Source organism: Heteronotia binoei, chromosome 1 (genome assembly GCF_032191835.1).
Source record: "Heteronotia binoei isolate CCM8104 ecotype False Entrance Well chromosome 1, APGP_CSIRO_Hbin_v1, whole genome shotgun sequence".
In the NCBI taxonomy this organism is placed as follows: domain Eukaryota; kingdom Metazoa; phylum Chordata; class Lepidosauria; order Squamata; family Gekkonidae; genus Heteronotia; species Heteronotia binoei.
The window spans coordinates 119,608,205-119,752,383 of record NC_083223.1 but is presented as its reverse complement, the minus strand read 5'-3'; the positions used below and the strand labels follow the sequence as shown (position 1 = coordinate 119,752,383).

The following is a 144,179-nucleotide window of genomic DNA, read 5'->3' as shown; positions in this document are numbered from 1 at the left end:
TTTATATCCCGCCCTTCCCAACAAGTGGCTCAGGGCGGCTCACAACATAAGAATTTGACATAAATAGAATTTAAGCATAAAAACAGTTAAAATAATTAATACATTTAAAATTTTAAGACATTTAAACCATTTAAAACATTAGGGACAGCAGACATCTAGTGTAACTACACTCGGTTTCTTGTACCAGCTAGTCATAGGCCAGCCGGAAGAGGGTTGTCTTACAGGCCCTGCGGAACTGGGCAAGGTCCCGCAGGGCCCTCACCTCTTCCGGCAGCTGGTTCCACCAGGAGGGGGCCGTAACAGAAAAGGCCCGGTCCCTTGTAGATTTTAAGCGGGCTTCTTTTGGCCTGAGGATAACTAGGAGATTTTGAGTTCCCGATCTCAGTACTCTCTGAGGAACATGTGGGGAGAGACGGTCCTTCAGGTAGGCAGGTCCTAGGCCATATAGGGCTTTAAAGGTAATAACCAGCACCTTGTACCGGACTCGGTAAGCTATTGGCAGCCAGTGCAGATCCCGGAGCCCTGGCCGGATGTGCTCCCTTCTTGGGAGTCCTAACAGCAGCCGGGCCGCGGCATTCTGCACTAGCTGCAGCTTTCGAGTTCAGCACAAAGGCAGCTCCATGTAGAGAGCATTGCAGTAGTCCAACCTCGAGGTGACCATGGCATGGATCACTGTTGCTAGATCGTCGCGCTCCAGGAAGGGGGCCAACTGCCTTGCCCGCCTAAAATGAAAAAATGCGGACTTGGCAGTGGCTGCTATCTGAGCCTCCTTCGTTAAGGAGGACTCCAATAGTACCCCCAGGCTTTTGACCTTGTCCGCCACTATCAGCGGCGCACCCTCAAAAACTGGTAGGGGGATTTCCCTCCCCGGACCTCGACGACCCAAGCAAAGGACCTCTGTCTTCGCTGGATTTAGCCTCAGCCCACTCAGTCTGAGCCACCCAGCCACTTCCTGTAATGCCCGGTCTAGTTTTTCTGGGGTGGAGACCGGTCGGCCGTCCATAAGTAGATAGAGTTGGGTGTCATCAGCATACTGGTGACAACCCAGCGCATACCTTCGGGCAATCTGGGCAAGGGGACGCATATAGATGTTAAATAACATCGGGGAGAGAACCGCCCCCTGAGGCACTCCGCAATCAAGCGTGCGCCTTCGGGATAGCTCACCCCCAATCACGACCCTTTGTCCCCGACCTTCGAGGAAAGAGGAAAGCCACTGTAAAGCCAACCCCTGAATCCCCGCGTCGGCGAGGCGGCAGGTCAGTAACCGATGGTCGACCATGTCGAACGCAGCCGACAGGTCCAACAACATCAGCACCGCCGAGCCGCCCCAATCCAGATGCCGTTGAAAGTCATCCACCAGGGTGACCAACACCGTCTCCGTCCCATGACCCGGGTGAAAGCCGGACTGGAGTGGGTCGAGGACGGAAGCGTCCTCCAGGAAAGTCTGTAACTGCATCGCCACTGCCCTCTCGATAAGCTTGCCCCAAAAGGGCAAGTTTGAGACTGGCCGGTAATGCGCCAATTGGGCCGGGTCTAAGGTTGGTTTTTTCAAGAGGGGGCAGACCACTGCCTCTTTGAGCAGTGTTGGAAAATGCCCTTCCATCAGGGATCTATTTATGATATCCCGTATAGGATATCTAAGCTCCCTCTGGCAAGATTTAATAAGCCAGGAGGGGCAAGGGTCCAAATTACAAGTTGTTGGGCATGCAGATAAGAGAATCCTGTCAACTTCCTCCAGGCTAAGAGGACCGAAGCCATCCAGAACACAATCCAAAGACAGGCCCAGAGCCTTGGTTTCACTAGCTGCCTCAAATATGGCCGGGGGGTTGGGGCGAAGTGACGCGATCTTGTCCGCAAAAATTTTTACAAAAGCCTCACAGCCAATCTCCAATTCAATAGAATTTGGTCTGCCTTGTGGCAGTGTCATAAGATTCCGAATTATATCAAACAATTGTGCCGGGCGCGAAGTTGCGGACGCAATCTTAGTCGCAAAGTATGTTTTCTTTGTGGCTTTGATTGCCATCTCATAGGATTTCAAACTCTCTCTATAGGATGTTCGAATTGCTTCGTCTCGAGTACACCGCCATTGTCTCTCTAGTCGTCTGAGTCCACTTTTTTGTTGCTGGAGCCCCTGGTTAAACCAAGGTGACGGCTTCGAACGGGGACGCAGAGGGCGCCTAGGTGTGACCTCCTCAATGGCCCTAGAGAGTCCATCGTTCCAGGACTCTACCAGGTCATCCAGGGAGTCGCCAGTGGGCCAGGAATCCCGTAGAGCCGTTAGGAACCGTTACGGGTCCATCAGGCTCCGCGGGCGCTCTCTGCCTAAAATACGCTCTCCACCTAAACAGGCTTGGGGTGACACATCCACATGAGCCTTGAGGGCATAGTAATCCGACCATGGCACTGCTATAATAGCAATATCGTCCACTAAAACTCCTGCCACGAAGACCAGGTCTAACATATGTCCCGCCTGATGAGTGGGCGTTGTAACAACCTGGGAGAGTCCCAGTGTCGCCATGGATGATACTAGGTCCAATGCCTGACTGGAAGCCGCGTCGTCGGCATGGACGTTGAAGTCACCCAAGACCAATAGCCTAGGGTACTCCAACGCCCAGCCCGAAGTTGATAAATGAAGTTGATATATCCCTTGGCAATTCATGGGCATTTGGCAAACAAAGAGATTTAAAACATCAAATCACTCTTCCTCTTTTGGTTTTCTGCCTTCATCTGTCATACATTAAAAACTGTCTCATCAGTTCTTGATTGTGAGAGTCACATGGTATAAACAACAATTCTGCAAAGACCTGCAGAGACTCTGGTGGGAAACAGTCGGTAATTAAAATAGATACAGCACCAAAGACACACACAGTATGAACACACAGCAGAAGCCTCGAATAGTGAAGTTATTTTTTTATTGCAATAATTATGCTGTAATCAAAGCTTTTCTACAAATGAAACTGCAATTCCCTAATTGCAAATTTGAAACAATTAGTGGCTTTCTCTTTGTTACAGGAAAAATGGATTTCTGCTAAAGTTTAGTACAGCGTAAGCAGGAAAATCCATTGAGAATGAAACAATATTGCCAATTGTCATATCTTTTTCGCCCTGCCCTAAGAAATGTGACCTTTCTTGTATGCTGCACTCAGCTACTCCCATTATGGACACTTACAAGCTTTGAGCTTGTAAGGCAGTCCTGTGCCTCGAGTTGAGGCTTTCCTATTATTGTCTATGGGAAGTTTGCAGAGCTTTGTCCCTCTTGGCTGACAGTAGGAGAGAACATCATGCATTGACAGGGCTTTAGCTGACTAGAATATAGCCTTTCCCTGTAGTGGAAATCTACAAGTTAGGTTTACTAGATCAGATTTTCAGATGAAGATAATGTGAGGCAATAGTCCATACTCCTGGGCTTTTCTATAGATCTCACAGATTAACCGCCACTGAGGCTTCACAGACACCATGCCTTTTAATGCAATCTGCTTGCATATTCCATTGCGAAATTGTAGGCCCAACAAGTGATGCACATGGATGAACCTTTAGTGCAGCTTTCCTGCAAGAAGCTTAAGCGGGTTGGGTTCCCCATTCCCAATAGCAGAAAATGGGGAAGACAGATGATTCAACCTTTTGCTGTCCATCTGTCCAGCAATCCACATTCCCAGTGAACTGTAATCAAAGTAAAGGAATCGACGGCCTGTTCCTTCCTTCTCAGACACAACACTTGTCAAATATTTTCTGCTTCTGCTGGGATTGTAGGAGCTCATCACTGAGCTTGGCTCAAACTCCAGTAGTAAAGCACATAGTTAGTCTTCTATCCCCTCCCGCCAAAAAAGAAAGCCATATGTCATTAATCCTGTAATATGAGGAGGAATATAAGGAGGAAAGGCAGCATGATGTAGCCCAATCTTTACAGATCTTGGAAGCTAAGCAGGGTCAGTACTTGGGTGGGAAACCACCAAGGAAGATTCTGCAGAGGAAGGCACTGGCAAACCACCTTTGCTTCTCACCTTGAAAGTCTCTTGTTGGGGTTACCATAGGTCAGCTATGACTTGATGGCACTCCTGTACAAAACAGGTCTGAGTGGGATGCTTGCTCTAGTTCTCATATTGTCATACTGGATGGTTTAGAAACCTCTGACATCTCATTTCAATTAGAAAGAGGAAATGTTCAGCAAAGATGAAACTGTACTCAGAATCCTGACTGAGGTGCCAGAAGTGATTATGCCGACAGGTCAGATGGGTGAATTGGGCCTGCCTCTTGGCAATATTATCTAACCATTACCAGCAGTGGTGTTTAGTGGCCATGAAAGCTCTGTAGGGTTGGAATTAATGCTAGTAGTTAAGATAGTCCAATAATGTTCTTTAAGCCTGTCAAAAGAGATTGTGATTATGACATCCCAAGAGTTGAGCCAGCACAGGAAGTGGTGTAATTTTCTACTGAACTAGAAGCACAGCAATAACAAGGAAATAGGGGAGCAATCATGACTCAGAGGGATGCTGTTGAATCATGAGTCCCCTGGGTGCTATTTTTGGTGTGGTACGGTTTGTACAGCACCCCTTTGCCTAGAAGTTACAAAGCAAGCAGCTGTGAATTGTTTCAGATCTGTTGTGTGTGTTTTTTGGATATGTGCATTGCTGGTTCTGTGTTGCTTTTTTCTATTCTGGATGATAATATCACCCAGACCACCATATGCAATGGATGTCTAATTTGATTATGAAGAATCTGTTGCAGGACAGTGAGATGTATTTTCACAGAGAACTTTTCTGGGTGATATTACCTATCAAGCATGAATGTACTCAATTAAAAAAAATTGTTAAAAAAAAAAGAATCCACAAGGCTTTGCTGATGCTTTCCTTAAAAGAGGGAGGGAGGGATGATGATGAACATGCACAACAGTATCTGTTCCTCACCAGAAATGCCCCACATTTCATAAGCTTGTGCTCTCTTTGACTGCCATGTGACTGTTGATGTTGCTGCATCCTGTACTGTAGTGTCACAGGTCCTGCATTAATCTTACAGTTGAACCAGCTGCCTGGCCTCAGGCTTTCAAGCTAATCTGTGATACTGGTACACCAGTATGCTCTAGGAACAAACAATATATTCCCATACATACATGTGATGGAGTAATAATAATAATAATAAGCCACCTGGGCTATGGATTCCAGCCTCCAAGTGGGATTTGGGAATTCCCTGAAATTACAGCTCATCTCCAGACTACAGTTTCTCTGGAGAAAATGAATGCCTTGGAGGGTAGACTCCATGGCACTGTACTGCACTAAGGTCTCTGTGCTCCCCGGGTTCCACTCCCAAATCTCCAGGAATTTTCCAATCTGGATCTGGCAATTCTACCCCCCCCCCAACTTTGGGGGGGGGGCTGAAGTTCTGAGAGAAGGAGCAGCAGGATAAGGAAGGATTCATCTGAAGCACTCCCTCCATCAACCATTTTCCAGCGCTTCCTCCCAGCATGTATTTGGAACCTTGTTTGGTAAAAAAACAGGTAGCAGATGAGGGGTCAAGTATCCCCAACAAACTTTTGCCTCTCAAGGCCACTTTTCATTATCTTTTGCCTCTCAGGGTTGCTTTTCATTTCAAGAAATTATAATAATTTATCTTAAGAATTACTAAATTTAGAATCCTGGGGGGTTCCCCCTCATTTTTAACAATGAAGAGTAAAGTAAAACCATCAACATTGAGTCATTTAATATCATTAACAATAACTGTCTCACTGAATGGTAGGTATATATTTGGGGTGGGGGTTAAAAAGGAGAAGAAAAATGATTAGAGATAGGGCAACATTTATGCTTCCCCACAATCCAAAGGCAACATGACCCCTCCATTTGTCATTGGCTCAACTGCTCTGATGTCATAGAGAAACTTGAAAGAACCAGGCCTCTTCAAGGGGGACAGAGCAACCTTAGAATGTGAAATCTAAAGTCTTGGAGTAACTACAATACAAGAAAATTGTGCTTAAACTCACTGATTTCAGTGGCCTTGTTTACTTTGGTCTCTGTTGGGCTGTGACTGGTAAGTATTGTACTTCAAGATTTTGAATGACAACTTAATGGTGAAATTCAACTCAGTGGCCTCACAGCCCTCCAGCGGAAACAGACTGACAGCTCTTGCTACCTATGAATGTATATGTTCAATCGAAAATGAAGGAAAGCTCATAAGAAGAAGACAAGAGTTTGTGTTATAAGGAAAAGAAGATGAGACACAATTGAGAGCTCTTTCCAGAAGGTGACCTAAAAAATGATGAGTACCACACTCTATTTTGGATACAGGAGATGTTCCAATGAGCCAGATGGGCTGGCTACAAAGTCACTTCAATACCATTTTGAACACATTTGGATACCTGGTTCAAGTTTCTAAAGTTATTTATGAAGTTTACCAAGTCCCAGCATTTCATTCCAGTTTTTCACAGGACAGGTTGTTTCATGAGGTTGTGTGGTCCATTTGAATACAGAACCAAATGTTTTCTCTTGGGTGGGCTAATCCTATCAATATGCATGTAAGATACTTTACTATCATGCAGCATTTCCATACATTTAGTCAGCTCTTGATATTTCACTATGTCTGTGCTCCATGGGTGGGAAGCTCTGCTACGTGTGAATAAATCTGGGATTCAAACATCAATGCATTTTTTCCCCATCTGGAATCACTACTAGGTTATATTTCATTCCTAGAAGATGCCAGATAACTCATCATTTATATATCATCACTTACTCAGTTGTATTCACACCTCTATGATCGTGGATCTTTATTCCCTCTGTTTGTTATATTGCCAGTCTGTCTTCCCTCCTCCAGCAAGAAACTTTTTTATATATCTTCACCATTCTTTGGGAGGATTTTTGAGGAATTTCACAAATCTTCCAGCAGATTCTCTTAGCTTTTTAACAATATAAAAACATTTGCATGAGAGTTGTGCGGATGGGACTTAGAGTAGCTGAAGACAATATAATTAACCTTCCCCCCCCCTTTTTTTTCTTTTTTCCTTCTTTTTTTTCTCCTTCTTTTGTTGGTATTGTTATGGTTTGTGTGTGTGTGTGTATGTGTGTGTGTGTTCTGGATTACTTTTCGATGTTTAAAATATTGCAACATTGTATTTCTTATATGGAAGTTTTGTTTCTGTTAATAAAAAATAAAAAAAAATGAGTTTTTTAAAAAAAGCAGTTTTTCAAATCTATGAGGGTTATACTCCTATTTTACAGGGGGAAACTTATATCCACAAAATATAGTCCACATTGGTACTTCTTGAAACACCCTGATCTGGATGGCCCAGGTTAGCCCAGTCTTGACAGATCACAGAAGTTTAGCAGGGTCAGCCCTGATTACTACTTGAATAGGAGACCACCAAGGAAATTCAGGGTTGTTATACAAAGGCAAAGGTAAAGGTTCAGGTAGCCCCCTTTTCAAGCACCAAGTTGCTACCAACCCATGGGGTGAGGTCAGATCACAGCATTTTCTTGGCAGACTTTTTTTTATGGGGAGGTTTACCATTGCCTTCCCCACTCATCTACACTTTACCCCCAGCAAGCTGGGTACTCATTTTACCAACTTCAGAAGGATGGAAGGCTGAGTCAACCTTGAGCTAGCTACCTGAACCCAGCTTCCACCATGATCGAACTCAGGCTGTCAGCAGAGCTTGGACTGCAGTACTGCAGTTTACCACTCTACGCCATTGGGCATGCCACCTTTATTTTTCTCTTGCTTTGAAAACTACACAGGGTTGTCATAAGTCAGCTATGACTTGATAACACGTTCTACCACCATTCTCTGAAGCACAACAACCAAAAAACCACTAACAAATAGCAATTATCCAGTATGTGAACAAGGGCTTTATTTCTACATAAAAGGGGATCGTGCCCCAGTGCTATCTGTAGTCAAACAAATGAACCAAGTTTTGACTTGTGTGGGTGATGAGAGACACATGCATGTTTTTGGGTATGCCCCTGTAAAATGTATGAGTTGTTCTTAGCATTTAAAGCTGTAATGTTGGTACTGGACTCTCCTGAAGTTACAAAAATATGTAAGTTAAATTAAACTAAAAATTGATTGGCATGTCATATACATGGGTTTCTGTTACGTATGTGGTAGGAATGTTATCAAGATATTTGAGACAAGGCATTTAATCATATCAGTTAATTAATAATCAGTCACTCCTGCAAATTCCAAATCTAAAACTATTGTGCGCATTTCCCAAGGAGTAAGCCTCTCCTTTTCATAAAAGTGTTACCTTTGATATCTGCAAAAACACAAGTGGCATCTGACTGTATATCTATAAAATCACTACTTTTGTCTACCTGCTGTTCTATCATCTGTCTATCATTATGGTCTATCATTATGGTCACTATCAGATCCAATCAGGGAAAGATTAGATACTTCTTTACAATGGCTGCCAGCCATTTGTGGATAACTGTGTTCAAACAACATGATCATCATCCCTCTATAGCAGCCTGCTTATGTTATGTCTTTGGTACTTTGTTTCTCCTTTCTAATATTGACTATACCATGATTTAATATTATATATAGGTAGGGCTTTTTTTCTGGGGAAACATGTAATTCCAGAATCTCTTTGTGGTAACAACATTTTCAAAAAATGTTAAACGTTCATGAGGGGCACCCATGTGTTTTCCCTTCATTTCTCTCTTGAGAGTTCCGGCATCTCTGTTTCCAGAAAGAAAGAAAAAAGCCCTGTATATAGGCTAGCCCAATCTCATTGGATCTTGGAAGCTAAGCAGGGTTGGCTCTGGTCAGAATTTGGATGGGAGTCCACCAAGGGAGTTCAGGGTTGCAACACAGAAGCAGGCAATGGCAAACCATCTCTGAATGTCTCTTGCCTTGAAAACCGTATAGAGTTGCCATAAATTGCCTGTGACTTGACAATGACAAAAAAAGAGCATTATTATATCCACTTTAACTTTTATTTATTTTTTCATTTTATTTATAATCCACTCTTCCTTAAGAATGATATGGGCAATTAATGGACCCTAATCTTCCCAGGAAAGTGATGTAGAAAGCAGTAGTAGCCAAATTCCAGGTCTTCTTGGATAACCCTTTTCAGTCTGGCTTCAGGTCAGAATTTGGAACAAAGACAGCTCTGCTAGCTATAGTTGATAACCTCCATCTGAATGTAGCCAAACCCCATGCTTCTCTGTTGCTCTTATTGGACTTATCTGCAACCATTGATACAATAGATCATGCACACTTGTTGTGATGCTTGGGGGCAGAAGTAGGTATCAGGGATGTGCATTGAGTGGTTCAGTAGTTCAAATAATTCCTCATGGATCGGACTCAAAGGCTGCTGTTGTTTCTGCTCTGTGTTGGATGCTGGCTCTTCCTATTTCCAATATCTATGTCATTTCTAGCTCTTTCATGTTTCCATTTCAGTGATTTGGCAGTGCTAGGAAGACGTTGGAAGCTGCTTCCTGCTGCAGCTGGACACCCAGATGAAGCCTTTTCTTTGCCACTTTTAATAGTACTCAGCCCTCAAGCTTCTTAATAATTGGGGGAGGGGGCATTGGCTCACTGATTGATGTTCCAGTATAGTGGGACAAATGCTGACAAATTGTTAAGCTGCTCGAGGGCTCTGTAAAAAAGTTCCAGCAATCTAAAACAGAATACCATGGAAACTTGCCTTTGTAGGAAGCCTGTTGATAGGGCTGCCAGATGGTTTCCACAAAAATACTGGACACACTTGATAAAAATATGTTGACCAAGAATACACACACATGATAAAAAAAGAAAAATGCTTTGTCCTTTAATAGAGGCTTCTGTATGGAAATGAACTATAGAAGCTTTCAATGGCATGGAAATAAATATGATCCATAAATATGACATTTTTCTCCAGGCAGTTGGCAATCCTAGTATTGGGCAAACCCAATACTAATATGGCATGCTAAGCACTACTACACCACACTTCCTTCCCATTTAGTATATACAAATAAACACAGGCTTTTCTGGATTTTAAATAGTTGTGTAGCAGGTAGAAATTCAACAGACGAAACTAATAATAGGTTAAGTTTTCATTATACTGCTATTATATGGCTTCTGAAAAGCAAAACCACTGAGTTCCTGATCATATTATGGTCTCCAGGAGACTTGTAATAAAATGTAAATATATATCTAAGGGTTACGCATGTTTTGCCACAGCTGCTAGTTTAATTTTCATTTTGTCTCAAACTCTTTCTGCTTTAGGGAGCATAACATAGCATCTGCATATGTGCAGAGCTCTTTGCACATAGCATGCAGAGAAAAGTAGCATGTCAAGGAAAAGACTAAGCTGGAGCTCTTCTTTCTGATATGTAGTTGTCTGTGTGCAGGTGGTTTTTAAAACTTTCCACTTTTCGCCACAGCGGGGACCCAAAGCGGCTTACATCATTCTCTACTCCTCAATTTTATCCTCAAAACTGCCCTGTGAGGTAGGTTAGGAAGGTTATGAGAATTTGACTGGCCACCAATGGGGCTGATGGAAGAATTTGACTGGCCAATGGCTGGGGCTGATGGGAGTTGTAGGCAAAAAACATCTGGGGAGTTACCATTGGCCACCCCTGCAGTCTATTACACTATAATGGCTCTCTTTGTTGTTTCTTTTTGAAAATGAAAAGACGTTCCATTTTGAATTTGAAAGCGGTGCAGTCCAGATCCAAGTTTACTGTATCTGTGAAAACTAGAATAGAGAGTTCAAATCTGTTGTAGCTTTGCAGTTACACAATTCTATTTTTTTAAAAAAATCTAACATTTCTATCAACATGGTTATATTTTATATAATATACAGTGCAATCCTATGCAATCTTAGCCCACAGAAATCCATGAAATAATGAGAAAGGAGTAAATCTTCACAATATAGTCTAGCAAATTCTATTCTATACTGTATAAAAGGGGCATTGTCTTGAAAGGGAAACAACATATGCTTCACTGTACCACCAAATTCACGGGGAAAATTATCACAGAATCCTAACCATGTTTATTCAGAAGTAAGCCTCAATGAGCTCAGTGGCATTCTTGGATAAATCTGCAGAGTCTTGCAGCCTTAAAAAGCATCTGCTGTCACTGGAGCTGCACAGAAGATTAAAATGCAAGGCAGACACTCTGGTCATATCTCACCCTTTGAGAGACTTGCTGCCTTCACACTCTCCAGACTTCTTTCCTGACATGACCCCTGATCTCTTTTCTTTAGAAGATTCAAGCTTTCCACCATCTACTCCACACAGTCAGCTAGAAGCTAATTTGTTGGGCACAAAAGTATCTCCCTTTCTTCAGTCAAGCCAATGGGATTTGTCTGGGGGCATCCTGCTTGGCTGCTGAGGGACAGATTCAGTTCTTTTCAAACCCTGCTGCTGCAACACAGAACAAGTAGGCAGAGTGTTGCCCCTTTATCAAGCTACAGAGGAAAGAAAGAGCACATGCATGGAGCTTGGCTGTGGCGGTTGCAGGCTTATTAACTAGAAAATACCAGACATTTATATATCTGGGTTTTTTCTCAGTTTATTTCCTGGGCAAAAAGGAAAATATTGGACTGTCCAGTTCAAAACCAGACACCTGGCAAACTAACTGTTGAGAACAATTCTGACATATTAGACAACATGACTCCTGGAGTTCCTGTAAAGTTTAACCTTCTCTTCTATGATGTACTCATGATGGGGAGGGATGGTGGCTCAGTGGCAGAGCATCTGCTTGGTAAGCAGAAGGTCCCAGGTTCAATCCCCAGCATCTCCAACTAAAAAGGGTCCAGGCAAATAGCTGTGAAAAACCTCTGTTGAGACCCTGGAGAGCCACTGCCGGTCTGAGTAGACAATACTGACTTGATGGACCAAGGGTCTGATTCAGTATAAGGCAGTTTCATATGTTCTTATGTACTCAGCATATCATGCATCAACAAAAACCCAGCACCATCTCTACTCCAGTGGTGGACAATCAAAACCTAGCTGAAATTTTTAAAAATCTTAGCCAGGCATTGAAAAATGGTATCAGGTGCAGGGAGAGGGAGATAGTTTTCTAGAACTGGGAACGAGTCCCAGAAGAACAGGGATAGCCTTTCCTCTGAAGCAGTCCAAGATGACACTATAAATAAAGATTCAGTAATCAGCTCTTTCTTAATATGTGATAGTGGTGTGTTTCCCTTTGTCTTTAGCACCTTGCTCATATTTCCTCCATCACATCCATCTGTTTGTTGAGGTATTTATGCCCATATGCTGTTTGTCAGCCTCAGTGAAAATCTCATTGATGCTCGACCTCAACACAGACTGATCACGCACTCACTGCAGTAAATGAATGAAGCTGAACTGTGGAAACCTGTGGAAGGAGCATTCATTTAAAATCAGAATTGATTGTCAGAGTCTGTATGATGAAGGATCTGGTAAGCCAGAGGAACTGCTCGTGAATGAAGTTCTTTGTGTGAATGTTTTTTGGAAATGAACAAGAAGTGTGTGAGGGGGTGGGATCTAAGATTGATGAGCTTTCTAAATAAATCTCCCCTGCTTCTTTTGAATTTAACCTTGGCTGATCATTTTGGATACAGCAAGGAAATGTAATTAACAGGCTGAGATAATAATGACCTTCCATTACCTTGCTTCTCTAGGCAAGGCTGTTGAGGACAAATTCTGACATAATCAGAACAACACAACCCCTGGAGTTCCTGTAAAGTTTAATCTGCTGTCCCATGATGCACTCAGCATACTGTGTATCAATGAACAACTAACTTCTGTGCCAATTTATTTATTTAGGATATTTCTATGCTGCTGCTTCAGAGTGTAGCTTGAGGCAGTTTACAATTAAAAATAAGTCACAGTATTAAAAACAAGCCATTAAAACGAGCAACTGAATATAAGCAGTATAAAAACTCCAAAAAACAGGAGTCAACCATTGAAAAGACAAAACTCCTAATTAAAAGCCTGGGTAAAAAGATGTGTTTTGGACCAGAGCCTAAAAGAAAATAAAGTAGGCACCATGTGACCTTCAAGGGGTGGTTGTTCCAAAGGCACGGTGCCATCCCAAAAAATGGCCTATCTCCAGTCACCACTAGGGATGGGCACAAACCAGCTCAGAAACTAAAATTTGAGGCTAGTTTTGACCAATTCATGTTTCGTAGCAGGTCAACTGTGGCAGGTCAACTGGTATAAACTTTCCATGAACTTTCAAGCAGTTTGTGGAGGTTCATAGAAGCTTACGGACAAATACACTTCCAGACAGACTGTCTCTGCTTAAACAAAATGTTTACCAAACTTCAGAGCTACGGGAGAGATGGAATTCTCCAGCCTTGGAAATGATGTTGTCATTTCAAACTAGTCATGTCAGTTTCAAGAGGTTTCTCCGCCTTTTGACCATGCATTTTTTTGTGTTCATTCCCATTTTCTTGTACAAAGCTTGCAAAATTCATCCCCACCACTTGCATCTGTGATTCTGACAGCTGTTCTTTTAAGCTTGCAGTGCCAGTGGCACTGGATTCTACTGGACGTTCTGCACATTGTAACTGTTTGTTCTGGGATTGCAAAAATGTTTCCCTTCTTCAGTTTGTACTGCAGGGATTCTCTGGTTTGACATTAGCCCTCTTTTCCTAGTATTGCTACAGTGGCACTGGGTTCTGCTGAGCATTCTGTACACTGAACTGATTGTGCTTGCAATCCCTCCCATTGCTTGGATCATGGTTCTGTACTTCACATCAGTCCTGTTGAGTTGCCATTGCCACAATGGCAGTGGGTTCTGCTGGGTTTGCACCTTCCTTTGCTTGGAGTTTGATTCTGTGCTAGACACAGGCCGGCTCGCCCACTAGGCAAACTAGGTGGTTGCCTAGGGCACCAGAAGGATGGGGGTCCCAAATTGCACCTAGTTTGCCTGCCTCCTCCACTCGCTGCCCATCACCACCACTGCCCGCTCCTTCCCTTCTTCTCCCCTCCTGCTGCTGCACACCCCTCCTTTCCCTTTCCTTCCCTTCCCTACCCCATCACTGCAATCACAGTGTGCAGCAAGGTGGCTGCAACTGCACCCCCTTCCCTTCCCCCCCGCGTATTCACAGCCCGATGCAGGTGAAACTTATCTTTAAAATTACCCGGCTGAAATGAAGGCTTGGCTCCTCCTCCCTTCCAGTTCCAGAAAGGAGGGGGGATCCAAGCCTTCATTTTAGCCCCATCATTCTAAAGATAAGATTTATGCCACATCGGGCTGTGAATGTGTGGGGGGGAGTGAAGGGAAGAGGGTGCTGCTGCTGCCTTGCTGTGTGGCACAGGGAGGTGCGATGGAGCGTGGTGCTGCGTTGCAACACCGCAGGAGGGGGCACAGGGTGGGGGAGGATTCGGCGGGGGAGGGGATGGTGGGGGGTTGCCTGCCTGGAGCACCACACACCCTTGGGCTGGCACTGGCTAGATATCAGTCCTGTTGAGCTGACATTGCCAAAATGAAACTAGATTCTGTTGGGCATTCTTTGATTGTACTGGTACTGCTGGGCACTCTGTACATTGCATTGCTTCTACTGGTCTTGAAAAATCTCTGCAGTAGAAACTGATCTCCCCCCCCCCTTGACCAACCACAATGGCATTGGTTCTGCTGGGCCCATTGCACTGATTCTTCTGGTGTTGCAAAAATGGACCCCACCTTCAATTTCTATTGCAGAGATTCTTTGGGACTTTGATTCTGTTCTGCTAGGCTTTTATTGCACTTGCCTTTTTTGCTGATTTCCCCCTCCATTGGAAACTATGGAGGATGGGGGCATCTTCTTTCAGGGCTGTAATTCAGACCCCATAAATCCAATCATCTCCAAAGTTGGAGGGCAGGTAGAGGAGACTCAGCTGGAGATCCTCTTTGAGCTTGGTGTCTAAACACTCTGGGGGCTGTACTATTGTATCATGAACCTCTCAAACTGAAACAGTTTGTTTAGCTCCTAAACATTCGTGTCTCACTTTTGAAGGCAGGAACACAGAGAGCAGGGCTTGAGAAGCAGATCTTAACTTCTGGACTGTAGAGTATGGGAGGAAATAGTCCTTCAGGTTCTCTGGCTCTAAGCTGTTCAAAGCTTTAAAGATACAAACCAGCACATTAAATTGTTCCTGAAAACAGATGAGCAACAAGTGCAACTCTTTCAACACAGGACTCCAACCTCTGGCAGGACACTGGCCACTGCATTTTGGACCAACTGAAGTTTTCAAACTGCTTTCAAAGACAGCTGCATGTAGAGTGCATTACGGTAATCTAACTTGGATGTGATCAGCGCATGGATCATTTTGGATAGCTCATACTTCTCTAGGAATGGCTTTAGCTGGTGAACCAGCTAGAGCTGATAAGAGACACTACATGCCACTGAGAAGACCTGAGCCTCCAAAGGAAATCAAATACAGAATCAGAGAAACAAAAATCATATGAATGATGTAATAAATGTACATTTTTTCATTTTATTTGATTTATTTGAGGCAGCATGTCTGAATGTAAAGCATTTTCAGCTTCATAAAACCCCAATGTCACTGTAATCTAAGGCTAATCCTTTTCCAGATTGACTGTTTATTGAGTTTTTGCTAACTTTAACAGGGAAGTGTCAATGATGCTATCCTAGATATATTTAATGAATGCCCCCAAATAGGTACATATTTCATGACTTTTTAGGCATACATCAGCAGTCAACAAATGAAGCCCATGGATGTCATGACACCCATTAATGTATCTCCTGATTGCTTCTTCAGTCTTGAGGTTAAAACCCAAAGAGTTTTGAGTGAAACAGGAAAAAACACACACATATAACTTTGGGTTATTCCCTGTTAGATGACTGGTTAGTGAAGCACTGAGCTCATTCCAAACAGGTTCATCACAGCTGTGCACCATAGGCACATATTTCTTTATCTCTTGAGGCTAGGCAACCTTTCCCAGGGGTCATGCAGGAAGCAAACCTATATACCATTCTCTGGAAACTGAAACCAAACAGTATCTCTTCCCCTAGGCAAAGAGTCAATCCCAGCTATCCTCCTCCTTCTTAGTGCAGAGGTGCTTCAAAAGGTCCCAAGTGACATCACATTTGCATTGGAAGCATTTGCCTTTATCATAGAACTATGATTATCTTGCCACCTCTCAGTTTTGTGATTGACCAGTCTTTCATTGCAGCCATTTTGTAAATGGCCCCACCCACCCCATGGCAGTCATTTTCTGGTGGCATTCACTACCTTATCAGAATTGATAAGGTACCTTATCTTCTTCTTCTTCTGTATGCCAAGCTTGTTTAACCCATGGAAAAAATGTCCACAGGTTCAACAAGCTTGGCATGCAGAAGAAGAAATTGGATTTATATCCTGCCCTCCACTCCGAAGAGTCAGAGTGGCTCACAAGCTCCTTTATCTTCCTCCCCCACAACAGACACCCTGTGAGGTGGGTGGGGCTGGAGAGGGCTCTCACAGCAGCTGCCCTTTCAAGGACAACTTCTGCCAGAGCTATGGCTGACCCAAGGCCATGCTAGCAGGTGCAAGTGGAGGAGTGGGGAATCAAACCCAGTTCTCCCAGATAAGAGTATGCACACTTAACCACTTCACCAAACTGGCTCTCAGAGTGAATGTTAGTGACTATGTTTAGATGACTGTATACACACTTTGAGGAGCCCCATGGTGCAGAGTGGTAAGCTACAGTACTACAGTCCAAGCTCTGTTCACGACCTGAGTTTGATCCCAGCAGAAGCTGGGCTCAAGTAACAGGCTCAAGGCTGACTCAGCCTTCCATCCTTCCGAGGTTGGTAAAATGAGTATCCAGCTTGCTGGGGGTAAAGTGTAGATGACTGGGGAAGGCAATGGCAAATCACCCTGTAAAAAGTCTGCCATGAAAACGTCATGATGTGACATCACCCCATGGGTCAGTAACGACTCGGTACTTGCACAGGAGATTACCTTTACCTTTTTATATACACTTATTATTACTATTTCACACTATTGGGTCATTCACAAAAGTTGTCTGGGATTGTCATCAGTTTCATGAGAATAATGGTGTTGTTCAGGACTATAGCACATGTCTACTCTTAATATCCAATACTGGTTTACTCTTTCTTAAAATGAGCAGATATCATAATCCAGAACACGGAATTACACACATGATTCACAATAAAGGAAAATGAAACTATTTAAAACCTAACTGAAGCTTGAAATGAGAGCTTTAAATCTGCCATGTGCAAAAGGTGTATATTATAAGCACAACAAAAACAGGAAGAACAAGACTCCTGTTATTGCTTCACAGCCCACATTTCCCAGGTGGCAGCTCTTTCCTCTAACTGCTTCTCTGCTAAGCCCTCAAGAGGTGATGATTCCACCTATCACAAGGCTGGTAATTCCTCATTATGTGCCTTCTTCTTCAAGAGAACACCAGGAGACTTATTTGAATAAAGCACCACACCTCTGTTTATGTCTGTGTATCTGGTATTTTAAATGGGAGCCAAGCTTGTGTCCATCAATCTTTGTCAATAATCTAAAGTGATGGGTGATTACTGATACAATTGCAAAGTCTGGGAACTCCTGCTGTTCATGTAAGACTCAAGCAATAAGAATAAAACATTGTAAGAAGACATCTACTGTTTGATTTATGCATTTGAATATTTGTATGCTTGCATTGCTGCTTTTGTGTAACTGAATTTAAGCTGTATGTATGCCAGAAAATATCACTAAACAATATATTAATTTTAAAAGGTATTCTGTTAAACAGAGCTTTTGCCTGAAATGCTGAAGAGTTACTATTAGAGTTATGCATGATCTCATTTCCTGACATGCTGGGGTTGGCTCTTCTGGCAGCCATTTGGTGGCTGGCTTCACCTTATGCAGCTGCCACATTATAGTAATGCCCACCACCCTGTGCCAGAATCAAAGGCTGACACAGACTTTAAAAAGTTAGGAACCCCTGTACCAAGAATGTTCAGATTCCACATCGTGAAGTTTGTTTTATGTTCCTCCTTTTACAGCAGCAGGAAGTCCAGGACAATTTCTGGAAGGTGAATTCCTTTGGAGATTAGTGTTAGTGCAATCCTAAACAGAGTTACACCCTTCTGATTCAAGTGACTTCCATTGACATAGATTGGTGTAACTCTCCTTAGGATTTCACTGTTGGAGACTTGTGTGAGTATTGTAATAATCTATTTACAAATTCACAGGTTGAACAGGTATCAGGAAAGCATGAAGGTGAGCCTTATTAATCCAGCATGCTGGAAACTTGATCCACCTTTCCAGCTGAACCCTGACCCTATATGATTCTTCTTTCAGCTTATTTTATATATTTTTTTTCCACCAGCAAAACTGGTTCCAGACATTTCCCCTAGCAGAGTACAAATTGTATCCTACCATATGGCAAAATAATATAATACAATAAAATACAGCAAAACTATAGAAACATAGGTTAACAACACCTTTACACACACAAGGTTGACCATGATGTGTTCACTTACAGCCACAATGGAATATTCAATATTATTCAATGATAAACAAAATAAAAAGCCTCTTGTATTCCTTCTAAAGAATAGGAAATGAATGTCCTCTAATAGACTAGTCCAAAGAGTTGGCTAAGTGACTGAGAAGGTCTTAGATAACAGCAGAAGAGAAGAGAAATGAACAACCCTCTGAGAGGACATTATGCAGTTAAGTTAACCAGCAGAGCTCAATTTATGCAAACATTTACAAAAAGTGTTCCTCTTATACATACCACACCAAGAAATTTGCTACAGTACATGGACCAAAAAAGGGGGGAAGGCTTTCATTGGTCGGGGGGGCGGGGGAATCAGGTTTAGAGTTTGTTCTAAAACTTGCAAAGAAACAGAACATCTGCCAAGAGGATAAGGGCTATCATGACAAATTTGTCCAAACACCAGCAAGGGACATCAACAGGATGTTAATACTTGTATAATGAGGCACTAATTTTCATACTAACAAACATGGAAGTGATGATTTTGTAAACAGCCTTTCACCTGTCATCAGGAACAAATAGCTCCAAATGACCAAACAAGGAAGAGTATACAAAGTGGCAGAGAACTGGGGTTCCCCTTTCCTCTTTTTAATGTAGTCATTAAATGTAGTGTGCCATCAATGGCTAACGTCAATGAGTGTGCAAGTAAGTCATCAAAAGTAACTGTGGGTGGATAACTTTGGTGGAGACATCATGGCCAAGGTCAGACGTACATAAACTGACAAGATGGGCATGGATGAAAGCCAGATGCATGTCGGATTTTATGTGGTTGTCCAAACATCAGCATCTGGCAATGGTCGTTGGCTTGTTCATGTCCCGAACTGCCACGACTGAGATGCGGACTTTTTTTGATAGTACATTAAATCCGGAATAAGAATGCTTCTGATGACTCCCACGCATACTTTCTATGTTTGAACGCTCCATTGTAGCCGACTCATCACAAGCGCACATCCGCTTCCCTGCGAGAGCCCACTCCAAATGATATCATTGCGCCAGCAATTGCTGACTCAGCCTTCCAACCTTCCGGGTCAGTAAAGTATGTACCCAGCTTGCTGGGGGGGGGGAAGTGTAATGGCCGGGGAAAGCAATGGCAAACCACCCCATAAAAGGTCTGCCGTGAAAACTTTGTGAAAGAAGCGTCACCCCAGAGTTGAAAACGACTGGTGCTTGCACAGGGGACCTTTCCTAAATGGTAGGGGGGAGGCAGATCGGCCACCTTTGCCTTCTCCCCGCCAGGTGGAGAGACGGCAAAGAGAGTTCCTGTGCTCCCCCCCCCATTTAAACACCCTGGTGGGGTATACATTTTTTGTGACAGTCTACGTTGTTTAATGCCCATTCTGGCCTGATCCGGCCCATTCCGGCTTTTACCCTATCCTGTTTAAATGGGGGGGGGGAGGAAGATGACCCACCTTTGCCGCCTCCCCACAAGGCAGAGAGACAGCAAAGAGAGTTGCTGTGCTCCCCCCCATTTAAACACCACAGTGGGGTGTTTAAATGGGGGAGGGGAGAGGAAGATGACCCATCTTTGCCGACTCCCTGCCAGGCAGAGAGACAGCAAAGAGAGTTGCCGTGCTCCCCCCACCATTTAAACACCCCAGCAGGGTGTTTAAATGGGGGGGGGGAGATCACCCACCTTTGCTGTCTCCCTGCCAGGTGGAGAGACAGCATAGAGAACTCCTGGGCTTCCTCTCCCTGGCTGGGTGTTTAAATTGGGGGGGGGGGGGGCAGATCGCCCACCTTTTCTGGCACCTTTAAAAAAAAAGCCTAGCATGATATCCCATGGTACTGCGCTTGCGCGAGTGCGGAATGCCATATCAAAAAATGAGGTCCGTTGAGACCTCTGATCAACCAACGACAGGACCAACGCTGCTTAGAGCTGAAGGATGGAGGGATGTATGATCAGGAAATGCGTTGTAAAAAAGCTGTTGAGTATAATAGTGACGGGTTAGGGATGGATTTAATGGTGAGTGTGACCGCGGCCCATGCTATAAAGCTGGGAAACATGACCTTCATGTTATTTTCAAGTGCCAAATCACATGAACATTGCATAGACTAAATGTATGGTGGTGGGAGGGAGCCAGGCACTTCTACTGAATTATTCTGTCTTTATCCTAACCCTTCCTCCAAGAAGCTCTGGCCATCACATATGGCTACACCAATTTTATTTTCACAACGATCCTGGAAGTCAAGTTACACTGATAGTAACCTGCCCCAGTTACCCAGTAAACTGAGCCTTACCAGTCACAGTCTAACAACCTAACTGCTATAATAGCACTCTGACTTCTCAACTAAGATATGCAAATGTATAAGGGGAGAAATAAAATGGAAGAAAGGGTCTGGCAAGCCTTGAGAAAAGGGGAATTGTGGTATCTGGTAAACTAATCATAAACATAATGAGAGGAGACCAGGGCTTCCATCAAATCTCATCAGAGATCTCTGGCCTGGGATTATGAGTGAGCATTTAATTCACAAAACAGGCAGAAAGGAATAAAACAATACATCTAAGGACAATAGTATTAATTTACATGAAAAAATAGCTGAGGTAAGACACATCAAAGCTTTGTCCAAATAGCTCAGAGACCTTTTTTAAAACATTACAAGACAAAAAGAGACTGACAATGTGGATAGCAGTTGCTTTTTTAAATCATAGGGCACATTTAATCAGAAGCCAGACCCAGTAAAGCCCTTTTCAATCGTTATGGTTTTGGCATTCCTACTTCATGTAGCCAGATAGCATGCTATATGTGATCCTACCATGTGCATGCTAGTTATTTTGTGGAAATGGAACAACATGCACATTCCTTGGCTTTGGAAAAGAATAATCTGGCTTTCCATTCACAGGTATTGAAACTGGAAAATACATGCCTTCCTCTATTCATACAAAACGGCAGCTGCCAATATCGAGAACATTGTGCATATCATGTTCTTCTGGTACAAAAAGTAAGATGCCAAAATCATAATGACTTCAAGGCCTTCTTTTTGTGTGCATATGGTTTCAGTTTTCTGATACTAGACCTAAAGACAGAATACATCTTAAACATCTGCTTATTCAACACTGGGAGCTCCCATTGTGTGGTGCCTTTTGCAAAGGTTTTCCTCTATAGAACTTTCACTACCAGAACAGGAAGGTTGCTAACAATGAGGGAAAGGAAAATTTTAAGAACTTAATTGGCCCAGGGGGAGCATACTGGGAGATGTACAGTAAGTATGAAAGCTATAGGCAAATAACCAGCACTTTAAATTGGGCCCAGAAGCAAATCAGTAGCCAGGACAGTTGACACAACATTGGAGTTGGATATGTTGAGTGGTTGGCCCCAGAGTGTAGCCTTGCTGCTGCATTTTTCACCAACTGGAACTTCCATAGCATCTTCAAAGGCAGTCCCTCACAGAGTGCATCACAGTAGTCCAGTTTGGAGGTTACAGTAGCATGGATCAGCATAGCAGATCAGCAGGATCTAGATAAGGAGCAAGTTTGCACTCTAGATGTAATTGAAAGAAGAAACTTCTAGCAGCAGCACTGCCACTGACCTGCTTATTCATTAATGAGGTTGGGTCCAGGGCCACCAGTAAGATCTTAACTTGCTTTACTACAGAAAGTTTAACTCCATGTCTGATAAATCAATACTAGCCAAGCTCTCTACTTCCCTCCATCTTGTCTGGATTAAGGTTCAATTTGTTCATCCTCAACCATTTGACCACAGCCTCAAGAAACTGACCCAGCAGCTTCAAAGCTACCTCAAACAGCTCGGATAATGGTAATGGTATGTATTCTGTGCCTCCATATATTTGCTATGCATACATATATAATCTGGTATAGGGTGCAGAATTTGGCATTCTGAGAATGTTTCATTTCAGTTTTTAAAAACTTTGGCGGAAATGAAATGCATTCATCTCAAGACAAAGCCTAAAGAAGCTCCTTATCAGTTTTGCCTTATCAGTTGAACTTTCCCTGCTGGATAGAGGAGGTCTGTTTTACAGGCCCTGCAGAATTGTAACAATTCCCACAAGGCCCAGATCTCAAGTGGGAGCTTGTTCCACCAGGCATAGTGGCAAAAGCCCTGGTTGAGGCTAATTGGACCAATTTGAGCCAGAGACAACTAAAAGATGTTGATCACTGGAGCACTGCTGGGCACATGTGGGGAGAGACGGTCCCCAAAATATGAAGTTCTAGAGTTGCCAGGTCTTACCTGGGTGCAAGTGGGGGGGACTGTCCTATGGTACCATAGAGTTTTTTTTAACCAAAATGCTAGAGCGTCCCTGTGCGATATGCCTGGTGCAATTATGTTACTTCTGAGTGATGCCATCACACAGAGCACATTGGTTGCCAATGGAGCTCCTTGGGGGGGGGGCTCCCCCCTGGCCAATGCTGTGCTGGTGGATTGGAGGGCCCAAAATCTGGAGAACATCTTGGCTGCATAGGGCTCTGAAGGTAACATCAAAACCTTAAACTGGCTCTGGTGCTCTATTGGCAGCCAGTGCAATTGGCACAGCATTGGCTGAATGTGCACCCATTAAGATGTTGCTGTCAACATCCATACTGCTGTATTCTGTACCAGCTGCAGTTTTGGGTTAAGTTTAAGGGTAACCCTGCATAGAGCAAGTTACATTGATCTGATTCAATTTCAGTCAGCTCTGTTGAAACCATCCAGTCACAGCCTTTAATTACCTGTTCAGTGTCCCCAGAGTGGAGTCTGGCTGGCCATCCATCAACAAATGGAGCTGAGTATCATCAGCATATTGATAACAGCCGAGCCCATACCTTCGGGCCAACTGAATGGGGGAGAGGATGGCTCCCTGTGGCACACCACATATTAGTGGATGTCACTGAGACAACTCCTCTCCAAGCATCACCCTCTGTCCCCAACTGTAAAAGAAGGAGGAGAGCCATTGTAAGGCATTCCTCCATATCTTGGCCCACCACTTTGCAACACTGGAAACACTGGCAAAGTGGTGGGCCAAGAGATCATGGTTGACTGTGTTGAACACTGCTGTTAAGTCAAGAAGTAATAGCAGTGCCTTCTTGCCTTGATCCAGATGTCTCCAAAGGTCATATGTGAGGGTGACCAGTGTAGTCTCTGTCCCACAGCCAGGGCAAAAGCCAGACTGGAAGGGGTCCAGCATAGCAGTGTCATCCAAGAAGCCCTGGAGTGGCTCTACTACCACTCTCTCCACCATCTTGCCCAGAAATTGCAAGTTCGAAACCAGGTGGAAGTTAGCAAGAACCATAAGGTCCAGTGATGGCTTCTTCAAGAGCGGACAAACCATGGCCTCCTTTAAACCAGCTGGGAAGGTCCCTGAAGACAATATTTACTATATTATTCCATCATGGAGCTCCAAAATCTGCACAGGAAATCCCCCATGTAGCCAATGACGAAAGCCATACCCACTTAGTTTTAACGAAGTTGTGGTGTCACACACAGAACTTAGATCATGGTTGCATCCACAATCTATCAGATATTGCAAATCATAGCATTCATTTGCAACTGAGTTGCCCTGTGTGGACAAGAAAAGTCAGTTGCAAATGATTGCAATAGTGCTGTAATAATGCAGTATCCAACAGTATATGGATGTGACCCATAGCTGCATGAAACTGACAAGAACTTAACCACAACTGTCTACATTAAGATCACAAAATGGTGAAAATATAGGGGTGGAGGAGAGAGCTGAGTTGCTCAACCACAGATCGCAAATATTCTGCTTGTTTATGAGAAATGCATTTTCCCAGTAGGAAAATGTGATATTCCCAAGAGACAAGCACCTCCCCAGGGGAAGATGTCTGCATAGTAAATAAAGAACAAATGTGTCTTTGCAGTATACATTTTCTGGAAAGGCCCAATTATCTGTAAGAGCATAGGATGCCTTTATTAATATTCCACACTGATGCTGGGGGGGGGGGGGACTTTGGGGCCCTCCAGAATTACATCATATGTAGTAAGTACTTTCCCATGCCATCCCTGAGATAAATGATTTAAAAAAAATTCTTTTCTTCTTGAAACTTTCAGGATCATTTCCCCTCATATTTTATCTTGTCATAGGGGGAAGATTGATCTTTTTTGGAATTAGATCTGTCAATTTATATTTGCTGAAAATTAATATAATAGAGTATCTTTATAAAGAATATTCATAGCATATTCTCTCACATAAGCTCTTCCTCCTACCCCCATCTGAATTGAGATGCTTCCGTTGTAATGCAAGGCTTGCCAGTATTATTTCCCCATAGGAAACATATTGCCTTGGGCTCTTTTTGTGCCCTGAGTCCTCCTTTCCATCCTTTGCACTTTTTTTTTTTGCTCAGCTGCTGCTTCCTATGCCTCTCTCCCTCTCCCTCCCTCTCTCTCTCTCTCTGGGCTGTTGCTGCTGCTGCTGTTAAACTGCATCTCCGTTTGGAACTTGCACAGTCAAACCATCTCTCATCTCAAGCAGCAGTGAATCACACACCATCACCTGAAGAAGAGCAAAAGGAATCCGCTAGCCTGCTTTGCTGAAGAAGGAGTCGGGAAAAGCCACACAGTAGAAGGCAAAAACAAAACAAAAACCCTCCCCTGTTGGTTTGCTTTTAATCAGTTTGAGATTTGCTACCTGTCTTGGCTTTACAGCAATTCAGCTGATGAATGAAAGCGATGTTTTTTTAAGCGCAGCTGGAAAAAAAAAAGGCAGCAGCTGCTGCTGCCACCGCCACTAATGCAGTAGCCAGTGCAGCAGAATGGATGTGTGAAAGCTCAATTGCCTGAGCTTCTCTATCTTTGCTGCTTTTCTGATGTTAGTCTGTCTTCATTAAGCATTTCCAGAAGGGACACTGAGGGAAACGGATGCACTAACTAAACAAGTCCTGCACTGGATCTATCACTGTGTACGCCTCCCGTGAGGAAAATGGTCAACAAAGACATGAATGGATTTCCAGTCAAGAAGTGTTCTGCTTTTCAGTTTTTCAAAAAAAGGGTAAGGATGCTCTTAGCATATACTATTCTTTTTCATTGCTGTGTTTACTGTTGAAAAATGAATTTCAGGGTTTTTGTAAGACCTGCCAATTAATATGAAGAGCATGGAATAGTACAGACTAAATACTGTACTAAGGGACACTACTACTGTACCAGTTTTAAAGGGAAAGTGGATAACAGCAATGGTAATATGTAATTATTGTTTGGTGAGGAATGCATGTATACTACTCATTGCTTGTTAACTATGGCATAGAGCTCCATGTGTATAATCTGACTAGCGTGCCATCCATAAGCTTTGAACACTAACAGAGAAGCAAATATGGTGCACTTCATAGAGTTTGGGGTTTAGGCTCTGTTTTCAACAGCTGTTTGGCATGACTGCAAAATGGAACTTCTATGTTCAGAAGTAGTATACCTGTGAATATCAAATGTTGGTCTCAAACAACAAGAAAGTGATGTTGCTTTCCTGATCTTGGTTATGATCCTGTGAGAAGCATCTGGTTGCCTACTGTAAGAAACAGAACACTGGACTAGATAAACCTTTGCTCTGACCTAGCAAAGCTTTTAAAATATTCATTACTTAGCTATTAACTTACCCTGGTCAGTGCCTGTCTTTGTTTTCTCTCCCCTGTCCATTCCCCCTATGAAACTGGGAGCACTCAATGACCTACTTCAATTGTTCTTTTTGTGAGATGGGAACGTGATCTAATCTATCAGTCAACAATAAGAAGGAGAAAAGAATTGTAAACATGAATACCAATACAAGACTGATGTATCAATGATGACAAGTAATTCTGGGATTACAGTTCAGAGCCATTACAGCATCTTTGACTCTGTGTCTCCCTGTCTCATGACTACCTAATGCAACCAATTCCCAACCTTTTCATTCACATCTCCAAAAGTGCTGCATTATATCAACTCCATTCATCGTCTTCAGCAAAGCAGCTCACTGGCTCAGTGAAACTGTGGCACGGTCTATAATCTAGTTGATAACCATAGTCTGAATATCAGTGCATTCCCAGTAGAGGCAGTTTGCTTTGTAGGATAATGAGATAGTAGCCTCTACAAAATCCTTGAGTCCTTCTAATATCTTTTGCTTCATGTGGTATGTCAGAATAATTGCAGTTTGTTGTTGATGAGACAGAAGGTGGCATAGTGTGGTACTTGGCTGATTATGCCTTTATGGAGCTGTGTGTGTGTTTCTATGTGTGCATGTACAGGTGCCTATAAATAGTTCTGTATTAGTATTTCAATAGCATCCACTGTCATTCAGGGATCCTCCATATCAATGAATGCTGCTAACTGACCAGCAAAAAATGTCCTTTGTGGTGGAAATACTGGTATTTATACAAATAAGGCCGGAATAGGAATGACTGTAAAACAGATGGAGCAGGTGTTACCTAGTCCCTTGATGAATTTTTTTTCTGAATGATTTGAATGAGAGATTATTTTTAATGAATGGGAGTAAGATCATGCATACTATTTTGTTCATTCATTCATTCCCATTCACCTTTTTCTTTGCTTTATATGGTGGAAAATGATACTTCATTTAATCCAGCTGTTGAACAGTGAAAATCTCTGCTCAGCTCCTCTAAATTCCCATAGCATAAATTAGGAGCTTTGAATGATGAACAGAGGATAACACTCTCAATGATTCAAATGGCAGACTGGAGATAGTCCCCCATCTGTAAAGTGGATACCATGGTATGTTCTCCCCACTCCATTGGTCTGTTATATATCAAGACTCTCTGGTTCTATGTAAAAAAAATAAAGCCTTGTGATACCTTAAATATTTATTGTGACAAGCTTTCATGAACCGGAAACCATTTCATGCAGCTGCTGGAGTATTCTTCTATTTAAGTTTTACATCGGCAGATATATATGCAGGTATTTATACAGAGAGAGAGAGAGAGCTCAAAATGTGAACAGTGGGGCAAAAGGCCCTGAAATGCAATATGTGTGAGCCTGCTATGCAAAGCTCAGGTGTATATAACATAAGCCCAACTGAACTAATTGGCACATTACACAAGCTCCCTCACTTTTCAATATTACTTTGACACCTGTAATGGGCAGGAACCCCTAGAGTGCTCACTGTTGCTATGAGCAATTAAATGGATGAAATGTCTAGTTGCAGATGCCAAAAGCATTTTTTTTTTGCTGTAAAAACACAGTGCTGACTGTCCTGTGTGGACTGCCTTTTTGTAACAATTACATGATAAACTAAGTAGCCACAAGAAAAGGGTTCAATTACATTAAACTTTGCTGTAGATATTGCCCTGTGCCCTCTTAACTCTGAAATCTCTAGTTGCCCCACTGAAATATGGCCCAACACTGCCAGCTGCAGAATTTCTCAAAACCAAAATGTGCACTTGTGATTTTGATCAGTCTTCAGTTTTAGTGTACAGTTGAATACTGAACAGTTTGTACTTATTACAAGTGTCCCTTGCAATTAATTAAATTCCACTTTGAGCATGTTTTAATGGGAGAACTATCTCCAGGGAATGCTCATAGTTGCCAAGAAGACACAAAGATAGGGGAATCACCCTCTGAGTTCCATCTAAACTTTCAAATGTGTTTTACTATTGTAATAAAAGGGTGTTGTGCCAGTCACATGTAGATGATATTTTCATGGGACCTGGAATATGCCTAGTAACATACTAAACAGGTCTGTGACAGACAAAGTCCTTTCTGGGTCTGCAAATCATACAGGGATGGCTGACTTCAGTATTTGCAGAACCTAATCTATGGAGTAGCAACAGAATCCAAACTATTTACAGTTGGCCAGTCTTACAATAATTTTTGCCAAACCTATCAGTGAGAACATCACAGTTAGAGAACATATGTCCAAGAGCACTGTAGAGGTAATTTGCAAAAAGTACTCAAGGGAAATAACACCCCCCCCACACTAAAGACTGAATATCACGAAGTGAACTTACTTGGAAGAGACCAAATATTGAGAAAGTTTGAATTTTGTAATCCTGCTAGTTAGAAGAAGAAGAAGATATTGGATTTAGTTCTAATGATGATCATATAAAGCAGCATAGTTTCACAGCAACAAACCTCTAGGAGTAAGTATTTTAGCAAATGAGATATTAAAGTGTTATTAAGTTATGACTGCCAACCAAAGCTGATTTTATGAATGTCAGCTGAGCAACTGCAAGGTGAAGTCACTAGAAAACTTAGGTCCAGATATATGTTCTTTGATTAAAGCTGATATATTGCTGCTCATGTTAACCTTAATAGAAATAAATTGGAACTGAATGATTCGGTGCCATAGAAACTCTACAGTGCAAATCAACCTCTACCAATTAACATGGATACATTGGACATATAAAAGAAAAGCTGGAAAACTGCCTTTTTACAGATTTCTACATGTTGTACTTCAGCTAATATAATACTGTTGGATTAAATATGAAGAGCGAGGGCTCAAAGATCCATTTTTTCATAGAGCCAAACAACTTTAAGAAACCAACAGACAAAGATTTGCTTTAAGAGTTTTAAGAGCTAACAGGATTAGCTCTATGGGATCTGTAACTTTTACACAGGATGTTACAGTTAACCTTAAATGAGTTTCCAGGTGACTTCATACTAGAGGATTTCTAGACAGTAAGTGACTCTTTGCAGTGAAAATCCCATAACTGTAAGTGGAAAGGTTCCAATCTTTGATTTTTATTCCATCCTGTTATGCCAAAAAAGATTGCGTGATGTGATGTGTGATTCTATCCTTGCTTCAGGGAACTCAGAACAGCACAGGTAGTTTCCTCTCTACTTTTTCATCCAACACCTCTGTGATGTAGATTAAAGTGGAAAACTGGCCCAATATCACCCAGTGAGTTTCACACCAGAATGGAAGTCTCAACCTGTGTCTCTCAGTCTCGACTCGTTGTTTGACACTTTATTCCACTGGCTGTCATAAAGTGGAATTGTGGGACAATATGAATTTGAAAACCAGGAAAACTAGGAACATATTCCAGCCACTGTGTTTTAAAATGATGTTAATTTTGATGGGAATATGTTGAACATAAGCTTATTTCTCTTGTTGAAATCAATTCAATATGGGGCATAAGAGCATATGCATTAGTCTGGATTGTGGATTGGCCCATGTCCTTGAGCCAGGTTTGCCAAACTCCAATAGCTGCTCCAGCCAGCATTATGTTCCTTGTGGACATACACAGTGAGAATGACTGACTGCTGTGAAGACTGCTGAGGGAAGCAAATCTACCCAGACACAAAAAGGAAACTATGGCAAAGCAGCAAGCAGTTAACAGCATTCACAAATTCCACTCCATTGCCTTAATAAGGCACTTTTGTGGTAATCAATAGTTTTATACAAATAAATGAGCTGACTGAATAAGCCTAACCCGTCTATCTAAATTGGCCATCTGACGAGTTCTCTTATGATCAAGTGATTTTTCACTTGTTAGAACTGTGGAAATATGACTGTTGGCTGAGTTGTCACTTCCATCAGTAGTCCTTGTTGATGCATCATCTGAATCAGTTCTTTCGACAAAATAGCAAAATACATTACTTTGGTGAAGTTTAATATTTTACCATACTTATGTCTTCTTTTTAATTTCAAGTTGTGCTTTCTTTATTCTGAATAGAAGGGACACACCCACAAAGGAGAAAGGCAACTATTGCAGCTTCTATACAAATAAATAGACTGTGTGTAAATCATATCTGATACATACTGCTGTAGAATATTGATGGGGCACATCCTATGGGGCCCTTGCAGTCTACAATCTAGTCATATTTTCTTAGACAGGACCTCAATCTTAGACCAGTTTAAAAGCAATATCTAGCATGTAAACAACACTTACCACTGAGTTAGGATGCAGCATCTGCTGATTCCTGCCTATGTAGCATTAGCACACCAATGCAACATGCATGCAATCATAGAGAGCAAATGCTGTATTTATTTAGTTATTGTACCCAATGGGGAACTACAACAGATTACAGCTTTGTTATTCTCTCCTCCATTTATTCTCACAACAACTCTGTCAAGATAGGCTAAGGAGAGATAGTGACTATCCCAAGGTCACTTAGCGAGTTTCTGTGGCAAAGTCGAGATCCTAGTTTGACACCTTAACCACTGCACAGTGTTGGCTCTTACACAGGGACTGGTGATATGATTTAAATGAGATGCTTGCTGCATATAATCCAAAATGGATGATACACTGTGCATCACTTTAAATTGAGAATTATGTAATACTGTATTTATAGAAATCATTTCCACTGTTCTCTTTCTGCTTCTGAAAAGCTTTCAATCAGAAATGAAATGAGCAAAAAACTATCTGAGGTAAGCAATAAAATTGACTTCAGCAAGCAGGCTGCATTTTTAAAGGAAAAAAATGCATGCCTTTTCTTGTTGTTTGAAACCATATGCATAGGAATGTAAGAGCAATAACACACAGTTCATAATTTATATGCACCCTGAAGCAGTAACCTGGAATGCATACATATGCATTCCTGCATTGCCTCCTCTCTCTATGTTTGTCTTTTCAAACATGATGCAAACAAAAGTAGTTCTTGTGTAATTTAGGATTCATCTATATCAAAATGCAAAAGGTTTGTCTCCAGGAACTCTGGAAATTACATAGTGCTCAGCAGTTATCAGAGAATGGTTATTCTCCCTCTTATAATAATAAGATAGCCATTCTCCTGAAGTGCAGAATTTATATTTCTTATAAATGCTTAGGGAGGCAAGATTCACATTTCTAAGAGGCGTGACATTATTATGTAGACTTCTAAATTTCCTAATAGTTTTTGGTAAGAAGAAAGGAGAGGTAGAAGAAGAAAGGAGAAGTGGAAAGGTACAGAAGAAAGGAACTACTAGCTGAACTGAGTTATTGGAGTACTTGTTCTAAAATGAGCAAGAAAAACATTCCCAGTTGCAGTGAGGTTTTAAAAACATAAGAGAAGCCATGTTGGATCAGGCCAATGGCCCATCCAGTCCAACACTCTGTGTCACACAGTGGCCAATATACACACACACACACACACACATATATATATATTACCCTTTGAGTGAAGAAGTACTTCCATTTATCCGTTTTAACCTGACTGCTCAGCAATTTCATTGAATGCCCACGAGTTCTTGTATTGTGAGAAAGGGAGAAAAGTACTTCTTTCTCTACTTTCTCCATCACATGCATTATCTTGTAAACCTCTATCATGTCACCCCGCAGTCAACGTTTCTTCAAGCTAAAGAGCCCCAAGTGTTTTAATCTTTCTTCACAGGGAAAGTGTTCCAACCCTTTAATCATTCTAGTTGCCCTTTTCTGGACTTTTTCCAATGCTATAGTATCCTTTTTGAGGTGCGGTGACCAGAATTGCACACAATATTCCAGATGAGACTGCACCATCAGTTTATACAGGGGCATTATGATACTGGCTGATTTGTTTTCAATTCCCTTCCTAATAATTCCCAGGATGGCATTGGCCTTTTTTATTGCAATCGCACACTGTCTTGACATTTTCAGTGAGTTATCTACCACGACCCCAAGATCTCTCTCTTGGTCAGTCTCTGCCAGTTCATACCCCATCAACTTGTATTTGTAGCTGGGATTCTTGGCCCCAATGTTGGGGCCAAGAATCCCAGCTACAAATACAAGTTGAAGTTTTACTGTGCCTTGCTTTCTCAAGACTAACTTCCCTACCATTGGCTTCGTGTTGGAAGATATTTCAGCAAATCTTGGGTCTATCTAGCTATGCCTGATTTAACTGATAAGATGATCAACGATAAACTCTTTATGCCTAGGAATTAACTTTTAAGCCATTTAAAGCACTAGAAGCGCTACTTTAAAAGGAGACCTCTCATGCCACTTTCTGCTTAGTTTAATCACCCTCTTTGTCAGCTTTTGACTTTTGGAGGAGGAGATTAATTTTGAGCTACACCTATAGAGGGACCAAGTATCAAGTCCAGTATTGTTCAGCTCAAGAATGCAGTCAGGACTTTATATCTTCAAGTTGATATTGAAACCTTTCCACTTTTCAAATATGAAGGAGCCAATTTTGAAGTGAGTCTATTTGTATTCTAAATCTGTGAGCTTCACTTATAAGGGGAGCATGGACATTGTGGTCTGGCAGTCACTGTTCTGAATTTACGCCCTTAGTAAGACAATACCACTGTCTGCTAAGCCAGTAACTACTAGGCTAGCCAACTCTAGCCTGGGGAATTCCTGGAAACCTGTGGAGGGGGAATTTGGGGATGGATCTCACCTAGAATCCATGGTTCACCATTGAGTTTGCCTCTGAAGCTGCCATTTGCTCCTGCCTGGAGATCTGGTATAACTCTAGAACTCCAGGCCCCACCTGGAGGTTGGCAATCCTTGTAACTACCCTTTGGCTTAATGGAGACACAGGGGGAAATTATTGCAATGCTAGGGAGTTTGAGGTTGAGGTCCAGGGTCCAATCTCATGGGCTCAGCAGGGAGCCCCCAAAAGCAAGCTATTGCTTTCCTTTGAAGCATACAGTACCATCTCAAAGAAAGTTGCATAAAACCATTATATTCAGAGTGTAACTGAAAATCTGACCCCAGCATCAACATTGTGAGCTTGGGCCTGGAAACTGGGAACACATTCTGAATCCAGAAAGCAGGAAGCCTGATAAACCTTGAACTGAAGGATAATGTAGCACCAACAAAATTGTACCCGTTGGAGTATGGTTACATTTTGAGCAAATGCCACTCTGCCAGTTTGTGCCTGGAGTGCTATCTTGCTAGTTCTGCTTTGCCTTTGGACCAGCTGAGATCATCATGGGATCACTCAGGCTCCAAATAACTCCAGTTACATCGCCAAATCACTAGTGATACTGGCAATCTAGTTAGATTTGAGTCCAGTATCAACAAGATTTCTGGAGTATAAGCTTTCCAGAGTCAAAGCTCCCTTTTGAGAATCAAAGCTAAAGGTATCTGAAATAAAGGCCTTTGATGCTGGAAACCTTGCACACTAAAAATCTTGTTGGTCTCAAAGGTGTTACTGCACTCCAATCTAACTTTTCTACTGCAATGCAGCAGGGCTGTCCTCTGAAACTGACAATCTAGTTAGTGATACTATGTGAATCAGATTTATTTAGGGATCACTAAAGGTCTTTGCAAAATCTTTGCTGATCTTAACCCCTCACCAAAACTTTCTTTCCTCTTCCCACCAAAGGTTGAGCAGGAAAAGGGAAGAGGGACAGGACAAGGAAAAATTGAGGATGCTGTTTGGGTACAATCCCCATTCATTCATTACAACCTTTTCCACTCAGGTACATGGGAGAACAGTGCTGAGGAAATCCTTAAGGAGAAAGCTGTGCACACTGCCTCCTACATGCCATTTAATATCCTCTAGCTCCCCACCCCCAGGACTGCCAGCATGCTAAAACCAGATTCAGAACGTCCTATGACATTATTGACTGAATGTTTATCCCACCCTTCTTCAAAGGAGCTTACATTCTCCCCTTCTTCATTTCACCACCTCACAACAACTCTGGTAAGATAAGTTGTGGGGGAGAGGGAGAGAAAGAGAGAGATATTGGCCCAAGGTCACCTAGCAAGCCTTATGATATATTAGGTATTGCCAAATTGTCTGTCCTTTTAACATCCAGAGGCCATTTAACAGGTTGCAGCCAGTGTACCTCCCACTGCATTGACCTCCCCACCAACCTCCTTCCACATGCTGTGATGAGAAACAAAATCTGCTTGCTAAAGCAGAAGACTTAAGTGAGTGGGTCAAAGACCTGCAGGAGAAATAAGCAGGAGATATGATGACAGTGTACATTCCTGCTGCAGAACTTCCAGTGGCAGCCTCCAGGTTGCCATCTGACAATTCTACCAGCAATTTGTTAGTTGCACTAATAGGGCCACTGGGTTTTTTTTTATCCAATAGCACTTTTGTTTGTTTTTGCTTTGGTGAACAGCAGATTGTTAATAGAGTTCCTATATCACTTAAGCCTGGTTTTTTTTCATATCTATGCTGTCTGTGATCTAACATATTTCTTAGATCTGACACCAAGGCATTATGAAAGTGCATTCATTTTTCTCTTAGTGGAATCTGATCAATAGATAATGGGAAAAGATTGAAATGCATTTGCGGTGGCTCCTGAGATGTACATATCCCACTGCTTCTTATGTCTGCAGAGCAACATCTGCCCAGACTGCAGTCAGATGCCTTTAATAAAAGTCTGCTTTGAAGTCCTCCATTTTATTCTACCCCTTGCCTTAGCATCTCAAAACCCCACAAACATTTATTGGAAAGCTTCTTGTGACAGACAGCTTCAGCTTCCAAGAAACAATCTGGTGTGACACCTAACCACACAGAATAAGGAAAAGGGAATGGGAAGAAGGACATATGTGGAACTTTACAAATGCTACAAAGTCTGTTTTCACTAACAGATGACAGTGAAGCAGTAACAGGCAAAGCAGTAACTCCAGTTGTTCCTCATGTGTAAGGACTCCATCAGGATAAACCACATGTGACACAAGAGTTATTTATTGGAACTTCAAACATTTTACTTGGCCTGGATACCACTAAGAATCAGGACTGTGACTTTAGGGAAGGAGAATTTGACCTCTTTTCCTCTTCTCTATTTTCATGATTGAAAATAACCACCTGTGTTCCTTTAGGTCTGACTCCTGGTAGGGGGGAAAGGCACACACAATGTAGATAGCCCTTGAGGGTAATGTCCAGCCAGGGAACAGCCTGTGAGAGAGGAGTTTCCCACAGAGAAAGGTTATGTATTAGTTTGATAAAGGCTGAAAAGGTAAACAGTGAAGAATGGGAGGAGTCTGGAACATAGGCATTTTCCAGGAACCAGCGAAAGAATCCTAAAGTCTTCTGCATGCAAATTATATGGCCCTGTCACCTAATCTCCTGCACTGAAAGCCATTTCTGGGGCTTGGCCTGACTCAAAATAGCAACTGGCATGCAAATTAGAATGAAAACAACTGCAAGCAGCTGCATCCCTGGAACTGAGGAGTAAACCCATGATTGAGGGAAAGAGGCAACATCAGGAGGAGTGGACTAGATTATTTGCCTCTTTGTTAACTGCACACTAAAGCACCAGAATGGTATTTAATCCCCTTAAAGAAACAGTTGGACCTGACTTTAAGTACTATTTCTGGTATAATTCATCAGAGGGATGCTTTACATTCTGTTTCTTGCAGTATTACTTCAACAGAGCCAGGAACAGATCCAAGAATCCAGTGCAAACTAGCCTCTTTAGGATGATAATGGGAGAAGGAGAGAAAAATCTGAAAAATGCCAGCAAGATCTGGACAGTTGCCTGTTTTTTAAAATGTCGAGAGCTTAAAAATAAGTGGAGGCATTCTTTTTTCTTCCTGATGTACAGTGAGTAGCATTTAAAACAGATTCCAAAAAACAAGACTCTGGTGAGCTGCAACCCAAATAAAATGCAAATTGTTTTCCTGAGACCAAGCAACTGAATCATTGAAGTTTAACTGCTACTAGGAAAAGTCAACCAGGTGTTCAGCATCTCTTTGGATCAGGATTAGAAGAATCCTTTTAATCCACTGTGCTCAGCAGGGCAGATGCGTTAGCCATTCCATGTGCTAAGCAGATGGGGGTTAAAGAGTGGGTGAAATGAGGAATACTTCTGAGAAGCTGACAACATGCACAGTTAGAGATTTTCATTAACATTTATTAAAAACAGACACATAGTAGATCACTGATAGCTTGCCTGAGCATCAGGCAAATATTGGATGAAAAGTCAGATGTGCTGTTCAAATTCTCAAAGCCAGTGTGGTAGTGGCTAAGACTGTCAGACTGATTTCTCACTAGGCTTGTTCCAGTCCCTGATCCCTCCCCCCCACCTGGTGCTTCTGTTCGATTTTGCACAAGCTGCTGTGGGGCTGCAACTTGCCCTGCCTCTTTCCTGCAGCAAGCAGAAAAGGGTCTTGCTTGCTGTGAAAAAGAGGCAGGACAAGTTGCAGCCCCACAGCAGCTTGTGCGAAATCAGACAGAAGCGCGGGGGGCTCAGAGACCGGAACAAGCCTAGTGAGAAATCAGTCTCAGACAAGAAACTGGGAGACCCAGGTTCAAATCCCCCACTATGCCATAGAAACTCTGTGGGTGATCTTGGGCCCATCAAAACCTCTCAGCCTATCTCACAGGGTTATTTTGAGAATAAAATGGAGGGGAGGAGAATGATGTAAGCTGCTTTGGGGCTCCACTGGGGAGAAAGGCAGGGTATGAATGAATTAAATAAAGGATACTAAACAAGAATGGAATGCAAGAACTCTGTAGAGGAGAGATGAACATCTTGTTCTGTTCTGAAGACTAGATTGGAAATGGATCATCATCAGCTGAAGAACTATAAATACTTTTCTTGCCAGCACATAAATTGCATTTCTATGCCAACAGGCCAGATAACTGATATACAGGATGTATGCAGCTCAGGTGTTTTAGATATCAGCTATTTTAGACCTCAGCATGGAGGGGAGCCCCATGGTGCAGAGTGGTAAACTGCAGTACTGCAGTGCAAGCTCTGTTCATGACCTGATTTCGATCCCAGTAAAAGCTGGGTTTAGGTAGCCGGCTCAAGGTTGACTCAGCCCTCCATCCTTCTGAGGTCGGTAAAATGAATACCCAGCTTGCTGGGGGGAAAGTGTAGATGACTGGGGAAGGCAATGGCAAACCACTCCGTAAAAAAGTTTGTCAAGAAAACGTTGTGATGTGATGTCACCCGAGTTGGAAGCGACTGGTGCTTGCACAGGGGACTACCTTTACCTTTATGGAGAGGATCTGATTTTAAAAAATGAATAGAATTAAATTGGGCCATTTCCTGTTCACTAGCTCAATGCAGTATCACCCACATCTATTATTGCATTCTTTAAAAAAAAAAAAAGAAGAACAACCACCCCCTGACCATCTCTGAGCTGTATTTGTGACAATGAAGATCTCCCTTTGGACATCACATCAGGAGGAAAACAAATAAACAAACCATGAATGAAATTATTTTAAAACTTGTGGGAAGTAACAAACATGGGAGGAAAGAGGAGAACATTAAATAAAGAAAATTATGGGAGTGATCCCTGTTTTACCCCCTTCTTCCCTCACACTTCTGTTGTACACCTCCTGTCATTCACCAAACCTGACATGATTATGTCCTTAAATTCCAGTGTTAGTGAGTAGGGTTCAGGAGTGGGCTGCAGGATGAGGACAGAATTTATAGCAAAGCCTTCCAGGCATCTTGTATAGAAGGTGGTAACTATTGCTCCCTTAGACAACTCCAATAGTTAGGCATACTGAGATCTTTGTGGGGAGTGTGCTCACCTGGTCGCCTTTACCCATTTGGATGTCATAAGCTACACATCAGTTAAGTCTTGGATAGAAGAAGACTGCAGATTTATACCCCACCCTTCTCTCTGAATCATAGACTCAGAGCGGTTTACAATCTCCTATATCTTCTCCGCCCACAATAGACACTCTGAGAGGTTGGTGGGGCTAACCCAAGACCATTCCAGCAGGTGCAAGTGGAGGAGTGGGGAATCAAACCCGGTTCTCCCAGATAAGAGTCCGCACACTTAACCACTACACTAAACTGGCTCTCACCAAACTGGATAGACTTTCCCCAATGCCATTCTTGAGTGCCTATTATAAACACAGAGCAGTTTTTCAGCTGTGCAGGAACTTTTGTAGATGGGTTTCATTTCTCACATTTTGCAATAAGCAAATGCTTTGCACTTGTGCAACAGGGGAAAATCAATTTTTCTCTAAGGGTCATGGAAGTAACAAACTTTTTAACGTGTAGAGCACTCATCCCCCCCCCCCCCCGCCCCTTGCCCATTTTGCACATGCTTAGTAGAATCAGGGTGGGTTTTTTTTTTTTAGCAGGAACACAGTTCCAGCTGGTTTGGCATTGGGGTGTGTGGCCTAATATGCAAATGAGTTCCTGCTGGGCCTTTTCTACAAAAAAAGCCCTAAGTAGGATGCATAACACTCTAGTCTTTACCTACCTATAATTTGCAGAATTCAAGGTATAGGTCCTGAACTTCAAAGCACTCTGTGGCTTGGGATCAAAAATACCTGAAGGACCACCTGCTCCCTTATGAACCTGCCTGACCGTTATAGTTATTGGTGCCCCAGCCTGTCCCCTTCAGTTGCCATCTTCCACCAATGGGTGAAGATTTTGTTTGGTTTTGTTTGGCATTCCCTCAATGGTCCCTCTTTCTAATCAATGTGTTTATGTTTTGTGTATATTTAAATTGTTTGATATGCATTTTAAGTCTTTTTTAAAAGTTTTACATTTGGGAGGGTGGTTTATGTTGATTTTGGTAATTTTATCATGCATGTTTTAGATTCTAAGCTGTCTTGGTGGCCTTTGTAAGGTGTGAGAAAAACACCTCTAATTTCAGAACATCGTAGTCACCCGTTTGGTTGCCAGGGTGCCTGGAGACTCAACTCATACACATCTGCCAGGAGAACGTGGGTTTTGTCTACCAGACTGTAAGGGACTTATGTGAGTACTAACAGCCACAACGTTGCAGCAGCACTCCGTGTCTCTGGAAGGGTGCTAACCAGGAGAACAGATGGGTTTCCATCCGCTCCATGCATGCACTATCTCGGCCATTGCTGCGGAAGAAGTTGCGCCGCCAGGAACTGTCTGGGCAAGTGGTTTCCAGCCTTGACCATAGAATCCATATGGGAAGGCTAACATCACCAGCAGCTATCTTCCTGCAGTGCTAGACTCCATTACAGCAAAGTGGGAGGCTCATGTACTCAACAGATGTCACCTATGCATAAGGCAATCAAGCTTATTTTAGGCATGGATCCTGTCAGACTGCCTAAGCCTTTGTCCAACAGAACCCAAGACAAAGGATGGTGCCAGTAGAGGAATGAAGAAGAGGAAGAACATCTTCACCCAGAGTCAAGTTTCTTTGTATAGATCAGGTGTTACCTTAGGTAGCAATTTGGCCATCTATTGTCACCTTTTAGATAAGTTTTGATAGTTTTAATCACCTCCACCCCAATAATTTCATCCATTCTTTCCCTTAATGGTCATCCTGGAGCCTCCCCTTTTGGCCCATTGTTACCTGGAAGTCCAATCAGGTAACCAGGGCCAAGTCTGCTCATTGGCCAGGTATGGGCATCCAATCAGGTGCCCCCAATAAACTGGCTATTGACTACTGCATAAGTCCAGCCCTTATGGTCATTGGGGAGCCTCTCCTTTTCTGAGGTCATGTACCAGCTGACCACCTGCCATCTGCCCCTGTACCTCCCATTCCCTAAGGGCTCAAGGTAGTCCTTATAACCTGTGACCCAGCTTCCCACAGGTGTGCATCTTGCAGTACCTCATTCCTGCTGTTTAGATACATCCCCGATTTTTGATCAGTTGAGAGTCCCTTCCCCCTAGTCCTTGTTTGTTGCCACTGGAGCCTTCCTTGAAGACTACGATTGGTAATTATCAGCCTGTTTGTCCATCCTTATGTTACCTCTATGCATTTCTCTCTATTTTTATTAGGACTGTATGTATGTTGTATGTATTCATTACCTTGTATGTGTGTTCTATATTTTTCTGTAATGAAATCATAATTGTTTTACTTAATTAGTTTCCTTGGTAAATTTAGCAATAATTTCTGGAAGTGGAATCCTGTATACATAGATTCTAGATCCTTTTTAAGCCAAAAGTGCCCAACTGTCAATTCCCCAACCTCTTTTGAGGGCATTTTGGCTTACAAAGGGCAGGAAGGCAGGACATAAGTTTTGTAAATAAAATAAAGTAAATGAATCTAGAGATTGGAGCAATGAACAGACAAGGCATATCTTTCAACAGATCTGAAAAATACCTCCAGTATGGAGAAAAATCCTGAATCTATATAAAAAAATACCTTGGGTAGTTTTTTAATTTAAAAAAATACCCAAACAATTAAAGGAGCACGTGTCTTGCATAATTTTTAGTACTATCCTTGATGTCTTATTCTGTTTTTTAACTGTTTCCTCTCTATTGTGTCCACTTCCTCACTCACTTGCCTACTTTCAATTAGGTCTTTAGTTTTGATTAGTCCTGAGTAGGCAAGTATTAGCAACAAGATTCACTTCCTGCTCCCCTGTGCCATCTGAGGGCCTCACTGCAGTTGAGTGGCAGGGTTTTTTGTTTTTTCTAAGACTGCTCCTTTGCTCCCTTCACTCTCTCTCTGATTCAAGATATGATATGGTTTGAGACATCATGTCATCTGTATTTGCACTGGGAAGGGCATGGCATTTGGAGGATGGTTCTTGCCATACCTAGTTGAGCATTATGGCAACTCTGCTACTGTAAACTCACATCGGTTGCCATTCAGAAGCTGCTGGCTCTGAACCAGTAAAAAGTAAAAAATCTATCAGCATGTCTAGTCAGAGGACATCAAAATGAAACCCCAGAGCTGTTCCACAGCTTATGCTGCAAGCTGCCAAATAGGCCATAGCATTTCTCTAGCAGACTAACAAGCCACAGATCACCTGAAGGGGGGAAATCAATGCTCCCTCCATCACCACCTTGTGACATACTCTGAAAGAGATGGATGTCATTTGCAGGGACTGGGAAGAGTATTTGGCTGTGTTGATTACAACAGTGAACCTGAACTGCTATGGTTTTCTCAGGGGTTTTGATGATACTTCTTGCATGCTTACTAAGAATCAAATTGTCTAGCAGATTTGAAACCAGGAAGGAATCTCCCCTCCAGCAGGACATGCAACTCGCTATCATTGTTTTGGTGATTAGGAGATCATTGCTTTGCTGACTGGGGGATTAGAGTTTTGCTGTCTCCAGCTGCATTCAGGTGGTCCATCAGATGCACCATCATTGCTCCTCAAGCACAGATTTGAAATGTATGTTCAGACAGCCACATCTGTCAGGCAGGGGTTCACAAGTCATCCAGCCTCCTATTCTCACCCCTCTTCTGGGCCGATCTTCTCTGGAGTGGCAAAGATCCTGCACCAACAGATCAGGTGTGCCTTCTCTGATGTCTGACCATTCTACAGCTCCATCAAGCTGTGAGGGAAGGGAAAGCCACCTTTCCTTGTGGTGCCATTTTCATTAGCTCTTAGCAATATGCACACAACCTCATATTCACCTGTGGAATTTAAAAGAATAAATATATGCTTCCTTTTCTGAGTCTCAATTTGTGTTCAGCAATGGTGTGCGGTGTGAGGAGCTTTCTTTTTCAGTGGTGATTTTATGGCATATCATGACAAGCAACCCTATAAAATAGTCCCTGGTCAGGTCTGGGGGTGGGGGGCATCTCTGGCTGTCAGAACAGTGGTCATGTGACATTGCTTCCAATGTGGGAAAGACATAAAATGGCAGTGGTTCATGAAGTCTCTTAGCAGCAGGTGGAAATTCTTGATTTGCTAGCTCCATGAGGAGAAAAGAAGGTCCAGGAGTCCCTCAGTCAGAGCCACTGAAACATAGACATCTACAAGGACATTGCAGAGATTCAGTGGACCATCTGGGTGTTTATGCACATGTGCAAACCTCAGTTTAAAAAAGGGAACCTGCCGCATGCAATACATTGAGCGCATGGTGAATATCTAGACATTCAAAGATAGGATAGATGCATGATGATGTGAATTGCAGGAGATGTCCTGATGTTTACGCACAGAACTCGACATAGATGGATATGAGCAAAACACAGTAAGAGCATGTTGAGTTGGTCATCTGACCACTGCCCCCATGTGGAAGGTAGAATGGTCAGCTTCTTCAAAGATGGACCTGTATGGCAGCTCCCCATATTCTCTTAGCTTGCAAGTTGTGTGCTAAAAAAAGAAACTCAGGACTTTAAATTGCCCTCTTCCTCTGAATGAAAGTAAACCTGTAATAGATTTTGGTTCCTTACAAAAGTTTGGTCAAATAGACCTGGGCTAAGAACCTTGACTATGCCGCTTGGCTGCATAAACTTCCTTTCACAAGAGATTATTAGTAAGTGGCCTTCAAAGTAAACTCCCTGCACCTGGTAGGAGCTTGGTACCATCCTTAACAGGATCCTTAATTGGGAAATTCCTTACAGCTGAGCAAAAAAAATTGGACCCTGGAAGCAAGGGCACAAGTCTATAGCACATGATCCTGGTTCCCTGATAATGAGGAGGGGGGAGGGTTACATAATCTCCTAGGTTGTGATTGGCTCTAGGGCCCAGAGGCAATCAGAATTCATTTCCTTAAGTTAGCTATGCTCTTGCTTAGGAGTTAGATGGTTAGCCATTGGCATGACAGTGGCTATGCAGCTCCTTGTGCTCCTGAAGGCTGAGGCCTTGCTCTGCGTCTGTGAATGCTGAACTTGGCATCTGTTGGAACCTGATGGTAATTATCTGCTTGTCAAATTTGAGCTATTCTGGAAAAGTTTAGTTTGGTCACTTTTTGTCCCTTCACTGTCTTTGTTTCCTTTAAATATTTTTGCATGTTGAATAAAACATTTATTTTATTAACCTGGTGTGCTTTTGCTCCATAACCTCCAAAGCTAAGTCCTGCACTAAGTCCTTGGACTACTCATCCCACAGTTAATGTTTGGTTTGGAAACTCAGAACTGCAAGCCTACCTTGCAGAGTTGTCTTTCTGAAGTAATTGCCTGAGAGCTGTTGGGATTAGTTAAGGGGTCTGGTGACAGCCTACTGTTTTAACCTGGAGAGAGGATTTAGACACTCTGTAAGACTTTTGTAATTTGTTTGGTCCTGTTTTTTTAAAATGGATTTCTCTCCTTCCTGGGCTTGGGAGAAGAGAAATCCATGACAAAGCCTAAGCATATAACTGCATCTGTGCATACTGTTCTCTGTTACACATCTCCTTCTTAACTCTGACTACTACTGGTGGAAATGTTCCCCCCAACACACTCACCTCTTTGCAAAAGCACTCCTTTGTTCTACTCAGAAGATCTAAACTGTAACTGCTTGTTGTACCCACATAAGTTTGAGTCAAGACTGCAGATTTTATCTCTTTCTTCAAAACTCCACCTCTGGAACTCTTTAGCCTTTTTCCTTTGTGAAAAATAAAACACCCAGCCATATGGAGTCCTTGATCATGGGCATGGCAGGGTGCCAGGGAGGTTAACTCTTTCTCTCTGTACCATTTTGCTAAACTGTGAGCTGTTTCTTGACCCAATTCAAGTTGCGAAAATGGCATGGGAGAAAGGATTAACCCCTCTGGAGAACTTGTGGAATTACAGTTGATCTTCAGATGACAGAAATCATTTCCCCTGAAGAAAATGGCTGCTTTGGAGAATAGACTCTATAGCAATATACTCTGCTGAGGTCCCTCCCCTTCCCAAACCCTTCCCTCCATGGATTTCCAATCCTCAAATCTCCAGATATTTCCCAACCTGGACTTGGTAACTCTACTCAGTGACCCAATCTAAATCTGTCCCCTCCATAGCTTCCATTTGCAAAGCAAACAATGTTTAGAAGCTCTGAATATGGGGCATGTTTGACCCACCACAAAGTACTATAAGCCCACATTCCACCTACTCAAAATCAGCGTGACTAACTTTGACTGGATTGTTGGGGTTTGGTCAATGTTTCAAATGAGAGATATTACATTTATTTTTATTGGGGACATGCAGGAATAAACACTGTGAAATATCTGCTTGCCTTTGCTGATGAACCAGTTCAAAGAGAATCTGTAAAGAGCATCTCATGAATACCAACCAGTATCTGGAGGGCAAATGTGGTGGTGAAGAACAGATACAAACCCAGCTGTAAGGCAAGGATTCCCTAATGAACCTTTTCAAGAAGTTCTGTGCATCTTTAACTCTGAAGGCTACATTCTGATTGCTTATCTACATTGCTGTAAATGCTAATAAACACAGAAGTTCCACCAGGAGTGTCTGGTCTGTCTGGCTAGGCCTGCAGCAGTAACATCATTTCAAAAGCCATGAACAGATTTGAGATTCCTAACTACTTCATTGCATAAACATGCACCTCCCTAAAGATACTCGCCTCAATTAATTTACTCAGGTGCCCACTTTTATCTGGATCAAGTCCTTCTCAAAAATGTATTCCAAACTGATTTAAAATGGAAGAGAAAGCCACTTGCATTGCATAACCAGTCACATCCTTCCCCCTCTTCTCTTGATCGAAGGCCTGCTAAAAAGTATAGCATCGGATTTCACTGTTAGAACTGATTCACAACTACTTTACTTTCAGAGGTGTCAAGTGTTTGTATCTTTCCAAAATATTTATTCTTTAGCTAGAAATGTCCACTAATCAGTAGGTCCATATGTTTGTTCAGTAATCTTGTCCCCATAGAGGAAGTAAAGGAATAACTACTTTCCCTTCAGGACTCAGACATAGATTATTATCCCTTTGGTGCTCTTCCCTAGGCAGGTGCTCAGAAGTATCACTACAAGGATATTTGGTTTCACGGTAATTTTAAAGAACCTAAGGGTGCTGGTGTTGACATTCTTTGACTAGACATATGGCTTTCAGTTCATACATTGTTTGTGTCCTTTCACAGTTTGCACTCAAGTCAGGTTCACTGACTCCAACAAAGTTGGATTCCATTTCCCTTAATATTTAAAAAAATGACTTTTCACGCAGTGGAGCACTCTGGTATATTTAAAAATGCCTCATTGTGAGTCCATTCTAACTCAAGATTATGTTCTCTGACTGACTCTCTGAGGATGCAGACAGGGGTCTTTCTTAGCCCTGCTAGGTGAGATCTTTTAAGTGAGGATGGTGAAGACTGAACCTAGAACAAGTACTTTACTACTGAGTTTTGAGAAATGATGTGCTATGGAAGTAACTATGAATTTTTCACAGAACATTTTTTGTAGCAGGAACTCCTTTGCATATTAGGCCACACCCCTCTTATGTAGCCAATTGTCCAAGAGTTTACAAGGCTCTTATTATAGGGCCTACTGTAAGCTCTTGGAGGATTGGCTACATCCAGGGGTGTATGGCCTAATTTGCAAAGGAGTTCCTGATTTTCCACTACTTCCCTACTACTGCTTCCCTCATTGAGACAGGGAAAGGATTTTTCCAGTTCTAATCCAATTTCAGACTGAAACCAGTGCAATCAAAGGAGACTGAAACAGGGAAGGGGAGCCATGAAGGAGCTAGAATTTATTTATTTAGATTTTTCAACTGCCCTCTCTCGGCAAGCCAAACTCAAAGAGGTGTACAATGTAGCCATAAAAATTACATAAAAACAAATTAAAAGCCAGTAACAAACAAGCGTAGCTTAAGATGACATAAAAACCAGTAGTGCCGCTATCTTACAGGAGGGGTGGAGGAGTGGGAGTGCCAGGATGGAACTATTGCTGTCCTCAACCAAACATCTGGTGGAACATTTCTGCCTTGCAAGCCCTGAGGAACTGCAACAAGTCCCAGAGGGCATGGTTGTTATAAGACTGGGAGTGATCACATGAGAGATTTGGCCCAACATAGCTCTGGATTTAATGTCTGTGATCACATGTGCACATTTGCCTTGGAAGTCCTGCCTCTACCTACCTCATCTGAGGATGGGCTGGGACCAGATTAAGCCTCTAAAACATATGCAGGGCACATTTCCTGGCTATCTGAATGGCCAGGTGTGCACTGCACTGCCCTGCACCCACCCACTGTGAATGCTCCTCTGGCATGTATGTGGCCCACGCCTCTCCTGGCAGCAGAATGGGGGTTGTGTGATTGCTGTGGCAGGGAACAAAGAGTACTAGCTTTTTCAGAGGCAGAGTACTGCCACGCCAAATCTCTTCACCTGCAGAGAGTTCCATCAGGTTGGAGTCAGGGCAGAAAAAATCCTGGTTCTGGATGAAGACAGCCTTGGGCTGTCTCTTGGGCTGGGGACTACAAATAGATTTTGATCTGCAGAGTACAATGCTCTTCTGGGGGTATATCAGGAGAGGCAGTTCTGAAGGTACATAGGTCTCTGACCATTTAGGGCCTTAAAGGTCAATACCAAGGTCTTTAAGTGTAAGATTCTTAAGTGTAAGGATGGGTCACTGGCAGTCAAAATCAAGATAATTCTTACTATAGTATTCCCCATTACAAATTCAAGTTCAAGACCTTTAATGGCATAATAAAATAATAAATAAAAATGCAAACAGGAACTAAAATGAAAGAAGCAATTAAGACAATGTCACTGAGCAAAGCTCCCCATTACTATGTATGGATATGAAAATTGGTAATTAAATAAAAATGACAGGAAGAAAGTTGATTCATTTGAAATATGGTGTTGGAGGAGAGTTTTACAGATACTATGGATCACTCAAAAGGCAAATAAGTGGGATCTAGATCAAATCAAGCCTGAACGCTCCCTAGAAACTAAAATGATTAAATTGAGGCTATCATACTTCAGTCATTATGAGAAAAAAAGAATCACTGGAAAAGACAATAATGCTAGGAAAGGCTGACGGCAGCAGGAAAAGAGGAAGACCTAACATGAGATGGATTAACTCAATAAAGGAAGTCACAGCTCTTAGTTTGTAAGACCTGAGCAAGACAGTTACCAACAGGACAATTCGAAGGTTATTAATTCATAGGGTCACCATAAAGTGGAAGTGACTTGACAGCACGCACAAACACACACACTCCAGCTTCTTACTATGTTTTATAGCTAATCCAGACTGAAACAATAACAATGGTTAATCTTTGGACTGCTTTTTGATCTAGCTTATTTGTTTGTTTGTGTAAAAATTTATAAACCTTCCTTTCTCCCAGGAGACTGAGACCCAAGAAAGGTAACAATAGTACCAATATATTATAAAATAGTTTAAGCCCATTAAAATAGGCAGTAACAACAAATTCATAAAAGTCCAAGAAGTTGCTCTTCAAAGCCTGAATGCTAAAAATTGCTCATCCTGTGAGCCAAAGGCTTTTTCTAAATGTTCGGTCTTGTACTCCCTCCAAAATTTCAGAAGGGATATGGATCTTCTATTGTCCTCTGAAAGACTGTTCTGCAACACTGAAGCAGCTGCTGGGGATGGAAGAAGACTCATTAGCAGGCAGTCATTGTTCACCTGTCTCAGGTGTTGGAACCACTAGAAGGCTTTGCTGTCCTGAGCAGAGTTGCCAAATGGCCTTGTACTGGGAGAGATGGTCTTTGAGAACCATAGAAATCAGCAAGCAGGACTGTGATTCCCAGGATGGCAAACTTTTATGGAGATGGCTGAGGAACTGAAGGGGAAAGATTCAGAATCATAATCAGGTCCTGTCATGTAACCTCTGTGCTATCTGTATGTTTCTGCAAGATTCTCTTGTCCCACATAACTGCCAGTGTAAGCACAGATGGCTTTACAACATGATTAGACAGATTGATGGAGGAAAAGTCCATCAATGGCTACTGGCCATGGGGACAAAAAGGAACCTTCATGTGCAGAGGTGGTAACCTTCTGAATAGCAGAAGACAACAACAGGTACTGGCCTCTATGCCCTAAACAACTGGTTGGCCAGTGTGTGAAACTGGATGCTGGGCTAGATGGGCCACTGGTCTGATCTAGCTGGGAACCTCTTACATTCTACCTGCTTTGTAAAGTTACAACTAAAATTCCAGCAACTCTGCCAAGAAAGTCAAATTCAGGTGGGTAGCCATGCTGGTCTGAAGCAGCAGAACAAAGTTTAAGTCCAGCGGCACCTTCGAGACCCACAAAGTTTTATTCTGGGTATAAGATTTCATGTGCATGCACACGTCTTCAGATACACTGAAACAGAAGTCACCAACCATTATATATAGGTAGAGGTTGAGGAGGTCAAAGTTATCTTACAAAGTCAAAGTTGTCTCAGATTAAATCAATACTCAGACTAAACCATGATAATAATATTAAATAAATGGGAAATAACCATCCATAACCCAAATCTGAGGAAACAAATCTTGAGTAGTTTTGAGAGGCCAAGGGGCAAAGCTTTTGACTTCTGTAAGCATCCTGTTAGGGATGCCAAACTCCAGGTGGTGGCTGGAGATCTCCTGGGATTACAACTGATCTACAGGAGACAAAGATCAGTTCCTTTGGAGAAAATGGCCATTTTGGAAAGTGAACTGTATGGCATTATACCTCATTGAAGTCTTTTCCCTCCCCAAACGCCACCCTCCTCAGGCTCCACGTCTAAAATCCCCAAGTATTTTCCAACCTGGAGCTGACAACTCTGTTATTCCCTAAGGCTGAAGTCTTGTGCATCAAAGTTAACCCAGAGACATTTACAGCAATACAAAGAACCAAGCTGTAGGCAAGGTTGCATTCTAGACATGCTTTAAGAGAGTTCTAATGTACTTGTGTCTCTGAATGTCAGGATCCTGAGCAAGGAAAGCAGATGTGAACATTTGAGAAAACAGTTTTTTTGGGGTGGGGGAGTGGATTAGCCTAATATTTTGTGTGGCATGTCTCATAATCACAACCTTGAGAACAGGGTCGCTAAGATTAGTATATCTGTCTAAAACCTGCTGAAAAAAAGTCAACAGAACCCTCAAGGAAGAACAGTAGCCTCTCTGCTCATTATTATTTTGGACCTACTGTTTATCTTGTTGCCAGTATGTTGCATTTTGACAGAGGCTCATTGGTGAGTAATGTCACTGGTTATGTTCCCCCTGGGGTTGGTGTGGGATGGCTACACTTTTAATGACTAAGTTTGCAGCTTTGATTTACTGTGTTGTTGAATGCGTCCTTTAATGCTTTTAGTGCTGGTTCCTCCTTGAGTCTCTAGTTTATGTACTCCATCTCTTCCCTAATCCTCTCAGGGGGAAAATATATCTCTGTTTGGCTTTCTCTCTGGCAGGTGGATTTGTTCATCAGATCCACCTTTTACTTTGGCTCCTAACCAGTTTACTGAAGCAGCAAAGATGGCCTTGAGACGACCATTACTTCAAATTAATTCCTGTGCTGACTGTGGATTATTGGCTCTTATCTGCCAGCCTGGCTCTCAGTGTTGGGCGGCTTGCCTGAGGTGCAGAGAGGCAATGATCTGCAGTAATTTACCAACAGAATGTGTAGGGAGCAGTTTCAGAAATTGAAGTTAATCTGCAGTTTTCAAGCAAGTGAAGTAAAACATGAGCTCACTCCAAAATTGCTTCCTATAACCAAATCTGTGTTTGCCTGTGGGGCAACATTCCCCAGTAGTCTTGTAGCAGATACTATAGCGCTGTGCATTGTTCCTATGAACAGATCCATACATTACCTGAACAAATTAGTACATTGTCCTGAACACATGGTATATATGTATTACAGACTATGAGCATAGACTGAAGAGCAGGACTGCACCAGTAGCTCCACCCCTCCTGAGTGAGGATGAGCCATTTGGTATGTGGTGTTTATATACTTCAGCCTCACTACTATCACAATCAATTCAAGTCACTCAGAAGCTGCACAAATTTGCAGTTGTGCCTTGGGGGCTAATTATAGCAGAATTGGCCATTCAAGTCACCATATCAAGATGAATGTGCTTCAAGGAGGAAGTGCAGATAATAGGAGTAACATGCATAGCATGCAAAAAAGGCAGTTTCCTGGTGATGTGTCTCTGGAGAGGAGTCCTTCCTTACCATGGATTGGCTGCTTAAGCACTTCTTCAGTTATAACATATTTTTCAGTCATAACCTTTGTCCAAACAGTCCAGTGCAGAAGATAACCCGGCTTGTTAAAATACTGTTATAACACTGAAACAGGGGAACAGCTGGATAAAACTGTTTCTCATCATCCTGCTTCCTTCTGTCCCAGTCATAACCTTAGCAGCTATATAATCTTCCAAAGATCAGTGAAAGTTGTCAACTAGTGGGACCTCAGAGAGCCCCTGAATTTAAGCAGTTCCCACAAGGGTTATCTGCCCTTAGTTCAGAGCTTTTGAAAAGTGTCCTCTCCCCTTCCTGGAGCTGCCAGGCCTCCCACTGTAGTGAAAGGCCTCCGGCCAACAGACCTAATTGCCCATTGCCACTCTGAGCAGCAGCAGGAGATTAAAAAAACAAACAAACAATGGAGACATTGGCTGTGTCACTATTTCACTTATGGGGAAAACCCAGGAGTGATATAGGGTAACTGTAGGAATCACCAGAAATTCTGTGGTAAAACCAAAGAGATCCAGCCATCCATAGAATGACTTTTACTGACTCCTCACTAGCAGTGCCAGTTCCTCCACCCCCAGGCTTCTGCTTTCCCTGGCTCAAGTGACTGATTTCTCAGCAGTTGCTGCACTGGTGCATTTTGACCTGTGACTCCCTTCAGTTCCCCCCTCGGCTTCCTTCCTCTTCCTCAAAAAACAGCACCCCTCCAGAGCCCCAGATACCCACTGATTGATTCTCCATTATACCCTAAGGGAATGGGTCTCTATAGGGTATAATGGAGTGCCTAGCAGACATTTTCCCCTTCCCTGCTTTCTGATAATTCTGAAGTAGTGGGAGGGCCTCCAGACTGGGTGATCCCCTGCCTCCAACTGGGGATTGGCAACTCTACTGTGTGTGGAAGCCACCTTAATTTAAAAGTATATGTATGTTGGTTTCTATTCTGCACATCCAGTCAAATGAACTCAATATGTTAATTATTTTGGTTTGGTTCAGTGCATCCACTCATGTATGTACTTGCCAAATGGTATTTTATTTAGCATCTGTTATTAGCCCTGATTCACTCCTGGGCCTGGCATCTTTTCTCTTCCTGAGAATCATGTAGCTTTTTAATGCAAAGTTAATTGTCAAACTAAAACAAACAAAGTTGAGTTCAAGCTAACTCAAAATAAAATGCTGTCAAATAAGCACAGGCCCATACAGAGGCCAACATGAATCCTAGAAGATCACCTACCTGCAGGGTCTTTCAGTGAAGAGATGACAGCCCTCCACAACACAATGGATATTTTTAGTCTAATGAAAGATGTACCCTGTTCCCATGCAAAGGAGGATGTTTACCAGCAAAGACTCAGAAATTCTCAATAAATATTTTTTTTTAAATTGAGTGTGTGGATTAAGGAAATCAAAACAAGCCACCTCAGACATTAGACTTCCCAATGGTAGACTGCAAATGAGAGAGGTTCTAGCCCACAATCTGATTAATCATGGTTAGTGGCTTGACTTCATCTTCTATTTCCAAAACAAGGATCTTTATTTCATTGGTCCAGAGGGATTTGTAAACCTATTAGGAATTTTAAAAACAAGCAATATGTTCCTTGTAAATACGACCATGGGCGGGGAGGGGCACTATCAGGCTGAGGAGAGACTAATAATGTATATTTCTAGAATTTGTTGTTGTTGTCACCACAGCTTGTGCTGCTGAACTGGATTTAGCAGATGTTTGGGTTTTGCTATCTCAGTTGTCTGTTACAGTGTCTTTTCCTGAGGATTTCTGAGATCGTTTTAGCATGGAATAATAAAAAAACCCCTATCTAATCACACTATGCTTAATTAAGGAGACAATGTTGGGGAAGTTGAGTATTCCTCCCTAACCAACACTACAGTCCTGTGCCTCAATGCAACAAGTTATCTTTTCTTTCACCCTATCTGGGATAATCTATACAGGTGAATGAAGTTCTAAGATTCAGAACTAATGCTTCTGTAATACCAGGCCTCAGATTCAATGGGAGCTCACAGGAGCACAGCTCCTGAACCTTTCTGAGAGTTAAGAACATAAGAGAAGCCATGTTGGATCAGACCAATGGCCCATCCAGTCCAACACTCTGTGTCACACAGTGGCCAATATATATATATATATATACACACACACATGCACACACACTGTGGCTAACAGCCACTGATGGACCTCTGCTCCATATTTTTATCTAACCCCCTCTTGAAGCTGGCTATGCTTGGAACCGCCACCACCTCCTGTGGTAGTGAATTCCACATGTTAATCACCCTTTGGGTGAAGAAGTACCTCCTTTTATCCATTCTAACCTGATTGCTCAGCAATTTCATTGAATGCCCACAAGTTCTTGTATTGTGAGAAAGGGAGAAAAGTACTTCTTTCTCTACCTTCTCCATCCCATGCATAATCTTGTAAACCTCTATCATGTCACCCCGCAGTCGACGTTTCTCCAAGCTAAAGAGCCCCAAGCGTTTTAACCTTTCTTCATAGGGAAAGTGTTCCAAACTTTTAATCATTCTAGTTGCCCTTTTCTGGACTTTTTCCAATGCTATAATATCCTTTTTGAGGTGCGGTGACCAGAATTGCACACAGTATTCCAAATGAGACTGCACCATCGATTTATACAGCGGCATTATGATACTGGCTGATTTGGTATTACAGAAGCATTAGTTCTGAATCTTAGAACTTCATTCACCTGTATAGATTATCCCAGATAGGGTGAAAGAAAAGATAACCTGTCGCATCAACCATCACCAGTGGTCTGACCTAGCCTCAGATCGCAAAGCATGGAGGCACACCATCTACCAGGCTGTCTCTTCCTTTGAGAATGCACACATAGCTGGTCTTGAGGACAAAAGGAGATTGAGGAAGAATCGCACTGCTACAGCACCAACCCCAAATCAGACTTTTCCCTGCAACCACTGTGGCCGGATCTGCCTGTCCCGCATTGGTCTTGTCAGCCACCAGCGAGCCTGCAGCAGACGTGGACTACTGCACCCTTCTTAAATCTTCGTTCGCGAAGTCAAGCCGAGAGAGAGAGAGAGATATATTTGTTTTCAGTTCCCTTCCTAATAATTCCCAGCATGGCGTTGGCCTTTTTTTATTGCAATCGCACACTGTCTTGACATTTTCAGTGAATTATCTACCACGACCCCAAGATCTCTCTCATGGTCAGTCTCTGCCAGTTCACACCCCATCAAATTGTATTTGTAGCTGGGATTCTTGGCCCCAATGTGCATTACTTTACACTTGGCCACGCTGAACCTCAGCTGCCACGTTGACGCCCACTCACCCAGCCTCAACAGATCCCTTTGGAGTTCCTCACAATCCTCTCTGGTTCTCACCACCCTGAACAATTTAGTGTCATCTGCAAACTTGGCCACTTCACTGCTTACTCCCAACTCCAAATCATTTATGAACAAGTTAAAGAGCATGGGACCCAGTACTGAGCCCCGCGGCACCCCACTGCTTACCATCCTCCACTGCGAAGACTGCCCATTTATAGTGAGGCAAGATCTTCCCTTACAGAACCCATGCTGAATCTTCCTCAATAACCTGTGTTCATCAATGTACCTTCTCACTCTGTCTTTGATAATGGTTTCTACCAACTTTCCCGGTATTGAAGTCAGACTGACTGGCCTGTAATTTCCCAGATCTCCTTTGGAACCCTTTTTAAAGATGGGGGTGACATTTGCTACCTTCCAGTCCTCAGGAACGGAGGCAGATTTCAATGAAAGATTTCATATTTTTGTCAGAAGATCCACAAGTTCAACTTTGAGTTCTTTCAGAACTCTTGGATGTATGCCATCCGGACCTGGTGACTTATTAGTTTTTAATTCATCTATCAGTTATAGGACCTCCTCTCTTGTCACCTCAATCTGACTCAGGCCTTTCAACGCCCCTTCCAAAATTAGTGGTTCTGGAGCGGGCAAACACTTCTCATCTTCTACAGTGAAGATGGAGGCAAAAAATGCATTCAGCTTCTCAGCCATTTCCCTAGCCTCATCCAGTAATCCTTTTACCCCTTGGTCATCCAAGGGCCCCACTGCCTCCCTGGCTGGTTTACTGCTTCTAATATATTTTAAGAAATTTTTATTGTTGGTCTTTATGTTTTTTGCAATATGCTCCTCTTAGTCCCTTTTTGCCTGCCTGATCACAGTCTTGCATTTGATTTGCCACAGCCTGTGTTCTCTTTTATTAATCTCACTTGGACTGGTTTTCCACCGCTTAAAGGAGTCCTTCTTACCTTTTACAGCTTCCATTAGGAGTTCCACCTCCTCCTTCTGAGAGTTCCACTTTCTTGTTCATTGAATAGTATTTTCAACTGCATAACAATCCCTGGATGAGCTCCACCACCTATTTTTCTACAAAATGACCCCTGTGTAATACTAATGCTGCTTCTCATACATTAGTGTCACACTATTGGCTATGTTTTGTTGAGCACTGCAGAAGATAAATTATGAACCAGTTTCTGGTTGACAGTTTAGTATTTGTTGGCTGTGGGGATTCTTTCATGCTCAAGATCATTTAATACAGGTTAATTATGCTTTGATCAGCCCTGAACACATATTCTTGGTCTGGCAATGTAAAACACAGTGATGGACTGTTTCATGATCACCCTGCCCTAAATGGTCTAGGCTAGCCTGATCTTGTCAGATCTCCAGCTAAGCAGGATTGGTCCCCATAGTTGGTTGGGAGATCACCGAGGAAGTCTAGGGTTGCTACCCAGAGGTAGACTGTGGTAAGCTATCTCTGTTCATCTCTTGTCTTGAAAACCATATACAGTTTTCGTAAGTCAGCTGTGACTTGATGGCACTTTATACATGTGATGATGACTCCACATTGTACATCTTATGATACACAAACTGAATACAGCCCATCAGTCCTATATTGTGGCTTCTCTGATACTTGACACTGCATATTGTTGCAGACAATGCCTGGCAGGAAGCAAAAACAGTTTTTGACCCCATAATGGGCTGCCATTGATGGGTGGTGAGCTGGGTTCAGCTTGGTAGGTAGGTCATGAGTTGCGGAAGCCTGGCTTATAGGTTATCTACTCAGCTTTCATATAGCACCAAAGAGTTGGCTATAAGTGCAATGCTTAGGATGACACAGGATTTGTTGTTTGTGTCCACATTGTATCTAGCACAAAAGCATTTCTAAAGCTTCTGTTAGAAAGAGATTATGCTTCTATGTGTACAATACAGTGTCTGTCTTCCCAGTCCCATAATGCACTACGAGAACACGTGTAGTGATGTGGTATTACATTAAAATAGACAGTGATTCTATTGAAAGAAGCATGCTGTTGTCTACCATTGATCTAATTCACCCACCCAACTTTGCTTGATCATCAGTGTGTATTTATTCATTGACTTAGACAAGAGTCTTCTCATCTTCATTTAGAGAAGGATGTGAAAAGTCACGGGCAGACAAATGAGCAGTTAAGTAAAGAAGGTCTATCACACTAGTGACTGAATGATATTCTGTTAAATAAGTTAGACTTCCCCATTTAACAAAGCAGTTAAGCATATTACCAGGGGTGCATCTTGCTCAGACAGTTCCATCTTTCTTCAGCAAAGTGTTTGGCTTATGCTTAAAGAGTTCAGGCCTGATTCAGAATCTGATTCTCTTTCCCCTCCCTCACACACACACACACATGCATCATTTTCTACCTGTGGGGATGCTGGCAGGTTTATGACCTAGCAGAAATTGTGACTACTATTGGACTAATCAATCAATGCCTGTACATGTGCTTCAAGGAAGAGGATCCACTGGGGCAGTGGAGGGAACTCAGGAGCTGCTGTCTTGTTTCAAGAATACTGTTAGGGACATACATGATTTTAGAGAGAGCATTTGAAAAGCTTTGTTCTGGTCTCCTTCTACAGCCAGAGCTGGATTAATGTCCCAGCAGGCCACAGTTCACACACAGCAGCAGCCAAATGCACATGACTGCATACTAAGTTGCCATAAGAACTCTCACCTTTAGAACAGGCAGATGGAGGGAGGAGGAATAAGAGAGTCAAAATACTTGGAGAAAAATTGCTTTTACCTCAAGTCAAGGTCAGAATGGACACACTGACCTCTGTTATTTAGTCTCACAAGTTATTTGAAGATACACATTCCTTATCTAGTTCTGAGACCAGAACAAGCCAAAGGTGGGGGTGGGGAGTGTTGTTGGGGTTGTTGTTTTGCTTTTGGGGGGGGGGGCGGTTGGTGTGTGGGTGTGCTTCATTTCTCCTGAAAAGAGATTATCAGCAAACAAAATGACAAGCCATACAGTTTGGAATGAAACAGTAGCTTTTTTATCCAGCAAACATGTTTTCACAGTGTTACTTTTCCAAGAGGACAATACAGACTGAAATTCCAAAGCCAAACAGAAGGAAGTAATATAAACCACCACATGAGCATTAATCAGCCTATTTAATTAACCAGCTGTACACAGCTTTGGACAATGTCTCTTTCATTCAGGCAGTCTTTTTTGTAGGCATTTAAAGTAGATTTCCTGACAGTTGTCGTTAGGGTTTCTGTTATTTCTGTGGCCTCTGCATACAATGCACAGCATACATTAGCAAAAATTCAAGTTGGGGTCTGAGGTGTGATTTGATAATGTCACAGGAAGGAGAGAAAGGATCAGGTGGACAGTAACTAGAAGGGGGAAGAAACACTTGATATTTCTGGGACACACAGCACATAGATACACCAGCAGGCCTAGAAACAAAAAGGGTATTTGTTACTGTCTGGAGGGAAAATGAATATTCATGTTAGGACCAATGTACTGTAAAGTAAGAAATGAATGACTGAAAGCTATGAAAATAAATGGAGTGAGATAAAGAAAAACATGAATCAGCAATGAGGACTCAAAGAGATGAAGTTGCTGCTAAATCAGCAGTCTCCCTTCTGATATTCAGAAAAAGGGCCAACACATTTGCATCCTAGATAACCAGGAAAACAAATACGAGGTTTTGAAACAGCATCAAAGAGGCCAGGTAGTCTTGTAATGGGCATGCCTATAATTGTGCCGTGAATCAACATCACCTGACTTTCTAAAGCAGAAGTTTACACTTCTTTTAATTTTCTCAACAACCTCATATTAAAATCAAGGCAAGTTTCTTCTAGCACACTTTGGTACTAGAAGGGTCAGAAAAGAGCACAAATGCCTTTGAGGAACTTAAGGCTCTGAACAGAGTTGAAAAGAGTTTGAAAATGCGCTGTAATTACAGTATGACGCTTCTGAACCCTGCACAGTTCATTGTGTATCCCTTTCCCTCCCCACTTTGAGAAATAATCTAATAACCTGACACCAGAGTGGGGGAAGATAAAGATGTGGATATACAATGGGAAACAGCACTTCTCTCAGACTACTTCAGTTCTCTCATAGGTTACTGTCAGCATCCAGTAAAAAACCCAGATGCATATGAAATGTTGCCATGCAAATATTGCCCTTTCCTATGAGATTTACTGAATCCAACAGTATTTCCTCCCTCATTGCTTTTTCTTGTCTTCAGCAATATGATACAGGAATTTCTGTAATCGACTCAGAACTCACAGTTGCCCATAGTAGGAGTGCTTGGTAGTGCAACCAGGGCTTTTTTTTTTAGCAGGAACGCACAGGAATGCAGTTCCGGCTGGCTTGGCATCAGGGGGTATGGCCTAACATGCAAATGAATTCCTGCTGAAACAATAGTGATATCAGGGGGTGTCACCTAATATGCAAATAAGCTCCTGCTGGGCTTTTTCTACAAAGAAAGCCCTGAGTGCAACTGAAATCCAAAAATGGATTCCTAGAAAGTCACAATATTGTGAATTTACAGTACATTCAGAGGATGATGGTATTGGAAAGAAATCCACATACAGAATACAAAGCAGATTAGCATTTTGGCTACTTGTTTTAGTAACCTGGAATACTATGTCCTTAGCTAACTGAGGGCCAAACTAGATGTCTGTGTGTCTGACATGGGGGCACTGCCACCGTTCTAAAGCCTAATGCAGGACATTTTAAAATGCTGTGAGGGCCCAATCCTGATCAGGCCTGCAGCAGAGTGGGACAAGACACTCTTGTTTCCGTTTCTTTTCAAGTGCTGAAGCAGGCAATTTTGGCACTGGAAAATTTGTGAGGGCAGGAAAGAAGAGTGCCTCATCCCACCACACTGTAGGCCTCTCAGCATTTTTAGATTGCTTGCATTAGGCTTTAAAATAGTGGTAGCATCTACCTTTTGGACACATGGACACTATCATGTCTGGTTTGGACTTGAGATGAAGCTCCAGAAACAGATACATATCATGTGGAAGCCAGAAGCAGTCAAGACCTCGCAGAAATGTATAAACCATTTATTTGTCTGTCAGTAATTTGACTGATGTATTTGTAATGAATATAATCTTCTCAGCTCCGCAAACAGATATGGTGCTATTCTAAGAATGCTTTTCTTGGAATAAACCCATTGAGTAGACTTGATTAGCATTGTTCTCTTAGCTACTACCAGGACTATTTATCTTCATACCTGTTCTCTCTCTCATGCACACAAACCCTCTCTCTCCCCCCTTCCCATCTCCAACTTTTGCATCTCACAGGTTCCGCCTTAAATAGCACTGCATTCTACTTGCTCTTTTGAGATATAGATGGATCAGAAGGTAACTTACATCCTGATCCTATGTGTGTTTCCTTCTAAATAATCCTTTAGTTTCAATAGGGCTTAGTACCACATAAGCATGCACAGGGCTGTAATTTGTTTTCAGCCTTGTTCAAATCGTTCTTTGCACATATACTGAACACGAGGATTACGGACTCATATCCACTGGCTCTGCTCCCTAGGTGGTTCACATGAAGACACTGTATATGGGATTTTGGCTTTAACCTAAGAGAAGTTGGGGTTCAGTGCCAGTAGGTACAGTTCCTCACCCCTGTCTGTATGTTCAGCATATGCATGAGGCAGTATCTGAACAGGGTCACATACACAACAGTTATCTAGACTGACTTATTCCCTCTGGTAGCAGCTGGAACATTGGGCCATTGTTCTCTCAGGGGAGGTGTTGATCTTGGTTATTGTGAATGAGATGGATTTATGAATTAAAGCATAAAGAGCTGACTGAATCCCCTTAGTGTGCTGATGCAGACAGATGCCACTAGCAAATGAACCTCATGAAATAAAAAGCTATATCTGTTTATTGTTATTTAGCAGAGAATGCTGTGGATGGGGAGAGGGGAAGAATGTGATTCATCAAATCTCCATTAATCACACATATGGCAATTTGCTAGATTAAGAGATTAACGTGATAAGATATCATTCATTCAAAAGGCACAAAAACAACAGCCAAAGAAACCCAAGACCGATGTCCACAGAAACTAAAGAAGAAAGCCATATTAACATTTTATAAATACCTAAGCACCTAGGAAACTAACTGCATACTTCCAAAAAGTGTCATTGACACAACTGCCTTTTGAGCTAAGGAGTTTGTTTGTGTTTTGCACTGTTCTAATGTAAATTAAACTAAATAATCAATGACTCTCCATTTTGGCTGGGCAAAATCAGATACTTATACATTTGCCTTAACTGACCCATGCCTGAATTACCTGTACTTGGCATAACAATAAAGGATCTTTTAAAATTTATTATTATTATTATTATTTATTACTTTAAATTTCTAGCCCACCCTCTCCACAAACGGAGAGTAATACTTATTATTTATTATCTTTCACATTGTTTGAAGGGTGGTAATTATTTTTCTTATTTTTAAAAAATGGAGACTGATTCCTCACTAGCCTTTGTCCTGGTCTTGTGCTCTTTTTTCCTGATTTTGCACATGATGCCACAGGGCTGCTACTTGCCCTGCCTCTTTCACAAGTTCCCGCCACGATTTCAGGATCCTGGTTTTCAGAGAATCCTGAAGCCATGGAAAGAGCTTGAAAGAGGTGGGGCAAGTCACAGCCCTGTGGCAGCATTTGCAAAATCAGGCAGAAGAGCTGCAGGGAAAAAGAGCATGGAATCGGGACAAAGGCTAGTGAGGATTCAGTCATAACATCATTTGTGTAAAACAAAAATACGGAAGATTCAAGTCTTACATTATTACATAATCTAATAGTCAATAAACAAGGACTGTTTCTAAAACAGAACAGCACAGATCAAGCTGATGTTTCTGTATCTAACAGAATCAGTTAATTTTTGCTTACTTTTTTCTTAATTGCTTTATCTCTTCCTTGAGTATCTCAGGAATTCCAAAACAGAATGACAGAAGAGTCTCTGGATTGGGTCCAACAACACCCCCTTCCATTAACTGAGGAGTCTGATCCTCTAGAAGGAGCCTCACTCCATCAGAAGATCCCTCACTTAGCTGAGGGAAAACCCTGGATCCAACCAAATGATAGAGGCCCAGCTATCACCAGAAACACATCACACAATTTATTGCTAACAGACAATCCCATTTGCTCCAAGCTTTTGTACAGAGACTCACATCAGAAGTGTTTGCAACAACAAGCATTCTTCAGATTACAATACCTACTCAAAGAAGCAAAGAAACAATTTGCTAATATTGACTGCTGTCCCAAAATAGCCTGTCACAAGAGAGAACACTGCTAGTCGTCATCTATATCAGACCTCAAACCAATGCAACACATCATTTATGATCTACAGCTGATTCTGGATAATGATGCTTCTCTCAGGTTTTAGGTGGCAGACCTTTCCTCATTTACAGATTGCCTGTAACCTAAATTGTTTCTTAGCAAAAAAAAAAGGGGGGGGGACAATAAAAGAGACACAATCCCAGAGATCAGTTCTTGCAATAAACCAAGATCCCAGTTTGGCTCTGTATACACTTATGTAATACTATTCCAGTTCTAATAGTCAAAGAACTGTCAAAGCAAAAAGTCAAAATCAATGGCCACCAGACTGTCATGTCTTCATCACACAGTAACATTTATTATGCTATGCTGGTGTCATCCACTCACTCATCCATCAGTATATTATAAGAAGAAGAAGAAGACTGCAGATTTATACCCCGCCCTCTCTGAGACTTAGAGTGACTTACAATCTCTTCTATCTTCTCTCCCCACAACAGACACCTTGTGAGGTGGGTGGGGCTGAGAGGGCTCTCACAGCAGTTGCCCTTTCAAGGACAACTCCTGTGATAACTATGGCTAACCCAAGGCCATTCCAGCAGGTGTATTTGGAGGAGTGGGGATTGGGGAATCAAACCCAGTTCTCCCAGATAAGAGTCTGCACATTTAACCACTACACCAAACTGGCTCTCTCTACACCAAACTGGCTCTCTATTGTTGACATATGCCATCATATGTCAACAATACACATCTGCTGTTTGTCCTAACAAGTCAGACTCTACATGAAAGAATAAACTGACATAAATCTGACATTCAACACTGCAATATTTACAAACCAATGGAGAACATTTTATTTTACCAGGATTTTCAGTTTCCAACCTGGAAGTTCTCATCCTTCAATAAATGACTTCAAAGGAAGAGCCCTGTCTGAAATTGCTAGATATCTTATATTATAAGCATTAGCTATTTTCACAAAACCTGATATTCTTTACCCATTATAGGTAAACTGGCATACTATAACTATTAAACATCTCTGTGTTGTTCATTAGAGCTGATTTTTTTCATACTGTACTTCCTAAACTTCATGGCTTCTTCACTCTGCAGTTAGTTAGTTAGTTTGTTTTTAATAACCCTATATAATTTGACCCTATAAAATGTTGGCCCCCTGATTTGGATGGCCCAGGCTAGCCTGATCTTGAGACAGATCTTGGAAATGAAGCATGGTTAGCCGTGGTTAATATTTGGATGGGTTGACTATCAAGGAAGTCCATGGTCACTACACAGAAGCAGGCAATGACAAACTATCCCTGTCAATCTCTTGCCTTGAAATTCCTGTGGGGTTGCCATAAGTCGGCTGCAACTTAATGGAACTTTCCACCACCACATAACATGGCAGCATACTCATCCATGAAAGCATATGCTGAATGGGGGTGGAATTATGATAGTCTTTTTGGTGCCATAAAATTCTTATTTATTTTTCTGCTACAGAATAATATGGCTACCCCTCTGGAATTATTATCATGGTTGGAGTATGTCATGAATCCATTGCATAAGTGCTTCACAACTGCATAAACTCTTCAAGTAATCTGTCATGCTAAGAAGGTGAGCTATCTTGGCAAAACTAGCAGCTACAAGGACTTCCCTACACAAAATTAAATTTTGTCATTTCTGTGAGAATTCAATTTCAGTGGTAGATTCAGCAGTAATATAAGCAGTAGCCCAGTCTCAAAAGCTTTCAGTTCAAGTGCAGCTGTAGTAATTTCCCTCCATATATCTGTTCTTGGCTTTGATGCAACAAATTACAGCCAGTCAGTACTTTTCCTTAGAGCTTCATCTACATTCCAAATGATTTTGGACAAATATCAGAGTTAAATTACCCAATTTTTCCACTGTGCATTCCAGTAATAATAGGTACATGTTTTCCTGAATTGTTTAAGATAACTATAATACAAGGTAGGTTTCATTTTGGAAAGCTGCCGGAGCTGCTAACAAGTATACCAAGCACTCATTATGTCCACCTTCACAAGGCAAGAGCTTTCAACATTTGTTCAACTGCCAGGAACTTTCAGCCAAATTCAACCTTAAGAACTTTTTTGTGGGTTATGGAGGTCATTTGGAACCACTCACAGGGCTGAAACCTAAACTTCTACTAACTAAAGCAACAAACCACATATGGCCTGGCGGAACACATGTGAATCTGAACCTTGCCTAACTAAACATTGGCAAATCAGGTTTTGCTGATTCCAGCAACAGCCCCGACAAATCTACATCAGCTGGATGCAGTGAACATTTCTGCAGAATTTTGGAATGAACAGTAACTGTTTGTGCATATTTCCTTAAAGCCATCAACTTTTCCACTCTGCAATAACAATCAACTTGGTCATTTACAGTGTCATTATAATGAGAGTTACAACATTCTATGCCCACTGATTTCAATTGACATAGCAGGGCATAACTTTGATAAGGATGGTGCCGTTAGTGTCTGTGATTCTGCTCCAAGTACTTGACCCATTGGGTAAAAATAATTAACAAATTCAAAACAAACACACACACATTTATAGGAAAACGTGGTGTCTAATGCAGTCCAGAGGAAGATCTACACCTTTATCAGAGGAGAGCTAGTGCAGCGTATTATTTAGAGTTGTGATCCATACCCTCAAAAAATGATATGAGTACAGATCACATTTATTTATTTGTTTGCTTGTTTATCTAATTAATTTGTACTCTGCCTTTTTCCCCAATGGGGACCCAGGGCAACTTACATTGTTCTCCATTTTATCATTACAACAACCCCATGAGGTAGATTAGGCCGAGAGAATGTGATTGGCCCAAGGTCACCCAGCAAGTTTCCATGGCACAAATGGGGATTTGAACCCAGGTCTCCCAGGTACTACTCCAACGCTCTTAACCTCTACACCACACTGGCTGTCTAAATATGTAGAAGTATAAGACACCTGCTCAAATGAAACTGTGAATGCACGGAGGTCAGAAATACGGCCAGTGGATATGACCCAAACACTTCCCATCTGTGTTTATATCTACAAAGAAAGAATGCACAACAGAATATGTTCAATGAAAGCAAATTAGAATTCAGAGCATGGGAGGGAAGATCTAGCTTACAGTTTCTTTTAACTCAGACCTGCCTGCATAACTTGCCCAGTTTGATTTTCAGCAATTCCTATTACAATCCTATATTTAACAGTTTTAAGATTACATTTGGGGCAAAGGAGGGTCTCAGAGATAAGGAATTTGCAGGGGAAATGCATAACTATAGGAGCATTCAAGCAGCTCTCCTGCTGCCTACTCATCCTCCATGCAGTTGCCCCCAATACATTCCTGGTGTTCCATCCAGCAAGAGGTATGTTTATGAATGTACGGAAACTAAACCCTTGGGATGCATAAAACATGGATTCCAATGTCTCTACACCAGGGGTCCTCAAACTTTTTAAATAGGGGGCCAGTTCACTGTCCCTCAGACTGTTGGAGGGCCGGACTGCCATTACTGTACAAGGCCGCGGGCCGTCAGTTCTCCGTCTTCTGCATCTCTCTCCCTTCCCCACACCACACACCCCAGCCTGGGAACTCACCTCACCTCAGTATCGCCTCACACTCTGTCTCTGCCGCCTCAGCCCAGTGCCGGAAGTGTGCGTTGCTAACGTGAGTTTAGGTCGAACGTCACTTCCGGTCTGATTTTGCCATAACCCGGCGGGCCGCATAAACATCCTCAGCGGGCCGCATCTGGCCCGCGGGCCGTAGTTTGAGGACCCCTGCTCTACACTAATGCACAGAGTATGGGAAACAAACAGGAGGAACTGGAAGTCCTAATACAGGAAGGAGACTATGACATAATAGGCCTTACTGAAACTTGATGGGATGACACAACTGGAATTTAGGATTCAGGGGTATAACTTATTTAAAAGGGATGGGCAAGTGAGAAAGGGCGGGGGGAAAAGATGATCCGGGTAACTACCGACCCGTCAGCTTGATGTCTATAGCTGGAAAAGTTTAGAACAAATCATCAAACAGTCGGTCCTGGAACATTTAGAAAGAATGGATGTGATTACTAAGAACCAGCATGATTTTCTCAAGAACAAGTCATGTCAGACTAACCTGATCTTTTTTTTTTGTGAGAAAGTGACTACCTTGCTGGATCAGGAGAATGCTGTAGACATCGTTTATCTTGATTTCAGTAAGGTTTTTGATAAGGTTCCACATACTATCCTTGCTGACAAGTTGGTAAAATATGGTTTGGAGCCTGTTACTGTTAGGTGGATCTGTAACTGGTTGACAGATTACACCCAAAGAGTGCTTGTGAATGGTTCCTCATCCTCTTAGAGAGGAGTGATAAGTGGAGTGCCTCAAGGATCTGTCCTGGGACCTGTTTTGTTCAAAATTTTTATCAATGATTTGGATAAAGGAATAGAGGGAATGCTTATTAAATTTGCAGATGATACGAAATTGGGAGGGGTTGCAAACACAGAAGAAGACAGAAACAAGATACAGGATGACCCTGACAGGCTGGAAAACTGGGCTAAAATCAATAAAATGAATTTTAATGGGGATAAATATAAAGTTCTGCATTTAGGTAGGAAAAATCCAATGCATGGTTATAGGATGGGGGGGGGGGGACTTGTCTTAGCAGTAGTATGTGCGAAAAGGATCTAGGGGTCTTAGTGGATCATACTGAGTCAACAGTGTGATGCGGTGGATAAAAGGGCAAATGCAATTTTGGGCTGTATCAACAGAAGTATAGTGTCCAGATCATGTGAAGTGATGGTATCGCTTTACTCTGCTCTGGAAAGACCTCACCTGGAGGTTCAGTTTTGGGCACCACATTTTAAGAAGAATATAGACAAGCTAGAACGAGTCCAGAGGAGGGCAATGAAGATGGTAAGGGGTCTGGAGACCAAGAGGAAAGGTTGAAGGAGCTGGGGATGTTTAGCCTGGAGAGAAGATGGCTGATAGGCGATATGATCACCATCTTCAAGTACTTGAAGGGCTGTCATATAGAGAATGGTGTGGAATTGTTTTCCGTCGGCCCAGAAGGTAGGACCAGAACCAATGGGTTGAAATTAAATCAGAAGAGTTTCCGGCTCAACATTAGGAAGAACTTCCTGACCGTTAGAGCAATTTCTCCGTGGAACAGGCTTTCTTGGGAGGTGGTGGGTTCTCCTTCCTTGGAGGTTTTTAAACAAAGGCTAGATGGCCATCTGACAGCAATGAAGATCCTGTGAATTTAGGGGGAGGTGTTTGTGAGTTTCCTGCAGGGGGTTGGATTAGATGACCCTAGAAGTCCCTTCCAACTCTATGATTCTATGAATATGAACGTATCTAGCCTTTGGTATTCTGAGTTCTGGATTATTAAGATTTTAGTGGTAGGAAGTGTGGTTGCTAGAGAGGAGTAGACTGAACTTTTAAAGCACTAGAAGGCAGGATCCATGATTGCCAATAACTGACATAAGCAGCACTGCTTCTGGGACCAACTGGATCACCCAACATATCTTTCTTATTAGAAAAGCAACAAGTTGTATTCTGAGCCTGGATTCTGAGTCGTTTTGTAGTAAGCCAGGAAAAGCATTCGCCTGCTTCTGGGCTTGAGGAAACTAGTTCTACTGGAGGAAGGCTCATATATGTGTTTTTGTGAAGCTTTGGACAGCCTAGCTTGAAAACATCCGGTTTCAAATAATCTTTAAGCAGATACTAAAAGCCATACTGCAAATGTATGAGAGTAAGGCTATTAAATTTCATCCAGAGAAAGTTTTCATCTGGTCTAAGGCAGAAGTAATAAGACTCTGATCTAAGCCATCACAACAGAAGCGAATACATATTGATACACAAAATTCTACATCTCTGATAACATAACTTAAGTTGGACAATAAGTTCATCCAAGAAATTGTTTTTTTTTTCTTCTGAAGGGTATAATAGGTCAAAGCACATATCCATGGGTTCACTTTTAAAGATGTACTTAACTATCAGAGACTCAATCTTTGGCAAAATGAATATAGAAACCTGCCAACATTTCTTTGCTAAAACCTGCAGTTCTTGAAACAATACACATATTTTTAAAGAGTCTTAAGGCAAGAACCCCTCCCTCAAGAATTAACAGAACAGCAAAAAACAGACTTTGTACCCTATTAAAGAAGGTTAGAATTATAAAAACAACAGTTGGATCAAAAATACACTGTGATTTGCATCATGGAAAAATAGTTTCAGTTGGTATTCTACCCTGTGAGCATGTGTACTTTGTTGGAAACGTGCAGACATTATATGAGTCATGTGCCCATCTGCAAGGGCTCGTGAAGGGCTCAAAAAGACTGAGAACTCCATGAAACATCAAAGCAGCAACACAGTAAACCAATCAGCATAAACAAGTAGTCTCTCAGGGTTTTTTTTAAAAAAAATAATAAAAATAGATAAACCATAGGAAAATGACAGGCATACCTCCTGTGAGTATGATTCTCATTTGTTTGGTGTCCATAGAGAGGGTTGTTTTTACACTTTCCAAAAGATCTGCACAGTGCAATACATTTGGACTTAGCAACTCATCTCAGAGTCACCAATGGAACTTGCTTCTCAGAGTATTTGTTTACCACACATCCTGGCAACCAGTTGCCAAGCTGTACTCTCACAGCTGATACAATAGCTGGATGATTCATGAGGCTGTTCATTTCCTACTTCAGAGCATGACTCCAGCCGTACTTACATTCAAACAAATCTTCCCAAATTCTGTGCTGACACCACTGGCAAAGCCAGAATGCTGTCTGAGTTGTAGGTCAATCAGCTATAGATTTCTGAGGCTGCATGCATAATGCTATCATAAATCATCAAATGTGTGTCTTCTTTGCCAGTTCAGTAACCCTAGGAGGAAGTTCAGTTTCACAGGCCCACCCAAGACCAATTGGTGCATAAATCCAGAGATGTTTCAAATATATTTTAGTGGCTCATTTCCAAATAAGAGAAAAAATAGGAACCATGAGTATCTGTGCATGTGGACTTGGAGTAAACAGAGCTTTGTCTGACTTCAGGTTTTGCCTTCCATCCTCATAAGAACATAAAAGAAGCCATGTTGGATCAGGCCAATGGCCCATCCAGTCCAACAGTCTGTGTCACACAGTGGCCAAAATTTTTATACACACACACACACTGCGGCTAATAGCCACTGATGGACCTCTGCTCCATATTTTTATCTAACCCCCTCTTGAAGCTGGCTATGCTTGTAGCTGCTACCACCTCCTGTGGCAGTGAATTCCACATGTTAATCACCCTTTGGGTGAAGAAGTGCCTCCTTTTATTCGTTCTAACCTGACTGCTCAGCAATTTCATCGAATGCCCACGAGTTCTTGTATTGTGAGAAAGGGAGAAAAGAACTTCTTTCTCTACCTTCTCCATCCCATGCATAATCTTGTAAACCTCTATCATGTCATCCCCGCAGTCGACGTTTCTCCAAGCTAAAGAGCCCCAAGTGTTTTAACCTTTCTTCATAGGAAAAGTGTTCCAAACCCTTAATCATTCTAGTTGCCCTTTTCTGGACTTTTCCCAGTGCTATAATATCCTTTTTGAGGTGTGGTGACCAGAATTGCACACAGTATTCCAAATGAGACCGCACCATCGGGCATTATGATACTGGCTGATTTATTTTCAATTCCCTTCCTGATAATTCCCAGCATGGCGTTGGCCTTTTTTATTGCAATCGCACACTGTCTTGACATTTTCAGTGAGTTGTCTACCACGACCCCAAGATCTCTCTCTTGGTCAGTCTCTGCCAGTTCACACCCCATTAACTTGTATTTGTAGCTGGGATTCTTGGCCCCAATGTACATTACTTTGCATTACTTGGCCACATTCAACCTCATCTGCCACGTTGATGCCCACTCACCCAGCCTCAACAGATCCCTTTGGAGGGCTTCACAATCCTCTCTGGTTCTCACCAACCTGAACAATTTAGTGTCATCTGCAAACTTGGCCACATCACTGCTTACTCTCAACTCCAAATCAATTATGAACAAGTTAAAGAGCATGGGACCCAGTATTGAGCCCTGCGGCACTCCATTGCTTACCATCCTCCACTGCGAAGACTGCCCATTTATACTCACTCTCTGCTTCCTATTAATTAGACAGATTTTGATCCACAAGAGGACCTGTCTTTTTACTCCATGACTCTCGAGCTTACTAAGGAGCCTTTGCTGAGGAACTTTATCAAAAGCTTTCTGGAAGTCAAGGTAAACAATATCTATTGGATCTCCTTTGTCAACATGTTTGTTCACCCCCTCAAAGAAATGTAACAGGTTAGTGAGGCAAGATCTTCCCTTACAGAACCAATGCTGAGTCTTCCTCCATAACTCATGTTCATCAATGTGCCTACTCATTCTGTCCTTGATAATGGTTTCTACCAACTTTCCCGGTATTGAAGTCAGACTGACTGGCCTGTAGTTTCCCGGATCTCCTCTGAAACCCTTTTTAAAGATGGGGGTGACATTTTCTACCTTCCAGTCCTCAGGAATGGAGGCAGATTTCAATGAAAGATTAGATATTTTTGTCAGAAGATCCACAAGTTCAACTTTGAGTTCTTTCAGAACTCTTGGATGTATGCCATCCAGACCTGGTGACTTATTAGTTTTTAATTCATCTATCAGTTGTTGGACCTCCTCTCATCACCTCAGTCTGACTCAGGTCTTTCAACACCCCTTCCAATATAAGTGCTTCTGGAGCAGGCAAACACTTCTCATCTTCCACAGTGAAGACAGAGGCAAAAAATGCATTCAGCTTCTCAGCCATTTCCCTATCCTCCTTCAGTAACCCTTTTACCCCTTGGTCATCCAAGGGCCCCACTGCCTCCCTGGCTGGTTTCCTGCTTCTAATATATTTGAAAAAATTTTTATTGTTGGTCCTTATGTTTTTTGCAATATGCTCCTCTTAGTCCCTTTTTGCCTGCCTGATCACAGTCTTGCATTTCATTTGCCACAGCCTGTGTTCCCTTTTATTAATCTCACTTGGACTAGCTTTCCACCGCTTAAAGGAGTCCTTCTTACCTTTTACAGCTTCCATTACTTTGTTTGTAATCCTCAAACATCTCCTGCTCACAAGTTATCTTACTGAGTTTCCTGTGGATTTTCATAACTGAATGGTTTCATTACTAGAGAGCTATGGTGTATTTAGAATGTCAGACCAGGATCTAGAAGTTCCCAGGTTTGAATTCCCACTCATGCCATGGAAGTTTACTGGGTGCCTGGGGCCAGTCACACACTCTCAGCCTAACTTACCTTATAGGGGTGCTGTGAGGATAAAATGGAGGAGAGGAGAATGATGTTGTTGGGGAGAAAGGCAGAATATAAATGAATAAAATAAATAAATAAAGCTGGGAAGGCTAAAGTGATGGAAGGAAAACTTTTCCTTTGGGACATAGAATCAATCGTAGAGTTGGAAGGTATTTCCAGGGTCATCTAGTCCAACCCCCTGCACAAATACTTCCCCCTAAGTTCACAGGATCCTCATTGCTGTCAGATGGCCATCTACCCTCTGTTTAAAAACCTCCAAGGAAGGAGAGCCCACCATCTCCCAAGGAAGCCTGTTCCACTGAGGAATCGCTCTAACAGTCAGGAGGTTCTTCCTACTGTTTAGTCACTGAGGAACTGCTCTAATGGTCAGGAGGTTCTTCCTAATGCTTAATCAAAAACTCTTCTGATTTAATTTCACCCTGTTGGTTGAAACCCGTTGGTTGAAATGATGTAAGCTGCTGTAGGTCCCTATTGGGAAGAAGGTGGGGTAGATAAATAAATAAGATAGGAAAAACAGAAGGGTAGTTGGAGATGGAGTTTCTGCCTGCTGCCACTATGGGAAAGATGCAGAGCTAAGTTTTACATTTCCTTCCACAATTTTCAGCCCCTTGAAGGTCTTTTTCCTTTACATGTCTGAGCTGTGCTGTAGCAAGTGCTGCTTGGTAACAGAAGGAAAAAGTAGGGGAAAGCAGGGTTTCTGGGACCATGGGTGTGCTGAAATCACCACCATGCTGTAATTTTGCATGTATGCAATGGAGGAAAGGAGGAGTTGGGGTTGCAGCAGCAATTGGGTTAGGTGCACATGGATGTGGCTTCCATCTGTTCTCAGCTTTCTTGCTGCTGCGGCTGCAGGGGTAGCATGACTTCATTCCCCCACTGTAGACAAAGCCATACCATTGCTGATTATGACTCACCTGCTCTCCTTCAATCCCGTTTTATCTATTGAGGCTTACATTTTCTTCAAAGTTGAGTCGGAATGCTATTCATCACAATCCAGTTCTCAGGGTTTGTTCAGAATGAAAATGCCTGTATTCCTAAAATGAAAATGACCAATGTCTTTTTGTGTCTGTGTGTTTAGGTAAGGAGATGGATTAAGAGCCCAATGGTTAGCATGGAAAAGCATCAGACAAGCAGCCTCAAATACCCAGGGTCCACTGTGATGCATATACCTCAAGGGGAGCCTGAAATTGAGTCTCCATTGTGCCAGATGTGCTTCAGTGATCATGCTTTTCAAAGAGGGATTGTCCCTCAGGACACAGAGTCATGTTCCTGGGAAGGCCACAGAAACTGCAAAGTAAGCAAGTCTTTTCCTTGATTATTATCTACATAGACACACAATTAATGGATCTTCATGGTGTGACATTTACAGTAACCACAGGCGTTACACTGCTCCAGTCCCTGTTTCTGGGTTGTGAATACAGCCATCCAAAATGTGTTTCTCTGGAAGTATTTCTTAATTCAATAAGTAATTAAATTGTAGAATTCACTGTTAGTGGACATGGTGATGCACTCAGTCACAGATGGCTTTAATGGAGGATTTGACAGATTCATGGAAGTTAAGTCTGCCAGTGACTACTACGCAGGGTGATTAAAGGGAACTTCCATATGCAGATGAAGCAAACCTTTGAGTACCAGTGGTAGCAGGCAACTGTGGGGCCTTTATGCCATACTTGTTGGCCCTTCAGGGCAACAGAATGGCCACCGTTTGAAACAGGATGATGGACTAGATAGACCACTTGTCTGATCTAGCAGGGCTTGTATTTTTATGTTCTTACACATTCAGGTTAAAAAATGTGGTGCAGTGAGTAAAACAGTTAAATGCCATGAAGCACCTGAAGCTAGAAGTGTTCTTTTTTTAGAAAGCAGTCCTAAGCAGGTCTACTCTTAATTCTATTATGGTCTATTCAATGGGGCTTACTCCCAGGAAAGTGGTTTTAGGATTGCACTGGAAGTATTTTCCTAACTTTAAACTAGATAGTGGATGAGCCCCATGGCACAGAGTGGTAAGCTGCAGTACTGCAGTCCAAAACTCTGCTCACAACCTGAGTTTGATCCTGGCAGAAGTTGAGTTCAGGTAGCCAGCTCCAGGTTGACTCAGCCTTCCATTCTTCCAAGGTTGGTAAAATGAGTACCCAGCTTGCTTGGGAGGGGGGGAAGATGACTGGGGAAGGCAATGGCAAACCACCCCATAAAAAGTCTGTCGTAAAAATGTTGTGATGCGATGTCACCTCAGAGTCGGAAATGACTGGTACTTGCACAGGGGACTACCTTTACCTTTTTAAACTTAGAAGTATGCTGTGCTAAGCTTTCAAAAAAGGAAGAATGGTGTATAAAATTCATAAAATAAAAAATATCTCTCTGAAAACAGAACAGACCAGTCAAGATGTAAAACTGTTTAACATATTCCAAAGTAATCAGTACAACTGCCATTCATGGGAATAGGTTTCCTGTTGAGAGTCCAAAGAAACCTAAACCTCAGGGAGTATAACTGACATGGTGAAGCCATTGCCTTCAAGTCAAATAGGGCAAACAGCTCTCCAGATTTCATTTTGGGCCTTTTTGTTAAGGTGCCTGACAATAGTAAACGTGTCTTAGAAGAAGAAATAGCAAGAGAAAAAAAAAGTTGCCTGTAATGAAATTTAATTATTCTGCAGAAGCTGGAATAGGATTATTACTTTTTCCCCAAATACTAACTTTTAAGAAAACAAGTGCAGCATAAAAGGTGCTTATAAAAATTATTGGACCAGCTGTAAAGCATAGTCTTTCCTGTACAAGTGTATATGAAAGGCTCTTGATAACTAGTTTTCATTAGGTTTGTACATTCATATGGAACAGATTTAGCAGAACAAGGGTCCTCCCCCCACCCCACCAGCCTTTCTTTCACTTTGCTAAAGGTGGAGAAGAGATGTTTAGTCAGCAAAGGAAGTTCAAAGAAGAAATGTCAATCTGCAGTCTTGCCGCACAGTTAGACCAGACCTATTAGGGAAGCAACACATGTGGACATCTGCAAAAACACAGAATAATTACTTGTGGAGGATCAGCAGACAGGACTAAAGAGGCTGATTTATTTAAGCAATAAGGACTCAATACACCTTTCACATACAGAAAGTGTAATCCTACACTAGTAGTGGGGAGTTGATTGAGTCATTTAAACGAAGGGCATTTTTACACACACTAAATAATGCACTTTCAATCCACTTTCAATGCACTTTGCAACTCGATTATGCTGTATGAAATGACAAAATCCACTTGCAAACAGTCGCTGAGGTGGATTGAAAGTTATTATTCTGCATGTATGAAAGTTCCCTAAGTGGCACAGCCAATTGCAAGACTTTTTAAATAAGCTGTTTGCAGAGAGTGGTGATCGGGGCACGACTGATTAGAGTGACTGTGGTATTTTCACCTCTACCACAGAACTATAGGCCAGCACCAGGAAGTGGAGGAAACAGCTCCCAGTTACTCAGTATTTGAGCATCAGAGAGGAAATACTGTACTATCAGCCCAAAACAGAAAGGTTAAACAGGACATTTTAGTAAAGTAATTAGAAATGTAGTAGAATGGAACAGTTCAGAGGGGCTCCTAAAGAAGGGAATAGGGTTGTAACCTATTGCAGTGTTTATTGTACACTTATTGTACATATGACCATGTTTTTACTGCATTGCCTTCTACCTGTGTAATCCACCTTCTGCATTATGGCATGGCATGCCTTAGACAGTTTTCTGTTTGCATTGTTTTCTAATTCTGTAAGCCTAGTCCTATCGCTATGTTACGAAGTGTCTTGTGCTGACTGATTGAATTGTCTTCTGTATCTTGTAATCCATCTCAAATCTCAGTGAGAAAAAAGGACTATAAACAATAAAATAAATACCTGAATGGATGAAATATTTACACACTTCACAATGATGTGGACTCACATAATGTGAAAATGGCTCCTATGCCCCACCCTGTTTATGTGTGCAGGGGGACTTCTCCTTAAGATTTGTTGCACTGGATATATGCTTAAACAGGGGCAGGATACTAAGGAAGTACACTTGGAAAATAACTAATCACAAGGCAAGCCAAAACAACTATACTTTATAACCAGAAGGGCACCAATTCAAATGAAATTACCTTTGCCTTTTGCTAAATAAGTCATATTTGATCTGTGATATCTGCACTGCACTTTAATTTTCTATTTCCTGGGGACAGTGAGGGATCATGGAAACGGAAGCATCAGATAGCTGTGACATCCAATCAAAATACAGCTGTATGACCAGTAGCATTCTTGGTCAGCACTTGATTGTAAGATGGGGCAAATGTGTTATTTTGCAACATGTGGCAGAAGAAAATTTGATTGGGATGGGTAGAGGCAGAAATTTGCCTGATTGTTCCAAGACTGGCATCTGTGGACAGAGGCAGAGTTTTTGCTTACATCTATGAAAGAAGGAATGGATGCCAACCAAAGCCAAGGTTGTGCCTCAATCTTGGGCATCTGCCTTCTAAGAGTAAAATAAAGAAACACACATACAAGGAGAGGTGAGAAAAAGATCAGAACTCTGTATATGGGTTGATGTCTCCCTGCATTCAAAAACAGCCCGGGGAGCACTAATTATGTGTATCTATCCATCTACATGTAAACATTGGATGGGAATTGGTCCATATGTTTTGCATCTGAGCTTGCAGATGGAGGGAGGAAAGGTAAAGTTAGTTCAAATAAACATAAGGCGTAGTACAAGGCTACTTGTTTCTGTGGCAAAATGTGGCTATGCTTTTTCAAGGATTGCTGAGTCTCAGAACTGCAGAAGTGCACATCTAAGATACTTTTGTTTTTAAAAATCCCTGTTGTTCATTCTTGACTGGCGCTGGGAAGAACAAAATGGAAGAAACCACTCCAAATGCAAACATTTCTCAGATAATTTATTGGATCTCCCATTGAGCAGATGTCAATTTAAAAAAAACAATGGCAGGGTGAAGACCAAGGTTTGATGGCAAACACTGTCCAGAGTGAATTTTTGTAATCATAGTACCAGCACCTGTGCCACAGCTGGATTACTTCCAAAACTGCATCTGTGAGGTATTCCTATGTCACATCATCATTACTTCTGGAAGACTTCTCTCTCATTGACAGTTTAGCCCTGAGCTGGGAGTGTGGTGATTGTGCACATTTACCCCTGGATTGGGTCCTTTGGCTTTTAATCAGTATTGCCAATTAAAGTGTGCAGCCTCTCAATCCACACTGTTTGGTAAATTTACTTTCAAAACAAAAGCCAGTAGTGCATTACATAACAGATCTAATGGTAAGTAACCTAGTTTTGAAGGAGCTGGCAAAACAAGTTTGAGTACCAGATTTGTGCTTAGCCAAATGTAGGTGTATTTTGTATCTCTCAGAACTTGTTATGTAGCTTTTGGATTAGTATGGAAATGTATAAACCTTTTACAATACACTTTCTCATGATAGCCATGATATTTGATAGCCATCGTATTTACTTACTTTCTCATGATAACAAAAACATACAGTTTTTAAAAGTACAACACTATAAGTGATGCTGGAAGGAACAGAGAAACACTCCGTTTTTTGTAATCCTTTGAGGTCAACTGATTTAAAGATCTAATGAATTCCAGCATTTTTCTGATTGATGGAAAGCTGTATCTTGCCTTATAAGTAACTAGGGAAATCTGACCCTTTGAGGAAGTTGGTGAGGTGTCATTCAAATGTGATTTGCATTCCAATATTCTTTTGTTTATGAAGTGGTTTCTAAAGTGTTTTATTAAACAGGATTTCTTCACTGTGTCCAAAACTGACTTCTCTGGATATGATATATTTTAAAGTACAGTTAACTGTCCAGCATTCTTCCCACTTGTTTGAATGGCGCTTTCATTATTATAGAGTTTAATAGCATGTGACCAGCACCAGTTTCAGACAAAATCACAACCTTCCATAGCCAGAGGATCTTAGGTAGTGCATGCACCTATTTGAGTGTATCCAACCACACATAAGTGATATCTGGTTTAATTCTTATACAGGATGAGGATTAAGGGGTTGTGCCAAAAATTTATTGGAAAAGGTGCGTTTTGAAAAAGGATCATAAAAAAGCAAGAGGTGTCAAATCATACCTGAAACATAAGGTTTAGCTGGATTTTGGATTTTGGTGGTTTAAAATACAAATCTCATGGCCTGTGTCATTTCATAGATTTGCATATACCTCTTCTCCCTCTTTTTGCCCCCCCCCCCATCCTCCTTTCTGCAATGACTCACTATTGTCATTTTGTTCCTTGGCTGACAAATAGGTTTTGTATGTTGTTTGCTCATTCCATCTGAAAAGAAAAAGTAGTTTCTAAAGAATACATAGCTAATTGTGCAGTTGGATATGCAATTAGAATACTCGGTATGTGTCTTTTAGAGTTCATTTTTAAAATTCAATAGCAGTTGAATACAAAAGTGTTCAATTTATCTGTGTTAGCAAAAATCTAAATTACCATTTAAGTTAGCAAGTTACCCTTCCAAAATGGAAAGTTCAGCTTTGCAACCATAGCTTCAGGCTATTTCCTGAGCAGTCTCAATGACTAGACAAGCCGTTGAAATAAATATTGTACTAATGTGGTTTGAATGGAATCCAGAGCCTATGGGAATGTGTATGTGGGAGAAGCAGATTGTCATATGTGCCTGTATGAACATGCTGTCATACTAACCTTAGCTGCAACCTGATATCCCTTATTTATGCTTATTTTTGGTCTTGAATGACACAATTCTTCTTGTGAAATAAGGGTCTAGGTACAAAATGCATTATTCTGGTAAGGCATCTTCTACACCCATTTTAGTCCTGAGTGATTTGATCATATTTTCAAGGCATGAATCATCAGGGTTGAACTAAAGGGTCAACAACTGTTTGCAAGATCAAGGGCTCTTGGTCTAGCTTTCAAACTGATAAGAAACATCTATTTTATTTGTATGGAGTAGAGGTTACAGCACCACAGATAAACATCAAATTGTGCATTCAGATATAATCAATAAGATTCCCCAGTTCTCAGGATAAATACCGTGACAGCATGATATGCAAACCCAAAACAGACAATGACATCAAAATACATTCCTCCTTCCATCTAATCTGAGGTTTTCTGGCATAGGTATCCTCATACTAGTGTAGAGGCCATTAAGAAAGAACACGGTCTCTTAGAAAAAGCCATTTCACATATTTCAGTGTCATTGAAAACTTAACTTTCTAAAACCAGGAGACTTAGAACAGGGCTTTCAATGGCGATATTAAAATGTTTATTTATTTATTTATTACTTTCGATTTATATCCCGCCCTCTCCGCAAGTGGACTCAGGGCGGCTCACAACATCATAAAATACAATCAGTCCAATAAAACATATAAAACCATAATTTACTTATTTCAGTTTTAAAACCATTCTATGTTAGTGACTTCAAACAGAGATTATTTCTCTAATGCTCCCAGAGCATGAGGGGCTTTAAATATAAGACCTAGAACCTTAATTTGGGACTAGAAAATCACCAGCCAGTGTGGCACAAAATTGGCTGTCTGTGTTCCCATTTTCAAACACTCACCAAGAGGCAGGTTGCAGCATTTTGTGCTTGCTGCTGATTACAAACTGTCTTCAAGGGTTGTCAAGAACATACCGCAGCCCTTAAGGTTAGAAAGGCACATGTAACTGTTATGAGGACATGACTGTCTAGAAAGGGATACAGGTGGCACATTAGAGATATAACTAATAAAAAGCATGTTAACATCTGTCTACAACAACAACAGTGGCTCTAGGGCTGTGGTGGACATGTATGTATGGGGCATTGTACAAATTTTCCATGAGGGTGCAGCTTCTATTCATGCAGGCCAGAAACCTAGAAAACAAATCCATGCATTTGCCCAGTTCACATGTTGCATGATCATTTGAATTACACTCTTGAAATGTGTAACCAGCTGGCTTCTCCCTGTGCATGAACAGCCCATGTAGCCTAACTAATCACACAGGGGATATTGTGAGGATAAAATGGAGCAGAGGAGAATGATGTGAGCCACTTTGGGTTCCCATTGAGTAGAAAGGTCGGGTATAAATGAAGCAATTAAATAAATATATAAATACTGTAAATGTCTATAGAGGACTAGTATGTGTTCTTCATTAGTAAATTTCCTTCCCAATTGGAAGCAGTAAAGAGACCTGTTGCTAAAGCTGCCACAGTCCTCCTTTGTGCTGACTACAGAGCATGACTGAAGGGTGAATTGTGGCAGGATAGGTAAGCTTACTCTAACCCACCATGCCTCAGATAAAACTCAAGGAAAATACTCAAGTTGCCTATACACTCTGGTGCAGCAGCAAATACACCATTGCAACAGATTGCTTTTCCCCAGCTATTACATATCCATTGCTTAATGTTCTTAGGGGTGGTGGGGAGAGACTTTGCATTTTCTTCTTTGGCTATATCAGAGAAGCTGGGAAAGAGAAGCCCAGCAAGATGCAGTGATAGGGCTGGGATGCACTTTTGTGCCAAGGATTAAATCTAAATACAGCATCTGCTTTCACATATTGGTAATGGATTGATATAGGGTTGTTATGGATAATATTTATTTAGATGAGTCAGAAGTGTGAAGCACAAAAGAGTTTTCGAATGTGGAATGGCAAAGAACAGTCAGCATACGGGCAGGCTAAAATTATGTGTAATTCTGAAGAACAACACAAAACTAGCAAGCAGCTGATGTTCTTCCCCTTCCCATCAGCAGTTCCCCCAGTGACAGAATGAATGTCACAACAAAAGAGTGTGTAAATCTGTTGTGTGACTCATATTTAAGCATGATAGGCCAGTCACTGGCTATGTAAATAAATAACAAGTGACTGCACCCAAGCATTGTAAACCAAAATGGAATCTTTTAAGTCAGGTATATAAGCAAAAATCCCTGAAGTAGAATCAAGTAACTTACAGTTCAGGTAATTTACCATTCAGTCCTATGCAGAATCACTCTTGTCTAAACCTGCTGTTTTCAATGGACTTGGACAGGAGTATTCTGCATGGGATTGTACTGTTAGTGTACAATGTTCAAATGTAACAATGAAATGTTATTCTTCCTGAATGTCTCCTTTATAAATCTGGTATGCTGGATATAGATTACATTTTATTAAATCTGTTTCCTCATGTATTTCTTGAAATAAAATAATCAGTAAAATATGTTTATGTTTTGAGGTGTATTAAGGTTTTGTGAGGGTCATTGATACTCTTGAAAATGCATCCTGTTTATTTTTCAGTTTCAGAATTTGTATTCTTTCCTGTGAAGAAAACAGCACGGACTTTCTTATCTGTCTTTCTGATGATTTTCTGCATAAGTAAACCTATTGAACTGTAATTCACCACCTCCCTTTAAGTCTTGTGGAAATCTGTGGTTTAAGCACTTGTGAAGCTGTGCCAGACTGCAGCCCTTGTGTTTCACCGCTATTCAACCTGGAAGCTGGCGAACTCTCTGCATAATTATAATGGGTGTCTTCTCTCAGCTTAATTGTAATATTACCCACATCCAAAGTGTCGTTTTTTGAACTCATGGGAACTCAAACTAAAGGGGGGGAAAATTACACATTTCTTCCCAGATGCTTCTCCTACCTGTCCCCTGAAACAGAATTTTCCACTCACCAGTCTATATTGATACTACACATTCATCTCCATACAGATTAAGCCATATCACCAAGATAAAAATATCCAGATCTAGTGCAGACATAAGTTTTTTAAAAAGTCAAGCCCACTTAAAATTGGCAGTATTCAAGTGGGATTGTCTGTGTAAACAGTTAATCATTTCCTGCCATATCAGGATGCAACTCACATTATTTTTAAATACATTAGTGGACCATTATCAGTTCATAGAGTTACCAGCTCCAGGTTGGAAAATATCTGGAGATTTTGGTGGTGGAACCAGGAGAGGGTGGGGTTTAGAGAGGGGAGGGAATTCAGTAGGTATAATGCCACAGAGTCCACCTTCCAAAGTAGTCATTTTCTCCAGGTGAACAGATCTCTGTCACCTGGAGGTCAGTTGTAATAGCAGGAGATCTCCAGTCATCACCTGGAGGTTGGCAATTCTATCAGTTCAGTTCATACAGAACTCCTGTGCAAATTCATTAAAGTAATATACTTAATGCTAATACAAATACAGTCTTTATGTTAAAAAGTTTTCCATACATAGGATGCTTTCACACAGGGACTCTTTGCAAGTGGATTTTGCTATTCTTACACAGTAAAAATCAGTTGCAAAACATGTTATTTAGTGTGTATGAATGCACCCATAGTTTCCATTGCTGTGAAACAAAATTAAGAGAATGAGTGTCAGTGTTTATTCCTAAGGAAAGAATGGCTACGGATGAAAGGAGCCAACAGTGCTAACTGGCCTGCAAGTATAAATGATTACCTTGTTTTAATTACTGATTCACATCCTGTGGCTTAAATAAATTTGCCATCACATTGCCAAATTACAAGGCAAGTAACTATCTTCTTATCTTACAGCTCATACAGCTGAGGTTGTGTTGTGATAACTGTATGAACTGAATGTCCCAAGTTCAGATTCCAGGTCAGCCATTACCTCAGTGGGCTGAGCACTCTATCTCAGCCACCACCACTAACATTGGCCATAATGTGATTATAATACTTGTACTCTTTTTTTTTTTTTGCAGGATTTTTAAAAGTTTTAAGCATTAGGAGACGGCACATAGAAGCAGGGTGTTTTTTAGGTAGGAATGCAGTTTCAACTGACTTGGCATCAGGGGGTGTGGCCTAATATGCAAATGAGCTTCTGCTGGGCTTTTTCTACAAAAAACCCTATACAAAACAATGGTTATGTCAGGGGGTGTGGCCTAATATAAAATGAGTTCCTGCTGAGCTTTCCTACAAAAAAGGCCCTGCATAGAAGTGTTACATATACATGTTTTGCTCAGCATAGACAAAAGAGAAAAAAAATCAGTGGAGGAGAATTTTTTTCTTTACATAAATAGGTGCTGTTCTAGGTTGCATAAGACATTTTTTGTGGCAGTTAAATGAGATTATGTATTATTTTCTGTCATAAAAGTTTTAAAATGAATAGTTATTTATATGTAGATGCAGGCTGCTACCATGCAGGGGTGAGACTGCTGCAGGAGGGAGGAGGCTGGTAGATGCCCCCACCATTATGCCATTTGCTGTGCTATTCGCTGCCCTGTCATTTTGGTGTATACCTCAGCAATTGCACTGATCCTCTCACTAGGACTGCCAAGTCTTCTGCTGTAGTATTGGGTGAATTCTAGAGCATTGTAGCATTGCAATATGGCCCCTTCTGGGTTTGCCACCCCAATGTCCCCACACCAGTCTCCCACTGGATGCCATCTGCTGGCTGGCAACCTTACCCACTGTCCAGCTCGGCCTTCCTTCCTTCGCCTTTGAGCCCCACTGCTCAAATGGCTGAGGTTCAGCTGTAAACTGGGGAATAAGTCCATAAAAAGCTCAAGTCCACCCACCCCCCTCGAGTGGCTGTGGACAGGGCTTCCAGCAGGATGCTCCACCCCCAGCCATAAAGCCTTTTCTCTTTCAGTTAGATCAAAAGAGGTTATTCCTTTTGCTTCGGATTAAAAGGGAAAGTCTTGTGAGCCCCACATATCATGCTTAGTATGAATACATCATGGAAGCTCCCCCCAAAAGCCATCACATCCAACTGTCCTCATGGGGCCAAACAGTTAACTTGGATAGGTGCTTCAGCATAGTTCTGATCAGAAGGTGGTGACAGGAGTTATTTACACTTGGAAAATGCCATAAACATAGCTGACATTTAATGGGTTATCCATACGGGCTGGTAGTCTGAATGCACAGAACCAAATCAAATATCACAAAACAACAGAACATTCTTTAAGGATTTTGTATTTTATAACTTTATAACAATCACCATTCCCTAGTCTTTCTCTCCCACCCCCCTAACACTGAAGCTCAATGTCCTCCGATGAAATAGATAGTAGATTTGGGACACACAAAAAGATGTACTTCACACAATGTGTAATTCAGATTCCATGATATTTTTAACACGTTAGGTTCCTCCTAGGGTTGCCAGCTCCAGTATGGGAAATACCTGGAGATTTGGGGTAGAGCCTGGGGGGCCAGATGGGGGAAAGGAGGCACTTTAGCAAGGCATAATGCTATACACTCTCCAGAGCAACCATTTTCTACAGGAGGATAGATTTATTTCCTCTGGAGATTAATTGTAATAGCAGGAGATCTCCAAGTGCCATCTGGATCCCCCACCCCAATTTGTTTTCTCTGCAGCCACATAGCAACTATGTGGAACTTATTTTCCTGAGTGCCATAGGGCCCAACTTGGATCAGAACTGTGATGCTGAACAATGAAGGGCTCCAGAACCATTCAGAACCACACCACATTCCTGAGCTGAAATATCTCTAGTGTGCAACTTTTGCCGTGTTGAAGGACTGCACCTGCAATTTTCAGTGCCTGCTCTGCCCTGGAAAGTCACAACTACCATCCAACTTGTTAAAAAATAAAATGCATAGTGTGAATGTAACTTATGGAACTCGCTGCCCAAGAAGTGGAGATTGAGAGCTACTTGCTTTGAGGAGCTTTAAAAAAAGACTAGACCATGAATGAAAGAAAGTGCCTATGGAATCACCATGGTCAGAGACTGTGTACATGGTATATCTTAATACTTGGGTGAAAATTGGCCTCCATGCTCTGCATATTGGCTTTTCAGGGGTAATACATGGTTGGCCACAGGATTCTGGACTGGATAGACCTTTTGTCTAATCCAGAAAAGTTCTTCTACTTTTGTAGATCTAATATTTATGAAACTTAATACATATAACTCCCTGCCCCACACACACATAAACAAGCCTAACACATTTCAAGAGGGTTTCTACAACAATGGTAGGGTGTCCTCTCCCTCTCCATTCCCCTAAACTCTCAAGGCTAATTCATGGGCATTGACCTCAAGCAGACAGGTGTTTATTGTCCCAGCCTCTAAGGCTAGAGTTCAGGCACTCACCTAGGTTACTGGGAAAAAGAGAGGAAGTTATTTATTGCTTCTGCAGTGTCTGAAGGGAAACCTGATTGTGCAGCTAATGTTCAGAAACAGCATTTTAGCTAATCAGGTTGATCTGTGGCCAGCATTGCAGCAGTGTAATAACTAGAAGTGAAAGGATGTGTTTATCATACCATCTAAATATGCTCATGAGACTACACAGCATGCCAAAATCATTCAGGGTTTCAGGAAGTATCTGGTTAGTCAAGATTAATTGTATCCCAAATAGCAAGCACACACAGGACTGTGTTTTCCCCTGCTCAGTTGTGGATCCTCCTATATCACAGATATGGTTGAAATAAGAGCAAGATTCAAGACAATAGTGGCATCTTAAAGACCAACAAGGTTTCCAAGGTAGAAGCTATTAAAATTCTTGAAAGCTTCTATCCTAGAATACTTATTGGTCTTTAAGCTGCTACTGGACTTGAATCTTGCTCGTCTACTGCAGACCAACAGAACAACTTATCTGAAACTATGGTTGAAATAAGAAATCTAGTATAGAAAGAATTGTCTTCATGCTGGCTGGGCACATAGCCTGAGGCCTCTTATGCACACACAGCTTATTTCTGATTTTCACTGAAGTTGAGTCAAAGGGCTCAACTTCAAATGTTGTGTGTGCACTCTGCACTTGTCTTTTTTCTCTTATTTTCCTCCTAGGAATTGCAGGGTATATATTCTTCATACCAGTGAGAAGCACTGGACATTGTGGCACAGTAGCAAAATTTCCATATTTTTTGTGTGGCATGGTTGGTCTATTACAGCTGTGCCGTTGCATTACACTAGAGGTTGCTGTGTTCCTCACCTCATTTTAGCACATCCAGTTTAGCAATTGGTCAGCATGTTTTTAGAAATAGGACAGAGATTCCTCAAGCTGTATTTACTCTTGGGCAGCCATCTTAGTAGATCATTAATGATGGGTCCTCAGCAGTTTCTTATGGCAACAAAGGTTCTGATTCTTGTTTTGGTCAGAAACTGTCAAGATCTGGGAAATACTGAAATCAGGAGAATGCAAGCAAGAGGAACCACATTTCACCAATGTACATTTCTGGCCATAGCTAGAAGGAGAGTAAGACAGGCAGTACAGATGGGGAACATGGCTTGGTGGTTCCATGTGTCTCATCACTACATCATGTATGGCTGTTGTACTCACAGTGCCATGGCTGGTGGGAGACTTTCATGCTGGCACAAGGGGGTGAGAGGGAATGGATTCATCATTTCAGAGTGAGTGGAAACCTTGAATGACACCTGCAGCTGGAGCTGATCACAATGCATGAGCATGTTTCAGTGGAAAAGCATGTGGCAATTGCCCTTTTTTACCTCACCAATGGTAATCCATTCAGACACCTCATGGAGCACTTTTGTGTTGAACCATCTACAATGGCAGACACAGTCTTGGATGTTTGCTTAGCAGTCAGGAGCAAGTTGCTTAGGAAGACTGTATGCCTAGGTCCAGATGTAGCTAAGATACTTTTTCTATTAAAAACATTGTATTTTTGCTGATGCATTGCCATACTAACATAGCTTGGCTAGTGATTTACTAGAGTGTGGGCTCACCAGGTCCAGCTGGCTACTAATCTTTAAAAGTGTGGCCCTTGTTGCACTGCAGAATGCTTGTTCCTTTGCGTGGTCAGAGTTCTATTGAGGTAAAAGTCCAACTGGTTGAACTTACGACTGACCAGCAATGAAATGTACTTTCATTTCCTACAACTGCAAGTGTCTATGCACACAGCCTATAAAGTATGTAATGATATTCCCTACTTTTATAGTAGAAAGCCTTGATCTGCTTCATATTTGTCTTTCAACACAGTCCATGACATTTCTTTCAGGGAAGTCAAGAAAGTTTCAACAGTTTTGCTTCTTCATTTGGAAATGTGTGTAGTATTTGATATTATGCCTTGGTCCAACCAGGGGTCTAAACCAGCTCAAAATATCATTCACCCTCCCCCATTTCTTCCACACAGCAACAAACCTGAGGTGTGGTGCCAGGAGAGACCCATGTAGTCAGGGTAACTAAACCAACCTACATTGTAACTGTGAGGATTTGAACCTAGATCACCAAGACCCTAGTATGAAAATCACCAGTTCAATCTTTTTTCAGAGAAGTGGGCAGCTGGTGCAGGGCACCAGGGGTTTGTAAAATGTTAGTGGGTAACATGAAATATCAGACTCTTCTATCATTACGTTTTCTTTTTATAATGGTTCTTTGCTTCTTCCCCTTCTCCCCGCACCCCCCGCAAAAAAGGTTCAGACCATACTGAGGTGTTGTCACTGTGCAGTCTTCTGTGACAAAAGTGTATCAGAAATGAAGAGGGTAGGGGAGGCATCTTGCACAGAATGTCAAGTTAGCCAGTCCTCTGGTGATACAAGATTGTACCCCCTCAATGCCATCTCTGCAGAGATCCTTTCAAAAATGTCAGTATTCCTATGGGAAGGCCCCAAAGCCTCCTGCACCTTCTGCTGTCCCCGTAGGGAAAGGAGATCTAGTGTTTACATCTCTCACCAGGACACTCTGTGTCTGCTGCTACCAGCTTGCTACTGGTTGCCATATTGTCCTGATCCAGCAAGGATGCAATAAAGAAAATAATGGATTTTCATGGCAAATGGCACCACAAGGACCCAGCATTCCTCATGTCCTTTACCGACTCTATGCTTTCAAAGTTACTGCCCTCAGCTAATGTTGATCCTATTGGATGACAAAACCACAAAAGTAATTGGATTGGCCAGATGAAGACCACCAGGTAATACTCTGGTGTGTTATTGGCCCCAATATGACCACAAGGGAATTTTCTTCTGAATGGTTAGCTACTGGGAAAAATTGGGGAGGAGTTACAAATACCCCACTGAGGGAAAAAGGTGTTAGTACTCCAATGGCTGTTGTCCACTCAAAAATGTTGGGTAAAGCAGTAATAATGCATTCTTGCCTACATACTAAATCAAAAACATGGACAACACACATATGAATATCAAAAACCAAAGTGCCATGGATGCACTTAATGAAACTATTACCATGGAGTTACCTCAACATAGCAAACCTGTGCCTTCCATTAAATTCCTTATGGTTCAGTCCCTTGTATGAAAGGGAACATAAAGGAACGCAGTCAGGCAGGGAAAAAAAATATTGTGGAACTGACAAAACATTTCTGAGACTTACTATAGCAGCTGAAAAACTCTGTTTATTTCTAAGGTTGATTCTCCACCACCAACCCCCACAGCCAGTTGGATCAAGGCAAGTCAGTGCTGCTAATATTGCTTGACCTTACAGGAGCATTTGACACAGTCATTAACCATCTATTGACTCACTACCTCACCAACATTGGGATTCGTGGGGTAGCCCTACAATAGTTCACCTCATGCCTTCACAGTTGGGGACAGAGGATGGTGTTGGGAGGAATAGTATCCCTGAGGTACCCACTAGAATGCAGGGTTCCTCAGGGGGCACACAATGTTATTTAACACCTACATGCACCCCCTCACCCAGCTATTGAAGAGTTACAGGCTAGAGTGTCATCAGTATGCCAACAACACCCAGCTATTCTTGTTGACAGGCATGCAACCAGATGCTGCTCCCATGAATTTAGCCAAGGATCTGGAAACCATGGTTGGATGGTTAAGGCAGGGCTGTCTGAAACTGAATCTGGGTAAGACAGATTGGCTGGGGAGGGGAGCCGAGGTTGGGTTGTTATCCCAGCCCTTGATGGGGTGCCCTTATAACTGGCTCTGGCTGTCAAGAACTTTGGCATGACTCTGGATGCCACCTTGTCCATGGGGGCCAAAGTCACAAAGGTTGCCAAGCTGGCATTTCTCTAACTGCAACATTGGTACATTCACACTACACTAAATGATGTGGTTTACATCTGGATTTTTACTGTGTAGGAATAGCAAAAATCCAGATGTGAAACGCATTATTTAGTGTAGTGTGAACACACCACAAGTTAGGCAACTGGCTCCCTACCTGTCTCGCCCTGACCTAGCCATGGTAATCCACACAACAGTCACCTCCAAAATAGATTACTGTACTTTGCTCTATGCAGGCCTCCCCTTGCACCTGACCTGGAAGTTCCAACTGGTCCAGAATCTGGCTGTGCAGGTCCTAATAGGGACCCCTGGATGGCACACATACAGTCTGTGCTGCATGAGCTGCCCGGTTTCCAGTGGATACAGTTCAAGGTTCTGGTTCTGACTTTCAAGACCCTTAGTGGTCAGATACATATCTTTGGGACTGCCTCTCTCAGTATGCCCTTGGAAGAGCATTATGCTCTGTGAATAAGAACCTCCTGGTGGCCCCAGACTTAGAGAGAAACTGCTGTCCTCAAGTAGGGCCAGGGCCTTTTCCACCCTGGCCCGTGCCTTATCATGCTCTTGGGCAGCATGTTTGATACCCCTGGTCTATAGTGTATTCTTGTGGAACTGTGTTCTAACCATAGAAGCAATGGAGATGTAAGAATTGCCTTGGATTTTGGCCACACTTGGTGTGTAGTTCATGAGGGACTTGCCATCTTAGCTTTGTTGCTGGCTTTGAGCTTTATCACTAGTAATAACTTTCAGAAACTCTTCTAGAGCTTTTATTAGCACTTATGCAACAACCATGTGAAAGAACTCGTGTACTTTACTGTATTTCAATACACTTGCCTCAAGGCCTTTGGCCTAGTTGCTTATGAGGCTGTCCTTTTCCACATTGTAATAGCTCTCAGAAAGAAAGAAGGAGATGGAGAAAAAGAGAGAGAAAACTCAGTGGAAAATCTCAGTAAAGCAAACTATGAGGTTTGACTTTAATACACCTGTGGGAGGCATGAGTTTTAAGTAGCTAAACTGTGTATAAAAACTATCCGATCTTGATATTTGTCAATATTCTTAAAAGAATTACATCATTAACTTATCTGTCTGACTGTAAGAACTATTTTACTACTTTAAATTATTTATTTATTTAAAACATGTTATGCTACATTTCCACCTAAATAGGGTACCCAAGGCAGCAAACAAGAACACTTTGAACACTAAAACACCATTTAAAATAATATCTAAAATAATTCAATAAAACATATAAGCATACAACACAAAGTTGTTGTTGTTAATGTGGGCAATCACAATTATTTGCGTAAAGGAGAGTTTTTGTAAGGACTTCTTAAGAACATATCTGTTCAAGAACTGATACCATTTAAGGCAACATATCATTTTAACCGATTCAAGTGTTCTATAAGTATTAATCCATAAATCAAGGACAAATCCCTGTAGAGACTTGTTACCCCCCCACCAAAAAGGTCTTGTGTTTCCATTAATACTTTATCAAATCAAGTCATTGGATATAGAGTTTTTAAAAATTGTATTTAAAATTCCAACTTTAAACATACATACTTGGAAACAGGACTAGTAATATCCTAGACAGTTATCTGGCACTTGAAAATTTGAAGCTGAAAGCTGAATAATTTGACATCCCTGTACTGGGTAGCCACCTGGCTCGTATTAATGTTAGACTTTCCCGCCAAAGAATTTCCACATAAGCTGCAGGTGCAGTAAAGACAGATACTTGTGATGTGAAAAATAGGCTTTGAAGACTTTGAAGGGCAGACCATGCCATTAATCTTATCTGTACCCCTCATGTACCAATGCTGTCCCCTCCAGTTTGCAGTACAGCCTTTGCCATAAGTCCCTGCTCAAGCACCGAGTCGTTACCGACTCATGGGGCGTCGTCGCATCACGATGTTTTCTTGGCAGACTTTTTGTTATGGGGTGGTTTGCCATAAATGGCTGGCTATATTAAGTGTTTGAGCTAAAACAATGAAAGCCTCACACACAGGCATACCTTTTTCCATTCAAACTTTGGACATACATTTAAAACATAGAGAACTGAAAATTCTTTGTGCTTCCTTTTCCAACTTGTCCAAAATAGAACTTTCACATATCTCCTGCCTAGGAGATGTCCAAATTCAGGTACAATTTATGCATTTCACAGATGTGGAAATTCTGTATCAGGGTATAGTATAGAGATGTAAAAAAAATAGGAAGTGTGAGGTTATTACACTTCCTGTTCTCCAACAAAGTAAGTTGCATGATAAAGGATTTTCTACTTGTACAGAGGAAAGAGCTTTCCTTAACTTATTCAATTAGTGGTTCTCAGATTCTTTATTTCTCTGTTGAGCTGTATTAAGAACAATCAAGTGACTGCTTAGTCACTTATGTTCTAGTTCTGTAGGTCAAAGAGGAATGCACTGGGGAAGTTCAGCCTTCCATGTTGAAGATCTCATGAGAGCCAGCATGGTGCGGTGGTTAAGAGCAGCAGACTCTAAACTGGAGAACTGGGTTTGATTCCTCACTCCTCCAAATAAAGCCTGCTGAGTGACCTTGGGCCAGTTGCAGTTCTCATAGAACTCTCTCAGCCCCACCTACCTCACAAGTTGCCTGTTGTGGGGAGAGGAATGGAAGGTGATTATAAGCTGCTTTGAGACTCCTTAAGGCAGAGAATAGTGAGGTATAAAAACCTTTCTTTCTTCACGTTCTCCTTCACACAATTCACTGTATGGGATTTTTGTACTCTGACCATCCATTGTCTAGCTAGCTTTTAAAAATATTTAAACAGTTTCAGTTATCTGCTGTAGCTTAAGTGTGCCAGAGAACCACAAAGAAGGCAAGAGCCAACCATTACTGCTGAGCAATTTTCCCAACCATCCAGACTGATGGTTCCAGGATTAGCCTGGAAAATGTCTAAATAAAACTAAAGCAGAATTTTTGAAATATCACTGGATGCATTTCTATGCACCCTCCTGCTTCTTTCTAAAAGCTCCTCCAGAGTAAAGAGCCAAACCTGACTTTCTTTCACATCATTGGAGAAGGTGTTTTATAAGACTTCAGGAGGCATTACCTCTAGTCTGCAGGGAGTGCAGTTCAGAAGTAGCCACCTCCTATAATTGCTCCCTCACTCATTGCAGCTAGTTTCTCGTTCTCCCACTTCCAATCGTACCCACTACTTTTCCTCAGAATTCAAGTGAGAAGCAGTTTGCTATTGCCTTCCTCTGCAGTCTTCATTGGTGGTCTCCCACCCAAGTACTAACCCTGCTTAGCTTCTGAGATTTGATGAGGCTGGGCTATACCATTCCACTTTCCCTCCCCTGATAGATAGCATCTTGTTAATGTACACTTTAGATCACTTTGTTTTTGTATGGGAATCAGAGTTAACAAATCACAAGAAATTAGGAACATACCACATTGTTCCATTGTCCTATTTCACTCTGGTTTTCACTAAACAGGTGTTCAGTAAGCAGGTGTATCATACGTGTGGTCAATCCTTATGAATTTAAGCTAATTTATGTGAATGAAGTTTCATGCCAGACTTCCTGAATCCTAGTCCAGCACTCTAACCCTACACAGCACTGGCTGTATGGATATCTCTTCATCTAGGAAGAAATGTCTTAAATCACCTTTGCATCCAATTGTACACTCATGTAAGAAGGCAATCTGTTCTAATTTATTGTTGGAACTGGCATATGAACAATATGCAGTTCTACAATATGTAGCCAATATGAGAGGCAGGCCTCATGGTTTTGCTCTTTAGGCTAGTCTGGGAAGGATTTCTGAATGGCCTCTAAGGGGAGATCACAGGCATTCCCAAGTACTTCCCTCCCCCAGTTTGTAAGTTATAGTGAACACACATATAATCTGTTCAGCAGTATACATCAGAGTGTTCTTTGTATGTGCATAGAGTAATTCTCTTGTTACAGTCTGTTCATGTCCAGTCAAACCTCACATTTATCTAGGTACTGGTCCTTGGTTTCATTTGTGAAGTGAATGTGTGCTGTCTCTTTGACAAATTCAGATGTACACATATACATGCAGGATGTATGTGCATTTATTGTAATATGCTAACAGGGCTAGTGAGAGCAGCTCCCCACTCCCCCACTCACATGTGCGTACATGCGCACACACCTCCCACTGAGAGTTTTTTTCCCTTACCCAAAACATACCAGCTGGGCAGGTGTAGGAAGTCTCACTAACAGTGCCAAGATGAGATCTGCCCCAACACTGTAAAGGCAGCTCATAATCTTTAAATAGAAATAATAACTCAGGTCACGTTTCCTTATGCATGGAGGCTTACACTAGACTGAATGTCTTCATTCCTCCTGTGGTTTTAAAAGCTTCCTTGGAGTGCCAAGGTGTTGCTATGTTTCAAACAATAATAAAATCTCATGAGTTATGTTTTGTTCCCTATATTTTATAGATGAAAGAACTCTACAATAAAGAAGATCTGTTGGCTCAACCTGACCAGAGAACATTCTGGGCAAATGAGGACTCAAGTAAGGCTATACTATAACCTTTGCATAAACAGTGTGTTTTTAAAAGACAACATCATGTGTTTTTTACAGGAGGTTTTAAATAAGGCTTTCATATTTCTGAGGTACCCTGCTTAATGAATAGGGTTGCTAACGGGCCAGAAAATAATGATACTTAACACTTGTGAACTTCTACTATTCTGTTTGTTGCTCGTGGGTTTTTTTGGTATTTTTGTAAACTTTAAAGCCACTAAGTATTTTATTTTATTTTAGTCACTTTGTATTCTGCTCTTTCCCAGGAATGGGCTCAGGGCAGATAGCATCATAATAAAATAACAATTTTAAATATACAATTAAAAAGCAGAATAATATAAAACAATATATAAACTGTAGACAAGTTATAAACGAATTATGGGTGGTGGTGCAGTTGGATACATTTTACAATATACTGAAGGTCTGTAATTAAGAATAGACAATGGTAACACAGCAGATGATATCACAGCAAAGAGGCAAGCTGATGGAGTAGGATGCCCGCTGCCTCAATCGAAAGCCTGACAGAATAGCTTCATTTGACAGGCCCTACGAAAAGGTAATAATTCAGCGAGGGCCCAGATCTCTATAGGGAGCTGATTCCACCAGGCCGGGGCCAAGGCCAAAAAGGCTCTGGCCCTGGTTGAGGCAAGTCAAATGTTCGTCAGGCCAGGGATGGTCAATAGATGTTGAGAAGTTGATCTTAATGATCTTTGGGACACATGTGGGGAGAGGCAGTCCCATAGATATGTCAATCCGCATATCCATATATAAGTAAGGCATGTGGATAATACCAATAGTGCATGGCATTGCCCTTGCACTGCTAAGTTTACATCATATGCCACCAATCATGGTCAGTCTCATCCACCATATTGTGCCTTTTTTTCCCCCTCTTGAGAACTGGGCTTGCCCTACTTAACAGAGATGTACCAGGCAGAGTTTGATGGACTTCCAAAATCAAACTGGAAAGGATTAATTGAATTAATCCTTGTCACCCTTTGCATCCAACTTCCGCTGTGAGCCTCAAAGCTATCTCCAGGGGCAGATTGGCCATTAAGGCCACAGGGAGAAGTCCCAGAAAGCTGATAGCCTGCCCTTCCCCTGGGATCACTCCACCCTGGGGGCCACCTCATACACTGAGACCACCCCAACCCAATGAGAGAGGCAGACATGAGTCCCTGCTGTCATGAGCCAGAGATGAAGAAAAGGAGGCACTTTGCCTGGCTTTGCCACAGCGAAGGACACTCCTGCCTGGCCTGGTGTCACTCTGTCCTGGGGCTTGGCCAGTCATATCCTGCTTGGGGCTGGCTGAGCATGCTTTCCCTAACTCCTTGTGGGAGGAGGGAGGGGGAGGCCCTTATCCAGGTCCTTTCCACACTCCCCAATCTCTGGCTGGTGGTAGCCAAGTCAGTAGCATAGATACCAGCATGTCTTCTTAAGGAGCTACTCTCTACCCATATTTTTGAGCCACAAAACAGCAAAATGTATTCTGGTGCACTTCTGATTTCACTAGTCATCCAATACCTGTGAGGACTAGCATTTTATCCACATATTGCAAACAAAGGGTTGAGGCTGAGAGTGACCAAGTAATTTAAAAAAAAAAAATGTTAAAACTGTATTGGCCTCCTTCTGCTTCTTATGCAGAAATCAGTAGGTAAAAGTTTTCACTGGCATGGAGACAAATCTTATCATCTGCTAATTGTTGCAGATTAAATTTGCTATTAAAGAAACAAGCATAAGCATTGGCAGTTTTATTGACAAGTTATAATGCTACTTGCAGCCCCAATCATCAGAATGCTTGTTGGGAAATAACTTCTAATGTGTTCCATAGAACAAAGCTTGAGTACAATTGCATCTTTAATACTAACAACATTTTATTCTGGGTATAAGCATTTGTGCGCATGCACACTTCTTCAAAAGCTGGTATCTGAAGAAGTGTGCGTGGATACAAAAACTTGTGCCCGGAATTAAACTTTGTTGGTCTTAAAGGTGCCCCTGGATTCAAACTAAGTTCTGCTGTTTCAGACCAACACTGCTAGCCACCTGAACCTGTTTTCCACAGAGTTTGCTTCCAAGGAAATGTGCAAAGGATAATAGACTTAAACTGACTATTCACCCCCTAGTACATTTGTCACAGTTCAGTGGTGCCTCATAGAAACTTAGCATAGCTGCTAATGCTGGAAGGGATTTGGCAGTGAATGAACTGGCTCCAAAACAAGCTTGCAGTATTCAAAAAAATATAAGTGAAGATCTGTAGAAGAAAGGGATATGGCAGCTAATAGTAACTTAAGCAAACTGAAACCAGTAGTTGTTTAATTGCCCATTCAATTCATCATCACGCTGGAACCTCAGTCTGGCATTTAGAAGTACAGCAGTTGGCTTGAGGGCTTTGCAGTTGTGACCGTTCAGCTGATAGGAGCTAGAGTGGGTGGGCTTTAATGAACTGTGTCTAATTGAAATGGTTACATTCTTAAATCCTTAAGGCTTTGTTCACATGAGGCAATTGGTCTTCCGGGCCGTCTGAAAAACATGAGTGTTCCCCCCCTCTCTGTCTGCCTTCCAAGTAGTCAGCTGACATAGGACATCTGAAGGGGGGAAATGCTTAGGGGAAGTTCCTAGATAAGTTCCTTAGGGGAAGTTGCTAGATAAATTTAGCAGCAGAGCCATATGTTATTCACACAAAAAGGGGTAAACTCTATATTCCACATTGTTAGCTTTCACCAAGATAAAATCAAAATGGCTGTTCCCTGGATCTATGCGAATAAAACCTTTATTATGGCAGGGGGGACACAGTTTTGTTAATAAATACCATATGGTACCAGTGGATACCATATTAGTGTAACTTCCACAGCTAACTAGCTCACAATATTCATACAGCATTATATGTTGGATCAGTTTTCCCATCCCACAGCAGACCCCCAAGCTGTTCCTCAGGGACTTCTATCGCTGGGAGCACCATTTTATTCATTTATTTATATATTCCCACCTTTCTCTCCAGTGGGAATCCAGAATGACTTACATCTCTATTTTATCTCACAACAACCCTGTGAGGTAGGTTAGGCTGAGAGATTGTGTCACCCAAGGTCACCCAGTGAGCTGCCATGGCATGATTGCATGGCCGGTGGGTAAGAGTCGATGACGTAGGTGGCTGCTTGGGGCGCCACCTTGCCACAGGGTGCCTTCAGGCACCCTTTCCCACTATTCTGCCAGCCTCACTCTGCAGCTGCCTCCTCTTGCAGGGGAGCAGCCCCATGGCCCCTTTCGCCCACCCAGCCTTCCCACCTGCCTTCTCAATGAGCTGAGCTGCTCTGCCACTGCTGGCTGCAGGAGGACAGTGACAAAGAGAGGGCAGCTGGCGGGGCTCCTCTTCTTGCTGCTGCTCTTCCTGCCACTGCCTAAGTCAGGTGCCGCTGCCATGCTACCTTCTGCCACTGCTTCCTCCACCTCACCACTGCCACCAGCCAGGCAGTGCAAGCTGGAGGCAGGAGACATGGCTGGCAGGAGGGGAGAAGAGGCGGAGGTGGCACTTCAGCTTCCTTGGCAATCAAGGGCCCACCTCTGGGGATAGGTTTAAAATAGGGGCTCAGAGCAGGGGAGGGAGGAAAGACAAGCCACGCTGCTGGGGGGAGGGCACGGCTGGGGTCCCTTCCTCCATTGGGCTCACTTCTGAAGCAGATGGAGCATCAGGTGGCAGCCACCAGCTCCACAGGGAGCTCCATCTGAGGTGGGCGAAGCAGCAGCATCATTGTCCCGGTCCTGCCTGTCGTCTCACTGTCTCCACCCAGTCAGCCCTGCCCCCGCCCCCTGTGGCCCCCCACATTTGTGATGCGGATGCGAAAGATGCTGCTGGGGGGTGCAGGCATCGGGGGGGGGCCTGGGGCAGCAAAAAACCCAGTGCCGGTAATGCATGAGTGAGGATTTGAATCTGGGCCACCCAGATATTAGTCCAACACTCTTCTTTTTTTTGGGGGGGGAGAAGATATTGGATTTATTTATTTATTTATTTTAGATTTTAGATTTATTAACAAAACACACATAAGACATAAAAGAAGACAAACAAACAATAATAAAAGAAAATCATATATATATACATATACACATCACTATCATCTACTGGAGCGAATGGACTAAAACTAGTACAAATAATATTATTCTGTCAATTCAAAGCCCAATTGTTTAGCCCATGTATACATTGGAATCCAAGTTTTCTCACACTCTTCTACATTCCCTCCTTTCAGCCTATAAGTAAGCATATCCATTTCTGCTGCTTCAAGTAATTTAAACATAAATTCCTTTTTATTCAGTAATTGAGACGTTCTCCAGTATTTAGCATATAAAATCCTTGCTGCTGTAACAATATGGAGCAATAGCTTTTTCGTTGTTTTAGGTAATGAGATTTTACATATATTTAATAAGTATAATTCTGGTACAGTCATTCTTAATATCTTTTGGCACCAGAGAGATATTTGCACCCAATATTTTTTAGCTAAATCGCATTTCCACCACATATGGAATAGCGAGCCTTTCACTTTACCACATTTCCAACATTTATCAGAAATATTCGGGTAGGCTCTAGAAAGCTTTTCAGGGGTAAAGTACCAACGATAAGCCATTCTGTATAGATTTTCTTTAAAAAGAGAAGACTTCGTCAATTTCAAGTTTTCCTTCCATATTTTCTCCCATTCATTCAATTCAATAGTGTAGCCAAAAATCTTGCATCCATTTAACCCAATTTTCTTTTACACTTTCATCTTGCATTTTCAGTTCTAATAGCCAATTGTAAATTCTAGAAATAAGTTTTCGATCTGATTCCAACATAATACAGTCAAATTCATTCAGTTTTTTGGAGAAGCCTAACCGCTTATCAATCTTAAACCTTGACTTAATTTGCATTTTGAGCCACCAGTCCATTCTAGAATTTTCATCAATGTTCAAATCATGCTTGGCATCTAATAGGCATTCGTAGGTATGGCTATCTCCCCAACTAAAGAGATTTGGTTGGACCGATGCTTCAACCGGGGAAAGCCATTTAGGAGCATATCTATACACTTGATTTTTAACCTCAGACCATGACTTAAACAAAGATTTTCTAACTTCATGTCTAAAGAAATTACTTCCTTTTGCTGGGTCCTCATACCATATGTATGAGTGCCACCCTCTTACCAGATTGGCTCCTTCTAGTATTAAGAGTCTTTCACAATCAGACTTCCCTCTAGAACCTGGCTCAACTGTCGTGATTACCGACATGCTGGAGCATGCAGACCATTTATATATATAAATGGTATGCACCCAGGCTTCAGTTTCCCCCCAGTGAAAGCAAGCAATTTCCCACCAGTTGCTCTGTGGGTGCATTTTGAAGCATGTCTCCCTCCAGCTCCCCTCGTGGTTTCTTAATCCTTAAAAGACATCATCACAAAGCATCACTGCACTCAAATATATATATATATATATATATATATATATATATATATATATATATATATATATATATATATATATATATATATATATATATATATATATATATTCTGTAGGTTTGCACTTGCCATAATGGTGCATCCATATAATGACACAAAGTTTTCCTTGCACATGTGCAGAAGCAGCCAACTCAAATCACTGCTTATTCTTAACAGCTCTGCCAAGTACCACAATATCAGTGGTGGTTCTCATAAAACTGTATTAATCCACCTGAGATGTCCCATCCACTCTAACTCCCTCTCCCACTCAAATTTGATTCTTGCCACAAAAAATGGGAGGGGGGCGTTGGAGGTCTGGTTATGCAAATATGGCCAAATTAAAAAAAATGGTGGATGGTAACCAGAAGCCTTAGGCTTTCAAAGCAGTTTTCAAGATGGAAGGGAGTTCAGAGATCTGGAAGTGGCTTGACATTGTGGCAGGAAAGTTCAGACAGTGTAAAATTGTGGAGTGAAAATGAACAACTTGGAAAATACTGGACTGGACCAGGTACAAAATTAATCTGCTTTGAGGAGTGTTTAGAGCAGGAGCCCAACAACTGGGGAATGGGAGGCAGATGTTGCTATCTGATCCTGCACTTCAAATCCACTAAGGAACAAGAACAATATCTGATCAAACTGCACGTCTGACCACACCTACATTTATTTCATCATTGTCTGCTAAGTTGCCACTTAGAGGCAAACTAAACAATACATTTAGCCAGGAGAAGAATGAGAGCCAGATGAAGGAAAGCTATGACCTTACTTACATCCAGTTTGGCCCACAGTAACTGAGCCCAGTGAACTTTAGGAATGAGACCAAATTATACAGTATATTTTCTTTATATCCTTTCCAGGTCTTGGCAGTCCAAAGAATGTTGTGAGTTAAATGCTCAAAACTCGTTTCCTAGGCATGTGATTTATACTGGGACCACAGCAAGCAAGAAGAGAGGGCATAGGCCTTCCTCCTCCCCTCTGCCATATTTCTCACCTGAATTACTTCCAAGGAGGGCGTGTGTGCTGATGGGCTGCACATCTTTCCAGAAGAAGGCAAATAGGGGGCATTTCAAATAGGAAAATGGAATAGGGAGAAGTAAGCACCTTCTCTCTACACACCATGGTCTTGATCTAAATCAGCCCTGGGAATGAAATTCCAAGCACAAAACCTGCAGTCTCTCTCTGATCACTAGGCTCTAGAAAGGATGTGAGAAAAGCTTAAACTATAGATTTTAACCTATGTTCAGCCCTCAAACTACCAGCTCTGGCCATGCTCTTTATAGGCAAAACCTGCTGCCCCCCCCCCACCAGCCCAAAGAATTTTTTTGGACCAAATACCATATTTTAAAAAGTGTTGTACCATTTATGTAAGTATGGTCATATTGTGGTAAATTCTGACACACTAGCATTTTGCTTGCATGTAGCTACTGTGACTAGAGCAGGGATGGCCAAACTTGCTTAATGTAAGAGCCACATAGAATAAATGTCAAATGTTTGAGAGTCTCAAGACAACAAATGTCTGATGTTTGAGAGCCATAAGACAGGGAGGGAGGGGAAGAAGGAAGGCAAATAGATGGGGGAGGGGGAGGGGAGAGAGAGGTGGAAAGGAAACATCTTTAACTTTAAATGCATTCTCCAAGCTGCCATCTGACTTGGCTTGGAGAAGTGATTTAAAGAGAGAAATGCCTTCTCCAAGCTGGCTGACAGGGTGATGGGGGCTTCAAGAGCCACACAATGTGTGTGAAAGAGCCACATATGGTTCCTGAGCCACAGTTTGGCCACCCCTGCACTAGATAGTGGTAGATTAAGCTTTGGCTTCAGACTGTTTTTCCTCATCATCCTATGGCTCCAGAGAAGTGTTTGCTCCCTCAGGCTACCTGATAATGTTTACATTTTATGCTTCCAACGCAGCTTTGAAGTTAACTGTCCATTGAATCAATGGGAGAACACCCTTGCCCCAGAGCTGCTAGTATTCAATTTCACTCCCAGATGTCTCTTTTCCATTAGAATGGCTGGTATGTGGCTTTTATGTGAAGAATGTTTGGATTTCTCTGAAGAACATTTGAGAATGGTATGGGGGGGTGGGTTGCTGCTTTCCAGTACTTTTACTTTTCCATAGACATATTCCATATTTTACATGCATCTCTCATATGAATTGGCAGAGCTTCTGAAAGTGGTCTGTAGGGCTCTGTCAGGCTGATACGCATGAAGATGTGTATATATCACCATCCTACATATTTGAATATGTGGGGAAAGTCCCATTGTTAACAACCTCAGTTTATAGTAAGCAGAAGGAAAGATAATGGAAGCTAATATTGATGATGATGATGATGATGATGATGATGATGATGATGATGATGATGATGATGATGATGATGATGATATTGGATTATATCCCACCCTCCACTCCGAATCTCAGAGCAGCTCACAATCTCCTTTATCTTCCTCCCCCATAACTGACACTTTGTGAGGTGAGTGGGGCTGAGAGGGCTCTCACAGCAGCTGCCCTTTCAAGGACAACCTCTGCCAGAGCTATGGCTGACCCAAGGCCATTCCGCAGGTGCAAGTGAAGGAGTGGGGAATCAAACCCGGTTCTCCCCGATAAGAGTCCACACTGGCTCTCATTATATTATATACCATATAATATAATCTTGAATAAGCATAAATGGTCAACAGATATTCTTGCATCTTTGTAGTATCACAGAGTTCCTTAAAAGTATCTTTGGAAAAGGAAGGAGAGGGCAGGAGGAGCCTTGCCCTTCCTGTTCCTGCATTTTTGTTCATAATGCAGACATCTCTGCCTGCAATGAAAAGCTCCCAATGTGGGATTACCATACATCTTTCACTGAGGGAGGGACATGTGATGTTTCTTTTTACAGATGTGATAGGAAAGCACTGAGATAGGAAGTAGGGGGCTCTTGCAATTCTTGTCCCCCCCCCTTCATTTATGTATATCCAAAGCTGTTCCAGAGAATGGACAGCTAATAAAAGTCCTCTTTGGTTTTATTAGAAATGGGTCTGATGTTGAGTTTAAAGTCCCCCAAATATTTGGCAAGTACCTTTCAACTTTGATAGAGCCCATTCAGAATCTTCAAAATATCTTTGGCAACCTTCCACCCCCACCCCTCCCACTCCTTACAGTATCTCTAAACTGGTACTCCAGTCAGTGTTATTTTCACTAAAGGCTTGTCCTGTCGCCTCTGCAGGAATCCTCATTTTAGTTGGCAGATAGACTGGAAAGATTGTTCATAGGCAGGATTATTTTCAGTAAACAAAACTGGCTTCATTCAGAGCTGTTATATTTTTAGGAAGACAGAAAGTATGATAGACCTCATAGAATCATCAGGCTAAATGATGCCATTGAGACAGATTCCAAATTGCTCCGCCCCAAACCTTCTGCTTTCCTCAGCTCAAGGGATCAATTCCCCACCAGTTGTGGCATGGGTGCATTTTGAGCCATGGCTTCCTCCAACTTCCCTCGCAGATCAAAATGTACTCGTGCAGCAACTGGTGGGGAATTGAACACTTAAACTGGGGAAAGCAGAAGCCTGAGGGTGGAGCAACTGCTAGTGAGGAATCAGTCTAAATGTCATTTTGCACAAAGCTCCTGCAAAGGCAAAACAAACATCCCTTTCCCCCCACTTTTCTTGGCAAGCATTTAATTGACTTGTAGTGGTTAATTTTCAATAGTCTACTTTGGTACTTTATTTTGATCTATGCTCTATGTAGCCATGCAATGTATACATCTTTTGGGTTGCTTGCTTGACCATTTTATAATTACAGCTCCCTTCCCACATCCCACCTTTCTCTTATTTGTACCCTTGTATATTTCTGCCAACTAAGGATACCAGTTGATGCTTCCGATGAAGTGGGACCTGGATTGCAGAAGGCTGTGATGCAATACATTTGTTAGTCTTTAATGATTCTTGGTTATGTCTTCTTCATATTCTTCATGGAGATTTCTTTCCTTTTTTCTCTCCTCTAAAATTCACTTCTCCTGCCCTACTTCGGGCTGTACAACTTGCTACCAGTGAATCTGAAAGCAGTCCCTCATAAATATTGCAGTCTGCCAGATGTTCAGTGTTTTTTCTGTGTTTGTAAGGCAAGCAGCAAAAACTGAGAGGCTATTGAACCTTTGATGGGTGCCATATAGTTCATTTGTAGCACTATAGTATAGGGCACATGAAGTTTTAAAAAAAATGAATTTGGGAAACTAACATTTGCAAATTTACTATAATGAAGGGGACCGTCCATAACTCAGCTATAGATTATCCAAAATAACATCCTACACATCTGACAGCAAGCATGACATTACCATCCATGTACTTCCTTCCCAGTGTACAAAGTGGCAATGTGAAGGGGGTGATGAGAAGTAGTGGTAAGCGGCAAGACAGAAGGGGAATTGTTCAACTCTTCCTCCACCCACTTCTTTTTTTCTGCAACCAGTTTGGGTTGTGAAATGTATTTACTATTCAAAAGGTAAAAATGGATGGGGAGGTTATCAAGAAATGCGCATCTCATTCCCTCCCTCCCAACTCCTTCTCAACTGGAAATGTTACCATGACTTTCCTGTTACTTTGCTTGTCATCTTCTGCTGCCCTAATATGTAATTCTGCATCTAGTTGTTTTCATTAATAATAATTAATAACACAAATGGTCCTCTGTTAGAAAGTAGTAACACAAGATTAATGATATCTGGACTAGTGTGGCAGAGTGGAAAGCATGTTGTGTTTTTACAAATTAAGCAGCTAGCCTCTTCTGCCATGCAAGCTGCTATAGTGGAAACTTCAAGGATGCTTTTTCCCCACTAAGAAACATACATTCATGAATTCATGAAACATACATTCATCCAGGTGGGCAGCTGTGTTGGTCTGAAGCAGCAGAACGAATTTTGAGTCCAGTGGCACCTTTAAGACCAACAAAGTTCTATTCAAGGTGTGAGCTTTTGTGTGCAAGCACATGTCCTCAGATACAATGAAATGGAATTTATCAGTCCCTCTGGTAAATAACCTTCTGCCTGTGAGCTTTTGTGAGCATGCACACTTCCTCCGATACAATGAAATGGAATTTACTAGTCCATACATACAGGCAGAAGGTAATTTACCAGAGGGACTGGTAAATTCCATTCCATTGTATCTGAGGAAGTGTGCATGCTCACAAAAGCTCACACCTTCAATATAATTTTGCTGGTCTTAAAGGTGCCAGAAGACTCAGACTTTACAAATTCGTGGATGTGTATACTGTTTCCCCCAATGCATGCATATAGCATTAGCTTTGATGGACTGTGGAAACAGAGAACAAGTGTATTTGAATTCAGATCTCTGACATGGTGGTTATAAGGCAAAAAAATGTGATGGCCTGCAAAGGAAAAGCAAGTCATAACAGTCATCTCCTTACTATTTAAGCTGCTTCAACATAGGGATCCACACATGAGCACTGGAAAAATCCCAGGATAATTATGAGCATTTGGATGGTGCCATGCCCATTCAGACATAACTGACTAGATGCTGTATTTTTCTCTATGAGCCTGTTCAGGTATAGACCTTTAATTCAACTCAAAGAGAACTGTGAGGTAACTGTGGGCAGAACATCCATCTGATCTTCATGGTCTTGGCCCCTTTATCTAGAGCCATTGAGGAAACAGGGAAAACCTGGGAGCCAGCATGATGTAATCTGGAGAACTGGGTTTGATTCCCCATTCCTCCTTACGAAGCCAGCTGGGTGACCTTGGGCCAGCCATAGTTCTCTCAGCATTCTCTCAGCCCCAGCTGCCTCACAAGGTGCCTGTTATGGGAAGAGGAAGGGAAACGCAATTGTAAGCTACCACTGACTCCTTAAGGTAGAGAAAAAAGGTAAAGGTTGTCCCCTGTGCAAGCATTGGTCGTTTCCAACTCTGGGGTGACGTCACATGACAATGTTTTCACAACAGACTTTTTATGGGGTGGTTTACCATTGCCTTCCCCAGTCATCTACACAGTACTCATTTTACCGACCTCAGAAGGATGGAAGGCTGAGTCAACCTTGAGCCGGCTACCTGAACCCAGCTTCCACCAGGATCAAACTCAGTTTGTGAGCAGAGTTTAGGACTGCACTACTGCATCTTTACCACTCTGTACCATGGGGCTGCTTTTAAGAAAGAGAAAAGTTGGGTATAAAAACCAATTCTTCTTCCTCTATTCCTCTCTCCTTTTCAGTCCTTTAGAGGTCTTTTTTCTTTTCCAGCTGAACTGTGCTGTAGCTTTACACTGCAGCTCAGCTGGGAAGCGGAAAAGGGGAGTTGCTGGACTATGGGAGGGCATGCTTATATCACTATCAGGTTATGCTTTTGTGCACCCAGTAGAGGAAAGGAGGTGTAATGTGGGTGGGGGCAGTAGCAGCAGCAAGCACTGCTGGGACTGGTGGGGACAGATAACATTCTCACCCAGATACTGCTGATGTAGCAGGGGTGTATTTTCATGTCCCTGTACAGAAACAGCGAAAACACCTGAAGAACAAACAACAACTGGTCTAACTCTTTTCACTGCCTACGAATTTTCCCTGGTAAAATAGCTGACCTTTGGGCTTGAAGCACTGAAAGAGATTTATTTAAATGTATTTAATAATTTTTAGGTCTGCCTCTATATTTCTTGCTTTTGTTTTCAGTGTGTAGCATATGATATACGTAATCTAGATGATGTGAGATAACTTATTCTGAAGGCGAGTGTTTCCAGTGCCCTTCCGCCAATCAATCCTCTTTTGTTTTGCCATCCAAGTTTATATTTGTAGGTGGGATATAGGAATATCAATTTTACGCTTAGGCAAATGAAATTCAAACTGTGCTACAATAATGAAATCTTTAAATGGTGGGAATCAATTTGCCCAGGACATTTTTCATCCATTTCATTTCAACTATCACATGGTGGGAAATATGATTGCCAAGAAATAATTACTGTCAGAAGCCGAGTCCCTATGTGCATAGTACATAGCAGCATGTAATCATTTCCTGAAAATTAAATGGCAGAATAGATGATGCAGTGTTTAATACTCTTATTATGCAAACAATAGCACAGCAAAAATGTGGATGGAAATAATGATGATCAGGGCATTTTTTCGTAGAAAAAGCCCAGCAGGAACTCATGTACATATTAGGCTTTACCCCTTGACTCCAAGCCAGCCGGAACTGTGTTCCTGCTCAAAAAAAAAAAGCCCTGATGATTATAAAGAAATATTTTTCACCTCATAGCTCTGTGTTCAAAAAGGCCTTGTTTAAAATGAATAGGACTGTCCACCACTGAAGGGTTTTTTTTTTGTTGATTGATCATTCATTTTGAACCTAATTAAGAAATTAAGGATAAATAAATCTGTATATTATCAAAATCTCAGCGCAGGAGCCTTTTCTAAGATATTTATAGAAAGGCAATAGAACTCACCATTTAATAAAAAGAAGGGCCACTACAGATTTCTTATTCACACCTCTCACTGAGAGTTTTTTTTTCCCTTACCCAAAACATACCAGCTGGGCAGGTGTAGGAAGTCTCACTAACAATGCCAAGATGAGATCTGCCCCAACACTGTAAAGGCCGCTCATAATCTTTAAACAGAAATAATAACTCAGGTCATGTTTCCTTATGCATGGAGGCTTACACTTGACTGAATGTCTTCATTCCTCCTGTGGTTTTAAAGGCTTCCTTGGTATTGCTATGTTTCTGCCATTTAATGATATCACTGGAGTAAGCTAGATATGGATGTAAGACCTGAACCAGAATTCTTGGGACCTAAAACCACTGCATGAGCTTTCCATACTGTTTATTTGACTTCATTTCTAGATGACCATTCTCGCTGAGTTTCAAAAAGAGATTTAAAAATTCAGGCTCTCTTTTTAAAACAAAAGTCAGGGCTTTTTTCCCCTGGGGCAATGCAGCAGAATGGAGTTCTCGAATCTCTTCATGGAAACAAAATTCTCAAAAAATATTTCAAAGTTCATGAGGGGCACCCATATGTCTCTCCTTCATTTCCCTCTTGATAGTTCCGGCACCTCTTTTTTCCAGAAAAAAAAAGCCCTGTCAAAAGTCAAGCAAAACTAACAAAGAAAAGTACAATTTGTGCTTTTTACCAGCACAAATTCTTTTTAAAAGGTTGTTTTTAAATTGTTCTTTTAAAAAGGTTGTTTTTTTAATTGTAATATGGCTGGATATTTAAGAAGTAAATTCAACTTTCCAAACAGTTTTTCTAAAAGGCAACAAATTTTCAGTAATAATTGAAACAAGCTGATGGTTGTCAGTCTTCCTAATTTCTAACAAGATCATTAATTTTATCATCTCCAACTCCTAATGAACCATAAATTTACTGATGGAACTTTTTTTGAAATTTGCTAATTCTCTTTTAACCTGATAATTTCTATAATTTCAGTTAAAGCTGGGCTGATCAAGGACAGTGTAAATCATCCTCATTGTTGGTTAGATTCAGTAATCCACTGGTTTAGAAAGTGCACAGATCTTTGCTGTGTTTCCCTCCTTTCCCTTCTGCCAACAGCCTCCAGGATTCACAATCCCCATGGAATCATGATCTGCATGGATGTGTGCCACCATGGGAACCCTGATCATGTGGAAATGCTTTATAAATAAAAACGCTTTAAACAAATTAAATATATAATATTCATATGGGATAGGGCTTTGATTATAAAGGGGAAAAGAGGTAAAAGCACCCCCTTTTTCTTCTGTATGCAAAACTCTGCTAATGAAAGAGGGAGGGAGGGCAATTTTTGCCTCTTCCTCTCTCCAGAATACAGTAGCCCCCTAACCCATGTGGTTATCAGTTTCCATGGATCCTATAACCCCAGGAATCAATTTTTCCAGAGTCAGAGGGGACTTCTTTGGGAAAGGGAATGCAGCAAAGATCTGCATCTGCATGGACAGACTAAGCAACATTAGAGTAACTGGGAAAATACCCAGTTCACCACGGCTGTCAAACTGACCTGGAGGACAGTTCCTCCATGGCTGTTAGAAGTGGAGGGAGGCACACATTGTGGCTGAAGAGGGTTTCTGTGGTATTGCTGCTATCTAGGCCCACTGGTCAGCTGGAGGTTTGTGGGGGCCAAACAAGGACAAACTGCATCTACCAACTCTGGCGATTGCAGCTCTTGCACTGCCCAGTTCCCCCCTTACTGGCACCACTGCTTCTTCCTTCCTTTACCTCTGATAGTAATGGCTTCTCATCACCTCTCTGGCCCCCATCACTGCCTGGCTGATACCATGCCAGTCAACCAGATAAGGGGAAATGGCTCTGCTTTCCTATGGTACTAGCAACAGTAGCTCATCCTCACCCAGCTTGGTATCTCCCAGGCACTTAAGTTCCTGCTTGAGAGCAGGTTGCTAGGGTCAAAATGGTCGAACTTCTTCCCTGGTAACTACAGAAGCTCTGGGAGCAGGCAGGGGAAACTGTGAAGACTTTCCAGGCTTTTGGGATATTCCCAGTTGCCCCTGTGCACATGCCAGTGCCTTCCACTGACAAGTCACTCGATCCAACTCAATACTTCTTACACTGAAGAGGAAAAGACACCAGGAGATAACGTTATGAAGGCCTTTACCCTCTTCTAATTCACAACTGAAACACTGGTGTAGTCACAGTTTCCAGTCAGTTTGTCTTTAACAGACGTGATAATAGTATGCATAAGAATTGTATATGCATGATAATCACTTTTAATAAACTACACTGCAGTATGAATGGAAGCGTTAACACGCTTGTGCTTGTGCAGCCGAGGTAATTGACCCAGAGTACTATAGTAACTTAAACAAATTGTGGTTGCAACATCCCAAAGCAAACATTCCTTGAATAACTGGGTCAATGTTCTAGGTATTGTGTGATAGCAGGACTGTCGTAAGTATGACCTCAGATAGGCTGAAGGACTTGCGTATATCTTCAAACAGAAGTGCAGTTTGACAGATATCTGTATAATGCATGTTTTAACAATAGTATGGGGTCACCAGAATGGTTACAAAAGTTTAAGTGAATGCTTACAGAGGTACTTAGAGGTGGGGTTTGTGATCTTTAGAGGGGGATTTTGGTGATCTGTTTTCAGATAAAGCTGGGAACATTTTTTACTCTTTCTTCCAAGCCCCTTCAAACAGTTGGAATATGATTCATCTGACTACATAAACAAATTAGCTCTATTCAGCCTAAGAGATATTTCTTACATTTTAAGTCTGACCGTATATCAGGAACAATGATAAACTTTCCACAGCAGTTTAGTAATGACAAATTCAGGAAATATGGTGAATTCAAAAAGAGGCTACAACCAACCAATAAACAGTGAACTGCATTGAATTTCATGAGAAGAATGAGATTTGACAATGATTTTGTCTGAGACAATATCTTTTTTCATTAGCAGTTCATATACCATCTGTTTCTGTTATTGTTTTTTTGCCATAAGAGTAATAAAAGGAAAACATGTGCAGAAAAAATATCTAATAAAAACATCTGGAAAATTTGGCCTAGTTAGGGTCAAATTAATTGAGATAGTGTAAGATCCATGACTGATATTCCAGTTTTGAGCTAGGGATAATAACCATGGACCCCAATATGAACTGCAATTGTGGCCAAGGCTGGTTAGATGCTCTCTTTTTCAGAGGACAGTCTTCTTTTTTTAATGCCCTTTCCTCTGAAGTGTTGGTGTTTGCTAAACAAGCTTTCTGTAAAGATTGGAATGACAGATTGTCATGTTGTCTGGATCCAGCTAGCACCATGATGAGTAGCATTAGTATGTATGTTGCCTACTCAAAGCCAGGGTGAATATCGCTGCAACACTCCACATGAGAGAGGTGTACCTATGGAGGCTTATGAATCCTACTGGCTTCTGGAATGTTAGGGGTGGGTGTGCTATTATTCCAAACATGTGTTGTGTTGAGGCCACAGTGGAACATGAAATTTCTTGCAGCTAAGGTTGCCTTTCATCAGCCTCTCTTGCCCTTAGGATGTAACCCAGCCCATTGGTTTACCATGGAGCTGATGATCTGATAAGGTGTCTAAAACAGTGCTGGCGGAGAAATCATATTGACTCTGACAGACCATGTTATGGAACTCATTGTAAGACATATGAAGCAGCGGTGACAGCAACAAAGAACAGTTGTTATTGGTTGCTTGCTGTCAAGTCACAGCTGATTGATAGCAGCCCATAGGGTTTTCAAGGCAAGAGGTGGTTTGCCATTGCTTTCCTCTGCAACTGGTCAACTGTAGTATTCCTTAGAGGTCACCCATCCGTATACTAGCCAGGGTCAACCCTGCTTATCTTCTGAGATCTGACAAGATTAGGATAGCCTGGCCTATTCAGGCTAGGACAAAGAAAGATTACTTCACTAGCATCGGCTAGATCATGTTCATCCCAGTTGTTCAAGACAGCTCAGCATTTGCTGATGCCTAAATCTGAGCTTCTAATGTCCCAGGGACAGACAATTAGTTGTGTAACATTTGCCAAGTTTTTTGCTGATAAAATATCAAGAATATACTCTGATCTGGATGTCAGTTTTAAGTCCAGGACTTTTTTGTAGCAGGAACTCCTTTGCATATTAGGCCACACCCTCCTGGTGTAGCCAATCCTCCTGGAGCTTACAGTAGGCTCCGTAAGAAGACCCCTGTAAGCTCTTGGAGGATTGGCTACATCAGGGTGTGTGGTCTAATATGCAAAGGAGTTCCTGCTACAAAAAAAGCCCTGGTTGTAACATACAGTAGAAGAAAGGCCTAATATACTGCCTGGGCTATTTAAAGATAATTTTGATCCAGTTTCTGTGATGGTTGTGGACAAGATCCTCAGATTTGCAAAAGCCACTACTTATACTCTGGGTCCTTGTCCAACCTGGCTGCTAAAAAAAATCATGTAAGGACCACCTCAGCAAACCCTTAGCTTCTATTATAAATCAAACCACTATTAAAAATCAGCCACTAACTCGGAAAACTTTCCCTTGGCCATTCAAAGAGGCGGTTATCCAACTGCTACTTAAAAGATCATCCCTACAGAAAAATGATGTAGCCAATTATTGCCAAACCCTAATCTATCCTTTTTGGGCCAAACTGATTGACAGAGAAGTAGTGGGCCTCCAGGACAGTCTGCATTCTCCCCACCCCGGATCATCAAACCCCAAGGTTGATCATGCCAGACCCCTAATTCCCCAAAAGGGGGATGCTTCATGGTCCTCCCCTAGCCGCATAGTACTCTAATCCAGAAAAACCTGCCACCACTAAGGCCAAGTCTCTAGTTAGGGTTTAGCACCCATCGGGAAGCCCAAAGCTACCCGCAGCCCTTGCCGGAGATCCCTCAAGAAAAGCATATTACCCTTTTCTGAGAGATGTACCCCATTGTCATGGGTGCTGGGGACCCTGTAGAGGAAGTTGAGCCTGCAGCAGAAACTGTGCCCCTGCCACCTGCACCAGTGCCCCTGCCTCCTGCTGGAGAAGATCCCAGCCCCCTTGCCTCGCCCTCTCGGGTGGCGCGTGTGCGTGACCGCCTCCGTCAGGACCTCAGGGATCGGAGGAGGGCGGCACGCTCACAAGCAAGACGCTCCCTGAGCCCTGAGTTTTGAGAGGATTCTGGCCCTTCTAAGAGCAAGGATGCTTGAGTTGCAACAGGATCCTGGCTGCCTCTCTGAGCCAGCAATTAGCCCAAATGGGCAACAGCCAGCAGAGGGCTATATAGCTGTAGGCTTTGGGAGGAGGCTTTGTGGAAGCAACTAGTCATCTACCTGACGTCCTAGCATCCACTTCGGCTTTTGACTTTGGACCTCCTGACCTTGGCTTGACTTCTGGACCCCCTGACTACGGCTTCCGAACCTCTGACCTACGATACCTGGACAACGATTTGGCTTTGGCACCTTGGACACTCTTGCTCACCGGTTACAGACCTTGGACTGCCCCTGGACTTCGCCTGGCCTGGCCCCAGCTCGTGACAGATTGCTTCCACCCACACAAACACCCATTCCACGGGATGGATGCTGAAGCAAGTGGAACCGCAGGACTACTGGCTGCCCTCCAAGCCCAGGTACAGCAGCTGACACAGGCAGTAGTGCACTTGCAGCAACAGCCTGCAGCCAGTGCTCCAGCCAAGTGCCCAGTTCCCCCACCTGACAGATTTGGGGGTGCTGTGGAAGAATTTCCTGCGTTCCTGGCACAGTGTCAGCTGTACTTTGAACTAAGAGCACGGGACTTCCCCAATGACAAGACGAAGGTGTGTTTTATCATTAGTCTGTTAAAGGGGCAGGCGGCCAATTGGGCCACACCCCTACTGGTTGGGTCCTCTCCCCTACTGACTGATTACCAGGGGTTTGTGGCCCACCTGTCTGCTGCCTTCTCCAACCCAGTCCAAGCAGCCACAGCCAACCGGAAAATCAGGGCCCTGAAACAAGGCCAGTCCTCGGTGGCTCAGTATGCCACCGAATTCAAGCTCCTGTCCCAAGACTTGGCGTGGAATGAGGCTGCTCAGATGGACCAGTTTACCGAGGGGTTGGCAGAGGAAGTCCTGGACGAACTGGCCAGGGTGGAGCGGCCCCCCACGCTCCAGGAACTTATCACCCTCTGCCTCCGCATCGATGGCCGCCTGGAAAGTCGCCGCCAAGCCAAGACCCGAGGGCGCCAGCTCCCTGCGCCATGCCACTTGGCTCCTCTCCCATCCCCAGCTAGTACCAGAGACGAGGAGGAGCCGTCCCAGCCACTCCAGCCCTGCCCCTATTACTCACGCCAGCTCACTGTGGCAGAGAGGAACTACACCATCTGGGAGAGGGAGTTGCTCGCGATCAAGGTGGCTTTTGAGGTTTGGAGACATTACCTTGAAGGGGCTCGCCAGCCGGTCCAAGTGCTCACCGACCACCGGAACTTGGAGCATCTCCAGACCACCCGCCGTCTCAACCAGCGCCAGATCCGGTGGTCCCTATTCTTCTCCTGCTTTGACTTCAAGATCACCTACATCCCCCATACCCAGAACCGGAAAGCCGATGCGCTCTCGCGGAAACCGGAATACGCTCCTGCTTCGACTGAGACCGTGCCTGCTGCTCCCATCCTGCCACCCTCAGTGTTTGCAGCCACCTCCACTTCACCAGCACTCGTGGAGGACATTCGTGCTAGCCAGGCCAATGATCCCTGGGTCCAGCAACACCTCCAGGCACTCCAAGATGGCTCAACAGGCGAGTTCACGACTCGAGGCGGCCTCTTGCTACACCACGAACGCCTCTATGTGCCGCCCGGGCCCTTGCGGGCAGAAGTACTACGCATGACCCACGACGCGTTACCCACTGGGCACTTTGGACAACATAAGACCACCCACTTGCTGACACGGGAATTCTGGTGGCCACGAGTTCGCTCCGATGTTGCCCGTTATGTCAGCTCCTGTGACGTCTGCCGACGGGCCAAAGACGTCCCAGCCAAACCCTCGGGGTTGTTACAGCCCTTGCCCACACCCTCAGGACCCTGGGATACCATCTCGATGGACTTCATCACGGAACTTCCACGATCCAAGGGTCAGACGTGCATCTTGGTGGTCGTCGACCTATTTACCAAGATGGCCCACTTCATTCCGTGCCCGAAACTTCCCACAGCTCAGGAGACAGCCCAGCTCTACCTGCAACACATCTTTCGTCTGCACGGACTCCCAGCCCACCTGATCTCAGACCGGGGCCCCCAGTTCTCCTCTCGGTTCTGGCAAGCCCTCCATTCCAGCCTGGGGACTCGAGTGCACCTGTCCTCAGCTTACCACCCACAGACAGATGGTCAGACAGAGCGCACCAATGCCACGCTAGAGCAATATCTCCGCTGTTACACCTGCTACCAGCAGGACGACTGGACCACTCTGTTGCCTCTAGCGGAATTTGCATACAACAACGCGGTCCATTCCTCCACCCAAATGACCCCGTTTGCTGCAACCTACGGGTACCACCCTCGGTTCTTCCCGGCGATCCTGCCACCCACGAATGTCCCCACCGTTGAGGCCTACCTGCAAGAACTCCGCGCCAGCCAAGACTTGCTCCGAGAGCAGCTACAGCGGGCCAAGGAAGCCTATAAACTAGCTGCGGACCGGAAGAGGCAGGAAGGCCCCCCAATCCAGCCGGGGGATCAGGTGTGGCTCTCAACTCGCTACCTGCGCCGGCCTGGTCGGTCTCACAAGCTGGATGCGCGGTTCATTGGACCCTACCCTGTCTTAAAACAAATAAACCCCGTCGCCTTCAGGCTCCAGTTGCCACCCCACCTCCGCATTCACCCCGTGTTCCATCGCTCCCTCCTTGTTCCAGCTGCACGCCCTGACCCAGCTCGGCCTCCTTCTCCACCGCCACCACCACCAATGTTGGTGGATGATGAAGAAGAATACGAGGTGCTCCAGATCCTGGACTCCCGGTACCATCGTGGAGGCCTCCAGTACCTTGTGGACTGGGAGGGATACGGCCCAGAAGACCGGTCTTGGGAGCCCGTGGACAATCTTCATGCCCCAGACTTGGTGCACCGGTTCCACAACGACCACCCCGACCTCCCAGGCCCCTCGACGGAGGGGGGCCCTGGGGGGGGGATAGTGTCATGGGTGCTGGGGACCCTGTAGAGGAAGTTGAGCCTGCAGCAGAAACTGTGCCCCTGCCACCTGCACCAGTGCCCCTGCCTCCTGCTGGAGAAGATCCCAGCCCCCCTGCCTCGCCCTCTCGGGTGGCGCGTGTGCGTGACCGCCTCCGTCAGGACCTCAGGGATCGGAGGAGGGCGGCACGCTCACAAGCAAGACGCTCCCTGAGCCCTGAGTTTTGAGAGGATTCTGGCCCTTCTAAGAGCAAGGATGCTTGAGTTGCAACAGGATCCTGGCTGCCTCTCTGAGCCAGCAATTAGCCCAAATGGGCAACAGCCAGCAGAGGGCTATATAGCTGTAGGCTTTGGGAGGAGGCTTTGTGGAAGCAACTAGTCATCTACCTGACGTCCTAGCATCCACTTCGGCTTTTGACTTTGGACCTCGTGACCTTGGCTTGACTTCTGGACCCTCTGACTACGGCTTCCGAACCTCTGACCTACGATACCTGGACAACGATTTGGCTTTGGCACCTTGGACACTCTTGCTCACCGGTTACAGACCTTGGACTGCCCCTGGACTTCGCCTGGCCTGGCCCAAGCTCGTGACACCCATCCCCTCTGTAGAGGTCAGAAAATTCCATAGAAATGTCCAGATGGGGTAGATAGTGGCCCAACCCCCCCTTCCAATGCCTTCCTAATTTCTTTATTAGTTTTATAGCGTGCCCTCTCAATAGCTGCAGGGTCCCACGCACTGCGCCAAACAAGGCAGAGAATCATGGCTGACCAAATTATAGTGGTCCCAGGCCATTGCTCCCTAATGTACTGAAAATCCTCACGGGCCTGCCAGACTAATGCCTTGCCTTTTACTAGCCCGAGATCATTCCCTCCCAGGTGAATAATTAAAATCTGAGGAGGAAGGCCCATACTCCCTTAGAATAACAAAGGCAGCAGGCCCAGCCACAGAAAGGCCCCGGCGCCCCTGCCACTCGATACAAACATATTGGCTGAGTCCCAGCTGAAAGCTGACTGAAGTTCTCCGCGCCTGATGAGCAGCCCAAAACACATGGCTATGGCCACAGACGAGAACTCGGCTCCTCTGGCCAGGAACAACAGCATCTAAAAAGAAAAAACAGTCGAACAAGAACATAAACCAGTAACATTTCAGCCAAACAAGCAAAGCTAGGGACTGAGCAAAGGTCGAACATAAGATTTGTAAGCCGATGAGCGCCAACGTCCCAAGCGCTGAATGGAGGAGGAAGGATACCCCAGGACAGCAGCTGTTGAAGCTGCCCCAATTCTAAAGGAGTGGGTCCCAAACCGCACCCCAGACAACCCCAGCTCATCTAAAGCCTGTGACATCACCGCCCAAAACTGATGCTTTGTCAGCAGGCTACCATTATTGTGACAGAACAAAAACCCTTCCTTGGACCCCCGAGCTGCCAAATAAGCAGCCAAAGCAGAAACTGGGCACAGCTCAAGCTCGGAGCAGGTGCCAAGCTCAAGCACGGTACCTCTTTGACCCTGGTCTGTCTTAGAACGACGGACAGTAATGACCGCTTTGCCCTCAGATAACCTCAGGTCCCGTAGCAACAAAGCATTACCAGAAACGTTGTTTCTGGACTGAGCCACTAGCTCACTGACTGTAAGGGCCCCCAAAAAGGCTACCAAGGATGCAGCATGAAACAAAGAGGCCTCAAAATATGAAGCACACACCATGCCCCAAACCCCCTTCAGACCCCTAAGAATCAAAGGAGAAATAGGTTTCCATGTGTCCTGCCTAGGTCCAGCCTCTGGCCCACCCCTCCAGCATTTTTTGGAGACGAAAATCAGCTGTTTCCTCCTTATAATCCAGCGCCTTACTGGCAAAAGCCAATGCAGACAGGCGCCACCTAATGGATTGCACGGCCAGTCCCTTACCTCATAGAGAAACACAGTAGTGGAGCAACTGCTCCACCGGGAGGGGCCAAACAATACGATACCCTACCTCAGCCCTAAAGTCTTCAACTGCCGCAGAGCACGTTCATAAGACTTCCTGGTGCTAGGCACAATGGCTAGGCCTATCACTCTGCAGGCCTCGGCTCTCCAATTAGCCATAGCTCCTGGGGCAATGACGCCACCTCTCGATTGGCATCTGGGGCCAGCTGACAAAACCTCTCCATCTGTTTATGAGAGAGAGCGTCAGCCACCCCGTTATTCACCCCAGGAACATGCTTGGCTAAAAACAATATGTTAAGCCGCAAACAATGCAGAGTGAAGGCCCTCACCAACCTCATAACCTGCTGGGATTTGGTTGAAAGGGAATTAATGACATGGACTACCGCCATATTATCGCACCGAAAATGAAGTGTGCGATTGGCCATATCCATCCCCCACAGCCAAATTGCAACCAGAATGGGAAAGAACTCGAGAAACGTAAGATCTCGGTTCACTCCTTCCTGCATCCAGGAGTCTGGCCAACCGTCAGCACACCAATGTCGGGTGGAAATAGACTCCAAAACCCAAAGATCCAGCAGCATCAGACATGACCTGTAGCTCAGCTTCAAGCCTCATGTCTTCCCTCCAAAAGGAGATCGCATTAAGGGACTCCAAAAATTCTTGCCAAACTCCCAAATCTTCCCTCATGCTGCTGGTAACCTGTGTTCTATGCTGAGGCAAGCATAGGCCTGCCATGGCGTCACAAAGCCAACGGAGAAAGGCTCACCCAGGGGCAACCACTTTGCAAGGAAAGTTAAGATGCCCAACCAGCTGCTGCAACTCAATCAAGGAGACCTTCCGTTTAAGAAGAAAGGAACGAATCCTGTTCCTTAAATCCGCTAGTTTTTGGAAAGGTATCCTAGACAGCTCGATCCCCAAAAAGATCAGTTTTGGGGCCAGACCCTCTGTCTTTTCCTGAGCTAAAGGAACCCCAAGTTCTGCGGCCAGCTCCATAAAGCCAGTTAGCAACTGTGCACAACGCCCATTCCCTATGGGACCCACAAAAAGGTAGTCATCCAAATAATGAATGACATCCTGTAAACCCACTTTTTCGCGAACAGCCCATTCCAAGAATGTGCTGAAACACTCAAAAGCTGAACATGATACAGAGCAGCCCATTGGCAATGCTCTGTCCATGTAAAATTGACCCTCAAAAGAAAATCCCAAAAACTCAAAATCAGCAGGATGAACTGGTAAAAGGCGAAATGCAGATTTAATATCTCATTTCTTTTGATTCTTACGTACCCAGGCTTTAGGGCAGTTATTGAAGGAGTGGGGCATTCGTGCTTGAACTGACAAGCCTTTCTGCTACACACTCCCTGAGAACCAAACTCCCAACAAAGCAGGCGGGGTTGAACCGCCTGCCCCGCAGAACTGCGGGAAGAGGCTGCCGAAGCTGAGGAGGTTGCAACTGACCTGGTCACCAAATGACTGCTGTCAGAGCGGTCACCTAAATTTGGCTCGGCAGGAGACATGACCTGCAGCCACAGCTGCTGGTAAATGCAGTCCCACTGAAGGGAAGGGTACAATGCAGCCCTCATCCTGAATTCCTCATCATATTAAATCCAGGCAGGCCCACTAAACATAGTGTACACTTCATAAATTATATCCATGTATTGGATGAGCGCAGCCACCCTCCAAGGCTGGGCCCGTGCAATCATTCCAGCATAGATAAAAAACTTCGGCAGCCAATTAGCCCTTGCGCTTCTTCAATTTTTCTTTCTCCTTGTCGTCCAGCTCTTCCTTATCCTTCTTCTCCAACTCCCGGAACAGGAGGGAGAAGATATCGACATACTCCCCCTTTAGGATCTTATCTTTTGTTGCAGGCAACAAATGATCCCCTAAAGGCAAAGCAACTTTCCCAAAAGGTAAGGTGGAAAAAGGAACCGTCCCATAAGGAGAAGGGGCTCCCCATCTTCCCATAAAAGAGCCTGCAATACCCTGCTGCCTCACACCCTGCCAAGCTCCACAGGGGCCACATTGTCCAGTTGGCCAAGCCCAGTTTGATAACGAGCCCATGCCTGTGGAGGAAGCAAACCCTGCACTCCCAGCAGGGATGTCCTGCCCAGCAAGCGAAGCAGGACCCCAAGGCCCCCAAGTCAAGCCAGCCCAGCATATGCCTGCGAAATGTCCCCAGCCTTACCAACAGATCCAGCAGGCACCAGCATTGACCCAGTTCCAGCAGCTCCTGATGATGACACCGATCCCACGTCTGGATCGCTGAGACCCATGGGACTGCCAGTGATGAATGCACCAGATCTGCCCTCAAGTATAGACAACCTGGTTAACACATTCGCTTGGAGCCCCCTCTTAGAAGCCCTTTCCACTCCTGCCCCTTCAGATGGAGGAATGCCTGACGCCTGCTCCAGCACCCTCAGCCTTTGCATAATGTTAGCATTAACTGCCTCATCACCCTCCTCATCAGAAGATGACAACTGAGGTGGAGGCCTCTTAGCAGGGGCCTTAGGGGCCTTTGGCGCTGGCTGTTTCCCTTTTGACTTACCTGACCCCTTTCTACCAGGTATCTTTGTAAGCTAGGGCAAACCCTCAAAATGGCTTCCACACAAGAGCTTTCTAAAATGGCCACCCTCCCTTAAAGAAGAAAGGGGACCCAAAATGGCCAACACCCCACACAAATAGCAGGGAAGCAATAAGGCGACCCAGTTAGGGCAACCCTCCCCCCAACTCCTGCCAGGAGTAAAAGCACACAAAACAAAAAAAACACTTCCTTGCCAAAAGGAGGGAGAGGGATGGCCACCCCAAGCAAATAAAAACAATAGAAACACCTTATGTGAAGCTCACTCCAAACAGCCACCGACGACCCGAGGAGCTCATCCAAGCAGCCTCAGATGACCCACGGAGCATACAGCTCCCACGAGAAGTTCAAACCCTAAAGCAGCCGAAACACGTGGCTCCAAGCGCCGCACCTGTTCCCCACACGAACTACACTGGCCCCGACAAGGAGGAAGGGCCTCACACCCACACCTTTCAGTGAGCTTAAAAACAACCCACCCGGACCAATTGTCGTTGGGACTGAAGCAGGGAGCAGAGGTCTGGCCATTACAACAGACTGGCCCCGCCCCCTCAAATATGCGCCCAAACGGGCTGTAGATCCTCCCTTCCCTCCCAGGGAGGCAAACTTTGCTAATGCAGCCTAGCAGCGTTGCTGCAGGCTGCAAGCATCGAATTCCCACTAATAAGAGTTCTGCATTCTCACTTCTCTAATAAAGGTAAAGGTAGTCCCCTGTGCAAGCACCAGTCATTTCCGACTCTGGGGTGACATTGCTTTCACAATGTTTTCACAGCAGACTTTTTACGGATTGGTTTGCCATTGCCTTCCCTAGTCATCTACACTTTCCCCCCAGCAAGCTGGGTACTCATTTTACCGACCTTGGAAAGATGGAAGGCTGAATTAATAGCCTGCAATAAAAAGTATACATACACAATAATAATTTGAAACACATTTACTGTTTACATGGACACACACATTCACAAATATACATACACTAAGATGAATCAGAAAAGAGACAAACTGGATTCCTTCAGTTGTAAAGCCTGCACCATGACTCGTCTACTTGTAGCAGATTGAAAAATTGGCATAGTGCAGATTACAGGGGCTATGTTTTCAGCCATATGTGGAGTTACCATACAATGGGCTGTGATCACACACACTAAATAATGTACTTTCAATCCACTTTCAGTGCACTTTTCAACTGGATTTTACCGTTCACACAGTAAAATCCAGTTGGAAAGTGGATTGAAAGTGCATTATTTTGTGTGTTATTGCAATGTGATTCTGGCTTGGTTGCAAGTCCACATGGCTCCTGAAGAAATTACATGGATGAACATTTCAGCTAAGATCAATACACTTTCTCACAACTGTGTGGATATGGAGTTCTTGGTATTTGGAGGTTCCTTTCCTGATGAAATGGCATTGGTGTGTGGGGGGGTGTAGGGCTCCACTCACCTGGGGCAATCTGCCAGTTTTATGCAAGGACCACTTTTGAAACGAGTGCACACAAGGGCTCAGTTTGGGAACTGCGATTGTTGTTGTTCATTCGCAAAGTCAAGTCCGACTCTTTGCAGCCCTATGGACCACATCATGCCAGGCCTTTCTATCTTCCACCATCCTCCTAAGTTCGCTCAAATTCATGTTCATTGCAACAATAACACTGTCTAACCATCTCATCCTTTGCTGTCCCTTTCTTCTTTCCTTCAATCTTTCCCAGCATCAGGGTCTTTTCCAGTGAATATTTATTTTCTTTTTATGTGTTACATGTCTACTTTTTGATGTTAGGGGTGCTAAATTATATTAACCTCACATCAGGATAGATGACAAATCTTACCTGATTTATTACTCTGTTTTGCAAAATACAATCATTTATAATAATCAGCTACCCAGGAAATGTATTTCACACATCTAAGTTTGTTGTCTGTGCTCTATAAAAAATATGTCACAAGAACCTAGTAAAAGTCCCTCAGACACTTTTGGATTTTTTCTTTTTGCCTCCTGAAAAACAATTGATCTTCTTTGTATGAGTATTATATACCATTTTCCTTCCAGTCCTAACACATTTTTCACCTCAGTCCTAACACATTATCAAACTAAGTCCTCTGAAACAATGCCCTTCTGAGTAAATTTGATCCTAATGACTACATATATATTTAAAACTGTATATATGGTTTTAAATTTCCCATTCTTCTTTGGATGTCCATGAATATAAAAATAAGTAATTTTTATAAGCCAGCTAGTTCAAAAATTTCATATCCAAGAACTCTGAACCAAAAACCATTCACAGAGGGAAATGGAAGCACCTTGTAAAAGAAAAGGAATTTTTTCTCACTAGCTGCCAACAACCAAGAGAAAGAAGACTTTGGAATGAAAGTGGAAGAATCTTAAGAAATATTTTCTGTCAGATGTATTTTAACTACAGGTCAAAGTCACTAAAACATGCTGTAATTTTCCATGCAGGGGAATAGCTTTTTCTAGTCCAATTGCCGATCACTTTATGATCCTGCTCCTCTAATCTCCTGTATTAAAGCTTCTTATTGACAATGCTGTAAACCTGCTATATGCCTAGCCGAAAAGTGAAATAAAAGAGGGTCTGGATTTATGTTTGGGAGAGTGCATCATTCAAATTAGATCACAAGAGCATCTTCAGAGGGACCCATCTCCTTAACAGAAAGATGTCTAGTTGTCCAGTAATCCTAAACTCAGCAATGGCCAGAAGCCAAAATAGTTGGGCTTAAACTCACTGATCTCAGTGGATCTAATTAAACATACCTAATTCTCATTTTAGATTATGGCTATTATACAGAAATAAATTCCACATGTTTCAAAAGGATTTACTTCCACTGAAGGTGTGTTTGGGACTACAGCAAAGGCATAAACACATTTTTCTGGAAGTGAATTATTCTGTAATCCTGCTTCCATGTAATAGGGCCAGTTCAGCAAAAATTACTCAGAAGATGCTCTGAAAGCAAATTGAAAGGAAGTTACTCATCACTGAATTCCAAGTTGTTTTTAAGGTTGAATGTCTTGATTAAATTCTAAATTGGTTTTAAGATTACATCATGATTAAATTCCAGTTAAAACCAACAGGAAAGTAAATTCTTGGGGTAAACAAATTCTTCACTTACTTCCATGTAATGTGTTTTGGCTAGGGTCTGCACATGGTTAAAACTATTATTTTGGCTTGACTGGATAAGACTGATCTTTTGCAGAGGTTCAGTCATCAAGCCTTTGTGAGGTGGATTGAGAGATAAGGGCTACTGTATGTGAAATTATAAAGTAAGAGTTGACAGGGGCAGACCAGTCCTTAGAAACCATGATTAGACCACTTATTGACTTGGTTCTATTTTCTAGGCAAAAGCTACCAGATAGTCACCTTTAGTAGAGGCCAGCAAAGGATTCCTCCAGCCTGCCCAGAAGTTTTAGTAAGTAGATTTTTAGAACAGGGTAACACAGAGACAGATTGTTATATCCCACCAAACTGGCACTCATTTTGGTGCCAAGTTAAGCTGCTGGTCCAATGCTATCTGCTGTGATATTGTTCTATATAAGGATACCCTCTCTGTTCCTATTCCTGTGAGCTGCCTTCACAACGCAGGGATTCACAGAATCTGGCTACATGAAAATTAAGGTTCTAATCCTTAAAAGAAAAAAAAAGCACTCCACAGTAAATAGGAAGTTGAGATTTAATCAGAGTAAACCTTAACAGCATGATACTAATATTTTTGATATATCAGAAAATGAAAGTTGCTAGAATTGCAGTATCTCCTTTTATTAAAATCTGGAACCATATCTTACAAAAGAAACACTGTATGGAAGGCAGGCTAAATTTTTAATGAGCAGAATATTATTATTCTATAAACAATAAACTATTTTCTATATTCATCCTCACCTGTTCTGTTTCAAGCAAATAAACCATTCCAAATGGTTAGGAATGGGTGGAATATATATTTTGTCCAGGGCTTTTTTTTTAACAGAAACTCATAGGAACACAGTTCTGGATGGCTTAGTGTCAGGGGGTGTAGCCTAATATGCAAATGACTTCCTGCTGCACTTTTTCTGCAAAAAATGCCCTAAATTCCAACCATTTAGACTGCTGGTTTTGTCCCTGAGGCTCCAATATAGCATTATAGAAGTGGGGGACCTATGAGACTCACAGGAAATTTTTTTTTGGGGGGGGGGGAACCCCACTTGTCAACTTGGCTGGCAATTTGGCAGCCAGTCCATTTGCCCACATTGCCATCACCTCTGCCTGTCCGGCTCATGCATGGGGAGGAAACCAAAAGCCCCCCATCATCCCTCCTTCCTGCCTGGCTCCAGTGGCAGCTGGTGACTGCTCCTTCCTTTTCCAAAATGGGACCCAAGATCTCATGATATAACATCACAAGAGCTCCCTCCCTCGAAGACATTCTTCTTCCTTCAAACCTGGGACGAATCCCCAGAAATATTTCTCCTCTGTATATTTGGTCCTATTCTTTGGGCTTTTCCATCCACAGGTTCAGAATTGCATACATGAATTTGAATTACATGAAATTCCGCCAAAAGTTAGGAATCCCCAATAAAGCAATAAGCAAACTCCAGTCTAAACACTTATTTACATGTGTACAAACTCTTCTTATGAAGCCATAAATAGCTAAGGGAACTTACTTAGAGCTGGCTTCCCAACAACTATAGTGGTTACAGGAAGTGGAGAATAGAAAGAATTTTGCAAGACAGTATTGTTCTGCTTTACAGGACCTAAACCATATTCTCCCTCCCTCTCTCTCCACCCCAAACATCAACCATCTGTATGGAAATAATAACACTGAAGTGCTATGTAGGTTGTCATATGCCACTTACAATTTCAACCCTACAACTCTTCAACTTGGGTATTATCTAGTTACTCTGTCTCAGTCTAACCTACCTCACAGGATTGTTGTGATGATAAAATTAAGGAAGTAGAAACATGTATGTAACTCTAAGCTCCTAGGAAGAATGACAGGATAAAATGTAATAGACAGATGCATCTCTCAGCAACATGTCCCCCACCTTCTTCAGTTTGGGGTTAATAATACTGGACTATTTATTTTATTCTGGTAGGCATCTGAGCTACCAGTGATTAGCAGAGAGAGATCCAGCACAGGCTTCATGTAAATATATGCGCATATGCTTTGTATGCAGATCCTAACCCTGAAATCTCTACAAATAGGGTTTCACATAGCAGACCTGACCTCTTTTCTAAACTGTGTGTGCCAGTGCCTACTGTTTAGAAGGCTTACCAAGGCATTATTGGGTCACTTGAGATACTTAAGGCTCCCCTTTTGGCACCCTGCCTGGACTTCTTCATCTCCATTATGTTGCTTGCATGGGTAATGTTACACAGGAGGCTGAGGAGATTCCCGGTTTTGCAGTACTTTGTCCCTCAAGATCCACAAACTGCATGCCCCAAGGCAAGGTCTCTCTTCGACTAACTGGCTGCCCCTCCCTTTCCTATGCCCAGACACTTTCTCCCATCAATCAGTCTGCTGCCACACCCCAAGGCTTCCAGCTGCCTCTGAGTTTGTGTGCACTGGCTGTCTGAAGGAATTTTCCAGCCCAGTGGAACAGACTTTAACTTAGTCACCTTACATATAGGGCGCTATCAGGGGCACTGGCCCCTAGGGGAACACACATTCTGACCCCCAAAGCAATGAGCTGAGGAAAGCCAGGCTCAGATGAGACATTCACTTCCCTTTGCACAAAAGTGTGGTAGGGAAGAAAAGAACCTGGGGTGGGAATTGCTTCTGAGAACAGACACCAGAGTTTCAAAGAGCATTCTATGTAAACTTTAGATTTCTGCAATAGGATATATATTCAGGAGGTTCATTAGTCCTGCGGTACTGAGATAATAAGAGCCAGCCCTTTAAAATGAAGGACCGGAGTACTTAATGGCCGGTTCTTGCCGGTGCCCTGTCAACTGACGTTGAAACCCTCGTGCAGAAAAGAAAGGGAGCGCGAGCGCCCCTGGTGTGCCCTTAAGTGAAGGGCGGGGAAGCCCGAGCCACCGGAGAACTGAGAGTGACAGGGCAAGAGACGTCATGCGGAGGCTGTAAGTCGGTCTCCCGGGCGCGGAGACGGGAAAGTCCTCTTTGTGTACTTCACGCTTTCCTGTTCGGAAGCGCTAAGGTGCCAGTATTGCAAAGGGACGCCCTGCTGCTTCAGCCTCCACCTCTCCGCCGTCCCGGTCGACAGGAAAAGGAGTCTCAACAATTTGACTCTTTCCTCTGAAATGACACATGATCAGGAGCCCAGCTGTCTCCCTCCGCTGCTAAAAAGAGAAAACGGGAAGCGGGGTGGGCGGGTGGAGAGAAGACAAGAGACAGCCAGCCGGCTGCACGACCGGCGGCTTCCGGCACCGCTTTGACGTAAAGCACAATGCAAAGCAGATGATCCCTCGTTACACAGCTTTCGGCCTGCGATCCCTGCAAGCTTTGCTCCGTAGCATTAACATTCAAGGCCTTGTAGCACATCTTACAGGTTTTAAACCGGGCTGGGTGAGATCCTTCTGCAACAATCCAATCCGTCCAACAATCAGTCACTACAGGCAAACACTACATCAGAAATCTCAAAACCTCTCCCGGGGCTCTAATAATAATAATAATAATAAGTTTTACTTATACCCCGCCCTCCCCGCCGGGGCAGGCTCAGGGCGGCTTACAATCTGTCATGATATAGTATCATGATATGACAATACAGGTAAAATCAATTCACAATATAAATACAAATACAGATACAAATATAAATTAATGTTAAAAAGCTAAAAACTATATGGTGGTGCTCTCAAGCAGCAGGCTACTTTATCTGGTGAAGTCCTATGAAGCCACACTGCAGCGAAGCTTTACAGGCTCTTTCTGCTCCTCCCCCGTCCCCTTCTTTTCTAAACTGTGTTTTGAAAGTCTCTCCAGGATCCTGTTGCTGTGCTGATGCATCACTTTTAACAGACCTGAATTTCTCGTTGCCGCACTAGGTGTGTGCGGGCATGTTGTGTTGTGTGTATAATAATCAGCTGGTGATTTCAGTACAGTTGAGGGTTATGTTGCAACCGCGTGTCTAATGGTGAACTTCTGTATGTAAATGACCTTTAAATACGAGGTTCATAAAATGGGCAGGCAGAGCTGCCACCTTCTTCATTTTACTGCTGGCCTCCTTTGGGGACAGAAGGCCCACAGAAAGAGACGTTGTGTTGGGGATTATAACAAAATAAGGATTTACAGCGGCATTACAGAACTGTTTTTCACCTTTGAATTGGGATTTAAAGAGGCTGAAGAGGAAGAGAATAGACCATGAGAGGAAAAGAAGAAAAATCTTCACTGAAAGGTTGGTTAAAAAGCTATTTTCCAGGCAGGTTTCGGATTGAAGATTCATTTGGGGGGGGGGGACCCTTTTGCAGTTATTTACAACTTCTGACTTAATGAGGAAGAGTATTTCAGTTTCTCTAAAAAAGATGGTTCCATCCAGTGTTCCCTCTAAGCTGTGGCTGGAAGTCACTCAGTGGAAGTCCCACAACAGCAGTCTGGAGCCACACAGGGTCTTGCACTGCCCATTATCAATTTTAGGATTGCAGCAGTTACAGTCTGCTCAGGATGTGAACTGCTCTGCTCAGTGTGTGTGGGGGGGGGGGGGGGGATTAGAGGAAGCAGTGGTTCCATTGGGTGTTTCAAAAAAGGGTTGAAGGGTGAATTGAATTTTTTTACTGCACCGACGGGATTAGTTCAAGGGCAGCTGCAGCTGCAAACAAATTTAAGAAAAGAAGGAAGAGCAGAAGAACCTATCTGTGCAGTATTTATAAGCTCCTGTGATTGCAGCACGTGCCTTAGCTACAATAGCAAAAACTGGCCTCCTGTAAGGCACTGTCAAGTCGCAGCTAACTTATGGTGACCCCATGGGGCTTTGAAGGCAAGAGAGGTTCAGAGGTGGTTTGCTGTTGCCTGCCTCTGCCTAACAACCCTGGACTTTCTTGGTGTGGCCCGAAATACTAACATGGGCTGACTCTGCTTCGCTTAGTTAGACCATCCAGGTCAGGACAGAAATGGTAGCGGTCTGCAGATCTGTGGGATCTTGGCCTAGGAATATGGACTGCATTCAGTTTAATCAGACGATGGAAGAAGGTTGTTCAAAAGGGAAAGGGGGTAAAAGAAGCAACAGAGGGGCAAGTGGAGGTTCAGTTAAAACCTTTTAATTTGACGAGGTAAACAAATGCTGCCAGAGCGCATGGGAAAGCCATCTTCCTTCCCACTGGATCTTCCAGGAAATGATGAGCGTCACCTCTGCTAGAAAATGCCCTATATCTCATAATTATTGGGTTCTACATCCTTTTGTTAATCATCACTGTCTATGCCAATCAAATCTTTGATGCTGGGTGTGAAACAAATAGGTAAAACAAGACTGCTCTAGGCTTTCATAATTTTTCCTTGGAAGAGGTAAAGGAAAATCAGGCACACAAAGGAAGCAACAATGAGGTCTCATTAGGTGTCACCAGAAAGGGAAAAGAGAACTTCAAGAATCACATGGCTCCTTAAAAGACTACCAAAGTTTTTGTTTTTGCAGATGTGCCCATCTCTTAGCCCACAAAACTTTGTGTGAGAACAAAAATGTGTTTTTCTTCAAAGTACCACAGTATTACATTAATTAAGTACTACATTAATTTATTCATTTATTTAGCTGCAATGCAGCTTCTCTTTTGGAATTATTACCAAGAGGGAGGAAAAATATCCACAAAGTTTCTTTCAGCTCTCATGTGACAGTTTAGGATACCTCAGGGGTACCAAAGGACTGTTTGAATGAATGAATGAATGAATGAATGCATGAATGAATGAAGACTCAACTGCCTCTAAAGGGCTCCAACGGCATTTGAGGGCTGAGCACTTTGAACTGTTTATGGAAAAGGAGGAGTAGTGGAGCATGTGCATTAGGGGGAACTGTGGGTTGTCTTCATGCGCTGCTTGAGAGTGTGCTGCTTACTGAAGTTTTCAATCCCATGGTTGTCAGAGTCTCCAAGGAACTGTCCTGCAGTTCTTGCAGGAGGAAATAACTTATAGGAAAACTAGGAAGTCCAGGAATGGAAGAAGAAAGCTGTTTGGAAGCTTGGACACCTCATCATTTGAGCGTTGATTCCTCTGCAGGGAGGGTTTTTGTAAAGAATGATGAAAGCTGTCATGTTTTCAGTAAGTATACAGCTGAGATATAGTTGCTCCAGTCATAGTAGCTTTTTGGTTTGGATTAGCTAAAATGCAAATATTGTAATCTTGAATTAGCAAAATAACTGGGTGGGGGTGATGGGGGAGAAGCAACATTTGACGTGCAGGAAATTGCCTACATTTTTGGTTGCTAGTAGTCCGCTGCTGCTTTCTGTTCTGTTTTGTAATACAGCCAAGTCATTCAAGTCAACCCATGTTAGCGAAGCATCATTGCAAAATGTTGCCTTGTGTCATGTGTGTGCACACACCATAAAGGGGAAATTGAGATTTTTGAACAGAGGCCAGTGTGCCCTCCACATAAAAAGAACCCCAAGTGCATTGCTGTGCCCATTTGAAGTCATTTTAAAAACTAAACCAGTAAGGGCAGAAGTTATAGGCTGCACATTGGCTTGAAATTAAATCCTATAGAATTCAGGATAAAATAACCACAAGCTTGCAGGCCTTTTTCCTTTCACATTAACAGGATGGCTCTGGATCTATGACACCATTCAGGCTATGGAGAGAGTGAGAGAGAGGATCATGGTTTGAAGGGAGTCCGGAAAGCCATATACCAATTTGGAAGGGCTGCTGCACTCAAAACATAATTTTAACTAAATAACAATGGCGCTTTGCAAACATGGGTTGACTTGAATGACTTGGCTATATTACAAAACAGAACAGAAAGCAGCACTGGACTACCAGCAACCAAAAATGTAGGCAACTTCCTGCATGTCAAATGTCGCTCCCCCCCCCATCACCCCTACCCAGTTATTTTGCTACCTGCTTAGTAGAAGCTGGCCTCTCATTGATTCCTCAGGCTGGAGGAGGGTGTGGAATGGAGGTCATTTACATTTGTGTTAGATTTTCAATGGTGTGGATGGAATGGAATGAGTTTGGAATGTGGTCAACCACTGACAATGAAGCTGGAACGCAGTCTCCCCCCCTCCCCCCCATAGAACAGTGCTATTAACAAGGGAATGCAGCTGGGTCCAAATGGCAGCCTTTTTGCCCTTCCCACCCCCATGTTCATGGGAATATGTGGCCCTTCCTTTGCCATATGCCCTTCAGGTCACCACTGGGTGGAGTCCAGACCAACTCCATTCCTAAACAAATCTCACATTTTGCATAATGCTTAGAAATAAATAAATAACATCACTCTGGTACATTATGTTCTTAAGCTACTATGCAAATAAAAAGAATGAATTGGAAGCAAAGGCAGCTTCACCCCCACGGTTGCTTTTGCACATATGGGAGATTTCCATCACGTCCTTTCACCAGGGCAGGCTGGATCTGTTTGTGTCGTGCCTTTTTGGCCCAGTGTTTTAAAAAGGCGTTTTCGGAAATATTCCAGCCAGCCAGTCCATTCCAAGGCCCCGCCGATCGCCTTGAAGCGACTCTTGTTTATTGAACTGAGAAAGCCTGGACAGGAAACCTCCTTCCCCTGAGTCATTCCCTGCAGTTCATTGAAGGAAAGGCAATTGCTTATCAACCTTCATCCCGGGCGACTGAGGCTGGTTTTGCTGCCCAGCGATCCTTTTCCATTGGAGCGCTCTCTCTCTCTCATACACGTGCTCACCTTTCCAACCACCGCAAACTGACCTTTGCAGTTCTGACCCGAATAAGAACTTGCTGTGGCTGTAAGAACGAGGGGGGAAAGAGCTGTTAGTTCTGGATGGGGATTTTGGTAAGACACTCTGATATTTTTTAAAATGATGCTTCGTTTTCTTATGCTTGTTGCTTGAAGGCCTTGAAGCCACAGGAACCAGCGCATCTTCCTCTTTATCAAGCCTGGGTATGAATAATTTAAGTGACAGTAGTTGCTTAAACCTCTCTCCGCCCCTAGACGCTTCTCTTTGGCAAAGGATACCTTTGAATCTGCTTTGAGCGGCGAAGTGGTTGCCAGCGAATGCAACCAATGCGCATGTTGCCGAACTGTCCGTCCTGGCACGACGCTGTTTCGCAGTTAAGAAATGCCACCTGATAAGCAGCGAGGGCTTTGACCCCCATAGTTGCTGTTTCACTGTGTGACCTTGGCTTTGAAGTGGTTAGGGGAATGGGGGAGGGGGAACGGAGGGAGACACGGCGTCATACATTAGACTTGCCGGTTCTGAGGCAGGCTGAGAGCCTTAGGGTGTTTACTCCAGGGGAGTACATTTAATTCTTCGAGTAAGCCAGTTGATTTCAAGGACACAAAAGAACGCCTCTATACAAATGTTTCTGCGTAATTGGGTGTAAAGGAAATCAAGCAGAGTTACAAGACTTTCTGTCCGTTTACTCAGACGTAAGTCACGCTGACTTTAAATGGGATTTATTCTCAAACATTTTCAAGTCCGCCGGGCATTCAGCACCCCACGCAAACATGTGATCTGAACATTGTTCCCTTTCCGTTAAAAAAAAAATCCAGCCCCACGAAGAGTTATGTAGAGTTGAAAGCTCACATTTTTAAAATACAAAACCATCACGTGGCTTTCGTTTGGCTTTTGCTTTGGCTCGACCGGGTTGTTTGCAAACTCCGTCGGATTTCTAAACAGGAGTGCAGAGGCTTAAAGTTACACAAGCCAGGGTTTAAATTGAGTGTGGAGGACGGCTCCAGCCTACCCGGGATATACCGGTCTTTGGAAGCCTTTAAACCCTAGTCTCTGAAGTTGGTGGGAGGAAAGTTGGTTGTGGTGGTAGGTGCTTTCTGGAAAGGAAAGTACTCTGTACGTGCTCAGAAATACCTGTTTTCATCATTAGGTTGTACGGTCCCTGGGGGAAAAAAGTTCCCGCGGTTTTGTAGTGATCAGACGAATTTGCCAAGGCTAGGAAACCGGCCCCATCTCCGGAGCCACTTTTAGAAAGCGGGGGATCTAGCGAGGGAGGCACGATTTTATCTCTGAATAAGGGTATCTGAGTATCTGAAATAAGGGATCGTGTTGTGGTCTATATAGAAACAAAATGTATGTCCATTAAAGGACATATTTTACGTAGAACTGAGGTGCTGAGGGTAGAAACTCAGTTACTGGCGTAAAACAGTGCAACACAACTCCTTTTTTTACTGTAACAGGAACATGGGTTCTGGTCTGGAATCAATGGTGGAATTAGAATTTAAGCGTGTTGTGAAGCTAAAAAAGTTGTGATTAGCTTCACTTTGTCATCATTGGGTCGGTGTAACACCCCCCCCCCCTCCAAAAGAAAAAGCATCCTGGGTGCAGGGATCCACAGCGCAATCCTACCCCGCTTTAGAGAGTCTAAATCCATCGATTTCAACAGGCTTAAGCTGCCGTCTGAAATCGAGGAAGGGGTCTGTCTTCTTTCTCCGGGGAACGCGGCTTTCAAGAGTGCAAAGTGTGTGGGTGGGAGGGCTTCCCTGCCATCGCCAGGTTGCCTTTCAGCCACTGTGCTGTGCGGAAAACGCGGGCTCCTCGCCTCTCCCCCGGCTTGCGTGTTCCTTGCGACATCAAGGGAGGGGAAGGGCGGGGCGCCAGGCCCGGAAGACTCCAGGAGACTCCGGGCGCCAGGAGGGGCGAGCGAGCCTCTTCCTCATTGTTCTCCCTGGACTCCTCCCATTCTTCCTCCTCAACCCCCCCCCCCCCGGCGAGGCTGGCATATAAAGTCCTCTGGCGAGCGAGAGCGCGGCGTAATCGCTAGTGGTTGTGTGTGTGTTTCACTGTGTATGTGTGTGTCGCTGCTCCTTCCTCTCTGTGCTGAGCCGCCTAACGAACTAACCGGCTGGCTGTGGTGCTGATTGCCTCCGTCCTTTATTTGGTCGGCTTGGATTATTTCTGCCGACTGACGCACTGCCCAGCTCAGCAATGACAGTCAAAACTGAAGCTTCGGGATCCACGCTCACCTATTCAAAGATGAGGGGCATGGTGGCCATACTCATCGGTGAGTGCAGCGGGAGGAGAAGAGCTGGGAAGGGACAGCCGCACGCCTCTCCGGTAGAACTGGCTAGAAGGGGGGAAAGCAGCTCTTTTTGAAGGTCCCCTTGCCCAGGAGTTCTCTTGCCTGGAGAGATTGGATTGTGAAGGGATTCGAAGAAAAGAAATCAGCGCAAGAGATCGCAGGATTCTTTTGTATTAATAGTTTTGTTTTGTTTTTTTAAATTTGCAGCTTTCATGAAACAGAGGAGAATGGGGCTGAATGACTTCATTCAAAAAATCGCTACCAATTCCTATGCATGCAAGCAGTAAGTATCACTGCAACAATGCCGAAAGTGAACGTCATTTATTTATGAAACCATACTGGGTGGTGGATTCATTTAGTCTAAATGTGTGTGACACAAAAGTCTAAAATGTGACTTTTGTGTATGTGTGTGTTGTTTTGTTTTTGTTTTTTTAAAAAATTGCAGCATGTTCAGAAGTAAGCCTCATTGCCTTACTCTCTATACTTGACAGTGCAGCTTTAGTTGTGTTCAAATTTGACAGTTCTAATGAACATGAAGAGTTTCTGGGATTCTTGGCTTTAAAACAGGAGCTGTTGAAATGGAATGTTCTGAGGTTAATTTGCTTTTCTTTTAAAATGCCTGCATGCATGCAGCACAGTTTTAGTGTTTAGGGCCCAATACATGGGGAAATAGATGCCAGTCTAGATTTTCTTATTCTCAAGACCATCCTCTGACCTTTAAACAGAGGAAACCCAAGTCTGTTAGCTAAGAAGGGTTTGTTCCTGTCTCTCATTTCTTCTTAGCCCTGCAACCTAATAAACTGTTTCAGAACTGCCAACCTGAAACTCTCTGGAGCAGAGAATGTTCGTGTGCCCCCTAGTGGCGAGATACTGTTCTAACTGTTCACTTTCTGCTGTTGGGCTAATAATAATGTCCTGTCTAATCTCTGCAGCCCTGAAGTTCAATCTATTTTGAAAATCTCCCAGCCTCAAGAGCCTGAACTTATGAATGCCAATCCTTCACCTCCAGTAAGTAGCTTTTATTGTGTGCAGTCTTTTTTTTCCAGAGAAGAGTTTACTGTGTCAGAAATAGAAACAGGTTTTAAAACCCTTTTTTCTGCCTTTATCCGATATGTGTGCTTTTTCACTTGGAATACTTTGCAATGATATAAATAGGAAAGGAACACTTTGGGGGAAAAATACAAAGTAATGTAATGTACAGAAAAAATGTTTGGCTAAACCTTCCTGTGTCAACTTGGAAGTCTTGTCCTTGACCCTATGACATGAGTATCCCTTATGCTCCCTGTAGAGAAAATATTTAGATCTTGTTTTTTATTTTTTAAATTATCTGTATCCACATTTTTCTTTGCAAATAATGATTTCTTTCTTTCTTAATTGCAGCCCAGTCCATCACAACAAATTAATCTTGGGCCTTCATCTAATCCTCATGCTAAACCATCAGATTTCCATTTCCTGAAAGTTATTGGAAAAGGCAGTTTTGGCAAGGTAAGTCTTTATTTTCATGTGGTCAGTTTCTTTATTGCTGTAATGTTTATGACTGAGTATTCAGTATTTTTGATAACTTAGGTAGATTTTTTAGTAGAATAGAACTTGTCTCACAGTTCTTCTTTGAAAGCATTGGCATGGGTACCTTCTGAAAGTGGATTAAAAAAATTATTCTATGGAGCCAATGCTTTTGAAGCACAAAGCTCAAAGGGATTTGAAAGCTGTGTTGGCCAGCCCTTTGCCTTAAGGCATTGTTCTCCACCCACTGTGCAGATGTAGGTTCTCACGCTGCCAGCCTATCTGGTTGTGCCTGGGACATGAAGCCTTGCCTAACCAGGGTCACTTGCAGTTGTGTCTTAATTCCCTTGCAGGAGCACTCCCAAGCAATTAATATTGTGATCTTTTTCAGGTCCTTCTGGCAAGGCACAAGGCAGAAGAGCAATTTTATGCAGTGAAAGTACTCCAAAAGAAAGCAATCCTGAAAAAGAAAGAGGTGAGCACTGGTGTGTCCTGTCTGCACTGATGTATCAAACAAGAGCATAATGATGGCAGATGAGCCGTTGCGTTGTTGGATACTGATAGGGTATTTTTTTTCCCCCTCCTCCCTATCCCTGTTTTCAGGAGAAGCACATAATGTCTGAACGCAATGTCTTGCTGAAGAATGTGAAGCACCCTTTCCTAGTAGGACTCCACTTTTCTTTCCAGACTGCAGACAAACTGTACTTTGTGCTAGACTACATCAATGGTGGTGAGGTAAGCAAAAAGCGCACAGAATTGGGAGGGGGGGGAGGAGTATCCAAAGATTATTCATTTTACAACTCCCCTTTGCCCTCAAGGTTAGTTTGCCACGTGTATAAATCAGTCCTGTGGTGTTTCTTCGTATGTTGTTTGAAAGGGATTTCTGGGGTGGAGTTATTAGATTTGGTGTCTCTTGCCTGCCAACGTTTAATAGCAGGAAGTGGCCAGAGCTTTACTAGGCTATTTCCTACAATTGTTCTCTTTAGCCTTTGGGGATGAGTTTAATTAAAGCATTGTTAAAGATTTTGGCATTAGTAACAGTGTCTCTCTCTCCCCTCCCTTGTCTCTTGCAGTTGTTTTATCATCTCCAGAGGGAACGTTGCTTCCTAGAACCAAGAGCTCGTTTTTATGCTGCTGAAATAGCCAGTGCACTGGGTTACTTGCATTCTCTAAATATTGTCTATCGGTAAGTAAAGCACATGGTTACAGACAAGTATAACTTACATAAAAAGAAACTGAAGAGACTGATTTACAAGTGGTCTAGAACCCTATGGGTTGGACTACCCAGATGCCAGCAGTGGGTGCTGGGATCCATGGAGCACAGGATTTTAAAGGCTTCCTCTTCTAGGTTATGGTGAAGAACCAGTAGAGGCATCCCACTTTTGTACATGGAAATAATTCTCCTAGGGGTTAGTTTTGAGGACTAAACCATCAAAGCATCAAGTTGTACCTTACGAGACAATATAGAAGCCCACTATTTAAAATAAAAACATGAAAGAGTTGAGACCGATCAGCTAACGCTTTTTCTTATCTTCTTTTGCTGCAGGGACTTGAAGCCAGAGAACATCTTACTTGATTCTCAGGGCCACATTGTCCTGACCGACTTTGGCCTCTGCAAGGAGAACATAGAGCACAATGGCACAACTTCCACATTTTGTGGCACACCCGAGGTAAGTCTGAGTTTGTCTTGTTGAAGTGACAGGTGACGTATGTGACCAAACTGTGTGAGAAGAGAAGGTTTCCCAGATGAGGCTGAGGGACAGTCTATGCTGCTTAGGTGAATTTTGATTTATGAGCCATGATGACAACAAAGTATTCTTGAGATGTAGATCCTTTGAGTGCAGCAAGTGACAGGGAACTGCTATCAAAAGAAGCTGTTTGTACACCTGGTGTTCTCTCAAGGCTTCTTGGCTAGTCGTTGGTCCATCTTTTCAGGTTCTTCCCTGGGGAGCATTTAAAGTGTAGGGATTGGAGATTAGGCTTAGTCTTTTAGTGGCATTTTGTTTTGTCTAATATTTCCATTCCTTTTTTGCTTTGCAATAGTACCTTGCCCCTGAAGTCCTTCACAAGCAACCCTATGACCGAACTGTTGATTGGTGGTGCCTTGGAGCAGTTTTGTTTGAGATGCTTTATGGACTGGTGAGTTTAAACAGATTATATAAGCATATCAGTAGAGTTTGTCTCTGTAGTAACCCACCAGGACAGATGGAACTGCTGAAGTTGGATTGAGGATTTGCTGTTGATTTCAACACATGCAAAATGTTCTGTGTGAATCATGTCCAGGAAACCAGCAAATCTTTGTGGCTTGAGGGGAAAAAATTCAGTGTAAAAAGTAAATTATTGGAATATTGCTATGGGTGGTTTTATCACTGTGGCCCTTTCATATATGTATCAAGAGCATTGGAACCCCAGCATATTGTAACAGTGCAGCAAAGCATGCATTTGAGAGTTGGTGTGATGTAGTGGATATTGGACTAGGACTCTGGTTCAAATTCTGACTCCATCATAAAGTTCACAAGGTGAACTTGGGTGAGTCAGTCTTTCACAGCCTAACCTGTTTTAACAGGGTCATTGTGAGGATAAATGGAAAACCTAAGTTTGCTGTTCTAGGCTTCTTGGGGGAAGGGTTCAGTAAAGTGACAGCATCAGGTATTTAATATTTCTTTACTTTCCTCTCTCCTCTTTACAGCCTCCATTCTATAGTAGAAACACAGCAGAAATGTATGACAACATCTTGAACAAACCTCTGCAGCTGAAGCCAAATATCACCAACTCTGCTCGACACCTTTTGGAAGGTCTTTTGCAAAAGGACAGAACCAAGAGGCTGGGTGCCAAGGAAGACTTTGTAAGTATTAACCTTGGGAGTTTGGGGGAGGTGGTTAGGAAAAAAGGCTAGACTATGCCAGTCGTCTTCAATTACCCTTGTCTGAATTGATTTAATTTCCGTTTCCTCAACAGATGGAGATTAAGAATCACATCTTCTTCTCTCCAATTAACTGGGATGATCTCATTAATAAGAAGATTACACCCCCTTTTAACCCCAATGTGGTACGTATTGCTGCTAATTATAGGATGTTGGAAGTTCTATTTATATTTTGGTGCCCAAGTTTGAAGATAAAAATACACAACAGCGCACTTTGTAGTGTGTATGTACAGTCAGAGTGATCCTGAATAAGCAATCAAACAGATGTTCACTTTCAAAAGGCATATTTCACTTGTTCGTGGGGAGAATCATATAGGCTGGAAACATAGTTTGCCCTCAAATGCAGCTTTCTTGCATAGCTAGTCATGTTTTTCAAGTTTAAAGCAACACCATTGTCCTTATTGCATTTGACCTCCCAGCAAAAAAGAGCCAGTGTTCAGAGTGGGGGGCAGGAGTAATAGGTCTGATGCAGGACAACCTCTTGTTCTCAGAATTCAGTTGGGCTGGCTTTATTTGAAGTCCAAAACAAATCAGTTTCAGCTCAGCCCACCCCCATTGAATCCCACCAGGGCCCACATTCAACAAACATTCACGCTGGCCATGTGCGCTCTAAAATGGTCTGAGGGGTTGATGATGTGCAGATTACCACAACATGCCATCACTGTGTAGAGTGCTTGGAACTTGATCTTGTGGTATGGAACTGGGACTAGGACTGTACAGTAAAGAAACTTGAACTTTCCTTTGGGCATGAGACTAGATGTATGAAAGAAGGTTCCCAAGGATAGTTTCTTTACCCCTCTTTCAGTCAAGAACAGGACTGAGTGTTCTCTCCTTGTCTTTTTCCAGAGCGGCCCCAATGACCTGCGACACTTTGACCCTGAGTTTACGGAGGAACCTGTCCCTAACTCCATTGGCCAGTCGCCAGACAGCATACTCATCACTGCCAGCGTTAAGGAGGCTGCAGAGGCTTTTTTGGGGTTCTCCTATGCACCCCCCATGGATTCTTTCTTGTGACTTTGTTATTTTTATTTTTTAATTATGACCGTTCTGTTGGCCTTCTGGTTAAGCTGCCAGTTGTCCAGTCATCTTGAAAGATGAAAATTTTGCACACCTTCCCACTGTGGCAGCTTTGCAGCCTTAATTTCAACGATACTGTTTGCTGGAAGTTTTTTTGTTCTGTTTTTCATTATCATTGCTGTTGTTCGGAAGAGCACACCTAACTCCTTTAAACGAACTTGCAAACATTTCAGTTCTGGTTCTTCCCACTCACCAAAGTGGTGCTATCTCTTTTGGAGGTTGAAGGAGGAAGGAAAAGCAACTGCTGCCATAGACTGCCGTAGATTGTAAGCATAAGAACAACATGCTGTGGTGTTCTTGTTTTTGAGAAAATGTTCTGAAAAGCCTTGCTTGAAGTTCTTTCTGGATGTGATAAGGATTTTACGAAATGTGCCTTTTTTCTGATGAGATTTTGTGAGCTCCAGCGCTTTTTCTGTCACAAGAGTGATTCTTGAGTCGCATGCGTGTATGTGTGGGTTTGCTATGTGGACAATGGTATGAGTGTGGTATGCGCAATTTGCTGATGGACTTAGTTCAAAAGCGTCAAACGTGACATTCGCAGGACACTACAATGTGGGGCATTGTTTGTTACCTTCCATATTTGGAAGATGGTAAATTAATAAGTGTAGATAATGATTTTTTAACATAAAAACTATACAGTTAATAATGAAAACTATCAAGAATGGGCTTTGACAATGTATCCAAGATGCTTGAAGAAAGCATTGCTGCTATGGAAAATATATATAAATACTTCTATTTTTAGAAAGGGTTTTATGGACCAAAATGCCCCTGCTGCAGTCTGCCAGAGCTGTTATTTCATTTTTTTTTTCACTCGTCTGTAAAATTGGGCATTATTTATGGTTTGTGGGGGTTTTATGTTTGCATTCCTGATTGTAAGTATTGTAAAAAGAGAAAGACCTGTACAGTTGGTTACAATGCTAGATGTATATTTAAATGGAAAAAAGACTTATAATGTATATCACCATTGTAATGTACTTAACATGGTTATAATAAGTACCATTTTTGTGACCAAACCCATCAGTTTGCAGTAAAAACTTGGACAATATTTCTATAAATGCTGTCTGTCCTTCCTCTATAAACACAAGGTTTCCCTGTCTCCCTGCTATAACATCTTGGCTTTCTTTCATCACATTAATTATAAACACAGTTTATAATTAAGGATTGTTTTTAAAAAACACAATTGTACAGTGATGAACAGTTATATTCCAGAAGGCTACCAAAGCTTTATTTATTGGTTTAAAAAATTGCAATGGGAAGTTATCCTGAAAACCTCTTAGGGACATAATTTCCTCTTACTGGTAGAAAGATTAATCTTAACAGCTGGTTTTTTATATATCTGACTCCAGGCTGCCAGGGCAGAACTAGTGGTGAGCCATAAAAGCATTGGTGGGTGTTGCTTGGTTGATACTAGACTGGGGTGGCCCAACTGTGGTTTGGGAGCCATCTGTGGCTCTTTCAGGATATTGTGTGACTCTCAAAGCTCCCACCACCTTGTTGGCTGGCTTGGAGAAGGCATTTCTCTCTTTAAATCACTTCTCCAAGCCAGCCAGTGGCTTGGATAATGCATTTAAAGTTGCTTCTTTCCACCTTTCCCTCCCTCCCAGCTCTCAAACATCTGATGTTCATGTCTTGCGGCTCTCAAACATCTGATGTTTATTCTCTGTGGCTCTTATGTTAAGCTAGTTTGACCAACCTTGTACTAGATTATGCTGGGAACATTAGAAGGAAGGTGTTTTGCTTTTAGGAAAGTGCTTTTCAGGCTGCTGTTGCCCAAAATTTCTGTTAGCATGTTCTTTCATGATAAAAAACTTGTTCATGTTGCTACCCTTGAAATATTTATTACAAATATCAGCAGATTGATGTTTATGCTGGATGATGCTTCAGAATCATGGGTCATGTGCTCTCAAACTTGGTTTCCCGCAAACCGCTATATAATCCAAAACACAAGCACAGAGTAGGAGTGTTGTGAAAGAGGTGTCTATAGATTAGCAAATACCATTGATGAGGCAAGCAAATCAACCCATTTGCTAAAGAGGAAAGTGCATGCTGCACAGATATACCCATCCTTTCCCAGGGAGCTCAGGAGCATTCTACTCTGCAGAAAAATGTTTTTTCAGGCACAAATATAACAGATCAGGCCTTGAGCTGTGTACATGTATACAGTATATTTAGAGGTAATTATTCTATAAAAGCACTCTGTCTTAACTCAGCATGACAAGTTGAAACACTGAACTTTTCTTGAGCTACATGGGATAAAGTTAAGCTGGTGTGATATCATTGCATCATCTCTTCCTCCAGCACTGAGGAGTATTGCAAATCCATTCACTGTAGGGATATGCAAATTTAATGTCCACAGTGCATTCTGTCTCACTTGTGTTGTGTTGAGATAAGCTGAATGCTGTTCAAATGATTTCACTGCATAGCTTGCTCTGTTCTGCATGGCTAAGAGAAAACACTTGGGTAAAATGCTCTGATTTCCATTAATTGGATACTGAAAGTTCATGAAGTAAGCACTAACTCATGAAAGCTTATCCTGGAATAAAATATATCTAATGCTCAATGTGACCAGATTTGTGGATACTTAAATCCAGAGATCGGAGACATGAACAGACAAGACAGATGTTTCTAGAGACCTGAAAAACGCCGCAAGTTTGTAGAAATATTTGAAATTTTAAAAGGGGGAGACGGTTAACTGTAGGGCAAGAAACATGCTTTCAGTGACTGTTGCTAGGCAACTGAACGGCCTTCAAGGCTTCCTTTTCTGTCAGTAAAAGGCAGGGGGAGGGCTCCTTCCACAGCTCTTTTGACCTTTGAAGGAGGACTCATCCAGGACACGCCTGGTAGTAGCCACCATGTAACCTACCATGCAACGTGTAACTCATTCAGGCCCAGCTGCTTGCTCTTGTTCAATAGCAGCCACCACATGAAACCCAGTGTGGGGTAGTGGTTAAGAGAGTTTCAGATGAGGATCTGGAACATCACTCTGCCATAGAAGCTCACTGGGTGACCCTGAGCCAGTTATACATTTTCAGCCTAATTTACCATACAGAGTTGTGAGGATAAAATGGAAGGGAGGAGCTGCTTGGGGTCTGCATTGTAGAGAAAGTGGGGTATAAAAGAAATAATGTAACTGAAGGTAAGGGACAGATAAAAGGCACATTGGTTGCTGGGAGGGAAGGAGAGAAAAGCAGGAAAAGGTGAGAATATGGGGGTGGTGACGAAGAAAAGAACAGTGTAGGGAATGGAATACAGGGGGAAATGAGGTGCCCCCCTCCCCACCCGTCCTTGAGGATTCCCTGCTATGCATCTGGACCATAGTTAGGCTGCCAGTGGGAGGGAAGGAAGGAAAGCTGAAGACAGGGCAGATAAATGTAGATTGGCTGGTAGGTGGGAAATAGGATCGCTAGATACAACTCAGAATATCTGGGGACTTTGGGGGTGGAGTCAGGAACAAGATTGTGACAAGCATGATTGAACTCTGAAGGGAGTTCTGGCCATCACATTTAAAGGGACCATTTCCTTTTAAATGCCTTCCCTTCATTGGAAATAATGGAGGACATGGGCACCTTCTTTTGGGTTCATAGAATTGGACCCCCTGGTCCAATCTTTTTGAAACTTGGGTTTTGTTTGTGTGATTTTTGAGGAGAGGAACTAGATAATATACTGAAAATTTGGTGCCTCTACCTCAAATAACAGCCCCCCCGAGCCCCAGATACCCACAGATTGATTATTATACCCTATGGGACCCAGTCGCCATAAAGTATAATGGAGTGCCTAGCAGACATTTCCCTCTGCGGCCCTGCTTTCTGATTACTCTGAAGCTGGGGGAAGATTCCCTGCCCTCAACTGAGGATTCACAACCCTAATGGGAAATAAGGAAGCAGGAAAAGGTGAAAAGCCATTGGGACTTTCAGGGAAGGGAGAGAAAAAATAGTGGTGGAGAAGAAAATTAGGTGCCGTCTGAAATTCCCTGCAGGTCCACTACTTGTAAATTCTGTTAATTTTTAAAGTGCCACTGGCCCCCTGTTTAAAAAGCCGAAGGTGGTTACTATTCACCTTTGTTTTCAGACAGGCCTTTTAATCCACAGTTGAGTTCAAGTTAAGTGTTTTGACATGATGCTAGTTTGCTTCCATAATAACCCATTGGCCTTGCAGCTGCCTTTCTGATGCAAGAGAAATGCATATTTTTGTTGTTGTTGTATGCATTTAGTTGGTCAGGGCTGAAATTAATTTTCCCTGTTTGGGGTGGGTGAGAAGATGCAAGGGATCACTTTTGCGACAGTCTTACTGGATACTTAGGACCAATATTCCCTCTAAGTTTAGTTAGTGTGAGCTTCCTCATCGTTTTTTAGCCTCCAGCTCACAGATTTTTGCTTTAGCGCAGGAAAAATGGCCCCAGAGCAAACTAATTTATGCAGTAGCTCACAATTTTAATGCCAGTAGCTCACAAAGTAGAATTTTTGCTCAAAAGACTCCACAGCTTAGAGGGAACATTGCTTAGGACCAGCCCTTATTGGCTTGCTTTCACCCCTGCACTTGGTTTATAGTAACTTATGGAAGAACTTTCTGTGCATTACACAACTTAGTGAAATCCTTCCTTTCTTTATTATTTCCCTTCTTTTTGTACTTCAGACATCTTTCCTTTTCTTCTTCTTGTTTCCTTCTTCTGTTGCCTATTTCTGCTGCGGCAGTTCCCCTTCTATGGCTGACCCAAATAAATGTATGGAGCTGTATTGACAGCAATCACTGACACTTACAGCTCCTACAAAAGGAATGGAGCCATGAGGGTCTTGTGTCCATACTGATGATCAGTCCCATTGTGCATGCAAGGCTTATCTCGTATTTGAAAGCTCCAATTGCGCTTGTATAGTTGATAGAACAGCAAAGCCATTTATTGCCTTTTATCATCTGTACAAGTGCAATTGGAGCTTTCAGACTTCAGATAAGCCTCACAGGCACTACGGGACTGATCAGCAGCAGTCTAGGCAAAGAAGCCATCCTGGCTCCATCTCATTTACTAGAGCTGTGTGTGTCTGTAATTGCTGACAATATAGTTCTATGGCTCTCAAGAGCGTTTGAGTTAGCCAAAACAGGAGCCAAGACAGGAAAATAACAGGTGCAAAGGGGAGGAGTACAACAGATGAAGGGAAAGAAAAATGCTTTGTTTCTGGATGCACTGGAAGGTTTCTTAAAATGCCAGTGGGGATGCCACAACTTAGCACTGTATTTGTACAGTTCATAAAATCAGATGCATAGTCAATGCATCTTTCAGAGAAGAAGAGTTCAGTGCTCAGGCTGCAGTCTGCTGGGAACTCCTAATGCGACCTTGAGAAAGTTCCTGCGTGTCACTGCTATCATTTCTAAATGACCACACTGGCTCAAGTTTTATTTCCTGCTGTAGTAAATTATTGCAGGCCCAATTAACCCAAGGAAGAACATTATGGCCCAATAAATGTCATCTATGCCACTTGGCAACTGTGCTTTTGCCTATCAAGATACCATATGTTTGGAAAGAATTGTGATTTGTTTGGCTAAGGGAACACTGGGGAATATTTAACTAGGCTATGCAGAAATGCAAGGTATTTATTGCATCTTACATATCCCCACCCCCACCCCCGCTTGAGCATAGTGGGTATTTCTTTGAGAAATACACGAAGTCTTCCACAGGAAGATTTAAGACACAATCTAATCAAAGTGAAGCACTTCTAAAATCCTATGGATATCAAGGGGAGAGTTTAAGAGTTGGTGACACGCTTCTCCCTTTGAAAGAAATAGGACAGCACCTGATGTTAGTTGGATCAAGTCTCAAATATTTTTACTCAAGCTTCATCTATCATAGTGAAATAGGAAGAGGTCATTTAAAATAGGGACTGAAGAAAATGACATAAGTTATAGTATACTTTCCTTTTGCACAGCACTCTAAGGAAGATAGTTTTCTCTTCATGGGCCTATTTTCATTTATTTGTATCCCATGTTTCTCCTGTAGAATTCAAGCCACAGTATCCAGGTTTCCTGCGCATACTTTTGCTCAGACACTAAGTAGAACAAGAACTACCTATTGTTGGTAGGGTTGCGAACCTCCAGGTTTGACTGGAGATCTCCTGCTATTACAATTGATCTTCAGACAATAGTGGTGAATTCCCTTGGAGAAAATCGCTACTTTGGAGAGTGGACTCTACAGCACTGTAGCCTTCTGAGGTTCCCCTCTCTCCAAATCCTGTCCTCCTCAGGCTCCATCCCAAAAATGTCCAGATATTTCCCAACCCAGAGCTGGCAATCCTAATATTTGATGATGTTGCTGTATCATGGGCCTTCGGACCATACTATGGGAGTAGGCAGGGCTGGCCTGCCCACTAGGCAATCAGCCCTCGCCCCTGCCTCCTAGGCAAATTCCTATTTGCCTCCCCCTCCCTCCCAATTTTAATGCCTGGGTGAAGCACGGTGAAGTGCTGTGCTCCCAGGGCTCTTTCAAGGCTGCCCTTCGCCAATCAGCTGATTGGCAGATAAAGCAGCGCAGAGGCCAGCGATTCTTATGCTGGCCTTCCAGCATGCTCACCAGGATCAGCTTAGGGGCAGCAGCAGCAGGGAGGACGAGGAGCTGCTGAAAAAGCGGCCACTGCCTCCTCCCCACTTCCTCCCTGAATCATGTGGGAAGGAAGTGGGGAGGAGCAGTGGTGACGAGTGCTTTTTCAGCAGCTCACTCGTCCTTTCCACTGCCCCATTTCTGATCCTGGTGAGGGCATAGGAGCTGCTGGCCTCCACACTGCTTTACCCTTCGATCAGCTGATCGACAGGGAGAGTGGCCTTGAAAGAGCCCCGGGAGTGTGAAGCTTCACCACATTTCACCTGGGCATTAAAATTGGGAGAGAGGGGGAGGCGGGAGTGGCATGGGGGTGTGGAGGCCAGCAAGGCTACCTGGGGCGCCATGCGCCCTAGGGCCAGCCCTGGGAGTAAGACCCTTTTCCTCCCAAGGAAAAAGAAAGATGTTTAATGGCTTTCAGCTGTGAGAGTAGTTTCTACCGTGAAACAGGCAGAGGATAATCCCACATACTACTGAGCCAATCGGGAGTGGCACCTCATGCACCCTGTACACCCTGCCCCCCTGCCAAAGTGGCACTGGCTGCAGCCTATGGTGGAGGCCAACCTGCCAAGGTGAGGCCACCTTTTCTTCCTCCAGCTGGTGGCCAAGGGTGGGGCCTGCCAAGGTGGACAGGCTGGCAGGTGAGGCAGGCAGGTAGGCAGGGGAGCAGTGGGTGGTCACAGGTGGACAGGTAGACAAGGGTGCCCTAGCCTCACCTAGGTGCCCAAAAGCTTGGTGCCAGCCCTGGGTACAACTTTCCTTGGTAGAGCAGATTGTCTCCAGACACCTAGATCAGGTGAAGCAGTTGGGGGGGGGGTGGTCTTGGTCTTATGCCACTCCAGATTGTGAGCAGATCCAATTGAGGGCCCTCTTTGGTACTGTGTACTGTGAATAGCATCACCACACTAGGGCCATTTCCACATGCGTGTTTTGACCTGGGCTCAATGCTGTTGTAGCAGTTGATTATACTGCAGTTCCTGAGAGGACCCAGGAATTAGGCAAGTGTAACACTTTCTGCTTGGACCTGAGAAGAATGAAAGACAGTTGAGACTGAGAGAGCTCTGTAAATAAGTTATTACCATAAAGTTTAAAGTTTGTTCAAAAACTGAAATAATTTTAATATAAAGATAGAAATAACACACCTTGAAATAGCTGTTCAAAGTCAGGTTTTCCCCTGCTTCTCTATTGCATCCTAGTGCTTTCATATACCACCTTGGCTTTCCTCATCTCTTCTGCTATCATTCCCAAGCTTGCTATGCTGTGATGTTTTGGAAATGATTGCAGCAAAGCCAGGTTGTTTGCAGTGGGGTGGGCCAGACTTTCCCTGCCATTGTCCCCAGGGCTAGGGTTGGCAAGTCCAATTCAAGAAATATCTGGGGACTTTGGGGGTGGAGACAGGAGACTTTGGGGGTGGAGCCAAGAGACATTAGGAGTGGAGCCAAGATCAAGACTGTGACAAGCATAATTGAACTCCAAAGGAGTTCTGGATATCACATTTAAAGGGACAGCACACCTTTTCAATTCCTTCCTTCCATAGGATATAATGAAAGATAGGGGCACCTTCTTTTGGGGCTCATAGAATTGGACCCCCTGGTCCAATCTTTTTGAAACTTAGTGGGTATTTTGGGGAGAGGCACTAGATGCTATACTGAAAATTTGGTGCCTCTATCCCAAAAAAACAGCCCCCCCCAGAGCTCCATATACCCGTGGATCAATTCTCCATGATTTTCTATGGGAATAAATCTCCATAGGGAATAATAGAGTTCCCAGCAGACATTTCCCTCCCCTCCCCCCGCTTTATGACAACCCTGAAGCGGGGGGAGGGCCTCCAAACCGGGGAATCCCCTGCCCCCACCTGGGGATTGGCAACCCTACCCAGGGCAAATATTCACACTCACATATGCTCCTACCTCCTGCATACTATCAGAGGACTTTTTTGAACTTTTTTTTTAATGGCAATTGGCATATTGATATATTGGTGTATTAGTACATTTATTGCTTTTTAGTATGTTTAGTACATAGTATTAGTACATTCATTGCTTTTTTAAAAGCAACTCAGAAACAGCCCCCTGGCCAACAGTATAAGCCAACAGGATAATGTGATTTCAATTTTTTTAAAAAACAACATAGCACTTGATAGCCACTCTAGTTTTAGAGTTTAGTTCTTTATGACCAGCAAAGTCAAGGACAGAGTTAGATTCTAAATAGTCAGAACCATTTACTTATTCAAAAGACATGTGGGGAATGAAAACAAAGGCTGTTCTGAAGGCTTCAGCATACATAGATTCAGATACTGAAAGCAACTGTCCATCATTAGCCCAATCTTTGGACTTACAAAAGAAATGGTAGCATCAAATGTTGGAAATGGCAATGTCTGGTGTACATAGAAGAAGAGAAGATCCCAAAGGTGGCAGCAAGAAGAAAGTAGTGAAGACAATACCTTCTCTCTCCTGTTAAGTGTCATTTCCTTGTTTGTCTCCAGATTGCTACTCTTAAGGCAATTTCCTCTCTCTCTCAGTTAGAGGTATAGTTAGGAACTTAACTCTCCTCTTTTCTATTAGGTATATTAGTTCATAAATAAACCTTTACCTACTCTTTCATCAGGTTGTGCTCCATTGTTGTGTCAATTTGCCAAAGGTTGGTGAAAGAA

At 42.9% G+C, this 144,179-nt stretch overlaps 1 protein-coding gene across 2 annotated transcripts; it reads left to right on the top strand.

The window, feature by feature from the left end:
* The first annotated feature begins 25,078 nt into the window (after window positions 1–25,078).
* SGK1 (serum/glucocorticoid regulated kinase 1) lies at window positions 25,079–136,004 on the top strand. Of its 2 annotated transcripts, XM_060239747.1 has the most exons (14): window positions 25,079–25,335; window positions 70,695–70,910; window positions 90,846–90,921; window positions 129,654–129,729; window positions 130,379–130,454; window positions 130,827–130,931; window positions 131,341–131,424; window positions 131,553–131,684; window positions 132,023–132,135; window positions 132,496–132,619; window positions 132,993–133,088; window positions 133,639–133,794; window positions 133,908–133,997; window positions 134,719–136,004. In XM_060239747.1, exons 1-14 carry the CDS (start codon window positions 25,267–25,269, stop codon window positions 134,884–134,886), a joined length of 1,581 nt encoding a protein of 526 aa, XP_060095730.1. In that variant the 5' UTR covers window positions 25,079–25,266; the 3' UTR covers window positions 134,887–136,004. The 2 variants fall into 2 exon arrangements, with proteins under 2 accessions (XP_060095730.1, XP_060095742.1); XM_060239759.1 differs by lacking the exons at window positions 25,079–25,335; window positions 70,695–70,910; window positions 90,846–90,921 and adding an exon at window positions 129,180–129,428.
* Window positions 136,005–144,179: the final 8,175 nt, after the last annotated feature.

Excerpts from the sequence above, each read along its gene's own strand:
- SGK1 (XM_060239747.1), top strand. The coding sequence starts at position 25,267 with ATGGTCAACAAAGACATGAATGGATTTCCAGTCAAGAAGTGTTCTGCT. Across the intron at positions 25,336-70,694 it reads TTCAGTTTTTCAAAAAAAGG|GTAAGGAGATGGATTAAGAG; the intron begins GTAAGGATGCTC and ends CTGTGTGTTTAG. Across the intron at positions 133,795-133,907 it reads TGGGTGCCAAGGAAGACTTT|ATGGAGATTAAGAATCACAT; the intron begins GTAAGTATTAAC and ends TTTCCTCAACAG.